We start from the raw sequence: 144,179 nt of genomic DNA on the forward strand, positions 1-144,179 counted from the left end.
AAAAAGATGCAGAAAATACAACAAAAGGAAGCAGAAAAGCCAGAAATAAACAGCAAAAACTATTTACGATCAAATAAAAACACTAATTTCAGTTTTAAAAAAAGCATAAATCTTTGATCTGGGTTACATCAACTCTGTAGTTCTGTATCACACTGTTAATCCAATGTGAGTAATCACAGGAGCCCATCTAATTTTATATATATAAAAAAAAGTCCATCTTTGCCGAGACTTTCATCACAGATTTGCTGCATGAAAACACACAAATAGTTATTAGTTAATATGTTTTAGCTGTTTGGGGGCAACTTAACCTGCATGTGAACGAAGCCGGTGCTGCCTGTGTTCTGCCTTGTGTCCATCCTGGATGTGGTGCCTTGCTCAGAGGCGCCTGGTAGAGCAAGATGGGCGTTGCTCTCTCACTTCTCCTCGTCCAGTATTATTATTATTTCTCTGTCAGCCGGTCCAGACGTCACAGCCGACGTCCTTCCACTTCTCTAAACCTCACGTTTACTGCGCTGTCGATCCACACCGACCACACCGGACGGACTGCTGCGTGACAAATAGCTTTATAACCGAGAGCCGAGCGCGACTCTCTGCAGAGTGTGTGTGTGTGTGAGTGTGTGTGTGTGTGTGTGTGTGAGTGCCACAAAAGTGTGTGAGGTTTGTTGTTTTTGTTTTCTGTTTTTTCCAAGGTTAGAGAGTGATGACTGACAATCTTTGACTGACTTGATCTGATTTCTTCCTCGTGTGTCCTTTTTTCATTTTGTATTTTTACTCTAAGGAGCCTCTGCTCGTCTTCGATGCTTCTTAATGTATGATACAATTCTGTTACTCTTGAATTTATATTTATACAGATATACATATTTTTTGTATCTTTCCCCCCCTTTTTTCAATTTCCCTTGTGCTAATGTTCAAGCATCCATGTCTACACAGTATTATAGATGATGTAATGTGGACAGCCATCTCTTTTTTTACATTTATGTATGAACTGAGAATTTGTAAAAATCCTTTACAATCCTTGTGTGTAAAATGTATGTATAAATTAAATTAACCAACTTGGACTTGTGCGCTTCATTTCGGTACATTTGCTGTTTAAACAGAAGGTGACACAAATAATTTTTAAGTGTCTCTGTGTTGGTTTTGACTGAGATCTGACTTTCACTGAAGAAATATTAAGTCACTTTATAACAGAGCCTCTGGCCCCTGAACCTCAGGATCATTTGAAAGTATATTTTACATATAATAACAATCAAAATGCTCATACAGCAAGATTCAAGAAGATTTATTGTCATCCCAAAACATGAGGCACATGAAATAGTGCTGAGGTCCTGAGAAGCAATAATGAAATAAATACAAATACACACACAAATGAATTAAAACAATAGACTAGAATAATTATTATATAAAACAAAATAAAAAAGTGCAAATGAGTATAAAAAATACAATTAGATATTGATAAATAAGTATGGGTATAAATATAGTTATTGTACTTAGAACGTGTCTTGTCTGCAGCAGCACACATTTAACTCATTTTTTACACTATCAATAAGTACTTTTTTTATAGCACCTTTCATTCAAGAAATTTATGAAAAAGGTACTTTACAACAAAGAAATTAACATTGATATTAAATACAAATCATTAACTTTAATTAAGTGTTAATGAAATACCTAATAATTAAATGAAGCTTAAAGCAGAAGTGAGTGATATATTTGTGTTAATATAAGTCTTAAATAGTTCCGACAGCAATCACTTACATAGAGTGTTTGGACTGAAACACGGGTCTCTCAGTCCCTCTGCTCTGCTCTGAGCCGAAGAGAAAACATTTATCGTATCCTACAGTTTTTATCCAATGAGGAGAGAGAACGGCATGCAGGGCTGTGTGTGCAGCCAAGGGACGCCGTGAATGTGGCGACGTAGCGACGAGGACTGTTATGGTGCGTTCAAGGAAACTCGTATTTTTCCGACCGTGAAGTGGTACCAGTTCGATCTGGTACGAGTTCACCGGTCGGAAGTTACGAGTGGCCGTTATAGTGACTTTCACCGGTAAAACAGGTCGGAAAAACACGAGTGGGTTGCCTGGAACGCTACAAAGTCGTAAGTTGTGACTTGAAGCTGTAATTTACGGTTTCAAAAGCCTGCCTGGAACGCAGCATTAGCGAAAACGACCGGATCACTCACTTCTGCTTTAAATCTGTGGTAAAAGTTATAGAAAGCCAGGGGTGTAGATCCGATGTCAGGATTGGGGGGGGGCACAAAAGTGTTTTTTTTTTTTTTTTACCCGTATGGAACTCATACCATGCCACCATAAATCACAACTTCGTAGAGGCTCACCATATCATTCAAAAAGTACTGCACAGGGAATCATTTATTGTGCTTATGTAGCCGATGTCGATCTGGCCCTCTGCGTTGTGTTTCTCACGGCCTGCCCTAGGTGGGGTTCGATCCCATGACCTCCCGCACCGGAGGCGACGATGCTAACCTCTTCGCCAAGAGGTTGACAACCACTTGGCGGGTTGGTTAGCATGTCTTTTTTTTTTATGGGTGGAGTGAGTGCACATCCGTTACACTTACCTTTCTTGTTTGTTTGTCCTAAACAGCCGACAGTGCGAATCACTGCTTACTTAACTGTTAGTTAGCCTAAATCATAATTTTAAGGGTCTCGGGTATGTAATGTCTACTCACGTTCTTATCTTTCGCCTCCCTCAGACCCTCCCACTTCCCCAATTCTTCTCACCATCTTCCTTTTCTTCCAGTGTAGGGAACTTTATGCATGATTAATTGATAGCGATGAATATCAAAATATGAAGCCCTAAGTTTGAGGGGGTCGTTTCTTTAACGCCTGCTGATGTCATCAGCGTCTGTGTAAGAAACTACCCATTCATTTGCATCGTAGTGGAGGAGACCAGAGATGGGATGTGGAGTCAGAAATATCCTATTTGTCAAACATTGTTTGTTCCACCATTTCAATCTTTTTTTTTTTTGGACGTGAATCTAAATGTGAGGTCTGAAAATACATTTGTTCAATTTTGAATAATTTAGGGTATTTTTATTGGGGGGACAATTCATGTTTTTCAGAAATTGGGGGGGACATGTCCCCCCTGTTCCCTCTGGGATCTGCACCCATGAGCATGTACAGGGTATATACAGGAATCTTAATACCCTTTTAAGACTTTTTCAAGACCTTCTCAATATTTTTCAATAGGCCTACCTCACCGCCACTTCAAGCTGTAACCATTTACATCAGTGACACTTTCAACTTAACAGTTTTAGTTTGTGATAAAGACTTTAGACCACTATGATACAACAGAATTCAAAATAGGTTGGGGTTGGAATAGTAAATCAAAGGCAAAGTTTATCAAAAAAACAACAACACATTGCATAAAATGAATAAATTCACACACTTTCACAATGTTTTTTAGGACTCAACCTCTTGGACAGCTAATTCAGAAAAAATACCTGCAATGCATGAAAAGACTTTTTAATAGGCCTACTAAAAAAAAACTCTCAGCTCCGTTGCAGTTCCCTCGGCCTCCTCCTGGCGCTGAGATGACGGCTGCTGCTGCTGCTGCTGCTCCATCGCTGTAGCTGTGATCCCACAATGCAGAGCGCATGGCGCGTCATTGGAGAGGGACGACAATGATGGCGGCGGTGGTCGGTGCATCAGAAGTGATCACACAGCTGGAAAGCGCTGCCAAAGTTTTAATGGTGAGAAAATCAGCGTTAATTTTTTTTTAAAACACCTGCGGGCGGAGAAACAAAACTTACGTGTGTTTTTTAAACTTTGTGTCTTTGTGCGTGAGTTTTTAACACGTTGGTGCCTCCCGCCGCCGCTGTTTGTCATGTTTGTTTGTCTCCTCTCTCGGGTTTTCTGTTGTTAAATGTGTTCAGCTATTTATTCTTACAAAAACCGGAGGGAAACTATGCGTGTCGCTATAAAAAAAAAAGAAAAAAGACATAAATCCGCTCTTCATCGTTACCGATACCGTGAACGTTACCCCCACTGTGTCCTCGTGTACCCTCCTCCTCCCTAAAATATATCACCCCACGTTTGGACACTTTATTCTTTCCAACGCGGCTCAGGTTTATTATTTCTCCATAAACTTCACCCATTTCAGCTGTTTGAATGAAGTTTCACTACACTACACCACCACAGACACACACACAGCTGCAGCATCTTTAGCTTTATAGCTTTAGCTTTTCTAGCTCAGCTTCCATTAAAAAACTCACGTTTCCATCAAGTGTTTGCCCCCCTCTCTCACCCCTCTCTCCCTCTCCTCATGCCCCCTCTCCCTCCTCCAGCCTCCATTGGACCAAATGAACACACACACATGAGCAGCTAGGAGCAAGTGGCTAACCATGTGTGTGCAATGCATGTCATGAGTGTGAGTGTGTGTGTGTAAGCTAGCTGCTGCTGCTGCTGTCTGCTTGGTCTTTCCTCCTCTTTGCCATGTTGCTATTATATACAGTATATATTATACAGCTCTGGAAAAAATAAAGAGATCAGTTCCTCTGGTTTTACTATTCATAGGTATGTGTTTGAGTAAAATGAACACACTTGTTTCATTCTATAATAACCTACTGACAAAATTTCTCCCAAATTGGAAATAAAAATATTGTCATTTAGAGCATTTATTTGTGCAGAAAATGGCAACAGGTCAAAATAACAAAAAAAATCTGGTGTCTTCAGACTTTGTATATGCAAAGAAAACAACACAACCTCTACAACACTACTTTTTAAATTTAGGAAGAGTTTAGATTATCAAAATTGGTGGAATAATCCCAATTTTTAATCGCAGCAGCTAAGTAGAGTGAGGTGTGCTTGTGTTGGAGTTCAATAGACACTGGAAACGATGGCTGCCATACATGTGTGTGCAATGCATGTCGTGTGTGTGTGTGTGTGTGTGTGCTGGTTGTGTGTAAATTAAGCTAGCTGCTGCTGTCCGGTTGGTCTTTCCTCCTCTTTGCCATGTTGCTATAATATACAGTATATATATACTATACAGCTCTGGAAAAAATTAAGAGACCACTTCAAAATGATAAGTTCCTCTGCTTTTACTGTATGTGTTTGAGTAAAATGAACACTTTTGTTTCATTCTATAATAACCTACTGACAAAAAATTCTCCCAAATTGGAAATAAAAATATTGTCATTTAGAGCATTTATTTGCAGAAAATGGCAACAGGTCAAATGGTCCTTTCAGACCTTGTACATTATAATGCAAAGAAAACAACACAACCTCTACAACATTACTTTTTAAACTTAGGAAGAGTTTAGATGATCAACATTGGGGGAATAATCCCAGTTTTTAATCGCAGCAGCTCAGTAGAGTGAGGTGTGATTGTGTTGCAGTTCAATAGACACTGGAATCGATGGCTGCCAATGCCTTACATGTAGAGAAGCTGATTTATTAAGAACAGAGAGAGAGTGGTTTCTTTATTTTTTCCAGAGCTGTATATATTTATTATTATCATTATTTAAATACATTTAATGGGTTTTAAACTGGACACAGTGCTGCTGCTGCTGCTGCTGCTGCTGTTGTCTGTTTTTTTTATATGTGATACTGACTGAGACATGTGTCTGGTGTCTCCTGCTCTAGTACAGTAGCTACAAGAGCTTTGCCTAGTGTTGTAGACCACCTAAAGACCCTAAATGGAGGCATTTTGCCCCCTAAAATTTGTTGTTAGTTAGGGGACCACTGCACTCGTAGTAAAACAAGTTAGTCTCAAGTCCTGCAAGACTTTGAGGAGGTCGAGACCAAATCAATGTGAGACCATTTTTAAAGACCATTACTGTATTGAATGCCGGTAATATAAATCATATGGCTTGATATTTACATTATTCCTCCTCACTAAAGAGAAAAGATGATTTTATATAAAATCTAAACCATATTTAATTGAAACAAAGTTTGGATTTAACAGAAGAACACACAGCACAGAACCTGCTGAAGTCTCCAGTCTCCACTGTTGACACTGGTGCAACCAAGTCTTTCAGATGGTGACTCAAGCAGATACTGAGAACAGTTTTAATTATCTTATAGTTACTGAATGACGCAATCCAAAGTGAGTGAGCGACAGAGATTTTTGCGGTTTAAAAAAAAAAGAAGAAGATGCCACTGCAGCTGTGGTCTTGCTGGTCTGAAACAAGACCGAGACAAGTACAAGACCTTGAAAATGTGGTCTCAAGACCGGTCTTGGGTACTACAACTCTAGCTTTGGTGGTCAGCAGGTGTCTACTGAGTTTCATCATCTATTCTGTACTTAGATAATTAAAGCACGTTTCATACATGAAATGCTGCTCAAAGTGTTTTACATTAAAGAGCAGTCAAGTGTGGTAGCTCTCTTTCATATACACGTACTTTTAATAGTGAAGTCGCATTCTTATTTAAATCATGTATTAAGTATGTAACTAAGCTATGTTTTCATTTCCCCCCTTCTCCTTAAATTCATAATCTTTTACAAGTTTACACTTTTATTATTGTAATCATTTCCTCCAGCACTTATTTATTCCTGTCGCTGTTTTTTTTCTGCCTTGTATGCTTGAGCTGCTGTTGATTTCTTCACTGAGGGATGAGTTCAGTCTGATCTTATAAATACAACAACAACACTATTAATAAGTAATAAGAAGATTAAATTAATAATTAATAGATGCAGCTTCTCCTATTTGTTTCGTTGACTGATTCAAGCTGCTTCACTATACGTTTTACAACTCAGGCCGGCTGCACCTGTACAGGACGTGATGTGAGAGAGGGAGTTGGAGCATAAACTGATAAAAGGTCAGATAGGTTACAAGGTGCCAAACCACAGAGCGCTTTAAAAAGTAAGATGACTTTAAAATCGATCCTAAATGCTGTATAGGAAGTCTGTGTAGACAGAGAGGTGAAAAGTGGAATAATGTGATGTTGTCAAACTCAGGATTGAAGTCAGAGTCAGTCATGTAAATGTAGTAAATGTATTGATCTTCCTTTACATCTTGGTGTTTGACACAGAGCTCGTTGTGATATAAAGTCAGGCAGCTGGACAGGACTGAGCTCACATATCTGTCATGCATTATGTTATTATAGATGCACTATGTATGTACACTATGTAATGTACTTTTGGTTTCTCTCCAACACTGTTGCTTAGAGTCAGGAAAAAGCTCGGCTCTTGTTTCACTTTGAACCTAAAACTCTGCTTTCCTTTATTATTATTTATTTACTTTTGCAGCCTTTATCACATAGTTGATTAAATAATAACTGACAGATAATAAGTGCAGGAAGATGCAACAAAGGGTCTCAGCTGCAATCAAAATTATCCAATGCCCAAAAAGTCTGGATACTTTGTAAATCATAGATTAAAATGCATGAATTGTAAAACATTTAAAAACCCATATTTAATTGTTTAAACTGAGAAGTTTCATTGATTTTTTTTCCTCTTTTAATTTTTTTTTATTGGCAACCAGAGAGTCAGAAATAATAAATCACAATCAAATTAATCATAATTACCAATTCATTTTTCAATTTTTATGAATTAAAAAGTGAGATTGTTTTTTTGTTTTTTTAATATTATGTGTCTATTTTCGATTTGATGACAGCGTCATGCTTTAAAAAAAGTTGAGTCGCTGCACAAAATATAAATAGAAGCAGCATGTGATGATTTTTAAAACATCTAAACTCCATATTTACTTGGAAATTGGACAGTTTGTGTGGAAATTTGTCGCCAGCAACAAGTTTCAAAAAAACATTGGGACAAGTTCTGTTGAATAATCTCTTCTTTTGTAATGTCATTGTTTAACACAGCGTCCTTAACTTGTTTGGAAACGGGGTTGTATGTCTTCATGTCATCACCAGTGAGAAGTTTAGGCTCCTCTCTGGTCCCAAAGGTGTGTGTCTCTGTGTGTGTCTCTGTGTGTGTGTGTGAGAGTGTGTGTGAGAGAGTGTGTGTGTGTGATGAGGCAGTAAAGTCATCGCTGCGTGCTGCCGGTGAGGCTGCTGAAATGAATGGCGAGCAGGTGGCCAGTTCCAGTAGTCGGTCGTACGGAGCTGCTAATCCGACAACAAATCCACACACACAATAATTGTGCGTGCGCACACAAAAAAACGACACATGAAAGCAGCTCTCGAGCCACGAGAAATGACAAACCTGCCCTGCACATGTCTCCATCAGTCATCATGTTGCAGGCGGAGCTGCACGCACACATTCAAACATGGCAGGACAGTAGATGTGAATTTGTTTTTATACATTTTCCATATCATTTACTGCAAATTAAGTTTTTTTTTCTATTTGTTTCACTCTGGTTCTCGTCTCTTTCTTTTTTTCCCCTTCTTTTCATATTTATTTGCTGTGTTTTGCAGCAGATTGTATAGAGACACAGGTTGCAGTTATGACTTATATGTCTTTTCTACTGAACCCTTATAATCAATACATACAAATTGGAAATGTCAGGTTGTGCCATTGCTTTACGATGCTGACAGCCAAACTTATATGTGATTTCCCATTAGTTTAAACATTTTGATCCACAGTAACTCCTATTTAGCACATCTCAGTCAGTCTGGTAATTTCCTCTTCATGGATGTAATTTACATTTATTGAAATAATCGACATCGAAGTAAATAAAGCTCGTCATTGAGCTTTAAAAATTTAAATGATCTGTTTTCCAGTCGTGTTAGAGTCACTGTTTCTGTTATAAGTCTTGCTGTGTTGTGTGTGTCCGTCTTCATCGTAGTGTGCTTTAAGTGTGTGTGTGTGTGTGTGTGTGTCCGTGTCCTCAGATAAAAGGGTCTTTCTTTCCTCTGCTGCCTTCAGCCGCAGAGTTGCTTTTGCAATCAAGCCTGGAATGTGACTTTCCTGCTGAGCTGCACGATGGCAACACTCCTCAGTAAATGTGTGTGTCTGTGTGTGTGTTGCTCTTTCTCAATTTTATCATCACACATTTTGAACTCTCTATTATTATTATTATTATTATTATTATTATTATTATGGAGGGTTTTCTGTGTTTTTTTTGTACTTCATTAGTTAAGTATGAATCCGATGTCGACATCATTCATGCTTTGTCCCTCATGGTGGTTCTGGTCCGTAATGAACTCTCTGAGCCTCCAATAGAAACCGGCCTGCTCCCCATCTGTGGCTGCTCCTCCTGCTCCTCCTGCTCCTCCTCCTGCTGCTCTCGACTTTCGCTCACAGAAAAAATTAGTTTCTCATCTCTAAATGCTGATTTTGTTTGTTTACAGGCACCGCCGTCCATGGTCAGCACAGAACAGAGGCAGCATGCTGAACACGTATTCCTCTCCTTCAGGAAATCCAAATCCCCTTTTGCCATCTGCAAGCACATCTTAGGTAACTGTTGACTTGTGTATTTAAAATATACATGTGTTAATAAACATTTATTTACATCAAATACACAGTTTTCTTATTATATAACTGGGAGCAGGAGAGTTGGTCCTCATGAATCTCGGTCAAGGGCAAAGCTACAGGTGAAAATATGTTAATTTGTCTTTGAGGACCGGTGATGTCACAAAGAACATAATAAAACATTTCCTGGTTTTCCAGTTTTTATAGCCATTTGAAAATGATTCATTCCATCAATATTTTTTCACATAAATAGATGTAGAAAATGCCACAAACTAATTAAAAGTAGTAAACCATTTACAGTACAGTACAGTACATATCCTAATTCATGGAAACAACCACCTGTTGTCCAGCTGCTTTTCCTTTTTCCATTAGCAGTTTCTCCTTTTAGCTTTTCTTATGGCTGCAACTTGTCATTTAATGTTATTATAGATTAATCTGCAGATTATTATTTTTTGGTCTCTGAAATCTGAAAATTGTGGGAAAATGGAACATAATAATTTCCCAGAGCTCAAATGTTAAATTGTTCAAGGCTGAAACAGTTGGTTGATTAATTGATTGGACAATTGCAAGAAAATGTATTGATTCATCATCATTTCTCTAGCAAAAATAATAAAGATACATTTTTTCCCCTTCCAGCTCCCCAATGTCAGAATTTGATGTTTGTTTCTGTTGTTATCTAAAGGGGCTTTTGGATAAAACAATTTAAGGTGTCTGTGATTAAAGAAATTATGATGACTAATATACTTTACATTAACTAGGACAACACTTCTGTTTAAATCACTAGCTGGGTAACAGTTTCTATCCCTAATGCAAGTTAATGCAAACTACTTAAATGCTTGTATTTACAAATTGACATACTGAGTCAAAGAGCATAATAGTTTCCCCGGTAATCTGTTTGACATCTTCTTCGTCTCCTGCATCAAACTCATCTTGTCTCATCTCTTGTCTCTTCTCTCCCTGTGCAGAGACCAGTAAAGTCGACTATGTGCTGTTCCAGGCCGCCACCGCCATCATGGAGGCCGTCGTACGGGAGTGGATCCTGCTGGAGAAAACCAGCATCGAGTCGCTGCGGGCATTCCTCCTCACCTACGTCTTACAGAGACCCAAGTAAGAAAAACTGGACATAAAGAGACACTATGAGTGAGACCTGTGAGTGTAGCGTGTTTGACCTTTTATTGACCTGCACTGAGTGAAGTGGTGAGAGTCGCAACAACATAAATAGACCTCAGCTCCCGTTACGTAAGTTTACAGAGGAGGAAACTGTGCAGCAAGTCGAGGGGATTAATATTCATCAACAAAGATTTTCCATAATTTATCGTGCAGATAATAATTATAATGATAAAATCAGGGTTGTTTTTTGGGTTAACTCACAGCTTGAGCGGTGGTTTGACTCTGTTTCCTGCTGACTGGCTCTTATATAAGTTACTTCTGGTAAAACAGTGGAAAGCTCCGGTCTGCTGCATCATCTTCATCTTAACTTCTCTCCTTCACCTGGCTTCGCTAGAACAATTATTATGTAGGCTGCTCTTTAAGGTGGAAGAGTATCATTTGCAATGGCAGATAAATATTCCTATATATTGGAAGTTTAATGATGTTTTTAAGCTTGTTAAACTAAGAGTGTGTGCTTGCATTGATCATTTTCACAAAAAGATGGGCACAACAGATGTAGCAGAAGCTAATTTCCATGTGTTGTCCAAACATAAACACAAAGCACACCATACCATACAATAAAACAATGCATACAAAACATCCAAAACACACACCCAACTTTAAACCACATTCATTACAATAGCAAAAAGAAAAGAAGTGCTTGTGTTTACTGATTTGTGCATATGAATTATATTATTTCAAAGTTTCAGGTCATTTGTGATCAAAACATTTAATTAACTTTTGTATATTGTGAAAACAAAAAAAAACAATTAATCATAAAAAAAACAAGACTTCTTAGGCTGACAAGTTTCTCTACAAAGAAAATAAATTAGCATTTTGTCGAATACAATTTTCTCTCTTTACTAATTAAATCCATACTGATGCTTGTAACTCTTAGTTTATAAACAGCGGAGGAGAAGCACAGGTTACAGACGCTGCAACGTCCAGTTTGAGTTAACAAACTTTTCTCCACAAACCAACAACCACAGCCAAAGAAAACAGAGCTGCAGCTGTGACACACACACACACACACACACACACACACACACACACACACACACACACACACACACACACACACACACACACACACACACACACACACACACACACAGCTTCTCTTTCACTTTATTTCCCCGTCCTCAGTCTCTCTGTCATTGTTCACTTCACCTCAGACAATCTCTGTTGCGTTCACTGACCTGTTTCTCTGCTTCAATTAACCCGTCGATCGATCGCCTCTCTCCCTCCCTCCCTCTCTGTTTTTCTGCCTGCAGCCTGCAGAAGTACGTCCGTGAGCAGATCCTGTTGGCCGTGGCAGTCATCGTGAAGAGAGGCTCTCTGGACAAATCCATCAACTGCAAAAGCATCTTCCACGAGGTCGGGCAGCTCATCAGCAGCGGGAACCCCACAGTGGTGAGAGAAAGAGAGAGAGAAAGAGAGAGCGTCGACTGACTCATGTTTTACAGCACGTAACAGTAATAGGGTTGTTTTGCTGCAGGACACGTTATCAAATGTTTGTTAAAACTTCTTGTATAGATGCTTTTTGAACTTGAAGGAAAGACAACTTAATGCACACAGCTTCAAAACTTCACACTTTCTCCATTTTGGACCAAACAAAGACTCGCAGGTTCAGATACTGCAGCAGATCATTATAGAATTCATTTAGTAAATATGTTTGTGTTCTTTTGTGTTGCTTCAAACTTTGCAGGTGAACTGCCAACTGCCTATAGTTTAATTGAGAAATTATGTTCTTGCTTTGACCGATCCACTAGAGAAAAATGTTTCTGTTGTGTTCATTCAGTTTGTGGTTTCTCAGTTATTTAGGTTTGCTCCACACAACGGGGGCTTGTCAAAAGGAAGTGTTTTATTATTACTTAGAGGCTTTTTACCTTTTTGTAGTTATTTATATTTTATCTTCACTTTATTGCAGTGCTTTGCTGAGGCCATATTGAACAATAAAACCTATTTATTGTTAAACAGTACAGTGTTGAGCCTTTGGATAAGATTTTCCTCAAGTGTTTAAATCATATTTGAGGAATCATTGCAAAAAATGTGTGTTTATGTAAACACGAGGAACATTTCAATATCGGCTGCACTGTAATTACAGTAAACCTGGTCGGTGGAGTGAACGCCTCGCTGTCAAACACCGTGTGTACAATTAGATTCAGGACAGTGGAGAGTGATACAGATCATGAGGTGTGATAATGAGATTTGACAGTTTGATTGGCACCGTTTTGTCGACTCTCACTGTAAATTGTGTTTTTTCCCAAAATGACACGAAAGCTTGAAGTTTGTTTCTGACACGTTTGAGCCATTAAGTGAATGATTTCTCAGAAGAACAGGATCAAAGCTTTTTGATCATGTTTATTGTGTTTGTGAATGGATGGAGCACATTTTGTGTTACTGGTTACAGACTTCCTGTTCGGGTTCTGGCTCAGATTACACACACAGAGCTCGGGCTGAAAGTTTAAAAAACTGGCACAAAGGCCGAGCTGCGACCGAAGCTCCAGGCTTGTTCCTGTGGTTGGGAATAAAAGGAGAATCTCTGTTTTTCTCTGCACATGCACTCACATCAGTTTCATGTTGAGATGTTTTTCACGGATGTTTAGATGTTTGTGGCTGCTGTTGTGTAAAATGCTCACGTGACTTTATGGACTGAACGTTGTCGGATGTGAGCTGAGCTGTGTGTGTTGGTGGTACGACTTTGTCTCAGTGCTGCCGTGTTTCTGTTGTTAATCCAGTAGGTGGCACTGTTTCATTTATTATCGAAAACAAAACCCTCACACAGGAAAAAGTCCGGGGGAAAGACAGTGCTGCAGGTTGAATCAGCAGGTGATGTCACTGAGAAAGATGCACAAAATCTAACAGGTCTTTAAATTAAAATCCAAGTTTTAAGGGATAAAAAACCCTTTCAATTAAGAAAGGACTTGATCTGATTCTCTCTGTCTGGTGTTTAAATGAAGAAGTGCTGGAACAGATACTGGATAAATTGATTATTGACAGTTGCACTGAAGGAATAAAAACCTCTGCACTTGACACCAAAGAAGAGCAACAGAGTCCTTCTCACTGGGCAGCACATAAACCAACTTACTAACAACATTTTGGAACAAACCTGCGTTTGTCTGCATGGTTTTGACTGAGGGTTGATATGTTGTGTATTTATTATACAGGGATGCAAACAGCGCGCTGAAAAGCGAAACTCGCTTTTTTCATGACCAATTAGGTGACTTGTGTGAATCGTTCAGATCCGAAGAGTTTTTGTTTTTGAGTTGGGGGGGGTCTCAGCGTCTCAGCTGGGGTCAGTAAAATGTTTTTCTAACAGGCTGACAGTGACAATCACGTGAAACTGAGGCAAACTCATTCATGGTCTCTGATTATACTGGTAACAGCCTTCCTATTCACCTCCAATGTTGACGCGACGTGCGCGCTCGTTACCCAAAGCGGCGCGTATCCGCGTGCAGTCGGTGCGACGGCGCCGCCGTTTTCCCCCCGTGCATGTCCGTTGCTGTGTCAGGCAGGTGTCTCCCACGGAGCTCTGCCCCGTTTCAGAGGTGAAGGAGAGACGTCGCCTCCGCGATGTAGGATGTGTTCAATTAAAGTGAAACTAACACTATTATATTATATCTATTATATAGACCTATATGTCCATTACACACTGAATGAAACATCCCATGTCTTTTATTTATTCAGTTTATTTTAATAGTAATAATTATGACTAACATTCAGTGAAGACCTAAAATTCAGTATCTCCAGTATCTTAGTCTTAAAAAGTCTAAAATTTGAAAATCTAAATTTTAGGCCTTAAAATGTCTTAAATTTGTTGAATTATTGTGTTCAAGTCTTAAATAATTTTAGACAGGTCTTAAATTTTCTTATGCCCACCATGGGTGAGCATTTCACTCGCATTTGCCCCTAAAAAAAAATACATGTGTGAACCGGGAGAATCACAAAAAAGAAAGAGCACAACCTGCGATTGGTCAAAAACTACAAATCCCACAATTCTCTGGCCTCAACAATAACAGTAGGAGTGTAAGGGCCTCGATATACTTGCTGTTAAGTACGCGTACGCGAGCTGCCGCGCGTATCCTGCGTCCGTTTGATGCGTATCCTGCGACCGAACGCACATATCGACGCGAGGTGACGCGACGCAGGATACGCGCGGCAGCTCGCGTACGCGTAGTTTACAGCAAGTATATCACGGGCTTAAGGGAGAGTGGAGGCTGCTGTAGGTGAAAAGAGGAAACAACGCACGTCTGGTCCTGTTCTATGTTGTTCGTTCACACCGTCACCGTTTATTCGTTACGTCCGCGGTGTAAAAGGCCGTGACGCAAAGACGCGATTAGGCGCGAGACGCGATTAGGCGCGAGACGCGGTATACGCGACTTTTTTTTTTTGCGACGCAATACACGCGATTCTTTTTGGGCGACGGGACCTTCGCGTCTTCGTCCTTTTCATCGTGTTTGGTCCCCATGTGTTTGGTGGGAAGACCCACAAGGAACAAACACGAGGAACGCTTTTTTTTTTCGCTCGAGTTGTGACGCGCGACCAAACGCGAGATACGCGATTTATCGCTCCTTTGGATTCATGTCAAAAAAAAAATTCACGAGCCCGCCAACAACTTTTTTTTTTTTTCAAAGGAGGTATCAACTGGACTTAGTTATTTGTCTAGGAAGACGTTTCACCTTCATCCAAGAGGCTTCATCAGTTCATGTAGCATCTGACCAGGCTGGGACTGGTCCAACTATCTGGTGTGGAGACTCAGTATAAGTCCAGTTGCTTTCGATTTAACCTCCTTTGAAATACTATGACCTGGACAAATGAGAATATGCACAGGCCTACAACAACATTTCTGCTCTCGTCAACCATGGTTGAGGTCACAACGCTGCTGTAGCTGCTCTGGAAGTCCGAGACACGTCTGAGGCCAATAACGATAACGTGACGCACAGTAGGCTATACTGTTATGAGACACATTATGCATCCCAACTGTCTTTTTTTAGAGGATTTTTTTTTTTTTTTTTTACCAAGAATGCGCCCAAAAAAATCATGATCCAGGGGCCAAAATTCGAAACAAATATATATATATTTTAATCATAATTCTCATTATTCTCCTGATGTCGGTTTAATGTAAACAGATTGCGCTGATATGCGTCATGTGACAGCGGGGCAGTGCTGCAGCTGCTGTGCTGTGATGGACCTGATCAGACTGGTGGTGGTCCACAGTCAATCAGTCCCAGATCCTCCACCGTCAGCAGATCCCCCGAAAGCCCCCGCAAATAATACATCGACAAGAAGTTAAGTGGCAAGTTGCACCTTTTCGTCGGCTTATTATTTGCGGTTTATTATTTTTTTATAGCCTATATAACGTCACTGCAACATGCGGCTCTCAGTGCTTGTCGGTGTTGTGTCTATAAATTGTGAAATAACTTTTCCTCGATAGAAATATGAGACGTGGTCGACAGGTTTCATTCATCCATGTTTTGGCAGACAATACAAATAACCAATGATAATGAGATTTCCACCGCGCCGAACCAATCATGTGGCTGGAATAGAGCCAGTCAACAGTAACATGTGCATTTGTTTGGGTTGCTGCAGATGTGCACATCAGCTGACACCGCCGGTAAAAGAGAGAGAGAGAGATAATGAGTGTTGTCTCGAAAAAAAAAAAGTAAAGGAGAACTTGGACAAGTGACTGAAAAGACGCGTGGTGCGCAATGGGGACACCAGGCAGCTGGAGCGGACCGCGGTCACGGTGCGGCCGCTCTGCTGCTGCTCACCTCAGTGTGTGCGACAACTCATTCATGGTTGTCTCTGATTACACTGGTAACATCCTTCCTATTCACCTCCAATGTAGACGCGACGTGCGCGCTCGTTAAAGCGGCGCTTATCCGCGTGCAGTCGTTGCGACGGCGCCGCCGTTTTTCCCCCCGTGCATGTCCGTTGCTGTGTCAGGCAGGTGTCTCCCACGGAGCTCTGCCCCGTTTCTACGGTGAAGGAGAGACGTCGCCTCCGCGATGTAGGATGTGTTCAATTAAAGTGAAACTAACACATTTTATAGGCCTATATGTCCATTACACACTGAATGGGATGTTAAATCCCATGTCCTTATTTATTCAGTTTATTTTAATAGTAATAATTATGACTAACATTCAGTGAAGACCGAAAATTCAGTATCTCCAAAATTGAAATATTGCAATGGTTTTTATTTTTTTTTAAAGCATTTTTAATATAGAAATGTTGGCCTTCTGAAAACTATGTCCATCTTCTGTATATGCACTCAATACTTGGTTGGGGTTGAACTACTGGAAATTGACTTTTCTGTGATATTGTTAATGGTGAGCTTATAATGATAGTGAACGGAATAACACATTGTACCACATATTAACTGTATAAGATGATACAGTTTATACGGTGCTGGTTGCAGTCCTGTTGCAGTTCATTGCTTCAGTGTTTTGTTTCACTCTGTGAAGATGATTTAGTTGTGGCACAGAGAGAGAGAACAAGATGTTTTCCCAAAGATTTCAGTCTTTTTTTTTTATGTTTTATGTTTTGTTTTCCCAGCCGTCTAACCACCAACCACCACTTCTCTTAATGTTTTGCAGCTGCTCCGTTTACTTTGTGCATTGCATTGTGGGTCAGTTCAAGCTACATGCAAACTTGTTTTCTGAAATTCTGTTCCTGTCTAATACTCTTGGGTCTTAACTGATGATTCTCGATGTGGTTTGACCCCCATTAATAACACTAACTCCTTGTTTTATAACCTCTGACCTCTGTGTTGCAGCAAACACTGGCCTGCTCCATCCTGACCGCTCTGCTCAGCGAGTTCTCCAGCTCCAGTAAGACCAGCAGCATCGGCCTCAGCATGGAGTTTCACGGCAGCTGCAAGCGCCTCTTCCAGGTTTGTTCTTCCATCTCATGCCTCATCTCATGTTCTCTGTGTGTGTGTGTCTGGGAAGTCGTTAAAAGAGACGGAAACACGGTGTCCTCTCTCTCTGTTCTCGGTATGGTGTGGCAGTCAGACTCTGTAATTCCTCCCCCTTCTGTAGGAGATGAACATAAACTAGGGATGCACAATAACTTTTTTTTCAAACTGATAAGTTTCTGCTTCCAAAGGCCAATACCGATAACCGTTAACATACCTGGAGATAAGAAAGACTATTGAGGACCTGAGATATATCACGACATCAATACTATAAACAAAACCAAAAACAGTTTTTACTCTTTAAATGAAGATATTCTATTAGCAAGCCTTTCAAACATTTGCTAAAAGATATCAAACAAAACTATTTGATGACCGCCGTCATGTTCTCTGTTTACAAACGTATGCACATTGTGCTGCATTCACGTGTTGACGGGAGTTCCCAGTTCCCGGTTTGCAAGCCGTTCTTCCGACCTTTTTATGTTCATATTTCTATGGTTTATGTGTAACATGGGTAATGGGTAAAATACTGTGGATAAGACGTTGATATCAAGTCAAGTTGGCAACTACCAAAATTATGACTGAGTTGACAGGATTTTTTCTGACATGAGGGAGTATTCTGGTGAAAAGAATTTAGTTTTTCCGACTATACCGACGCCACTTGAACGCAGCATTCACTGCAGGCCGTTCAGGTCTCATATATATGAGTGAAAGCGCCTGATGAAAAAAACGTATTAAATAATTATCGGACCAATAAACAGTACCTAACATAAACAGTAACAAAATGTGCAAAATACAACAATATACCTCGTTTTTCGTTTTAAGCCTTTTTGCACTAGTATTGTATTTAAATTATGTTCTGGCTGTTCCTTTTGCACCAGTAGAGTATATTTTTTATTGTTTTAGACATTGTAGGATACATTTTCTCATATAAATTTCCTCCATTTTTATTTATTTCCTTTGCACATTTTCTTTTGGAGCAACCTGGCATAAGAATTTCCTTCGGGATGAATAAAGTTCTGTCTGTCCATCTAACCCCTGTCCCGTCCCGTCCCGTCCCGTCCCGTCCCGTCCCGTCCCGTCCCGTCCTCACTCTCTTCCCAGGAGGAGGGCCTCCGTCAGATCTTCGTGTTGACCATGGAGGTGCTGCAGGAGTTCAGCCGCCGCGAAAACCTCAACGCCCAGATGTCGTCGGTCTTTCAGCGCTACCTGGCTCTGGCCAACCAGGTCCTCAGCTGGAACTTCCTGCCGCCCAATCATATCCTTTTATTTGTCACCGGGCAGGATACCACACCTCTGCTGCTGGCCGGGGTCGTAAATATGACAGTTTCATAGAGGTCAGTCTCCTGCTCCTCACATCACGTCATGTCACTTCGCATTAAGTTACAGTGGTCTTTTGTTTTGATTTCAACCATCACTTTTATTGGTTTGAGTGGAATCTGGCTCTTTGACACGGCTGCACTAAAGTTTCCACCAGAATTCAGCAGGGGAACAAAATAAAATACAAAACCAGATGATCAGCTGATGTAACTATTATAATAATTTGAATTTTTGCTCCCAGACACCTTTATCCTCATCCATTATCAAGGGTTTTTTGCTGATGATACCTGTTTTAGTTTAGTTTAGTTTTATTCGATCTTTTGCACAAATGATTTACAGTCAAGCATCAATCACAATCAATGGATTCCTTAGGTCAAACTTAGTTCATAAATATTACAAAGATCGAAAAGGTGTAGACTGAAGCTATCCAGCTTATGAGTGCCTACCTTTTAATTCATAATTTCAGTTAAACCATTAGAGCTCTTCATGGTTTCAGTGTAACAGAAAGAAGTAGATATCTTATAATTAACAAAAATAAATAACTTAATCGGTTACTAGAAGCATCAATTCTCATCTACAGATCATAGGTTTAATGAAATTGGCTGATAAGCTATCCAAAATTAGGTCAGCAGACAATAAAAAGTTATAAAATGTGTTGCTTTCTAAATGATCTATATGTTATGGCAAGGCAAGTTTATTTGTATAGCACATTTCTGCAATGTTATGATTGAAATGTGGAGATGTTTATAATTTAATCTGAACATCTCACCATCTGCTTTTTGCTTGCCCTGAATTACATTATAAAGTATCCTGGCTTTTAAGGTTTCTATTATAAAAAAAAAAAAAGAAAAAGTCCGGATTGGTGGCCTCAAGTAGAAAAATAAGACGCATGTTGGAAAGATGAGAAAAGAACAGGTTTAAGATATAAAAAGAAAAGATCATTGTCAGTTTGGAAATCTGGCAGAGCGGACAGTTTCAGGTTAAAGAGGTTAAAGATATTAGCTCCTCCTCCTCCTCACTGTGTGTTTTTCCGCTTAGAAGCTCATTAGTTGGGCGAATATAAATGAGTTATTTTGTGTAGATGAGCATGAATTGTCTATAGCGGTTAATGCTGTGTGTGTAAGTGTGTGTGTGTGTGTGTGTGTGGCTTTAGAAATATGTGACACCAGGAATGTGTGTCTGCCCGTCAGTTTAGCTTTGTAGTTCATCTCTTGTGCACACATCCGCATTATCTTTGCAGTTGGCCGCATTGTTGAGCGAACTTAGGCACTTGGTGTGTGTGCGTGTGTGCGTGTGTGTGTGTGTTTGTGTCTCCGCCGGGCTCATTACGGCCTAAATCCCGACCAGCCTGGCATCCTCTCGGCCTGTCTGAGCGGATCTGCGAGTGGCGCTTGCTGCCACCCAGGGCCATGTATCACTTTCAAAGAGGTGTCTGTCTGTGCGTCCATCCCCGTGTCATTCCAGCAGCACGCCGCCGCCCCCGCCTCGGCTTGTTGAGGCTCCCCTTGGTATGCCCGGCATGCTCTGTTCAATATGTGCGTGTGTGCTCGAAGATTGCACTTTTATGCACCGTGCGTGTGCGTATCGTGTATGTGTGTGTGTGTGTGTATTAGCTGTAGTAGCTGCAGTCAATTTTTAGACACTTCAGGAGTTTGATTTCGTCGGGCCGTGTAAGTGAAGCCGTCGGAGCGGTGACATGTGAGGGATCGTCTTAGGTTGAGGTAGAGGCAGGAAAACTGTTGTCATGGAAATGGTATAAGATTCAGTCACTTAGTCTCTCAGTATTTATAGGTTTGTTTACATTGCACAACATGCAATTAGGTGATATCATACCAAGCAGCCAATCCTATCTTTAAAGGGATAGTTCCACATTTTTGGCAGATTCTCCTATCATCATAATCCCTATAGTCATAGCAGTAGGTTAATTTCCTTTAATTATCGGTGCATGTTGTTTTGAGATCCGTGGGGCAGTGATGTGAGCTGCTCAGTGAACACAATGGAGGTGAATGGTACAGGTCCCCTGCCCTGTCCCTCATCAAATACACAATCCAACAACTCCAAAATGCTCTTGTGGGCAAGTTGCGACCTGCACATTCACCACGCTATGAGATAATAACGTATATTTATGTAACATTACGACACACGAAGCAAATACTCTGAACTACTTGTGCTTTTGAAATAACTCTGCCCAGCAGCCGTGTCTGGAATGTAGTTCCGGCTAAGCATTTGCCTCGAAAACAACTCCCTCTCGTAATGTTACATGATTATTTCATAGCGTTTTGGAGTTGTTGGATTGTGTATTTGATGAGTTTGATGAGGGACAGGGCAGGGGACCTGTACCGTTCACCTCCATTGTGTTCACTGAGCAGCTCACGTCTCTGCCCCGCTAATCTCAAAACAACATGCACCGATAATCAAAGGTAAGGAACCTACTGCTATGACTGTAGTGTTGAACTATCCCTTTAACATCCCAGTTGTGTGTTTTGAGTCGTCATGGACACAGTTGAGGATCGCTTAATGAAATCCATAGACCAGACCTCTGACACTGTGACAGGGTAAATTTAATTTAATACTAATTTAATTCTACAAATAAGGAAGGAATGACCTGCCACCGATAAACCACCACTTTACTATGCGTCAATATACTGATATGCCACCACATCATCATCAGTGCACGGCACGCTGGCATTGATCCTAGTGTCTGACCTCGACTCTCTGCCTCGTCGTCTTTGACTTGTACTTCTTTACCCTGCTGTAAAGAGAAGACGAGTGAGACCTTGGCTCTAGTGAGGTGGTATAATAACAGCAGCATTAACTTCTCTTAGCAACGGTTACCTCGTCTCATCAGGGGTTATTTTTGTACTGAGGAGATGACTACCGTACTTTCTCTTACGGCTATTCATACGTTCAGTTGGAAAACGTACAATACCACCAATTTACTATAGTTCAGGCCACCAGAGCAGCTTCAGTGCACCTGGGCCATTGACTCTGTTCTGTGCTGTACAGGAGGGATGACCACCGTTATTCCCTTGTTTGGTGTTTTGAAGATGATGGTGGGCGTCCAAAACTTCCCATGGGTGTTGATCTGGGTTAAGACTATAAAGGCTGTAGCGTCAGTGAGCCCTCATACCCAAAGGATGGAGCCACTGTCATCCAGTTTCTCCACTTATTTTTCAATCTATTGCTTTAAAATTAGTGATGAAGTGATGAGAAATGACGGATGATGTGATAGGAGAGCAGCAGTCTCCATCGCTGTTCATGCAAACAATCATTTTCCACTTTTAATTAATTTACACATCACATTAACTATAATCAAATTATTTTTTCGCATGCATTTAGATTCTTTAATGTGACTACGAGGACTTTCGGAAGTGTTTTCACACTACATTTGAATTGAATTAATTGAGGGGGTCCTGAGTTCACAAGTAACACATACAAACATAGATACAAACATGCATTCAACAAAACAATGGTACAAAACAAACATGCATTCAACAAAACAATGGTACAAAACAGACAGTACAGAAAACCAAAAACAGAACAAAAAAACAAGTAACAATGAAATAAAACAGATGCCTGTTCTCTGCTCACCCCCTCCCACCCACAACCCTGTCCTCAGATGATATGTGGAAAAAATGGAATACACAGAACTGAATATTGTGCATGGATTACACTCAAATTAAAAACATGAACAAGTTGTTCTAACAAAAGAAAAATAAAGATGACCTAAAGCAGTGAAAGGAGGTAATGGATCTCAAAGGAGGAGGAAGATTATTCCAGTCAGATGGAGCTTTATATTGGAAAGACATTTCCCATGATGCAAGACGAACGAAGACAAAAGCATTTGCCAAGAATGTTTTCATTGATCAAGAACGAAAGTCGGAGGTTTGAAGACGTTCAGATACCGTCGTAGTTCCCGACCATAAACGGTGCCAACTAGCGATCCGACGCCATTATTCCCATGACCCACCGGACAGCATCCGGGAAACCAGGAAACCAGGAAATGCTGGGCGAGTCGACCACTAAATAATAATAATATCAAAAAAACTATATAAGACAAAACGATATATTTATCGAAAATGAAACCATTAACAAGTGGGTAACGTAGATTCATCCACATTAATATGAGAGCAAACTTCTCGGGGTCTCTTTAAAGAGGAACTATGCAAGATTTACATTTTTACCTTAATTAACCAGCTTCAGAGTCCTAGTAATGGTTAAATAAATAAGTTGTAACTTGTTCCAGGGAGAATAGAGGCTCTCAACCTTGTAAGATCAGAGCCTCCGACCCGGTGTCCCAGCTCTCGTCTCTGCGGCACCGTGACATAAACGCGCCCCGTAACCTGTAATCTCTTGTTTATGGCAGATAAGACGACACAAATATACACTTCGTAACATCGTATATGATATATAACATAAACCATCGCTGCATGGATTGATTTCTCGCCGGCTTCATTGAAAACATATGGACATGGCCCAGAGGAGGGTTAGCAAAACAGAGGAAAAGATTGTTTGCAATCTGAAGATGCCCTCTCTCTCTCTCTCCAAATCATTAAGGAAATGTAAATGACATATTAGCTGCTTTAAATAAAATGTGATGATCTCCTTGTGGCACTAGTTTGATGCAGGAGCTGCAGCTCTCCGGTTTCCTGTTGTTGAGTTGTCACAAGTGTTGAATGGACCGTCCCAGGGCCATAGAAATAGCGTATAAATACTCAAATCAAGTGGCGTTCCCCTTGAAATGGCGCGTGCATGAGAATGAGAGAGAGTGTGTGTGTGTGTGTGTGTGTGTGTATGAAGCCTACAAGTGTCTGGGCCGTTGTTGAAAAGGGGAACAGATTGATGAAGACCGCTGGGAGGCCAGAACGAGTGTGGCCGCCTGTCTGCAAGTGTCACAACACGCCTGTGTGATGCGATGCGAGCGTATGCCAGTATGAGTATCAAGGGGCCGCTCCTTAATTGCGTGGCTGACAGCGGCTGCCTTTTCACGCACAACGACCGACACACACACACACACACACACAGACACACACACTCCTCAAAGATGCTTTTTAAAAAGCCTCCCTCCCTCAGACAAACCGAGCGGCATGTGTGTCATCTGTCCTCGCTGCCGTCTGAACCCTTCAGCGGCTCTGGTGTCATCTGGCGGAGGCACGCTCCCCGGGCGTCGGTACGACACCGTGTCACTCCACACCGGGCTTGACTCGAGCTCCGGGGTCTGCGGTCGGTCGGTCGGTCGGGGGGCCCGGGGGCCGCGGCGGCAGTCAGGTGCTGTAAATGGCTGTCGGGGCTGACAGACGGATCACCACTCCACTGAACGTCCCCCCCCCCCCGCTGCACCAACCAACCAACCAACCAACCAACCCGGTGGTGTGTTTGGATCCTTTCCTCGTGTTGTTTAGATGTGTCTGGAATCTCTGAATTCATCTCTGTCAGTTGTGTTGCTATAAAAGCACGTGCAGCTTTGTTCTCCGGCAATTACTCATTTCCATTTTCTCCCATCTGTTCCTCTCCTCTCCAGAGAGGAAGGTGTACGTTTCATGGTCTGTCAGCTCACTTCAGCTCAAGTCCTCTCTAATAAAGGCCTCGTCTCTTCCACTGGGGCTGTGTTGTCTCTTTCCTTGCACTTGTACACGTCTATACTTTGGCCTTTTTACCCACTTCCACTCGATTTTGGCCCAAGCGCTCGGTTTTGCGCGTTCCCATGTCGGGGTAGGGCGCCCCAATTCTTTTAAGAGCATGGGGAAGTGCTTTTCAACTCTTAAAACTACCCCTTACATTGAAGGTAGACTGAAATTACCCATGATACTTTGCGAACTGTTGTTGTTCTTGCTTTTTCCGTTGTATTGCAGGTGGCGCCAGCTTTTCAGGCGCATTATTGCCACCTTTCTTCGTCGTTTTGTCAAACAAATGAAGATCATTAAAGCCCAAACGACACGTGTCCCAGCTCTCTTCTCTGCGGCACCACAACACAAACACACTCCCTAACCCGCAATCTTTTGTTTATGACAAATAAGACTACACAAATACACATCGTAATATAGTATATGTTATATGACATTACCCATCACTCCATGTATTGATTTTTCACTGGCTTCGTTGTAAACAAATGCACATGGCCGAGAGGAGGGTTAGCAACACAGAGGAAAAGCGGCCAAACTTGCATCGTTCCTCTTTAAACCTTGATATTGATACCAATGGAGTGGGTTGGACTGAACTATCACTCTCCATACAACTTGCATCGTTCCTCTTTAAGGGAAGAGAAATGGGATTGTGCCTTTTGTCATAGGAGAAGACGGTTGCCCTCCTCACCCCTCCCTCCTTCCCTCCCTCCCTCCCTCCCTCCCCCCTCCAGACGGCCGTTTATTCTTGTTGCCGAACAGACGACTGTCAGTGCAACACTTGCCTCGGCCTGGCTCAGCATTCTCATTAGCTGTTCAGAGGTCAAGTTATGGGCGTCGTGGCCCCCCAGGTTAAGGTTAGGCATTAGGAGTGTGTAAGCCGATGCTGGATGTTTGCCTTGGCCCTGACCTGTACGGAGAATCTTCAACTACTGCTGTCTAAACACAGGCGGTGGGGTTTATAAACACTCTCTGTTATGCTGATGGACGTTCAGCTGATGCTTGTTTGATTTACAGCCGTCGTGATCCGTGACGTACGTGCATTTTCTTTCCAGATCCATCATGCATTGTTGTGCTGCTGCTGCTGCTGGTTTGCTGAGTGCTTCACAGGAGATGCTGCTTCTAATTTTATTTCAATACACCGAAGAAATGAGCACTTAGCAACAAAGAAAAAAGACTCCTAAGTAAAGGGAACATTTGTGTAAAAACAAAAACAAACTATTCCTTTTCTTCTCTTTGATGTTTTATTCCTTTTCTTCTCACAAATTTGGCCACATTCACCTATAAATGTATTTACGTCCTTCTGCTTCTGGAGAAACAAGCTGCCGTTGAACGTGGCAGCACAACAGATATCTTGTGGGGTTTAACTCAATAGAGTCAGAATTAATGACAACTGCTGTCTAAACAGATGGAGGCCAAACAGTAGAAGGAAATTAGGAGGGAGGAGAGGGGAGGGAGGAGGGAGGGGAGAGGAGGGGAGGGGGGGTGGGGTCGTTGAGGAAGTATTCCTGGACTGTTATTTCACATGGCGAGGCTGCAGGCCAGACTTAAGGCAGGATATATCACTTAAACCCTACCATGCGCCTTAGCATAGCGCTGCGCTCTTCGCACGGCCGCTGGCAGACGCTCAGCCAGTCCCTCCGCCCCTTCCTCCCCCTTCCTCCCCCTTCCTCCTCCTCCTCCTCCTCCTCCTCCTGAGCAGCGGGTCTCTCCTCCTGCCTCGCCGAGGATCAGACAATAATGAATAGAGGATACAGGAGAAGCTCGCTAATCCACCATCCTCCAGCATGAAGGTTGCTCGGGCCTGCAAGAAGTTCAGATTGCTGAGATAGACTGATTGGGAGGCTATTTGAGGTGGTCGCCAGAATACCGCCGGATTAATCTGCGAAGTGTTTTGTCCCGCGACGGCAAATTGTTGATGAAAGTGGAGCCGGGAATGTGAAATATGAAGTCTGAGCTAGATTTGGTCCTTTCCATCCTTTTACAAATCACATAAACGTCCACTAGGCGTCGACTTGCATTAAAAATGTATACGGTACTTTGCCTGAAAGTATAAGAAAGAAAAAAGGGAGAAGAGATAGAAAAAGTGTTAAAAATGGGAAGAATTGACACACAGAAATGGGAAAACACCACTAATAAACACTGTACCAGAACTTAGATTTCAAACATTTGCCAGAAGGTTACCAGAAAGATGCCAAGAAGCTAAATAAATAAGCATTTTGATGTGTATAAGATCTTAAAATGGTTATTTGAAGGTATAATATGTAAGGATGAGATGCAGATACATCAAATCCAATCCATTTTATCGATAGTGTACATTTAAAAACAACAGGTTGACCAAAGTGCTTTACAACAGAGGTAAAATAAATGGATAAAATCAACATTAAGTAAAATATGAAAGCAAGAAAATGAATGTAATCATGTAATATTTGTGTTTTTTTAATGCTAATGTTTGAACCGATTATAACACAACTTAAAAACAGGGCTCATAGCAGCTTGTGCACTGACCTCAGTCTGAAGGACTTGGCACAAACTTTCTGTAAAAAAATCCAAAGGATGTGATATTTACACTCACTCCCAAATGTCTGACCTCAGTGTCTCTCCTCTGCTGCTGTGTTACACCAACAGTAGCTAATGTTATCTTAGACTGAACCACTTCCATCACAAAACAAAACGTGCATAAGATTTTATGTGCATTATCCCCAGACTCCAGACTTAGTTTAGTTTTATCCTTATTTCACCCCGTTCAATACAATAAAATTACACAATAATATACAGTAAAACATCCGCTCTAAGTCCGGTAACACGTGTTATTTATAATGTTGCATCAGAGGAGTTTCATCCAGCAGACTTAGCCGTGCTGACGCTGCTGAGTCTGGTGCCACCAGGCCTTTCTCCACACACTCGCCTGCGCTGCAGAGTCAAATATAGTTTATAGTTGAACTGTAATAACAGTGTAACTTTAGTTGCCTCATCTATCAACATGATGCTCGGTCAATCACGCTCAAGTCTGTTTGTGTTTGTCTCATCGTCACTATTTTAGCCGATGTCCAGGAAGCTGACTTGCAACTCGCCTGTGGCTGCGGATCACGAAACTAAAATATTACGGTGCAGTTAAAGGTCCAGTGTGTAAAATGCAGGGAAAAACCGTGACATCTAGCGTTCAGGTTCTAGATTGCAGCAATTGCAAGTGACGGTGGCCTCCAAGGACCAAAAAACCTGTTGTGGAAATGGCGTCTTCCACTATTCTTCTCACTATTCTCTACCGACTAACTACTAACTCACTCTCTCTGCTGTTTCCTCCTCCTTCTTCTTTGTTGCGTTATTTATGCACGCAGCTCTCTGGCTGGCTGGATTTTCCCTTCGGGCTGCTGTACAAACATGACGGTGCAAGATGGCGACACTCTGTAAAGCAAGACCCTTGCTATATGTATATGTAAAAGAAGAATTACAAGGCTACGAAAACCAATTTTTCAATTTTATTTTATAGCAATTATACACTTATACAAATATATTCATGGGTAGTATATTCAGATTTTCCCAATAAACCGTGCCAAATACCTGAGGAGGGAAGACTATGCACGTTATGTAATCTAAATGTAATGAGGATGAACTGCATTTCGTGTTTCATTGTCCGTTATGTGACGAAGACAGGCAGTTTTTGAGGCCCAAGTTGTTTTGGGCAGATGATGAGCTAAGGTTGGAATGGTTTTTCAGAAAAGAAGTCTTTACTATAGCTACTTTCATAAAAAAAGTTCCTGGACACTAAGAAAAGGAGAATTATTTTTGTGAATTCCTTCCTTTCTTTATAGGCTGGGCACCTTAACTGGTGCATGACACTGAAATAAATATAAATTCATTCAATTCCTTCATATAACACACTGGACCTTTAAAGAGTTAAAACTTTGTGTATTTCTGAGTTGCCGTGGATCAGTCTAGACACTCACGGTCCCCAGAGGTTGGATCCTTTCTGACTTTGACGACCGGCTGAAGTTTCCTCCGAGGGCTGACGTCTCTATATTTTCCAGTGAAACGTCTTGACGGCCGTGAAATGCAGTGCAGACATTCACGGTGCTCAGAGAAGGAATTTTAATAACTTTTGTCGGCGACCCCGCCCTCTCTGACTTTTTTTTTCATCTCACGCCACAAACTTTTGTGCACGAACACTTTCATGAGCACGAACACTTTGCAGTCTTGATTTACTTCATCTAACTCTGTCATGATGATGAAGTGACTTGTCAAAGTCTGTGAAGCTTCTGACCAAGAATTCATTCAGTCGCATGTGATTTGCAGTGAGAAACAAAATGAGCAGCAAACCCACAAAACAAAAAAACAAAACAAACAGTTTGGCCTTGAGACATTTTAGCTGTTAACATATTTTTCAGCTTCTTTCAGAACTTTTTTTTGTTGTTTTGCAGTCGTGTGGTTAGTTCATGCATAGCAGCCTCGCTGAATTACAACCCATGAAGAAATAAGAAGAGGAAGAGGAAGAATGATGGCCTCTCATTGCCACCGTGCTCCTTCGTGCTTTGAAGCAGAGACACGACTTGTATGCCCGTCCTGCACGAACACACTACGCTACACTACGCTGCACTACCTGAGGCTAAAGGTTCACATCATGCGAGATCATAAATACCGGATGTCCGTCTGTTAAAGCGTCCTCTCCTCCTGTCAACTGAAGATAGTGGAGTCTCGCTTTCGGTCAGGTCATCATAAATAGAATCAGAGCCGGAAATTAAAACTCGAGGAGGGTTGGAAAAGCCGTTTGTTTCTCTGCCAAAGCGACTGCAGGATCAGACGAAAACCTACCAGCGGCAGTTTTATTGGCATTTGACTGGTGGCTGGTGTTAATCAAGGCACTACAGTGTGTGTTTATGTGTCTGTGCGCCTGCAAATTTGGCAGCAGCATGTGAGAACACGGGGTGTGTGTGTGAATCTCTCTCTCTCACTACTCTCGCTGCTTCTCTCTCGCTTGTACTTGATTTAAACTCCTGTGGTCAGTGGTTGTGTATTCGGTCAGTTGAGTGAGTGAGTGTGTGTGTGTGTGTGTGTGTGTGTGCGCGTCGGGTGATCTGTCAGTCCGTCTTATCTTTCCAGTGGAAAATTGACGTGTCACGTTAGTTATTCTTGAGCCTGTTGGAAGGGTTGAGATGGCAGCAGGTGATGTCTTTTAAAAACCCACCAAACCACAGCCCACATGTCCTAGTCACTCTGCGTACATTACTCATCCTGGAGGCATGCACACTGCACACACACACTGCACACACACACACACACACACACACTTCACACAGACACACACAGTCCATCTTTTTTTTTTTCTTTTTTTTTAAAGAGCAAATTGAGTGGTCGAGGTTGTAAATTCACTTGTCTCTGATTTCAAGAGCTCAACCTTAAAGTAAGTGAACGCTCACAGTAAAAGTCAGAGGAAACGCTATAAACTGAGTTTTCTGTGCATGTGAGTCGTTTTCAGGACGTTATCTAAATATTTTAACATTTCTTTGCCTTGTAATACATGTTGCATATTGTACACCTTTTATACAAACCAAAGGGAGACGCACAGAGCCGATATACTAGTTGTTGTTACTCCAAATGTATGTGACATTTACATATTTTGTTTATATTAAATTTGCTGATAAATGCTGTTTTTTCGTAGGTTTGAAGTTTGAGTCTGTTTTTGCATGTTGATCAAATAGACGCTTGTTTATCCTGTTACATGCAGCGTCTGTTGTCTGTCTGACGTCTGCCCGATTTCACGTGAATGCAACATCAAGAATACGTTTCGATATGCAACCGCACCGCTAGATGGGGGTAATTCCTACACATTATACCTTTTTAAAGTAAGTGAACGCTCACAGTAAAAGTCAGAGGAAACGCTATAAACTGAGTTTTCAGTCCATGTGAGTCGTTTTCAGGACGTTATCTAAATATTTTATCATTTCTTTGCCTTGTAATACATGTTGCATATTGTACACCTTTATACAAACCAAGGGGAGACGCACAGAGACACAGACATAGTTGTTGTTACTCCAAATTTATGTGATGTTTATATTAAATTTGGTGATTAATGATGTTGAAATTAGTTTTTTCGTAGGTTTTTAGTTTGAGTCTGTTGATCAAATACAAGATGAACTTATAGGTGTCATTTTGACGTCTTATACCTTATTTTTTTAAGCTTAAAGAGGAACTATGCACGATTTTGAGCTTAACTATGCAACATTTTTACCCTAATTAAACGGATTTGGAGTAATTGTGATGGTTTAATAAATGGAGGCTCTTTACCTTCCACGCGTGTGTCACTTATTGCGTCGCTTGGCTGAAAAACCAACTTTGCAATATCCGTGCCGTCGCCCCGGTCTCCCAGCTCTCGTCTCTGCGGCACCGCGACACAAACGCGCCCCATTAACCTGTAATCTCTTGTTTATGACAGATTAAACTACACAAATATACACGGCGTAACATTGCATATGAGATATAACGTTTTATTACACGGCTCTATTGAATGCTGCTCTCTGATTGGTCCAGCGCTGCGTTCTGCGGTCTGTTATTTCTGTACGGTACGGACCGTCGTCATGTATAACAGACCGTTGCTAGGGAAGCCGCTCTGATCAGCGCAGCACAGAAAAGAGAAACTATGCAGGATATTTACCTTGTGTTTCATTTTTACCGTCATTAAACAGCTTCGGACTAATATTGATGTTAGATAAATGACTGGTAACTTGCTACAAGTAGAGTGGAGGCTCCTTCACATGCTGCTGGAAACCAGACCTGCATCAGAGCCTCTGACCCGGTGTCAGCTCTCCTCTCGTCTCGGTGCAGCTGGCACCGCGGCTCCGGCTCCGCGACACAAACGCACCCCGTAAACAGTAAAGTTAATCTCTTGTTTATGACAGATACGACTACACACAATACACACATCTTAACACGTGTATGGTAATCCATCGATCCACTGATTGATTATCAAAGGCTTCAAATGCACGAACGGGAGGAGGCTCGGCAAAACAGCGGAAGAGACCGGTCTTGCAGATTCGCTAAATGCAATTTTAAATCGATGAAAGTCGTATTTTGATCAACATTATGTTTCAAATTAATTATTTCACTCGTAAACCGTGTAATAAGCGGGATAATGTATAGTTGGTCGGTTGTTATGGAGAAATAAACCCCTTCATGTTGTATGGAACCCCTCCGCTTCGCGTCGGGGTTCCATACAACCTGTCGGGGTTTATTTCTCCATAACAACCTCCGAACTATACATTATCCCTTACATCTACCACTCTAGTGATTGATTTCTCGCTGGCTTTGTTGTAAACAAATGCACATGGCCGAGAGGAGGGTTAGCAAAATAGTGGGAAAAACGACCGGACTTGCATAGTTCCTCTGTGATTTAATCAGGAACTCACGTGGAGATCAAGATTAGATTTATGTAGAAGCAGAAAATAAGATTATTAATTGATTTTACCTGTTGAAAATGATAAGTAATGACACGTACAAGTAACAGCCCTTCCATTTTCATCAGAAAATAGTTCCTTCTCCCTGAGCCGGATTCACACATAAGTCCTCAAATGTTTTTAATTTGTGTTTTTTTTTACTCATACCGATCATTTTATCTGTTCATCATGGTGCACTCATGATATCTATTTGATGGATATTTTGGTTCTTGAATTCCTCGCTGAGGTGTGTTTCAGTTCACGGCGATGAGACATCCTGTTTTCCTCGTCTCTCTGCGTCGCGGCCTGTCGGATCCGTTCTACATCTCTGTCCATCTGTGTGAATCAGTCGAAGTAGCCGTGTAGTTATCATTCCTGAGGTCTCTTGTGAGTTTCGTCTCAAGTCATATGATCTTTTTAGGAGGGTTTTTTTTCTACGACCAACCTCGTGTCACCGAGGTGGTCCCTCCCCGAGGAGGAGATGCCCTCGGTCTGCAGGTTACACGACGACTCGGGTCAGTCTCATTTATGAGGAACCAAATTATGCAGCCGGGGTCTTCTGTCTCTTCTGTCCGTTTCCTCATGTTACGTTTTTATTCTGTGTTGTATGAAAGGGGATTTTCAAAGTAAAAGCCAAGCAGACAGGTTGAGTTTTATTTTAATCTTTAAAATTTTCTGAAAACGGCATCAAGACAGACAGACATATAAATTGCAGACCAGGGGTATTTATAGTTTAAACCCTGACACACCAAAACAAATCAACATGAACTTACTCTCTCACTCACTGCGCTTTTTCCCGATCGTCTTTCTTATTCTGTCTTTACAGAAAGGTTCAGTTAGAGGTCCTGTGCTCCACCACGACTATTTATAACGAGGGCCTGAAAGCCAAGCATTGGACGGACACACACACACACACACAGAGTCCTAGAGACCCTTAGACAGGTGCCAACTTTTGAGCCGAAAAGTGTGGTGTGGTGTGTTGTGGTGGGGTGTGTGCATGGGGAGTGACTGTGGGCTGGTGTCGGAGGAATGCGTGACCTCGCCGGCCTCTGCCGCTGTTTGGCTTTGATCGGACATTCCTCTGGAAGTTTCCTCCTCCTGCTGTCACTGCGCCGCGGGGCAGCGATACGGCTCCGTCTGTGTGTGTGTGTGTGTGTGTGTGTGTTTTCATGTGGATGATGGAAAATGAAGTGAGAGTGTATTTTTATTGCTAGTACTTCATTTTTTATTTTTTATTTTTACAAGGAAACACAGACGGGATAAACCAACGCCGGGTACGACTGTTATGAATTATAGACACACAGAGTAACAAATGTCTTGATTATTATTGGTTGTGTATGAGTAGTAGGTGGTAGTTAGTGGTTGGTAAAGTACTGTCCTCCATCTGATCCATCCTGAATATAATAATAATTATAATTTAGTATGTTTAAAGTCCTCATGTGTTTCACTGCCTTTGTTTTGTTAAAGTTTCGATTCATACGAAGATTTATCTGTGGTTTGGTTTTTAAAACCAAAAGACCATCTCAGTTTTAGTAGTTTCCCCATCTCCTCTCTCAGCTTCTCTCTGGAGCTCTAGAAACACCAGGTTGGTGTCGGCCAATCAGAAGAGAGGAGGCTTTGAGAGTCTCTTCTGATTGGTTGACTGTTTTTTTTGTTTTGTTTTGTTTTTAAAGATATTTTGGGGGCATTTTTGCCTTTTTATTGACAGGACAGTGGAAAGAAAGACTGCGGTAATGACAGATCGGCACAGGCAGGAATCGATCCACCGATCGCTGCATTGGGGCTGGCTCTTAACCACTCGACCACCAAACACGACTGATTTCTGAGTGATTTGAATAAAAATAGAGTAGATTTCAGGTTAAAACACTCAGAGGAACCAAATCCTGTAAATGTTGTACAGTGGTGGGTCCAGGTGAGGGGGCGGGGCCTCTTTGGCTGCTTAGTTGTGACATCACAAAGTTACAGGAAGTCCTGACGGCTTGTTTTCAAGGCTCAATTTCTTTTCTTGTGGCATTTCTCTGTGGACTGAGTACTTACTTAATCCTCTTTGTCCCAGGTGGGACATAAGACTGCGACGATCTGACTCCAGCGGGACCTGTCGTGCGCTACATGGTTCATCTCCTTTAGTTCGGCCGTCACGGTTCATCGCCAGGTTGTTTTAGGTCGGCCCTGACTCCTTTTTTCCAGCTGGGCTCCATCTCAATGCGACCTTTGGGATACGGTCTTCATTCATTCTGAGCACATGGCCCGCCCAGCCATCGTAGTCGGTGGCGTTTAATTTCCGTCACAGCGCTGGTGCACTTGGTCATCCTGCGCAGTTCTCTGTTTGAGATCTTCTCAGGCCAGAAGATGCAACAGATTTTGCGGAGGCATCCATTATGGATGGACAGAGTACTTTGATAACCCTTGGGGGGGGGTGTTCTTCAAATCCATTGGTTTTTTCTCATTTTGAACATAAAACACAACAGATTGTAATACAGACATCATATACATTTACATGTTTACAAAAAGAGGTCATTAAAGTTGTATTAACTTATGCATCTCAAAATAAATAAAAAATAAACAGACAGATGAAGGGGACATAAAACCTTCCTAAATAAAAAGTTCTTCTGTTTTTTTTTAAATGAGAAAAACAAAACAAAATGGGCGGAAAAAAAGAACTGTCCTGAAATTTAAAATAAAAATTATCACCTCATGTTTCAGGATGTCAGAAGTTTGTATATGGAGAAAGTAAAGGGCATTTTATGGGTGGTTAGGAGTCAGGGAAAGTGTTGTGGCTTTGTGAGATACTCTGATTGAGGACTGTGTGTATGTGTGTGTTTTTATGTGTGTGTGTGTGTGTGTGTGTCTGAGGGACAGCATGGGACTGCTCTTGATGATCTAAGGAAAAAGCATGTTGTGGGTGTGTTTCGGAGTCTCGAGTAAGGACAGGAAGTGTTGTGGCTGTGTCGGGAGAAAGTGTGTGTTGTGGGTTTTTTTTATGAAAAAGCCTGTGAGTGTAGAGGGAGTCTTAAATAACAACGCTCTGTGTGTGTGTTCGTGGGAGCATGGAGAAAGAAAGGCTTGTTTGGGAGGAGGAGGAGGAAGAAGAAGAAGAAGAAAAGGGGACATTTGAAAAACGATTAAGATAATAAAAGTTTTTATAGTTTTGAAGAACAATGTGTGTTTTCTCATGCTGTGATGTGGGTTTGGATGCGTTAGGGTTAAAGTGTGTGTGACATGGGAAAAGGAAAAGGGCAGAGGCATTGAAAAAAAAAAGACAAAGAGGAGAGTTGATAGTGTGTGTGTGAGAAGTTTCAAAGTGAGGAGCGTTTGAGCTTTGGTGTTGGAGAGCAGTCGGGAGGAGAGGGAGGAGGTGATTGGCCGAGGAGGAAGAGGGGAGTGTTTCAGAGCGGTAAGGAGTCTCAAGGACTTCTTGTAAAGGAGTGGACAAAGAGGCAGAGCAAGTCAGAGTGAGTGAGTGAGTGAGAGCAGCGAGTGTCTTGAGGAAGCAGAGGAGAGAAAGAGAAGGGAAAAAAAAGAGAAAGGAAGGAGGGATTCCTGGTAGGAAGAGAGGTGAACGAGAGGACAGGAAGGAAAGCAGAGACTGGGAGAAAAGATAAAAGTCGGAGAGAGCAGCAGCGGAGGAGGAAGGAGGAGGAGAGGGAAAGAAGAAGGTGAGAAGGACACAGAGAGAGAGAGAGGAGCTGACGAGGGAGAAGAAAAACAAAGAGGAGAAGAGGAGAAGAGAGGAGGGTGAGAACATTTAGAAGAAAGCGAATGTGAATAATGAGAGTTAATGAGAGGGAGAGTTAGTTTAACAAGTGTTTGACAAGTCTCGGCTGAAACCAAAACCTCACACACACAGAGAGACAGAAATACACACTGAGGAGGGAGCTTAGTGACAGGAGCTGGTGTTTTCGTGTGTGCTCCTCCTCCTCCTCCTCCTCCTCCTCTTCTTCTTTCCTCCTCTTCTTCTTTCTTCTGCTACATGCTGTTGTTGGCCTTAACTGGCGGCGGGTCACTGGGGCGCCACTACATCGCCATGTTCGAGGCCACGCAGAACGTCACGCTCAAGCCGACGGAGACCTGGAGGGAAGCGCTGCTGGACACACGCGTCATGGACCTCTTCTTCACCGTGAGTAAACCACAACAACGGTCCATTTATTATATCACCATGTGTTGTGTTTATGTCTTTCTCTGGGATTTAAAAATGTCTCTTCGAACTTTTTTGTTTTTTATTGAAGCGCATTTTGTTTTACTGATTTAAAATCCCTCTTCGGTTTAATTTTACACGGGAACAGCTCTGAATTGTCTTGACAAACGCCACAGATGCTCGGCTTTTTGTCAATTAATTAATCTGCAGCGGTCTCGTCTGTATCTTCTCCTCCACATCTTTCTGTCAGAGTCAGAGTCAGAGAGGTCACCAGAGTTTCCTCGTGTCCTGCTTTACCCTTTCTTCTTCTTTTCTTCTTCACTTTCTTTTCCTCACGTCTAGCTGGCGGTTTTATTTATTTTTGATAAACAAAAGAGACAGTTTGTCTTTTCATGTCGGTGAAGAAAGAAACATCTCACTTGACCCCGTCATTTTGGCACATGTTATGTTACTGTAAGCTGCTGCTTTTTTTTTTTTTTTTTTTACTGCTTTTTGTGGGTTCCATAAATGCACCATTAAGTAGATTTATGGCTGCTTTGCTTTGCAAGTGGGGTCTGTGTTATTGTGTTACTGTCCAGAGGAGGAGGACCGCCCGGTGAAGTAAATGTGTATTTTTGTGCAGTGACTTTGTGTGTTTAAAGAGGTCGGCCCACGCTGGCTGAGCTAAACGCTGCAGCGGCGGCGGCAGTAGAGGGGGGAAAGTGTGGAACAAACCGGTCAGCGCTTCTTCTTCCACTCTGCATCCGTCCAAACCGTCTGGCCGCCCACTTGCCAGATACTGATCTGCTCGCTCTGCCCTTGTTTGTTTTTTTAAAGCTTCCTTTTGCCAAATACTGCCACCTCGGTTTAGCCCTGTACCTGTCAGATACCTGCACTCGTTACCTCTGATGCCTCCAAATAGCGCTTCTCCATGACAAAAGCTCTCTTATTACAGCCCTTCTCTGCCAAATACTGCTCCATTACCCCAACTTTTTATCTTTCCATTGCAAAATATTGGCCTCCAAAACCTCCTTCTCCTTCCCTGCACGTTGCCAAATACTGATCCGCTCTCAGAGCCCTGGGGGTCCTGAGTCCTGACACACAACGAGCCGTCGCGCAGCATTAGGGTGATGTGGAGTCGAGATCCGTGAAGATTCAACGCACATGATCTTAATCCCGGTTTATAATCTTTGTTTAATGAGAGGGATAAAAAAAATACAGACTCCATGCTGCTGCTGTTCGTTTTCTTCTAATGCAGGTGCAGAACGTAGTGTAGCACAGACATGTTGGCTCGGTCGGGTTGTTGTAGTGCTGTGGTGTGTTCAAGTGCAACTTTTCACAGGAGACGAGAGGCGACTCATCTCATCGTTTGTGTTTTTTTTTTTTCTGCTGCTGTTTGTTTGAAGTCGGTGCTCGAACCCGCCCGTGATGCTGCTTCTTTAAGCTTCCTGAGCATCATCTATTCTGTACCTGTATTTTTATTCATTCCAGTAAGGCCTAATAAAGCATATGGATTAGTCTTCTGAATGACTATTAGGTTTGAAAATTGATCGTAATTTACAGATTAAGGTCTTAAAAGTTTGTAGTCTGCCTCACAGTAAAAAAAAGTCGACCAGTTTATTCAGCTACAGAAGCAGAAACGTCCAGCCTGGAGTTGTGTTTGGTATCAGACATTCGACCAGTGTTTGTCAACCTTTTCTAGCTTGTGATCCTTTTTTAAAAGATTTCATAACAAAACAAGATTACACTTTATAGTAAGTACACACCATTAAGCATTAGTTAAGCATTAAATACTGAATTCATCATTTATAACAGTTAAAAATGTTTTACTCAACATTGATAAGCACTAACTGTATTTATAAACTACATACTAATGAGTATTAGGGCTGCAACTAACGATTATTTTCATTATCGATTAATCTGTTGATTATTGAAACGATTGATCGATTAGTTGTTTGGTCAATAAAATGTTTAACAAATGTTGAAAACTATCAATCAGTGTTTCCCAAACCACAAGATGAAGTCCTCAAATGTCTTGTTTTGTCCACAAACCAAAGAGATACTCAGTTTATTGTCATAAAGGAACAAAGAAACCAGAAATATTCACATTTAAGAAGCTGAAATCAGAGAATTTTGACTTTTTTTCTTAAAAAAACTACTCAAACCGATTATTCAATGATCAAAATAGGTAGTTTAATTTAATCAATTATTGTTCAATTAATCGATTAATTGTTGCAGCTCTTATGAGTATTCATGCGTTATAAATGAAGAATTCAGTATTTATTAATGCTTAATAGTGTGTACTTACAATAAAGTGTTACCCAAAACAATACACAGATCTAATAAGTCCTGCTCATATCACGTTTTATTCTAATAATAATCCAACATTCAGGACTGAACTGAAAACAGAAGAAGGTAAAGATCACCTGTTGTTTCACCAACTTTCTCTCTACTCTCTTTATTTTTAATCTTTCAGGTGTCCATAGAGATTCTCCAGTTTTTGCTATGGATGTAATCTCTCTCTCTCTTTCTCTTTTTTTTCCAACGCTATCTTTTCAGCATTGTTGCCTTTTTATTAGACAGGACAGTGGACGTATGACAGGAACAGACAGGCAGTAAATGAACGTCCCGCTCAGGATTTCCTCCTGCACAAGGACCAGAGCTGGTACTGTATGGGACGACGTGCTCTCTAACCACCAGAGCAGCCCCCCCGCCCCCCTGCATGTGATCTTTTAGTGTGCAATCAGACCGAGATGGCAAGTGATGCTGTCTCATGGTATACGATGCGGTCTGGCAGCGACGACATAAAAGTCCCTATTATTGGCTCATAACGGTTCCCACAGTTTGGAGCGGCATGAAACGTCTTTATCAGGAAGTAGCGGTAAATACTGAGGTTCTCGTTTCCCTGTTAAGTCTATTTAGTGCTCGTGTTTTAAGAGATGCTCAATGGAAACTCTTGGTTTTCATTCCTGTGGCCGCGTTTTATAAAGGAACTTGTTTCGGTGTCGTGTTCGCTCTGTTATGCACCTCAGAGCATCATCTTCTTCTTCCTCCTCTGTGTTTTGAACCACAGAGGCCCAGCTCTGGTTTGACGAGTGGTTTCTAAAAAAAAAAAAAAAAAAAAAACAGCACTGAACATTAATTTGATTTTATTGTTTTCCAGAAAAATACAGATTTATTAGCTGTCATGCAAGTTTAGATGTAAAAGATTTGGCCAAGATTAGAATATTGTGTCGTTTTTAATGGATTTAACATGTGAAATTCGTCACTGGATGAATATGAGCTCCAGCTTTTTGTCATTTGTCTTGAAGATCAAACTCTCGTGTCACTGTATTTCATCCAGTCATCACATTTGTTAGCATCTTTCCTCTTCAGAAACACAGTCGGCGTCTGAACCTCGGAGTTTCCTCCCTTTTTTTTTTCTTCTTATTTGCTTCATGTGCAACAACATCTGGTCTAAAGTGAAAATAAACAACATCAATCTCCAGAGAAAACAAACATATTTCAGAGCTACTTTGAAACGTTGCTGGTGATTAATCGCCGTGTTGACTCTCTGCGTACTTTGCTGTCAGTCGCGGGGACTCGGCATAACAGTCGTGAACTAGTGAAACAATCACTCACTCTCTTGCTGTACAATCTGCAGATGCTTATTCTCAGTTTTTCTTTATTCTTTTTCTTTTTTTTTTGTGCCTGATAATCACCCTCCTCTGCTCTGCTCGGTGTAAACGTTTTCATGCAGCTGAAAGTTTTGAAGTCGTGATTGTCAATTCTCAAAGCAATCACAAATAACCGTAATTGGCTCCTGAGCAGCGCATGTAATCAGAGATTTAATACACAAAGCAGCAGTACATGCCCCCCCCTCAACATCCCCCATAATCAAGGATTTGATTGGCTGATCGCAGCCGTTTGGCACGGATATAAAAAAAAATGTTTGTCATGTTTCGGTCCGGCTTCTCTTTGCTGCAGGAATGTGCAGGATGCGTTTTGCGTTGGTTTCAGTTTTCAGGCCGTCGGTCTCATCTCTCGCTCCGGTATTTCTAGTAGCTCAACTGTTTGTTATTGTAAGGCTGCTGTGGCCGTGTCAGCTGTCCGTGCCGTGTGAGTGTGTGTGTGTGTGTGTGTGTGTGTGTGTGTGTGTGTGTGTGTGTTAACAGCATCGTCTCTGGTTGTGTTTGTGTGCATTTTTGGTGTGTGTTGCCGCATATCTGTCTCTGTGGGGCTTGTGTAACGTATATTCGTCTGTATATGTATACGCTCTACATGGGTCTATTGTGTGTATGTGTGTTTCTCCATGTGTAGTGTACATGTATTAGCTATCCACCACTTCTCACTTTCTCCTTCCACCCCTTTCAAGACCTGTTTGACGGTTAGGACTTAGGTTTAAGTTAGGTTAAGACTAATGGTTAAGGTTAGGCATTTGTTTTGGATGGTTAAGGTTAGGGTAAGGGGCTTTGGATTAAACCAATATTCATTCTCGGCACCCATTGCGAATAATCCTGACTTTGAAAATTCTTGTGTAGATGTGGGATTCAGAGATTGGTAGACCGCTGGTATTACAAAAAATTGGTGATATGTGTATATACTGTAGGTGATGCACTAAAGTCTTTTCAGCAACTAAAAGAAGAGTTTAAGCTTTCTCAAACTCAATTTTATCGTTACTTTTAAACTCAATTTCATATTACAAAAGTGGTAGTAAGCTGAATATTCTTGATAGTCTCGTAATACGAAAGGCTAAGGGGCTAAAGGGAATACATTATGTCGATGAGTGTCCTCACAGAGATAGCCATACAAACATGTGTGTGTGTGTGTGTGTGTGTGTGTGTGTGTGTGTGTTTATTCAGTTTAATGGGGTCTTCTGCTGTCTCAGCTGCTGCGTCTCCTCAGCTGTGAGGGGTAACGGTCGGGGCTGATGGCGGCAGTGGCGGCGGCGCTGCTGCTGCTGCTGCTGGGTGGTGGTGGTGGTGGTGGTGGAGACACGTGCCATCGGGGTCACAGTCCGCAGCAGAGCAGTGGCAGGATTAGAGCCCGGCCCCAGGATTAGGGGCCCCTGTTAACAACCGCAGTAACCCACCCATCAAACACACACACGGCCCTGTTGAGGGGCCCTGGGGAGCCCCCCCCCCTCTGTGGGCGAGCGTCTGTCAGTCTCCCATTAACTGGCTCCAGTGCTGCTGCTGTGTGTGTGTGTGTGTGTGTGTGTGTGAGGGGGTTGACTGGTGATAAGACGCGTCTCAACTCGCATAATAATTCAGTTTTATTACAACATGCAGAGATGGACTCCATGCAGTACTCGACCCCAGTGCTTGAGTTACAAGTAAAAGTAGCTCAGTCGACATGTTACTCGAGTAAGAGTAAAAAAGTACTTGCTTTTAAAGGTACTTAAGTATCCAAAAGTACATGCTTTTAAATTTACTTTAAGTAAAAGTAAGAGTAAGAGTAAATTTCTTATTTTTCACATCAATGAATCGCTATATTTTTTTCTAAATTAATTTAAGGAGCTTTTAACTCTTGTTTCTGAGAACTAACTCTTTGAAAGCAGCTGCACTGAGGTGCTGCTTTTAGGGGTTAGGGGTTTCCTTCTTTGACAAACACAGCTTGTGTCCAATAGGATTTTAGAAAAAAAAAAGAGCAGACCTGAAAGTAACGAGTACTTTTCAGCCTTCCTAGAAATAAACTCAAGTAAAAGTAAAAAATATTTGTCTTGGAAATGTATTCAAGTAAGAGTAATAAGTACCAAAGAAATCTAATACTCAAGTAAAGTACAAATCCTCTGGATATGTACAGTACTCAAGTAAATTGACTCTGTTACTGTCCACCACTGACAACATGGGTCTTATTTTTATAGTTTTACCCATCATCAGTCATGTCGGTGTGTGAGCTGACGATGTAAATACAAACCCAGATTTTGGCAAAAAGAAGATTGTACGGACAGAGGAGAAGAACAGAGTCTAATAAATATTTGTAAATTCTCGATGGTAGATTTTTCAGTCCAAACAGTCACAAAAGTGAAAGTATAAAAGAGTCTGGCTTCTACAAACAAGACAATGATCCAAAGAAAATATCAAAATCCACCATCAAGTACTTTTTACAAACAGAAGCTGAAGCTTTTGGATCGACCCTCACAGATCTCTGAACCTGAACATCACTGAGGCATCTGTGGGTGGATCTACAAATAATATCTGCACTTGTAGTGATCTGAAGGAAAAGGAGGGAGAAAATCCATAAATAAAGAAATAGATAGAATCTCAGTTGCAATAACTGACAGAGCCGTAGGATAGTATGCAAAAAGAACATCATATTGCAGTATGTGATTGCAATTTCAACTCAAATTGGTCAAATTCACTTTTCATTTTCACTTAAAGATAAAAAATTTGTGAATCTAATACCAAAACAAACATGTCCCTTTACATCATAAGAATATGATTTGTTGTTCAGTGTGTCTCTGTAATAACACAATTTTATCTTTTGTCAATAAAACAAAAGCTGCAGGTCTTCTAATTTGGATGTTGCATTTAACCATATTGTACTTTTGATGACACTGTTTTATTTATTTTTTATTTTAATGTTTATTTAACAGGGACGATACAACATTGCCACAGAAAATGTGATGCATATAAGACGTCTAGCTTCAGCTAATTTGCAGTCTTTGTCCCCGGTCAGGCTTTAGAATAGCATAAAATATACTGAATACAATAAATGCAATGATACAAATACAGTAGATTATACAGTGAATAGGTACCATGAATAAATAAACACAGCTGCAGTTATACATTTCAGATTAAAACACAAGTTAAATTTAACATTAAACATTAGTAAAGTGCTGTATTGACAATGACTTGAGAGAAGTTAATGTTCACAATTCTGCTGCTGCTTGAGCCAATGTTTAACTTTCACACAAAACTGTGAATTAATCGTTTTAGCAATCCGGCGTTTTTCAGAATAAAACGGGGCCAGTTGCGTTTCTTTTCTCTCTTTTTTTCTCTCTGTGCTATACAGTAGAAAACACCAGAGTGAAAGTGGACTGGAGGTGAAAACGCTGCAAAAGAAATGCACTTTAGAATAGAAATGTACAAGTGTGGATGCAGCCTGAGAGGAGAAATGAGAAACGATCTGTGACAAAAGGTTTTCAGACCATTTTTGGCTGTGGGATGTTGCAGTACAGTGTCATTACCTCAAACTGTTGTGATGTTTCCTCGTTCCCACGTCTCCACAGCACTTTACACTGTGTGTGGAGTACTGTGTTTTCTCTCAGAGCTGATAGAAAACCGACTGGAAAGGAAGCGGTTAATTCGTTTTACAAAAGCCTGTGAGAACCTGTAGCAGCGAGTTGCCCTGTGACCATCGGCTCGTGTCAGTCTGTCGTTTCTTCGATGAGGCTTTAAACACCGGAGGCCGATTATAATTGACAGCTGTCAATCACAGCGAGGCCTGAGGTCTCTGCAGCTCGATAATCACACAAGCGTCCTGCCGCCATTTTGCCGTTTATTTTATTTTTTTTAATTTTTTTTTTCGCTGCTTGAAGAGACGTTGAAGTGTCAGGTGGGACTCAAACCCGGCCAAGATCTCGTCTCCCTCTCTCTTTCCCACTTCAGCTCTGAGGTTCAGGGGTTTGTGTGATTTCAAGATGGATGGAAGCGATGAGAGATGATGGGAAGGAAATGAAAAGCAACACCAAAAAAAAAGAAAAACTGTTTGGAGACTGAGTGGAGTGGGAGAGAAAGCAGAGATGAGATGAAACAAAAGGATGTATGGAGCAGGGTGTGTAATTTCACAGAGAGAGGTTGAAGGAGGGTGTTGGGGGGGGGGGCAGCGAGAAAAGACGGACCAGAGAGGGAACGACCGTTTAGAGGGAGATGGAGAAACGTGGCTGCAATTTCCAGCAGAGTGACGGAGGATAAATGGGCCATGGGAGATTGAAAAGGAAGAAGGTCGTTGATTGTTGGCCTCCTTCAAAATAAACCCACTACGTCGATTTAACACCTCGTGATCCTTCCACACATCCCCACTCCCACCCAACCCCCCAACTGCCTGAAAACCAAAAAAAAAAAAAGAAGAAGAAAGGAGAAGAAGAAAGGAAAAGGAGAGCGCAACAAAAGCGCACGATCTTTAATTTCGGGCCTCAGCTGTGTGTGTTTTTGTTTGTCTGCGTTTCTCTGGGTTTTTAATTTCAGTTTGGCTCAGGACGATTAGAGCGCTGCATCAAACTGTGATTGAGTGTGTACACACATGCAAACACAAACCACACATCTGGTTTGCTTCATCACATCCAAACACACACACACACACACGCATGCATGCATACACACACTGGACATGTGTTACACAATGTGTACACTCACCCTTACGTATAAATGTCCTTTACACAGAGAGAAGTGACTGCAGAGCTGCAGCGATTCGTCAATGAATCGATCAGTTGTTGTATATTTTCAAGCAGAAAAGCGAAAATCGAGCTCATTGCAGGATGTGAAATAGAAACATTACCTTCTCCTTCTGTCTCCTAATTGGGTTTAATTAGATTTTTGGCTCCAGGATAAAGTGCTTTAATTAACCAGACAATGAATCATCGGATTAATCAACAAAAATATTTGTTCATCATCACAACACTTCCTGATATAATAACATTACATAACACTGCCCCTCAGGCTGAATTACATATTAGTTATTACGGAGCTTTTGTTATGGACCTATTGTGTTGTGTAGTTGCAACGTAGCTGAGCTGCACCTCAGAAAGTTCCCACATGTTGGTGCTGTAGCGTGGTGGAGACTAGTGTGAGGTCTGCAGAGGCAGCGAGGAGCGAAGACGACATGAAAACCAGCTCCATTAAATCAGATCAGTGTCAATTCGCTGAAACTCCTTTTTCAAATGCAATAATCAGTGAAGAGACAGCAACACCACATCCCTTATTTTTAGAGATTTAGCAGCTGCTGTGGTGATATTATCAAAGAAATATGTATTAATGTTGATATATAATTACAGAATGACAATATATTTAATTATAATGTGTATATATAGTAACAAAATAACCTGATTGCGTATGATACACTAGGTTTTGATTCAGCTATAACCCACACAACCAAGTCTCAACCCTCCATCTGTCCTTGGAAGTCGTCCATGCATAGTATCACATGTAGCTTACTCACACTGTATGTAAAACACTTACATGTGTTACATGTCACAACAATAAAACCTGTCACCTGTTTTAATCTTTACGGCTGATCCCGGTGCAGCTGTTGCGATGTAAAATAACAGACACAGCAGGGGTTAATGAAAAAAACAAAAAAAGAAAGAAGGAGAGAGCAGCAACACACACACACACACACATGCACACGCCGCTAAAGCGTTTGTGTGTTTACCGAGTAAACACAATCAGTGTGGAGAGCAGGGACTGGTGAGGCTGCAGCAGAGGCCTGCAGGCAGACAGTAACCCAATCTGAGAGAGGGAGAGATGAGGAGGGAGAGATGGAGAGAGGGAGGGAGAGATGAGGAGGGAGAGAGAGAGACAATAAGTTGGAAGCACAGTGTTGATTTGAAAAAACAGAAAGATGAGCCTCTGAGCCCCCCGAGGTAACAGACACCAGGCTTTGTCTCCTTCTATAAATATCATTCCTCATTCTCCCTGTCGTTCTCTGTGTCTCTCTCTCTCTCTGTTTCTCTTTCCATCTCTTCCTCTGGCTCACTCTCCGCTCCTCCTCCTCCCCCTCCTTCATCCTCTTCCCTCCCCTCTTTATTGTCTCCCCTGTTGTTCTCCTTCATTTTCCTCCCTCCCTCTTGTTGGCTGGAGCTCTCCCTCATTACCTGCTGCCCTTTCTTTCTTTCTTTCTTTCTTTCTCCTCCCTCCATGGTTATATCCGTCTTCTTCCTCGTCTTTCTTCATGTTGAACCTCGACACTTATTGTGACAGTGTGAAGAAATTCATTTCTGCAGTGACGTTCAGGAGAAAACTGAGCTGAATCTGAATCCTATATATATAAATATCCTATAAATAAACAGTAAACTCAGCTGATTCTTCGATGCATCAACAGAACAGAATATATAAACATGAACTATATTTGTTCCTCATCTACATTTTGTCACAATAGAGGAAACTCTCAGTCCTCTAATGCTCATACAGCATAGTGGTTGTATTGTATTGTATATCGTCTTTTAACAAACAGTCTCTATCTGCAGCCACAGAGACTTGGAAAGAGACACAGTCATGTTTTTAGAAAATGTACTTATAAGCTGCCAGAGATTATTGTTTTCCAGGAGGAAAAAAAAATAGGCAAATACAAAATATTCAATAAGACATTTTTTCAACAGCTCTGGAAGTCGGTTCGTCGTAAACAGCGTAAAAAGCTGCTAAGTACCCGAAGTTTGCACTGAATTAGAGCTGCAGCAATTAGACGCTGATGAGTAAAGCTTTTAGTTTCTGTCACTTTTCAAGCAATAAAGGAAAAAAAAAAAAAAGAAAAAGGACAAGAACATGTTTCTTCCAGCTTGATTTGATGTGTTTCTTTGGTGATTATGTCAGTTAATGGACTGTAAGGAAAAGAAATAACAGCAGACGTCACTTTAAGGCTTTTTGGGAAATTATGATTATGATAAAGCCGGTTCGTATTTCTTAGAATATACAATGAAATCAGGTGAGATAAAATCATTCTGAGGCCAAAACTTTTAAGTTTAACATTGCAAATTTACAAAAAATGTTTTGCTCTTCCAGCCTTATGAAGTGTAGAGATGTGTTTTCTTCCTTGTTATAAAAATAACACAAATTTTCAAGTTATTTTCTTGCAAATTTGAGGCTTTGTGAAGTCAGAGTATCCAAGTTTCTCTTCGCATAAATCTGCAATTTTCCATTTAACAAATCTGAGTTTTAAACTTGGATATTCACCCCCACCCTTCGTTATGTTTGTACCTATAATGTCCCAAATACCCTGTTGTACATCAATGGAGAAGAATGAGCAGATTAATCAATAGATAAATCAATAATGACTGTAATTGTTACTTCTCGTCTCAACGTCTCTAATTGCTCTTGTTTATATGATAATTAAATCAAGTTAGAAAAGTTAAGGCATAAATTAAAGTTTCAGAATAGTTTCACAGTGAAGGAAAAAAAAGCTTTTTTAATATCCAAACACTGTTTATATTCATCAAACTTCCTAAAACTCAGTTATGGTGATTTAAAAAAAAACAAAAAACAGAAACTGAATCAAACTGTCCAAAGAGACGACGAGTCGAGTCCCACTCAGTTTCTATTTCCACAGTCTTGGTCGTAGTGGTGGTACAGTAAGTCTACGAGGCGAAGCCCCGGCTGCCAAAGCAAATGTGGCGAGAATCGAATTAGCGAGCGTGACAACGGCGTGAAGAACGACCACTAATGCTGCACTGATACCAAACCCATTGATTAATCAGTGTGCAAAATCTGCAGCCATCTGATCTGCATTCCCAAAATGTTTCGTATTGTTGTATCTTGTTCTCTCTCTCTCTCTCCGTCTCTTTCCATCCATCCATCCCACTCCCCACATGCTCTACGCTCACTCACACACACACACGTACACACACACACATCCGTTATGTATCTCTAACTATAGTCAGACTCAAGGCGACTGACATTACTGGCATCGCATAGATCATTCACTGGTGCAGCTGCTTTTTCAGAGCGCGTACTGTTCAATCCTTTGGCCTTGCGCTGCCTCTCCCCTCCCACCCCTCCCTCTCTCTCTCTCCCTCTCCTTCTCTCACTCGCTCGTTGCCCCCCTCCCCTCCTCCTCCCCGCCCCCACTCCTCTTCCTCCCCTGTCCTCTCGCTGAGCTCTTCCAGAGGATGACTTCACGCTCTGGAAGAGAGCAGCAGCAGCAGCAGCAGCAGCAGCAGCAGCAAGAAAGAATATGGAAGCTACACTACGTTAGCATCTGAGATCTCACAACCAGCCAAAGCTCCCCAGCTGGAGAGCAGGGAGCAGGGAGGAGGAAGAGGAGGAGGTAGAGGAGGAGGAGGAGGAGTGGATAAAGGCTGCGAGAAAGAATTTGGAGGGAGGAAGTGAGAAGATTTGAGAGGCAGCGGACGAGGAGGAGGAGGAGAGGGAGGAAGAAGGAGGAAGAAGCAGAAGAAGCAGCGACAGGGAGGTTGAAAGTTTGATTTGCTCCGGCGATGGGGCCGTGCGCTGGCTCAGTGTGTGTGAGTGGGTCTGGTGAGGAAGAGGAGCTCAGTCTGGATTTAAGAGGATGACAGTTCAAGAGACGGGAGGAGAAGAAGAAGAAGAAGAAGAAGAAGAAGAAGGAGGAGGAGAGGGGAAAGAGCTTGGACTGACTGAGAGGAGAGAGAGGGAGGAGGAGGAAGAGGAGGACAGCTGAGCTACAGACAGCAGCAGCAGCGTCAGTGGATACACATGTTGCTGTGATGACTCGCGCTGCCGCCACCACCTTCCTGCCCGCGTTCGAACGCACAACTGGATCTAACAATGACTCTTCTGCTCCCGTTGTTGTTGTTGGAGTGTGACGGCTCAGATCACAGTAGTAGAGAGAAGCAGCAGCAGCAGCAGCAGCAGCAGCAGCAGCAGCTCTGGACTGAGATGAGACTGAGTGGAGCAGCTCTCGTCGCTCCGTGGGTGTGATTGGACGAGCTCGCTGATTGTTTTTTTGTTTTTGGGGTTGTTTGGTTTTGTTTTGTTTTTTGTTTTTTTTTGCAAAAGAAAGACGTGTTGAAAATCGTTTCGCCGCTTTTTTTTCCTGAGGTTGGTGGGTTACACTCAGTGAGTATTGATCCTGATGTGTGTTTGTGAATGTGATGACAGGAAGAGGAGGAAGAGGAGGAGGAGGCAGGTTCACCTTCTCATTCTTTGACCTGCAACTTTTCTCGTTCAAAGTGTTTTTTTAGCTGCAGTGTCTCGGTGTCGACAGGAGCCAAATATAAACGTGAACCTGTGGTGACTCTTTCAGAAACGTGGATGAGACAAATGACTCCGTAAAACACTGAATTCATTCATTCAAATTCTGTTTTTCGAGGCTTTGATGAACTTCCCATCGACGGTTGTTCATGACAGTTTTGTAGGAGATGTTTCACTTTGATAAAGCTTTGTCTGCTATTTCTAATAACTCATATTATAGTTTGGGATTACTGACAAAATTGTAATATAAAGTAGATAAAGTCATTGTCTTAGTCAGTGATCGTAAACCTGATTGTTCCTACCAGGCGTACTTTAACTGGTACGACTGTAAAAAGAAGAGGAAAAAAACTTGCATTAAAGAAAGAAATCGCCTGAAGACGTGGATGTTAAAGGATAATTTCTAGTGTCTCCATATAATGTGCAATAATAGAAGATTTTTTTATTCTCTGATTAGAGCTAATCTGCTTCTTTTAAGGCAATTAGCCTTTAATTTGTTTTCTATGACTTATGTGCTTGAACTCGTTGAGGAAGTCTCTCAGCGATTTTTATGTGTGAGGTTGTTTGAGGTGAATCTGCAGCTGAATTTGACGTTTTTAATAAATGAATTTCATGATTTTTTACATGTGATTTACATTTAAAACACAAAATATGAATCGAGAGTTAAACAACCTTCAAACTCGAGTGTCTTCTTCGCTGTATAGGATGTTACTCTTGACCTCTGACCTCCCTGAGGAGCCTCCATAGCTACTTTTTGTTAAACCACACATGCCACAAAGGTGTCGCTATTATTTCTTTTGAGTGGATTTTGCTTATTCTTGCTGTATTTTCCTTTCAGCCCGAGCGAGCATCATCTTTTTTTTTTTTCTTTTTTTTTCTGCTGAGCGTGTCTTTCTTTCATGTCAGCGCCTCGCAGCCGCAGCAGGTACTTCAGTACGTTGTGGAAGGTTTCGGTCGATCGCCACGAACCACATAACTGGCTCTTCGCCGTCGCTTTTCCTTCCTTATTACAGAGAAATGTGGAGGATTGAAGAAAGCTCTGATGGGCTTTTTTTTTTTTCTGTTCTCTTTTCTTTTTCCGTCCTTGTTGTGTCTCTCTCTCTCTCTCTCCCTCCCGCTCTCTCTGCTCGTGCAGCAGCAGGTGGGCAACAGGACAAGACTGAAATGATCTGTGCTTTTTCAGCCGGTTGTTGAAAGTGACAGAGTGCAGGGGTTTTTCCACATCCACTCAGCCCGTCTGGTCTTTCTCCCCCCACACTGCGCTTATTTTCCATCAGATTTGGCCTTTTTTTTTTTTTTTGTACTTGATAACATTCCCTCTTTTCATACTTTTGTAAACACAAAACAAAAGAACAACACAAATTCATCTCTTCTAATTCTTTCCTCTCCTTCTGCAGGTACACAGGAAGATCCGGGAGGACTCGGACATGGCCCAGGACTCGCTGCAGTGCCTGGCCCAGCTGGCCTCCATGCACGGGCCCGTCTTCCCCGACGAGAGCGCCCAGGTGTCCTACCTGGCTCACCTGGTCGAGGGCCTGCTGAGCATGATCAACGGGTAGGTGTCACGGCTGCAAAACAAACAACCTACGGTACACTGGTTTCATATAACAACAGTAACAGGTTTTGGAAACAGAAACTGCACTGAAAAAACTCAAAATCTTACCAAGAATATTTGTCTTATTTCTAGTCAAAATGTCATTTGTAGTCAAAACAAATCAAATTATACTCAAAATAAGACTTGTCACATAAAAAATGTGCTTGTTTTTAGACACTTTTTACTTATTTCAAGTCTATTTTCGCTTGAAATAAGTAGAAAAATCTGATTGTGGAGGAAGTTTTTCTTTCTTATTACAAGCACAAAAAACTTGCTTTCAATGGCAGATTTTTCTACTTCTTTCAAGTGAAAATGATCTAAAAAACAAGTTCATTTTTAGGTGATGAGTCTTATTTAAAGTGGAAAGAGATTAGTTTTCACTAGAAATGAGACATTTTGACAAGAACAATATTCTTGGAAAGATTTTGAGTTTTTGCAGTGTGAATCATGTTGAATCTCTTCTCTTTATCAGATCGTTTTTGTTGTTTCCGTGGTGTAGGAAAGATGAAGAAATCTGTTTTTATTTCACGCAGCGCTGCAACAAAAACACATCTCAACTGTTTTGTGTGTGTAACCAAAACAGACCAATTACCAGACAGCCCGCATCATCATACTGACACTGGAATAAACTACAGTAAAATAAACAAAAACCTGAACCTAAACCAGTGAGACTTTAACGTACTTAGAGGGTTTGAGAGTCTCTGCTGCTCTGTGACATTCATTTACCTGGTTATTATCACTCTTTTTTTTTTTTAATTAATAACTTTATTTTACCTGATAATAACTACTTATACTGCACATTTCAAAACAGGAGCAAGGCAAGTGCAGCAGAGACACAAAAGAAAACTAAAAAACCGAATTAAAAACTACAAAAATTGCTTTGTGTTTTTATAGCTGCTGCAACAACTTCACACTAAAAACTTAAACCACGATCCTGTTTGAACTTTATTCCCCTTTATGGAGCAAATATTAGATTTTTTTTTGCTCCAGTTGAAGCTGAACAACCCTCAAGTTGCCTCCACCTCGGTGCCAGGTGAAGCTTCAGAAACAACATATGGGACTAATTCAGATTGATGCCAATTGAAAGTGTTTCCCACAGGGACCAACACACACACACACATTTAATCAGTTTTCCCTTTTTTTTTTGCTTAAATGGTTCATACTGTGCTTGGATTAATTGGAAAAAACACTCCATGATTAAGTTGTCTGAATGCACACATTAAAATAAAGTGTTGCTGTTATTTAAGGAGGTGTAGGAATCACACAGACGGAGCGGGAGAGAGGAAAATTAGGTTTTAAAAAAATGTTTGAGGCGGCTCAGATGTGGATTGTGTCTTTCGTACGTTTAATTTAAACGTAATGCCAACCGTGAAACCTCAGCTTGTCCGTTTCAGCTGCATGAACCATAGCATACCATCCCAAAAAAAAAAAAAAGGCAGGATCAGTGAGCACAGCTGATTTTACATTATCCTTGGCTGCAGGCTCTGTGGGTTTTATCTTCCTCTGGTATCTCAAGGATTTTCATGTTTCTGTAATTCCAAGACTCAACAAAGTGATGGAGGCCAGCGAGTGTGACTCACACTGTGCCATTTCTACTTTATTTAGAGGAAGTAATTGCTTGTTGAGTCTTTTTCTTTTCCTTTTTTTTTTGTTAATGGTCTCTGATTTTAGCATCTGTTCACTCAAAAGGGAAGAGTTTGTCTTCCACTTCTTCCTCTGTTCTCTTAAACCAGGAACTTGTGTTTCCCAGAGGCGTCTAAAACAAAAATGTATGTGAAAGGAAAAAATGCATCAAATTATGTATTTAACCTCCTCACAGAGACGTTTTTAACCAGAGTGGAAAAAAAGATAAACACCAGCAGCCTTTTTCAAACCCTGGTAAATACATGTTTGTGTGTGGTTGTGTGTTTTTTAAGTGAATCAGCTCTAAAATCATTTAGTAGTTTTCGTCTCATCTAATATAGAGCTGCCTGACTCTGGTGATGAAACTGGTGTGGACTGTTTCACCAGTTCCAGCTGGAAGATGTGCAGAACATAATGAACATGAATCCAATAGAAACCCATTCAAAATAGAAGTTTTTAAAAGTGAATTTCTCTTAAAATAACTTGTCGTTTAGTGGAGAAGAATCCATCTGGTGTTGGAAGTGTTTTGACTCCTCATTGATTTTTTTTTTTTTTTCCTTGTAAATGGGATTTTTGGATCAATGTGAAGAAGATTTTCTGTGGCAGACGTTCTCATCTGGTTCCTTTATTCATTATTCATGGTTTTCTTACTTCATTGTGATAAATATTGGCATCACGGTTAAATTACACACAATGTGAATCCATATGAAACAGTATCTATATATGGTTCATTTAGATTAGAGCATGTTTAACCCTTTATAGGACTCTCATTTTAATAGTTAGAAATTAAAAATGTCAACCCTGGTCCAGTATTGGAGGGTATTAGAAGAGTTTTCTTTACTTTATTATTTTAATTATTCGGAAATCTTGACAAATCGAGGTCAATGAAGTTAACATATATGGTTCTTCCCCCTTTGAAAGTCATAATTTCCCCAAAATGTTTAAAAAAGATGTGGAAAAACACATGGAAAAAGTTAAAAGAATATTTATTATTAAATAAAAATGTGCAAAAATCATTAATTATAAACCTTAATACTAAACTTCAACTTAAATAACTTGTTTTATTTGTCAAAAATAAGTTTACGAATGTGATCACTTTAACAATTTAAAACAACAAAACATCAATCAAAGAGCTTCTACTGAGAAAAATACAGATGAGATGATACAAATTGAAAGATAGGAATTGAAAACTTAAACAGAAACAAGTAGCCTAAGTATGAAACTTAACTTTTTATAAAAAAAATTCTAGATGAGGCATCTAAAAATGTTTTACAATAAAAAACAAAAGCAGAATTTAAAATACAGACACATAAAAACTCCAAAAGGCACAAATACACCAGAAAACCACTGAAACAACGGAGATATTATAACATAATTAAACTGGTTTATTAATAATGACAGTATTTCTTCCAGGATATTCTAATGAATGTAGAAAAAACTGAAAGAATATAAATATATTATGAACATATAACATGGATGTAACGTGAAAGCATCAGTTTCCCTTGTGATCACCACGTGAGCCTGTGGTCTAAAAATATATTTTTAACTGGTGATCCGGTGGAAGTGGACAGAGTCGCTCGGTGGCCTGTCAACATTTAGAAAGGGAAAAAAAAAAAGACTTGGTTAGCTCATCCTCTCGTTTCAGCGTCACTGCGTCTTCATTACTCATAAAGCAACAGATGCATCAAAATGCCAATAAGGGGTTTCCACTAGAATAAACTGTGTGTTCAGCTCAATTTGTTTTGCTCACTAAGCAGGACTGAACCTGGGTGTTCTCCGTCTCCGCAGAGGAAATCAAGGGTTTTTTATCCCCGAGGCCAATTTTCCTATTTCTGTTTGTTCCATCTTTTTCCACTGTGTGACTTTTCCCTGTCACTTTGTGCACTAGTGGACTGGTGTCATTTTGGACCCATGAGTCAAGAGTCTGTAATCAGAGCTTCCAATCAGATGTTAGCTCATGTCCAGCGGGAATAACGCGTAACCAGAGTGACTTCAGCCTCAAGATTAGATTGAACTACAAGATAAGAGTTATGATGACACTGTGTTTGAGCTGCTGTGGACAGATGTGCAGACTCGAGTGTTGTCTGTGTAAATACAGACCATTTACCATTTACCATTGTGATCTCGTTCTGAAAAAGAAATGTTATAAGTTAGTCGTGCAGCGCTCGCAGGCAAGCAGGCAGGCAGGCGGCTCTTTGGAGGCTATTGATTGTTTCTGTGTCTGTGTGTGCTGCAGGGGAATCGGCAGAGTGCGTTTTGGGGCTTCAGGAAGATGCATTAGAAGAGATTACTGCTCTGTTTTTAGCAGCAGGATGAGGCAGCAGTTACCTAGAGAGGTGAGGACAGGTTCAGGCTCTGAGAACATGAAAACTGAAAAAATAGAACAAAGCATCTTCCACCAGCTGATTGTGTTTTATTCTTAAAAATATAGAACATTTACAATAACATTTAAAATGTGCAAATACATATTCCTGTCCATTGATGAAAGCTACATAATTAAAGGGATAGTTCAACATTTTGGCAAATTGGCCCATTGCCATAATCCCTATAGTTTTAGCAGTAGGTTTGTTACCTTTAATTGTTGGTGCAAGCTATTTTTAGAACGGCGGAGCAGAGCCGCAAGCTGCTCAGAGCTACGCTACGGAGGCTCATGGGATTTCTTGGTTTCCCTCATCAAACTCATCAGACAAATACACAATCCAACAACTCCAAAACGCTCTGGTGGACAAGTTGTGACCTGCACATTCACCACGCTATGAGATATTAACAGAACGTTACCAGACAGAGTTGTTTTAGAGGTAAATACAGAGACTGCTTGATGAAAAACTGTCACCGACGGGAACGTGCATCAGCAGTTTTGCTTGAATTTACCTCTAAAACAGCTTCTAAAACTATAGGGATTATGGCAATGGGCCAATTTGCCAAAATGTTGGACTATGCCTTTAATAGATGAGAATAAATGCTTCTAGTTACTGATCATCTGTGGCTTGCGACCAAGACAAAACCTGAGATAAAACCACGTCTCTGATAAAACAAGCGTCATCTGCAGTGCAGCCAATAATGATCGGTAATATCTGATCTAGATGATTGGTATTGGTGTCATCTTCAAAAAAAACAAAAAACATCATCAGAGGGCCTCTCTAGTCCAAGAGGACATCTTGTCTGGTTCAGCCAACAGTCAAAACCAGTGACTCAGTAGATTGCATTAAACAGAAAGTGCTTGTAAAAAATTATGTAATGATAAATTGATTATCAATGATTTGTTTCAGCTCCAGACTCTTCTACAGAAGGATCTACTGAGACGGTTATAGTTCAGGTTTTTTGGGGTCAGTTCAGTTCATAATGATGTGATTTTAATGCAGATTTTTATGAGATGCTGATGACATCATCCTCCCATCACTGTGACCTCACGTTTTATCTTATTGATTTTCCCCTAACACACCGTTTGACCTCGTTCTTCACAAACACGGTGCCAACTCTCGGCTGCAGTCATTTCAAACTCTCTGATAACTGGTAATCAGGTGCTTCTTTATAAAACTCAAGTGGCTTCAAACTAATATTTGACCTCACCTCTAGTTTTTCCTTTTTAGTCCCTTTTCTTTCATTCATTCATTCATTCAAAGTAATTTGAAAAGTTAAGAAAACAATTAAATCTTTTCATCTAAGCCCAATTTTTGGTGCTTTTTATTATCATTGTTCCAAATTAGACCTTTCTGAATAGTAACTTCTGTTAAAATTAGAGAGAGCGTTTTCCCTGCGAAAATATGCAACATTCATAAATGAAGAAGCTGTCAAATTGAAAAGCGCAAAGAAAAGTCTTCACTTTCACCATTAAACCTGATTATTGAAATTATTCTGCACACAAGTCAGTTGTTCTCAAGACGCTGGACTTAGAAATGCTCCTGAGTCTAATCATGAAAAGATTTTTCCAGAAGAATCCCTTATTTATTCTGAGCGGTGACCAGACATGTAATTGTTATATGGACATTTACGATGAGTTTCGGTCACTCATGATGAACAAATACGGACGTAGCCTCGGTGACGTAGGTCACCCGTAGGTTTCTGAAAAGCTCAGATTTATAAAGCTGCAGAGTCGTGATGAAGAAGGAAGTAAGTCGTAGACACTGAAAACGTTTTTTATGTCAGGCTCTGAACATATTTATTTCTGACGTTTTAACACGGGAGTCTATGGGATTGACTCTAGTGGCCATTAGAGGAACTGCAGCTCTTCGTATTTTTGTGTTGACTTTTATTTTTCAACCTTTGAGGCTCCTGCTTTGTTCCTGCTACTCATTTATCTCCTCAGCTGTAATGTCTTAGTTTATTCTTACTCGTTTTTTTTAAAGAAAAGATTAGATTTTAGCTGCAGCAGTGAAGCTTTAAAAACTTAATTAAAAACACAAAAACAGTCCTAACGAGTACTGACGACATCTGGCGACGTGGATATCGTTGCTTTTTAAGTCGTGTTGCCAAGTAACAACACAAAATACAACAACTTCCCAAATGCATGTGTACTGTATGATGATGACACATAAAATGCAGATGTTCTGACCAGATGTTTCTGGCGCTGCAGACCCAGTAGTCTATATACTTTAACATAAACTGTTAATAATAATAATGATGATGATAATAGTAATATATAAAAGATAAAGACTGTGGATGTGAGGAGATGATTATTGCAGAGCAGCAGCAGCAGTGAAGTATTTCATGTAGATTTGTGGGCGTGTCCGTCGGCGTCGGCGAGGTTCTGATCTGAATTAAGGGGCCACGCTCACTCACATGTATAAATAACTGAGACCACACAGTCCAATGTGCACACCAGCTTCTCTGTTGGACCACGTGATCCACTGAGTAGGGGTCTCCCCCCCTCCCCTCCTCTCTCTCTCTCTCTCTCTCTCTCTCCCTCCACTCCTCACATGCTCTCACTCTCACTCGCTCCCTCTCTCTTCCCTCCTCTCCTGCTCTGTCTGTAATCACCTATTCTTGGAGCTTTTTTCCAATTGCCTCATCGGAAAACCATGCACAGAGAGAGGGATAGAGAGGGAGAGAGAGAGAGAGAGGGATGGCCGATGTACAGTGATTGAACAGTTCTGCTCGCAATTTAACTCCATCTGATAGGGGTTAGCGAGGCCCTCACACACAATGAATGCTCCTCTCTCTCCGTCTCTCTCTCGCAGCGGGGAAACGACTGGAGAGAGAAAGGTGTGTCACCATTAAGACGTTTTCCTAGTTAGGTGCAGCAAAAGACAAGAAGAAGACCATTAGATCATTACAGAAAGCTGCAGAGGAGGTGGTGCTGCTGCTGCTTTTTGAGCAGCAGTTAAAAGAGGTGATCTATTGTATTTACTCTAACAAAGCAGGAATATAGTGAATTTCCCTAAAGGTTTGCAGTAAAAACACTGTATTAAGAACTTAAGCATGAGAAGAAAGGATGATAATTATGATTATATGTCGGCTCAGTACAATAAGTAAATGCAAAAACTACATAAACAGTGTCTTTGAATTCATATCTCGTGGTTTTAATTCATCTATATCAAAAATGTTTGTTTATATTATGTGTTTTATGTTAAAAAGGCAACTTCTAGTATCATTATCAGATGTTTTAAACCTTTCCTTTGCTTCTGTACGTCTGTGTTGAAGCTTGTAGTGTCGGTTGTGTTGACGTGACATATTCGTGCGGTCTCGGAGAGCGGGGTTTCTGGTAGCTTTTTCTGTGACCTTGATAGCTTAATTGTAGGATAATGCATGTTGCGGGCGAGGCGGCGTGGAGGCAGCAAACAGAGAGACATTGTATGTACAGTATGTATGTTTGGGGAATCGGAAAAAATTCCACACATGTTTTTGGATGATTCCCAGGCCTTTTCCAGTCACGTGGTGTCCTTGGGTCCTGATCCTCCTCCATCTGTCGCACAGTGAATTTTGACATTTGTTTTTGATTCTGACCGCTCTGCCCCGGCTCACTGTCATCATGTGGTGCAACGCCGTCCAAACACTTGTCGATGCATCTCTCCGGAAAAGAGCCGACATGAGTGCCGACACATTTCGGATGCGGGAGGACGAGATTCCTTAACGGTTGGTTGATGTGGGCTCGGCGGCGGCGGCGCGTTTGAATCTTCTTCTTCTCCTTCTCGTCTTTGATTCGTGCGGCGTCCTGAAGTAGGAAATGTAACAGACTTGAAATATTGCAACAGCCGTGATGCCGACAAGATTCAGACTGAAATAAACCAAAAACTATTGGGTGGATCGCCATAAAATCCTGCACAGCTGTTCATCAACTCCAGATTAAAGGACTTTTTTTTTTCTTGCTGCTATCATTTCAAAATTTTAAATAGTAGCCTACCATTTGATTTATGACGCCTTCAAAAATGACATTCCCATCATTCTCGAATGTTTTTTTATTTCATAGAAAGACAACATAAAAGAGAATAGAAAAAGAAAGGCAAATACTTTCTTCCATTTCTATTAACACTTGACTTACATGTGCGAAAAGGAGTAGGAAGAAGTGCATCGTTATATAATCATAAACTGTATTTATATTTATAGCACCTACATATATAGCACCTTTTTTAACAAAGTTTCAAAGTGCTGTACTGTACATAAAAAATACTTTAAGAGACATAAAACAAGGAGAAAAAGGAGACAAAGGGACGACCCATCCAATGAAACACAAAATAAAAATAAAATCCTGTGGCCCATGGTATTTAAAACTGAAAAGTATTACAAAATAAAAGCCCCCCAAAAATGAAATAAATATAAAATAGGTGCACCACTGGATGCGTAGGGGGTTAAAATGCCTTTTTTGAAAGTGTGACTTTTTAAAAGCGATTTTAAAATGTGTTAAAGAGCCAGTAAACCTGACGGCCACAGGTATTCTCATTGACTTTAAACTCTTCTCAAAATAAAAGCCCCAGAAAATAAAATAAATATAAAATAGATGCACCACTGGTTGTCCAGGGGGTTAAAATGCCTTTTTGTAAATGTGACTTTTTAAAAGCGATTTTAAAACGTGTTAAAGAGACAGTAAACCTGACGGCCACAGGTATTCTCATTGACTTTAAACTCTTCTCAAAACAACATTTGACACCTGATAAAAGCCTTGACTTGTTTTACAAACATAACCAACTGCCTCATTTCCTTCCCATGATCCTTCACTCCCTCCTCCTCACAGATGGTGCAGAAGTTTAAAGTTTAAAACCCACTCTCATATCATCATCAAACATGTGAAGAAAACTTTTTCCCCCCAGATCTGTCACTTCCTGCTTCACAGTGCTGATAAAAACTGAGCAGTAGTAAATAATTACAGCCCATACTTTCTTTACTTATTTCTTTCATCTTCTGTGTCTTCCTCCTCCTCCCTGTGTTGCCGCACCGGGAGGCAAAAAATACCATAGAAATAACCTCAGATGCAGCTGTGGAAAACTGTTCGGGGGTCAAGTTGCCCACGGGGTTTTGGTTTAAGGATCAATTTTCATGCCTGGTTCCAAACCTCAGTCACCAGCAGCGGGTAAACTGGAAAGTGACCCCAGTTTAGCCTCCGCCTCACCCTGCAGAGTGGAAACTGTCCTTCCTCAGGCCAAAGCATGGGTTTGGGATTTAGAGCCGAAAGAGGGGAAGTTTGAACTTTCTTAGCTGGCGTTTGTTTCCTCTTTTTACAGCATTTTATTTTACCACTGACTGTAATGCCGGTGGCAGGGGGATACTAAAACTCACATTATCCCTGTTTTTATTAACACAGTGGATATTCTAATGTGTTTTCCTTTGGCCGGTGTTTGAGTCTACTGTCGACCATGTTTGCAGCTCAGGATCATGAATCTTTCAGGGTTTTTTTCCCCCCCTCGTTCTAGATCATGTTTTATTATCTGCATGTGTGTATCTGTCTCCTCAGGATTGAGATCGAGGACTCGGAGGCCGTCGGCATCTCCAATATAATCTCCAACCTGATCACCATGTTCCCTCGGAGTATTTTAACGGCGCTGCCCAGCGACCTCTTCACCTCTTTCATCAATTGCCTCACGTTGCTCACCTGCTCCTTCGGACGCAGCGCTGCCCTGGAGGAAGTGGTGAGTGGTTATATTTTTAACATTTTTAAATATTTTTTTATAGGTAATAAGCAGTGTGGTATGTTTTTTTTGTGATCAAATGTTTATTTAACAAGAATACAAGTTACAACAAAGAAACATGACTCATTAATTGACAATAGAGACAGTACAAAATGACTGTAACAACTAAATCACAAAATAATATAGTGATAGTGTAACCTTGCACTTCAATAAGGTGCAAGAAAAACCAAAACAAATGTGCATAAAAATGATAAATTAACAAAAAGGAAAAGGAAAAAGCAGTGTGGTATGTTGAGTAGCATCCTCACTCTGCAAACACAAGTAAAATCAGACTTTTTTTTATCGTTCCTCTCCAATATTTTTGGCTTGTGAGCCCTGAAATCGAAGCAAAGTTGACTTTAGATCGTTGGTCACAGGTTGTAAAAGTCTTCAGACTGTGACCAGTTTAAAGGAGGAGGTACTGTTGTATGTATTTGTAAGTTTTGCTGTTGCTACGTAGACGATGTTAGTCTAGAAGAAAGAGCCGTCTCCTTCCTGAGGTGGAAAGCGAGACATTAGCCATGCTTAGCAATTATCCCCACGTTGGTTTGTCAGATTACAAACTGTGAAATGTGGAAAATCCTGCACACTGTCGATCTGTTATGCACAGTCTGTTTACATTTTGGTTCTCAGGCTTTTTAAAGTAGCATAATTTCACAGGCATATTAGGACCAAACTCAGAAATTTCAGATGTGAAACCAAAGTTAATACACAAAAACAAATATAAACACATGGGAGTAACAGAAATTTCTACTTCTGAGAAAAAATTCACAAACTTGTGTTTGGTTTTGTTTTTTCCATTACAAGGGAGGACACATTGACTAGACTTTGTGAGATTGGACAGACATTGTTTGTATTGCATTAGACTCGGAGTGGAAGATTGTATCAAACTCTATTTCAGCTGGATTTAGCGAAAATCAAATATTGTTAATTTAAACCAGAATCACCGTTTAATTATGGCGTCTGTGCTCTTCCAACTTTTCTTTTCCCTTATGTGATTTAGAAAGGGAAAAAAAAGAGATTTTTTTTATGTATTATGAATTCTGAATTTTCTTCTTCTTTTTTTCGTCTGCAATAGCCGTGATAGTACACTGTTGAACATAGGTGTGTAAAATAGTAGTAGTTATAATAAATGAGAGGTGATTAGTGCTCAACATCTGATTCAATATCCCACATCAGTCACACTCTGGGCCAGTGGCCATTGATCTTCTGGTTGTTAAATGTAGGATATTAACACAGATGAATGAAAAATAGACTTTTAATTTTTGTCTTGCATCATTATTGGACAGAAACCAATCAAATCGTCAACAGAAAATCTAATCAGAAACTTAATTGATAAGGTTTTGATTAAATCTGTTTATTAGGATGTGCTTTTCTTTGGGTTTGGGGAATTGAACATTTTAATTTTTCTCTTTTTTCTTACTTCTTATTGACATGTCACTTAAGGTAATGATAATATAAATAGCAGGCTTAGTATTAGTTGAGCTAGGTTAGTTATCCTTCACTGGTTTTTGTTTTTTTATTGCAGTCTATTCAAATCTTGTCCAAGTGAATCTCCTTTTCAGTCAGTAACATCTTTGTCGATGACAAGGCCTTTAAAAAAAAATGACACCCCCCGAAGGTGTGATGAGTAATTATGGAAGTTGTTGACACTGTTTTGTTGGCGTCCACCTGCTGCCGTCCCCTCAGCTGGACAAGGACGACATGGTTTACATGGAGGCCTACGACAAGCTGCTGGAGTCCTGGCTCACGCTCGTTCAGGACGAGGAGCATTTTCCCCGAGGCTGCTTCGTCCAGCCGGCGATCCAGGTCTTCAACTCGTATATCCAGTGTCACTTGGCCGCTCCCGACGGCACACGCAACCTGGTGAGACATTTTTATTGCTTTTTTAACAGAAAAAAAGACAGAGTTTCTTCTTACATGTGACAAACAGGACATACAGTATGTATAAAATAAATGGCACAACAGCAGAATAGCACTACACTGCAAAAACTCAAAATCTTTCCAAGAATATTTGTCTTATTTCTTGTCAAAATGTCTCAATTCTAGTCAAAACTAACCTCTTTCCACTTAAAATAAGACTCATCACCTAAAAATGAACTTGTTTTGAGACAATTTTCATTTGTTTCAAACAAACTTTCACTTGAAATAAGTAGAAAAATCTGCCAATGAAAGGAAGTTTTTTGTTCTTGTACTAAGGAAGAAAAACTTGCTCCACTGTCAGATTTCTTTTACTTATTTCAAGTGAAAATCTGCTTGAAAGAAGTAAAAAGTGTCTAAAAACAAGCTACTTTTTATGTGATGAGTCTTATTTGAGGTATAATGAGATTTGTTTTGACTAGAAATTAGACATTTTGACTAGAAATAAGACAAATATTCTTGGTAAGATTTTGAGTTTTTGCAGTGTAATTCAGTTTTTAGACATTAAATCGAGAAAAGGTTGCCAGACTTTAAAAAATATATCCTCTTTGGCAGATAGTATAATATACCTGATTTTCTCCAAGTGTAATACATTTCCCAGTTCTCTCAACCACATTTCAAATGTAGGAGCACTTTCAGATTTCCAAGACTGTAAAATTAGCTTTCTGGCTAACAATGTTGAAAGGGAAATAGCCTTAGCTTCACAACTACTTCTCACATTATCTGGATTGGCCACCCCAAACAACACGGTGAACGGGTCTGGGTTACATGGATGTTTAAAGGCCTTAGTGAAAAACTCAAACAAGCCGCCCCAAAGTGATTGTAGCTTATGACATGACAAAAATAAGTGGGCTAGTGTCCCTTCTTCACTTCGGCACTTAATACATTGGGATGACACATCTGGAAATATTTTCTGCAATCTGGAGGGAGAATAGTGTAGTCTATGTACTACCTTGAATTGTATCAAATTATGTCTTGCATTGATTGAGCTACCATGAATATTCTTGATACAATTCTCCCATATCTCATCTGAAATTTCCCTATCCAATTGAGGTTTCACTTCTGCTTGTGCTACGTTTTCATTGTGTGTTTTCTAGATTTCCACGTCACCTGACTGACTGACTCACACTTTTGTCTTTCTCTCTCTCTCTTGTGTTTTTTTTTTTTGCGATCCAGTCAGTGAATGGCATTTCATCTCACGAAGAGGAGGAGATCAATGAGCTGCAGGAAGACGACAGGGAGCTGTTCTCAGATCAGCTGTCCAGCATCGGCATGCTGGGGCGGGTGGCCGCCGACCACTGTATCCCCCTGCTCACAAGGTAACTGCACCGCAACAACGCACCAGGGGCTGGGATGTCTGATTATAAAGGAATTAAAAGTAGGACTTGTAAAAAGAATTAAGAAAGGAAATAAGGTTTACTTACTTAAATGTGACTTTTTGATTTTCAAAAAGGCATTTTAACCCCCTAGGCAACCAGTGGTGCACCTATTTTATATTTATTTTATTTTGGGGGGCTTTTATTTTGTAATTCATTTCAGTTTTAAATACCACGGGCCACAGGATTTCACTTTTATTTTATTGTTCATTGGATGGGTCGTCTCTTTGTCACAGTTTTCTCCTTGTTTTATGTCTTTTAAAGTATTTTATATGTACAGTACTTTGTAATTTTGTTAAAATAAAAGTGCTATGTAGGTGCTATAAATATAAACCATCAATTAGTACTTCAGATTTTTTGTTTTTATTTGAGAAAATGACCATCCCCGCCATGCTGCCAATGCAAAACATATATTAAATAATGACAATAAACTCAGTGAGTGAAAAGCACACCTCAAACTTTACACTAAAAAGGTTACAAGCATGAAAATATACAAGATTGAAATAATAGTAATAATCAAAAATAACAAATTTACCAAAACAGCATAAATCTCTCTTAAATTTCCATTTCCTTGTTTCCAGCTGCTTTTCCTTTTCCTTATTAGCTAATCAATTATCTTTGTGATTTAGCCTTTCCGTGACTCTCGGAGGCTTCAGTGCTGGGAAAACCAAGCTAAATCCCAATTGGCCATGGGATGTTATGAGCTCTGTGAACTGGTTTGAGGGCCAACCAGTCGTATTGGGTTTACTGTAGGTTTTACCAGCACCGGAGGCCCAGAGTGTCACAGAGAGGTTAAATGAACTGAGCTCAGAGGAGAAGCAGCTGGAAAAAAAGAGGAAATGGAAATTGAAGAAACAGCCTGGTCCTCCATTGGGATCTCTCTTTAAAGTTTCTTTCGTGTATATTTTTTCAATCATACTAAGGAAATATGTGAGCAAAGATAAAGCTTATTTAGTTTATCTCTTTATTAGTATGTTTAAGGTTGAATTGAAACACCTTTCCTGTTTTTTATTTTAATTCCTCGTCCTCGTCCGTCAGTCTTCTGGAGGACCGGGTGACGCGGCTGCACGGTCAGCTCCAGAGGACGCAGCAGCACCTCATGGCTTCGCCTGACCCCGGATCGGTCGACCGCAAAGTGCTGGACGACCTCTACGAGGACATCCACTGGCTCATACTGGTCTCAGGTCAGCTGCTGTTTGTTTGTTCTAGTCTGTTGTGTGATGGATGGAGAGATAAGAGGGGACACGAGACTCACTCAGCACAAAATGTTAAATGTTTTTGGAGGAAGACATACTGTAATTGTTTCCTCGCTGATTTTTTTTCCCTCTGAATTTTAATGTCTCTGATTACTGTGCTCTCTCTTCTGTCACACTTGTTTTGTTTACTAGTTATTTGTTTCCTTGTTTGTTTGCTTGCTGCCTGCCTGCCTGCGTCACATTGTGTATATAATCTGCTACGTGCGGTACCGAGCGTTGAAAACCAACCAGTCACCAGATTTAATGCTGATTGGTAAATTCAAATATATACATCAGTAATAAATGTGATCTCAGTGTATTAAACCATTGAGAAATTAAAACTGGTAACTGGTTTTAACAGATTTTAGTCTCTATGCACAAACAGGATTTAAACTCCTTCATGGCATTAATGATAATTTAAAATACAATACAAAATTATAACTAGGAACTGAAGGGTACGACCTTGTGCTCCGCTCTTCGATTATTTAAATAATATTAAACCTGAATTCATGTTTAATGGGTTCCATGTAAAACAATATGTACATACCCAGTTAATTAAAAGCTGTGTGATGCTCTAATACACCAGAATACAGTTGTTTTATTGTCTTTTCTAAACGAGTCCTTGCAGCATATTCTGCTAAATGAACTTAATTTGTGAACAAAGCCGAAGAGCTGAACTTCACCTGCTTCTGTGGGTTTCAGTCATTGTGAAATATTGTTTTATATCAGCATCATTAAAGCTTGCAGTCACCATTAATCTACAATTTGAGCTGCGAGGGCCACTCCGCCTTAATCTAAATGTTTTTTTTAAAGTTCAGGGTGAATGGAGGAAACAATGAAACAATAAAACACTAAAATTAGAGAATTGTGTTTGAAAACAGACGTCAAATTTTACTCTTTTGTAAAACTGGATACAAGAGCTGCAACCTGTAATTTAATTTATGGATAAATCATTCAGTTTACAAATTGCAGATGGGAAAAATGTTTTTTTCTGACATGAAACTATATCTAATCAACATTATTACATTACAAGACTAAAGTAAAAGGCAGAAATTTAAGAACAGGACTTTAAGAATTTAAGAAGTTGTAAATGTGTTTTTGATAAGATTCTGCTTCGATTGAGTGTCTGAAGCAGCTCTAGTGGGTTTTCACTATGAATGTGACACGTTTCAGTTGTAAAAAAACTAATATTTTTTATTTGGTAAAACCTAAACTCAACAAACTGAACTAAACGGGCTGTAAAACTCTCTGCAGGGTATGTATTAGCAGACGACCCTCAGGGTGAGACGCCGCTGATCCCCTCGGAGGTGATGGAGTTCTCCATCAAACACTCGACGGAGGTGGACATCAACACGACGCTGCAGATCCTCGGCTCGCCGGGCGAGAAGGCCTCGTCCATCCCGGGCTGCAACCGCACAGACTCCGTCATCAGGTGAGAGTCAGGTTTAATCAACTGGATCATTGCTCTCAGATCTTCTAAGACTGAGGAGTCGGGACAGTTTATAAAGACACCGTCCGTCCCCTCTGACATGTGCAGTTTTAGGCTTTTGCATCCTGAGGTTCTGGAGCTTCCTCAGCAGATGCAGTGGCTCATGTCTCGTGGAGCTGCAGATGTTCAAATTCCCATTATTTTGTTTAGGACTGTCACTTTTAATGTAGAGGAGGAGAGCCTAGAGAAACGTTTCTATAAAATACACAATTCAAAAGTCACCGCCTCCTTATCTTCAGCCTTCTCTCCGGGGCGACACCTCCAGAGAGCAGGAACGCACAGTGCTCGTTTCTTTTCTGCCGTAACGTTGCTGCAAATCTCGTTTAATGTAACAAGCTAGCATGAGCTCTGGCTTCGTCTTTTCCGTATCATAAATCGTTGAAGACTCTTGAGTACGGTATGCGTACGCTTGGTGCAGATGGCAGTTTTGATTGACGCATCACGATCCAACAAACAGGGTTCATACACTTTTTTCATGGTCAAATTTGAGGACTTTTCAAGGACTTTTCATTCAGGACATTATGAAGGGTAATGATTTTTAGGGATGCACATGATTTTCTGTTTAACCGTTAATGGATTGACATTTTAATAATATCTGCAATTTTATTATTTATTTTTTTATTTGCGTCTACTCATGGGGGCAGATCGACACGTGCAGACTTTGACTCATGCCTAAAATGTGTCAGAAAGACCAACAAGGCTTCAGGAGGAACATGTGAGATTTGAATAAAATCTGTAAAATTTTACAAACCATTAGTATAAAGGCAGATACAGCAAAAATATGTTATGCCCAATGAAATACTTCAAATTAAAATAGGAGCAAGAAGAATTGTTAATAAATAAAAACTATAATTATTATTGGTAAATTATGTCTCTTAATGCAGATTTTTAATACAGACTACTGTTAGTGTTAATTTTTTCTTTTTATTTAACCTTTTATTTAACCAGATAAAAACCCATTGATCAAGACCTCTTTCATTATTTAGCTATAGGCTTCACTTCAACCTTCATCTCAGGCTTTTTGTGAATGGAAGAACTTTGTCCTCCTGAGGCTGCCGTACAATGCCGTAAAATGATATTTTTCATGAACTTTTCAAGGACCTACAAAGTCGCGTTTTCAATTTCCATAATAGTTTTTCCATGACCGTACGAACCCTGAATGAATCTGTTTGTGGCGTTACAGGATCTTCTGTTCCAAAGGTGACTGACATGTTTCATTTTTGTGAAAAAGAGTTAATTGAAAAATATCTCCCTGCTTTTGTTTTCAGGGTTAAAACTGAACCTTAAAGCTCAAGTCTTGGTTGAAATGGAGTCAAACCAACTCACGTTTTATGTCAGAGACAAAGAATATGAATATTTTAGGCCTCAGGACTCAACTGATGTGCAAAATACTTTGTCTCCTATAGAAACAGTTTCAGATTTCTTTAAGACTTATGATCTAAATGATGTTGGTGGAAGAACTGCTAAGTTTTTTTATTTTGCCTAATGCTTTGTGTGTGTGCTGTGTTTGTACAATTACTATTATTAGATTTTCTGGCTGTTGGTGATTGCTTTGGTAACGAAGGATTCATGAGCTCACAACTAACTCGTTTATCCATTGTAGGATTTTATGGCTTTTATTTTCTTCAAGGATCTTTTATTTTTCCCAATTTGGACAAGACGTATCTGTGTGGTGTGAGTGAGTCTGTGCAGCGCTGCATCACCAAAATATACCATGTAACATATATATATATATATGTCAAGTTACTATAGTATAGTACATGTAGGAGCACAGGATGCAGCCGTGAACACTTCAGCCCTGAATCCTCGTTTACAAAGGTGTTATAGTAGTTTCACAGAGAGCTGCTGGATGTCAGAGAGAGGAAACGAATCAATAACAAATGGAAGGTTTAGAAACGGATGAACAGGTAGAAATTGGTGTTTCTGACAAGAAACAATCATCTGAATGATAGAAAAAAGAGGGTGTAACAGAAGATTTTTAAAATAATGGAGGAAATGCTGCAACATTTTCAGGATTTTCGCGGTTCAGACTGAGTTGCAGATCTTTTCTAGGGAGTTGGAAGAGGAACTAAGCTACATTTTTACCTAAATTAATCGCCTTTGGTGAAGTTGTGAATTAAATAAATGACTTGTAACTTGTTCCAGGGAGAATGGAGGCTCTCTGCCTTCCACCTAGTGTCTCTTAGCTGAAAAAACAACCTTGTAAGATCAGAGCCTCCGACCCGGTGTCCCAGCTCTCGTCTCTGCAGCCTAACCCTAACCTGTCATTTCTTGTTTATGACAGACAAGACTACACAAATTAGGGATGGGCATTTCAAACAAAAGCGCTATTTGATAATCGCCGGGAACTATTTGACCATTCTTCGAATGTTCGATCCCACACACACACACACAGACACGTCCAACCATCTGTCATTTGTAATGAGAAGCTGCACCGGACCAGCAGTAAGCTACCCGTCGTTTTAAATCACCGACTGAAAAACTATCACGGACCGTAATGAGAATCGGTACCGGAGACCATTGTATTGTTCAATTAAGGTTCAATTAAGGTTAATGAATGAATGAAGTCCTCGTCACTGGATGAGAGCACATCTAAACAGGTACGAAGTCTCCTCTCCGGGCGTAAAACTACGTCAATATTCTCCGGTACCGCTTCTCAGAGTTTGCGCTGCACCTCAGTTTCATTTGTTTTTTTTATTTGACAGTTTCATACAGAACTTTATGTTTCTACTTCTTCTGCGGCAGTAAAAAGGACAAGGAAGCAATAATCTCATAAACTATTTAATTTATTTGATTGAATGACTCATCATTGCCCATCCCTAACACAAATATACACATCGTAACGCCATGTATATGATACATAACGTTGTCCACCGCTCCATGGATTGATTTTCTCGCCGGCTTTGTTAATGCACATGGAGGAGAGGAGGGTTAGCGACACAGAGGAACAGCGACCATGACCAGACTTATATAGTTCCTCTTTAAGTGCTGGTTAAAGGTCATGAGGCCCGAAGTTCTGCAGATACTTCACTTCATTGTTGGGCTCATCTTATTGTGTGTGTCGACTCGACTCGTCCTTGTGTGTCTCTCTCTGTCACAGTTCGTCGTCTGTCTCACCGTAATAAAACTCTCCCAGAATAGATTTTCTCTTCTCACTGTCACAGATCGTTTTGTTCTTCCGACCAACTTGTGTCGTCGCAGTTATTGTCCCATAAAAGCTGAAGGTGTGTGAGCGTTCACACTCAGACACCATGTGAATCTGCAGCCAGTAAAAACACCCTGCAAACTCCCAAACTCGCCCACTGATACTGATGATGATGATGAACTTAACCTTCACACGCTCTAATCCATCTTTACTACAAAAATGTAGGTTGATCCCATGATAATTCACCAGTTCTTTCTGCAGCTGAATTAATTTTTGCAGAGATTTTCTGCAGCACAGGAGCTGAAAAAGACAATAAAGTACCTTCAGGCTGCAGAAGTTTGTGATCAATAAGAAGTATTGATTGATTTCTTCTTGGATTTCCAGCTTTCAAACCCTCTCACTCTGTGCAAAGAGCAGAAATATCAGAGGTTCATTGTAACAGCGTCTTTCTCTTTCTTTCTCTCCTGCTGCTGCTGCTGCTGCATTGCACTGTGCTTTTCTTTCTGCTGCCGTGGGATTAGAAATTGTTCTCTTACACAATAGACTTTTTTCTTTTTTTACCCGTGTGTGTGTGTGTGTGTGTGTGTGTGTGTGTGTGTGTGTGTGTGTGTGTGTGTGTGTGTGTGTGTGTGTGTGTGTGTGTTGGTTGCAAACAAAAAAAAAAACCTCGGCTCTAATAATAATAATAATAATAATGATCATAATAATAATACACCCAACAGATAATAAAAAGCTCCTCGGGAACACAAAGCGAATCTCCAGTTGCTGCTGCGACCGTCAGGGAGGGTTTGTTTTTAACAACAATTAATTGTGCAACAGCACGACAACGACTGTGTGTGTATGTGTGTGTGTGTGTGTGTGTGTGTGTCTGTGTGTCTGTGTGTGTGTGAGGTGTCAGAAACCTTGTGCGGGTCACGGCTGTTGGCAGTCACTCTGGATGCTTCTTTGTTTAAAAGGCAATCATCTGTGTGCGTGTTTGAGCGTGCAGGATTGTATGTATGTGTGCGCGTGTGTGTTTGTGCAGATAATCACAGCGACAACAATAGACAGTCACAGCAGCCAGTGATATTGTGTGTTGAAGGTCATTGAGCCCCTGTTTTTGTAGATTGCTCATCATACAGAGGTGTGTGTGTGTCTGTCTGTGTGTGTGCGTACCTTTTTGTTTTACTGTATTTGTGATTCATGAGAATAAAATGAAACGCTGCATTTGATGGTTGAGTCTTTTATTTTTGGGGTTTATGTTTGGAGTTTAGTTGTGATGATGGTCGAGGTTCGGAGAATGCATTGTGTCCCCACAAAGGTACGTGAATGAGGATGTGTGTGTGGATGAGTGTGTGTGTGTGGATGAGTGTGCGTGTGTGTGTGTGGATGACAGCAGTGACAGAGGATTGCAGAGATGAGTGGCCGGCGGCGTCAGGTTTCCTAATAGCGAGCGGCCGACCCCGACCCCGTAAATGTCAGCATGGTTTTGTTTTCTGCAAACAATGTGAAACTGTGCACTGTCCTCGCTGAGAGAGGAGGGGGGGTGAGTGGGGTGGGGGGGGGGTGACAGCGACCCATAAGCTGCTTTAAGCCCTCTGTCTCTCTGTCCTTTTATATACCGTCCGTGTGTGTGTGTGTGTGGACGTGACTTTGTCTTTTGTCTTTCACACGAGCACATACTGTAGCGAGGCGGCGGCGAAATGATTGAGTTTCTATTGACGTCTGATTGATTTATGACTCGGAATCATAATTGTGTTGTAGCTACGGTGGCCCTGAGGGTCCAACGACAAACACGCTGCAGCTTAAGAAAACACACACATTATGCAAAAACCACAAAGTCAGAAAACAACTTCATCATTGTGTGACAACTGGAAAACAAAACAACACAACAGCAGAAGTGAGTGACACAAAAATTTCACCATCAAAGTTCATGTTGGTGTTTTTCTTTGGTTTATTTTAATGTCATATATATTCTATGTCACTGGTTATTGCTGTGATTCAGTATAACTAAGCAACTGCCCAAAGCTAGTTCGCTACACCCATGGGCATAATTTATGGGGTGGTTGGGGGTTTATTATAACCCCACCCAGCCTATATAACCCCCTAAATAATCGTATAATTGCAGTGAATAAAAATATCTACAAGCTGGGATGAAGAAGTTGTGGTTTTTACTGATTTAATTTCATTTGCAAGCTATCAAAAGTCAAAACTTTTAGCTGGTTGCTAGTTTGCTTGTGTTAAGAGATAAAGCCACAGAGTAAATGTGCAAATGTGTCTTTGCATTGTATTAATAAGAAGGTACGCCACCTTCTTATGCTTGGTTCATTGTCCTTTTATCAAAGTTAATAATTTTGCACTCTTCCCCACTCTTTACACTTTTTTTGCTGAAAGAAATCCTTATATGGGCAGAGATCGTAACCCTTCATTGCTACATCCATGTAATCCATGTATCCATTTAGCTCAACACGTCTGACCACATGACCTTCCCTCTCTTCTGTCTCAGGTTGTTGTCGGCGGTGTTGCGGACGTCGGAGGTGGAGTCCAGGGCGACGAGAGCGAGTCTGACGGGGCTGCTGAGCCCACAGATGGGGAAGGACATCGTGTGGTTCCTCAGACGCTGGGCCAAGACGTACCTGCTGGTGGACGAGAAGCTCTACGAACAGGTACGACGTCCGCTGGCGGGTCACATGTCACATGTCACATGTCACATACTGTACGTTTCTCAGCACACAACACAAAACGCAGTCTTTCCTTTTACCCAAACTACTGTATGACCGCACAGTTATTTGAAATATAAACAACATGGTAAAGTGAAATATACAAATCACAGGAGCTGCAATTTTCTTCCATTAAGGCAAAAAACCAACAAAAATCTAATTAGGGTCCCGGCAGTTCTTCTTCTCCTTCTCCTTCTTCCTAGGAAATCTACTTCCTGTACGTGAACTATCGCCAAACTTTACACAAAGGTCCAGTCCCATGCCAGATTTGCTCAGATGCAATCACATGTCAATATTCCTCATGGGCAGGGGCACAGCAAGCGTATACATTTAATAATAAAACGTTACTTACTTTACTTTAACCAATACTTAAAGGGATAGTTCAACATTTTGGCAAATTAGCCCATTGCCATAATCCCTATAGTCATAGCAGTAAATCCGTTCCCTTTAATTGTCGGTGCAAGCTATTTTTAGAACGGCGGAGCAGAGCCGTGAGCTGCTCAGAGCTACGCTATGGAGGCTCATGGGATTTCTTGGTTTCCCTCATCAAATACACAATCCAACAACTCCAAAACGCTCTGGTGGACAAGTTGTGACCTGCACATTCACCACGCTATGAGATAATAACAGAACGTTACGAGACAGAGTTATTTTAGAGGGAAATTCATGCAAAACCACTGATGCACGTTCCCGTCGGGGGACAGTTTTTCAGCAAGCAGTCTCTGAATTAGTCTCTGAATTTACCTCTAAAACAACTCTGTCCGGTAACGTTCTGTTATTATCTCATAGCCTACAGTGCATGAAAACGATTGACAGTAAACATATACTAGCCAATTCTTGCTAAATACATTTCCTATCTTGCTGAAAAAAATTTACAAAATTTGGGGGTCATGGTCAATGCAGTTTGGCAAATATCAGAATTTTATCTCAAACTGAATTTTCTAAAACATTTTGAATTCTGCTCTCAATGTGAACAACTGCAGTCAATGTAAGAATGCCATTTTTAAACATCACTTATTGTTAAAAACAAGTGACCAACATTTCCATGCTGTCAAGATGCGATATCTGTATCAGTGTAAATTAAATGGATGAGTTGCTGCTGTATGACTTTTCTTCCTCGTCTCTCTCCAGATCAGTATGCCACTGAGCACGGCGTTTGGCGCCGACACGGAGGGGGCGCAGTGGATTGTGGGATACCTCCTGGAGAAGGTGATCAACAACCTGTCTGTGTGGAGCTCGGAGGCGGAGCTGGCCAACGACACCGTGGAGCTGCTGGTGACGCTGGTGGAGAAGAGGGAGAGGTGAGGAGAGCAGGAGAGCAGCCTGTCAAAATAAAACTAATCAACAGCTTTGATCCTTTTAATTAATAAACAAAAATAAAGAAATAACTTGAAGCTATTTTTTCCTGCAATTATGTTTTTCACTTGTGTCCTTTTGATGTTGGATGGAAAAAATGAAGTGAATTCTTTGTTGATCTGGTTTCCAATCAAACAATCATGTTCTCTGTTGAAAGAAATTGCACTTTATTAAATCAAAGTGTTTTATTGTGAAATGTTGAAGAGTTTTGGAAACATCTGGACTTTTAGTCAAAATAAAAACACACATAAACTGGTCAAACTAGATTAAGATGTTCAGCATCACTTTGCTCCATGTGGTCAACAAGTGTTCTGGGTAAAATCATCAGTGTAGATGCGGTTACATGAAACGAAACACAGACACACAAACAGAGAGTGTCTGTCGTTCTTCTTACCTCTAGTGCAATCTTCAATTAAAGGGATAGTTCAACATTTTGGCAAATCGGCCCGTTGCCATAATCCCTATAGTCTTAGCAGTAGGTTCGTTACCTTTAATTGTCGGTGCAAGCTATTTTTAGAACGGCGGAGCAGAGCCGCAAGCTGCTCAGAGCTACCCTACGGAGGCTAATGGGATTTCTTGGTTTCCCTCATCAAACTCATCAAATACACAATCCAACAACTGCAAAACGCTCTGGTGGACAAGTTGTGGCCTGCACATTCACCACGCTATGAGATAATAACAAAATGTTACGAGACAGAGTTGTTTGTAGCTCTAAAGGTAACGAACCTACTGCTTAAACTATAGGGATTTTGACAATGGGCCAATCAAAATGTTGAACTATCCGTTTAAGCGTAATCTATTTTGTGTCTTTTTAACTTCTTACACGTTATTTATTATTGTGCCTGTGTGTGTGATGTATGTGTGTCTTCTTAAGCACCTTACAAGAGGAATGTACATAATTTCGTTGTGTATTTCTGCCATGCAGTGACAGTAAATGTAGTCTTAAGTCCTGAATCTTGTCTGTGTGTGTCTGTGATTTCAGGGCGAACATCGTGGTTCAGTGTGAGAGCTGGTGGAACCTGGCGAAGCAGTTTGCCAGCCGCAGCCCCCCCCTCCACCTGCTGTCCAGCTCCGTGCAGAGGACGCTGATGAAGGCGCTCGTCCTCGGAGGCTTCGCTCACATGGACTCTGACACGAAACAACAATACTGGGCCGAGGTAACGTCTTCTACGTTTTACATGTAAAATATGAAACTGTTAGTTGATCGGTGCAGTGTTTATGAGTCGTGATTTACCAAGAAAAACTGTCAAAATCTCTGTTCCAAACTCAGGAGAGTGAATATTTTCTGTTATTGCTATTGTAAGATTAAATTCTGATCACTTTTCACTAATTCACAAGTCAACATTTCATAATAGAATAGAAATAATAATATATTTACTACACATTATTAAGCTATAGTAAAAACATAACTAAAGACTTATTTATCATTTAGAAATCATTCTTCCTACTAGTTAGGATGTGACTAGTTAGGATGTGACTTAAGCACATTTATAAATGTTAAATAATCAATAAACCCATCTTAACGTAACTCTTAATGATTGTATTTTCATACTTGATAAACGATGGACTATAAATCAATTATTTTATCAATGACAAACCAGTTATTTAAGAGACGTCAGTGTTTCATAAGATCATTTGTAATGAGTCAGTTAATGAGTAACAAACTATTTAGATCAACATTTATGCTGCACTTAGACATAAACAATGATTTAGACACATGTACCAATGAGTGTGTTGATATATATTTTATTATTGATGAGCTCATTGATCCAGAGTTAAAAATGTATAAAGGGGTTTTTGAAAAACACACTAATTAGTTTCAGTGTAAGAAGAATGATTTATAAACAATGGATAGTGTCAAGTCATTATATAAAGTCATATTATTAATCCATTTATTAATTTATAAACTGTTGAATCCAGATAGATGCGTCCCAACAGTAACGCAACGAAATCATTTAAATAAAACGCCGACATTTAGCAGCAACACTGAGCTCAGCGAGGCAGAGAGAAGGAGCAGCATCATGGGACTGTAAATTTTATTTAGTGAAGTCAGACTAATTAAATTCTATGTGTTAGAATTAAACCTCCGAGTCCTGGCAAAACCCGACGACCTGGAAATGACATTAAAATCTATAAACGGAGCAGAAGAATTTAAAAAGAAAAAAGGACAAAATGTGCAAAGACTCAGGTTTTCCAGGGTCGGTTGTTGCCTTTTTAAAAGCAAAAAACGTTTCTGTTCTGTTTGTCACGACTTGTTTGGAGTTTTAATTATGTTTCTCCGACTTGAGTTAATTGCAGCGAGCGAAGTTTCTCAGGAGAAAGTCGGAGGAGGAGGAGGAAAGAAACGAGACGTTAAACAATCAGACAGGTTGTAGACAAACACGCTCAGTCGGCCGTGAAGATAAAGTGAAAGTAAACGAAGGACAACGGTGAAATTATTACTCACACACACACACACAAACATGTCTGGTTCAACTTTGAGCTGTCATAGTGTGTGTTGTGAGTGTTTGTGTGTGTGGATGCAGCTTTTCCATGCAATTAGGGACAATCACAATGTTCCCGATGCTCTCGCCTTCGGTGCGTCGTCCAAACAAAGTGGTTCAGATTGTCTGGATGAACTGTTTGTCTTCCATCTATAGAAATAAACAAAGATCCAAGTCCGGCAGAGATTTGAACATAAGTAAACTTCACCTGCTTCACATCTGGTACCGAAACAAACCACCAACAATATCAACTTTAAAATAATAAAGAAAAGAAAAGAAACGCTGCAGTCGAGAGAAGAGAAAAAAAAAAACCCATAAAACTGAGTCGGTCCGGTTCAGATTCTCTTCGCTGCTCAGACTCGGATTAGAAGTGATGGATGAGGTCGATAATATTCCCCCCGTCGGGTTTTTCTCCCCCGTGTATAACATGATCCTTGTCTTGATCCCGCAGGCCTTTGTCTTAATAGGCTGACAGTAGTAAATGGGGGTGCAAAGCCACAATGACTCCAGAGTAATTATGGGGAGGGGGGGGGCGGTGAGTGAGACAGCAGCTGTTGAGTCATACAGCTGCTCCGTCTGAACTCAGACGCCTTTGTTACATCCTCACTCCTCACCAGGAAATCTCCTCTACATGAGATACTCTGGTTTTATGTTACATAATGATGATAATAAATTTAACTCCAGTAGAACTTTTCTTAAAGTTACCAAGTGTTTAACAGAAGAAAAGGAATAAAAAACTGTAATTGTTGATATTTAAACTGAAGGGAAATCAGATTAAAAGCTTTATTCACATTCATATGCTGGAAGTAGAATTAATTTATGTGTGGCTTCTCTCCGGAATAAGATAGATAGATAGATAGATAGATAGATAGATAGATAGATAGATAGATAGATAGATAGATAGATAGATAGATAGATAGATAGATAGATAGATAGATAGATAGATAGATAGATAAAAACACTGTGCAAAAACAAGCTGAATAAGATGCAGAAAAATAAAAAAAATAGCATAAAAAGTTCTTATTAACAGAGTGTGCACAGTCTTAAAATATTAAACATGTATGCAGTTGATGAATATAACGTAGTGTCAAGAAACGGGGAAAAAACTCAAAGGTCAGAGATGGAGAATCTAAAATACCAGCAGATTCATTTTTAACTTGTTTTCTTTTGAGCTGCAGGTGGAAGGTACCAAAGAACTACAAGCAGTGACTGGAAAAAGACAAAATAATCCCATTAAATGTGTAAATTAGCTGCTAAATTAAGAAGACGTAATTTAGGAAAACATCTAGGAAGATAGATAGACTTCAATTTTCTTTATCGGGAACAATGAAAAACAGTTTAGCGACAACTCATGGCAGCGTAAAACCAATCAAGCCTCCAGGATAAATAAAATAAATAACAATTATATGGTGAACTATAACAAAAAAGAATGAATGAACACAAAGAAATTGTCCCGGTCTTTTTGAAAATAGAAAATAACTGAAAATGTTTGAGCTGAAGTCTCTTCTGATTGATTAACCCTTTGTGTTCCTCTCCGCCAGGTTCTCCACCCGCTGCAGCAGCGGTTCCTCAACCTCATCAACCAGGAGAACTTCGCTCAGATCAGCCAGGAAGAAGCCGTCAAACAGGAAATCGTCGCCACGTTAGAGGCTCTGTGCGGCATCGCCGAGGCGACGCAGATCGACAACGTGGCCTCGCTCTTCTCCTTCCTCATGGACTTCCTGTCGAGCTGCATCGGCCTCATGGAGGTGAGAGCGGAGGAGGAGTCACACGATCACATGACCTGCGCACTGCTCCTTTAAAAACCACTAATAATAATAATATAGATTAATAATTTGTAGATTAAACTCAGAGTGAACGTTTGTTGGTGTTGTTTACAGGTTTACAGCAACACGCCAGAGACAATCAACCTCATCATCGAGGTTTTTGTGGAAGTTGCTCACAAACAGATCTGCTACCTGGGAGAGGTGAGTGACACGTCCGCACTACTTCCTGTTTCAGCTGCAGCTGCACACATCTGTATGTAGACAGGGCAGAAACAAACCTGCATCTGTTTTTCATCCATACGCTACGTGATGCTCCTGACTTATTGGTTTAATTATCATCATTTGATCATTTTAATTAGATTTTTGGCTCAACTTTTACTTTATTTTCTTGAGAGACAATGTACAATATTCAGCATAAATTTAATATATTGCACCAGAAAGTGTTAATTTTTTCGGCTATTTTTCAATTTAGTTTTAGTCTTAGTCTTGTGTCAAATGCCCTTATTAGTTTTAGTCATATTTAGTCAACTTGTATTCTTTTTTGTCATATCTGTCACATGTCACATTTTAGTCGAAGAAAAGTCTTGGCGTTTTAGTTTTAGTTGACTAAAATCCAAAGTATTTTAGTCTAGTTTTAGTCAATAGTCTTTTTTAGTCTTCAAAAGCAGATTGACAGTAATGTTAATCAAAATTACATCAAATGCAAAACATCATGAATATGAAAGTCAAATAACACAAAAAGACACAAGCAACAAAAAGCGCAGCACTGTGACCTTTAATGTCACTGAATGACTGATTTCCACCACTGCTCAGGAACTGCAGCCTGAGATCACACCAATCAATAATTGCAAATGCCTAACTTCGATTATCATTGTTACTAAATGAGACAGAGGAGCAACTCTTTTTATAGTTAAGATGAATCTCCAGATATCTTTACACTAAAGTTTTCCTTCAATAGATGAGTTAAAAGTTGTGAAACTGAGTGAAAATTTGACTTAATACACACAAAAACTTCTGAAAAGTGTTATTTATTTTCCAAAAGACCAATGAAATCAGTCATTTTTGTTATTTTTTATATCATAATTGCAGGTTAAAACTGAATCTTCAGGATCTATGTTGATGACACCGTGTGAGACGTTCACTGTCGCTCTGTGTTTTCTCTCTCAGACGAAGTCGATGAAGCTGTACGAGGCCTGTCTGACGCTGCTGCAGGTTTACTCCAAGAACAACCAGTGCAGGAAGCGCAGCGACGCGGCGGCCGAGGAGGACCAGTACCAGGACCTGCTGCTCATCATGGAGCTGCTCACCAACCTGCTCTCCAAGGAGTTCATCGACTTCAGCGACACCGGTGCGTCCGCTCGACCTTTTACAGAAGTTTACAGATGTTCCTTCCTTTGTCCTTGTTTGTGTTCTCATTTTTTAATTATTTTATTTTAGACGAGGTGTTCAGAAACCAGGACCAGGGGACGCCGGCCTCCAGCAGGACGGTGTCGGCAGCGGACGTGGTTCTTTACGGCGTCAACATCGTTCTTCCTCTCATGTCTCAGGACCTGCTCAAGGTAAAAAATAAATACATAAATAACTGAACCACCTGAGGCCTGTACGGCGAAGGAGGCTCAACATAGCCAGGCTTTGTGTTCATGATGCAGCTCAACAGAACGTGACAGTTAACACGGTGCTACGACGCTGGTTATCAATTTGGTTTGTTAAGTCCAGTTCTCAGCTTAATGCTCTGTGCGCCTTCACATCAAAGGAGGCGTCAAATGATTCACTAAATGGAGCGACAACGGGCTGATTTCAGCCAAGAGGAGCAGGTTGTTTTAATGGAGAGAGTATGAGTCATACATGGGCATTTTACGGCCCGCAGGCCAGACCCGGCCCGCATGCCGTCTCAATCCGGCCCGCAAGCCGAACTGTCATTATGACCCGATTGCTTTTATTACATTGATGCGCACTAATAAGCTGTTTGAAACAGTGACAGCCCTGTTAGAACAGGAGCCTGCACATTGCAGACAGAAAGTAACCTCCTCCAGGTAGAAGACAGTGATGAACGGCTGCTCAGTCTCTTTCTCTGTCGGACACCGGAGCTCCGACGGAGCAGAGGAGAGAGAGGAGCCGCTCTGGTGCAGGTTTTCTCCACAGCGGAGTTTCTGACCACCGCGACCTCGGGACCGGGCCGGTGTTTCACAACCCTCCGTCAGCCGAATCATAACTGCTGACGGTTACAAAGCCCCATCACGGCACCTAATTATGAGCAAAAGAGCATTTTATGAGATCGCTGGGTTTTCTGACGTGATCGACCATATGACTGATTGTAGCCACGTGCGTCTGAAGCCTCCATCCACCAACGGCTACGCTTGTAATCAAATCAGTCTTTTTTTCATGTTGGTGCTGTTAGGCAGCAGCAAAGGAGTATTGTGTTTCTTCATAAATAAAAGGTTATCTCCATACAAATAGAACAGTCTCACTGAATCAGAACTGAAAAGGATCTGAGTGCTTAATTATAATATTCAGGTGTCTGTGAACATTATTAATTGGTGCAGTCATTTATGGTCAGTAAGTTTTGATAAAACAATCTGCCTTGAGTCCATATTTATATCATAATACAGCATGTTTCTTCAGTGATCTGTGATGGATATAAGTTGAAAATGCGATTACATGGATTGTGGGCTGTCAGCCTATATTGTAATGCAGTAATTTCCACCAAATATATGTAGTTATATAGGCTAATATACAATTATATATAATTCAGCAATAAATATTTGATGTTTCAATTTGATTTCGAATCGTGTGGCCCTTCACTCACTTTATCGGAGTCAGTGTGGCCCTCTGGAAAAAATAATTGCCCACCCCTGGTATGAGTGATACAAAATAGAACGATCGCAGCCTGAAGCAACAGTGTTGGCTGCAAATATGACAAGAGAGGAGGCTGCTTTTAATTTCTGACAGCTGAACATTGAGCTACTTTTAAACATGAAGCTTTATCCATTTAAACTAAATAAACTAGAACAACAAGTCTAGTAATTGATTAAAAAAAAATTCTGATACAATTTTTTTCAACTAATTATTTTTCTTTTTAAAATTATGATTAAAAACACCACAGACGATCTTAAACAACTATATTCTTTATACTTTCACTTTCTCGAATATAAATCGAGATCAAATAAAATGCAGCAAATACAAATATCTGAGCTTGCGCATCTTGATTGAGGGTCACCAGAAATTTGGTCATTTTTGGTCAAAATGTTGTCATGAGCCAAAAAAGGTTAAATAGTGAAACGGCGGCGCTTTTACAGCCGATTTTAGGATGAAACTCTGAACGTAACCTGGTGCTCAACATACCTCGCTAACCCACTAAACTCGCTTCGCAGTACAGCCCTCTGGATTAGTTTGTTTGTTTTGTTTCTTTGTGTTTTTGTGGCGTCTCCTCTGCTCTCACACTGATCCCCGTCCTCTTCCCTCCAGTTCCCGTCGCTGTGCAACCAGTACTACAAGCTCATCACCTTCATCTGTGAGATCTTCCCTGAGAAGATCCCTCAGCTGCCTGAAGATCTCTTCAAGAGCCTCATGTTCTCCCTGGAGCTCGGCATGACCTCGTATCCTCTCATATAAAAAACAACATTAATTAAAAAGACAAAAGTTGTTGTTGTTGTTGTTTGTTTTTTGTTGTGTGTGTGTGTTTTGCTCCTTAACGTGTGTGCGTCCAGGATGAGCTCAGAGATCAGTCAGCTCTGTCTGGAGGCTTTGTCTCCTCTGGCTGAACAATGCGCCAAGAACCAGGAGAAGGACACGCCGCTCTTCATCGCCACACGACACTTCCTCAAGGTGAGAGAGAGGGATGAGACAGAGAGAGGTGGAGGAGAGAGAGAGAGAGAGATGGAGGAGAGAGTGAGAGAGAGATGAAGGGATGAGAGGGGGAGAGATGGAGGGATGAGAGAGGGAGAGTGAGAGATGAGAGAGAGAGGGATGGAGGGATTCATAGAGACTGAGATGTGTGTGTGTGTGTGTGAAAGAGAGATGGATGGATAGATAGATAGATAGATAGATAGATAGATAGATAGATAGATAGATAGATAGATAACCCTGAATTGTGACTCAGCAATTGTTTTTGTTCTTTTAAATAAATCCTTTCTTCTCTCCTCTTTCCCTCCTCCTCTTCTTCCTTCTTTTCCTCCTTCTCTTCTTCTTCTTCCTCTCCCTCCTCCTCCTCCTCCTCCTCTTCCTCCTCCTCCTCCTCAGTTGGTGTTTGACATGCTGGTCCTGCAGAAACACAACACGGAGATGACGGTGGCAGCAGGAGAAGCTCTGTACACACTCGTCTGCCTGCACCAGGTCTGTGTGTGTAACTGTAACTTAATATGTAACTGTAACTTTATATATTTATATAACTGAACATTGATCAAACCGACACTGATCTGATCTCAGCCGCAGAGAAACAGGACGAACGTTAACTGAGTCCAGACGCCCTCTGGTGTCAGATCTGAACAAACGCAGCTCCTGCTTATTACAGAGCCGTTATGAACAAGAGATGCTTCAGTTGACTCTTTGAACTCATCATCATCTATAAAACCTAAAGACTTGACATTATAAGGTCTTTTATTCTCTCTTTCATCATGAAATAGTGATATATTTCTATTATAGTGAGAACAATCAGACTTCAGACAACTTTATTCATACCAGATGAGCGGTTCAGTTTAGCAGCATCACAGACCTCAGAATCTGTGATGATATATAAAGAATTTAAAAATATAAACACATATAACATGCTCGTTTTTGATCAAATTGACAATGGAAAAATAAATAGCTGCTTTTAACCCACTATGCAACCAGCTTTATAATAAGTACACACTATTAAGCATTAGTTAAGAATTAATAAATACTGAATTCTTCATTTATAACGCATGAATACTGCAACAATTAATTAGTTAATTGCACAATAATTGATTAAATTAAACTATTTTGATCATTGAATAATCGGTTTGAGTAGTTTTTTAAGAAAAAAAGTCAAAATTCTCTGATTTCAGCTTCTTAAATGTGAATATTTCTGGTTTCTTTGTTCCTTTATGACAATAAACTGAGTATCTCTTTGGTTTGTGGACAAAACAAGAGATTTGAGGACGTCATCTTGTGGTTTGGGAAACACTGATTGATATTTTTCAACATTTGTTTGACAAAACAACTACTAGATTAATCGTTTAAATAATCAACAGATTCATCGATAATGAGAATAATCGTTAGTTGCAGCCCTAATACTCATTAGTATGTAGTTTATAAATACAGTTAGTGCTTATCAATGATGAGTAAAACATTTTAACTGTGTTTATAAACTACATACTAATGAGTATTCATGTGTTATAAATGATGAATTCAGTATTTAAAGCTTAACTAATGCTTAATAGTTTGCACTTATGATAAAGTGTTACCGTGCTGTAAATAAAGTTTATTATTATATATTATCATCATATTAAAGGTGTTTATTAACCATTAATCATGAGTTTATCTGACCCGTGTGTCTCCTCCGTCAGGCCGAGTACTCGGAGCTGGTGGAGACGCTGCTGTCCTCTCAGCGAGACGCCGTCATCTACCAGCGGCTGGCCGACGCCTTCAACAAGCTGACGGCGAGCAGCACGCCGCCGACCATGGACCGCAAGCAGAAGGTCGCCTTCCTCAAGAGCCTGGAGGAGTTCGTGGCCAACGTGGGCGGACTGCTCTGCGTCAAATAACAGCCACCGACCGACCGACCACGACCACGACCACCACGATGCCACAACAAGGCTCCATTTGTTCTTGAAAAGCAAACCAATCGAAGACTCGGCCGCTCCCCCCCCCCTCGACCCCTCCCCTTCCTTCCTCGCCAACCTGACTTCGCCCCTATGAACTATGGGTAGAGACGACGAGGACGAGTCTGTCTCTCTGCTCCCGCTGGGGAAGATTCATCTCATGGCTGAATGTCGACCTCGACGGGTTTTGTTCGACTTCTTCGTTTTGTTTCTCCTCCGGCCCAACGAGAGGCGGAGCAGCCCCCCTCCTCATGTGCCTGGAGGCCACACACACACACACACACACACACACACACACACAGAGAGAGAGACACAGACACACACACACACCGACAGACAGGGTAAAACAGTTTGCTGTTATTGAAATGAAGCGAAGACATTTTTCCAGTGTGAGGGTTTATAGATGAAGGTGTCACAACGGGTCCTTGGCAACACACACACACACACACACACACACACACACACACACACACACACACACACACACACACACACACACACACACACACACACACACACACACACACACACACACGTCGCCCCAATCCTTCCCAGAGTGCCTTTGTTTTGTTGATTGTTCTGTGTGTGTGTGTATGTGTGTCATACATCCACTGACAACACACCTCGACTGTGCCTGCCATTCGCCAAAACAAAACACACACACACACAAAAAAAACATGCACATGCATACACACACACACACACACACATTTAGCACGTATGTTGCCATGACAACAAAGGTATGACTACAGCCTCACACGGCACAGGAGGGCGTTTGTTCGTTCGTTCGTTTGTTCATTGTTCGTCGTTTGTTCGTTTGATTGTTGGCGATGACAGAAAAACCAAAATCTGATTTGCATTTCACTAAAGGGTGTAAATATATATACATAAAATTAAATATATATATATATTATAAATATATATATAAAATGTTTTCAGAGCAGAAACCATGAGAAATGTTTGTTCAAAGACACAAAAACAGAGAAAAAGAAGAGAAAACAGACTGAAATGTTTTTATACGCCCGTTGTCGTCGACGGCAGGAAGAAGAGCCGCACGACTTCAACACGTCTGAGTTTCAGGCCCAAGACGGAGTTTGACTCTTTTGGACGCCGACGCCGCCGTTGCCGCCGTTGCCGTCGCCGCAGCAACCTCCTCCTGGACAGACGAAGGCCTGGTCAGAGCGACCGGCCTCTAAACTTTAGCAGAGTTAATTTCACTAGTTGTGTTTTTTTTTTTTTTTTTTCTTTCTTTTTCTACAACAGCAGCAGCAGCACATCCACCACATCACTCTTCAGCACACACTGGATCCACACAGAGACTGTTGGAGTTGAAGGACGAGCAATAACAAACCAAATATATATAAAAAAAAAAAAAAAAAAAGGAGCAGAGCCACTTGTTGATGCATTATTATTATTATTATTTTATTATGTTGGAGACAGATTCCTCCTCCTGGTTCACAGCACTATTATCCTGGTTATTGTAGAGCGGCTGTTTTTGTTAATGAAGTGTAAAAGTGTACATAAACTTATTGTATAAAATGTTCTGGCCTCTGCATTTTTCCTTAACATGTGTCTCGTCTGTTTGTAATGTCTTTTGTCTACTTTAGTAATGAATAAAGTTATTGATTATACTTTTCATCGCACAGTGTTAGGACTAGTCACTGTCTGCACCAGTGACACCAAGAAGAACACGCACACAAATGAAGTCGGTTTGTTGTGAAGTTTCCTCTGTGTCGGTGTGTTTATATCTGTGTGGAAGAGGATTCATTAATTAATTAATTTTGGTATGACTCAAAAATGAATTTTAGTATTTAGTTTGGATCAACAGAGAAAATCAAACTGTAGAGTTTGAGACCAAAGTTTTCCACAGCTTCAGTGTTAACCCTTATTACCTACAGTTTTTATGCTTTACAATATATGATATGTGTTTTACAGCCCACAGGGAGCTCATAATTTATTATGTATAGTTATATATGTCGATAAGATAATTACATTTAATACTAACTATATATATACTAATTCCATCTCAGACACTGGGATGCAAACGAACGTTAATATTAGATTTCCATTGGGGATGTTGAGTACGTTTTAATACATAAAATCTGTATTTGCGGATGAAAATGAGGTCAATGGGGTGAGTGAAACTTGGGTGTATTTCCCTAGTTTCATTGGACATATAGGCTAATATAGAATCTATATTGTAAATACCAAATGTTATTACAAGTCAGTAATCATGTATTGGAAATACTTTTTATTCAGTATGAATTTTTATTTAGTCCCAGAGAAACTTTCCATAAGTGACATGAATTTTATAATTCATGATGATTATATTTAAATGTTTATTCATTCATCATGTAAGAAAGAAAGAAAATTAAAGTAGTCTATTTATCCCAGAAAAGTTAATATTTTTAGTGAGTAACGTTTTGATTTTAGGAAAAAAATTATTTCCTTATTTTTAATAATCAGATTTTATTTTATTTTCAGAATATTTATCTTCATTAATTAATTTGTTTGTAGACACTTGGAGTGTTTTGTTCCTCTGCGAGAGCCGTAAACTTTCTGTCCCTACGCCATCACCCCGCGACTTATCACATGGTAACACAACAACCATGAACAGCTGACAGCTGCCCAGTGAAACTGCGTCGCCACGCGGCCGCCATCTTGGCTCAGTCTGCTCTCTCCCTCAGAGCATTGAATCCTCTGCTGCATGATGTTCTACTCGCTCAGTTTCTGACCGATTTTCAAACAGGTTTGGTTTGTTATGAATTGTCAGGAATGTGGTTATGATACTGCATACTGAAAATCAAGAATAATTTTAATTATATACTTTTCTTTTCTATGACAGTAACATTATGCAATTAGCAAAAGTAGGTAATATCTATTCATGGACCAAATTTCACAGATTTATGAATAGTTTTTTTGGGGGGGGGGCAGATGACTGGATCACCATCCGCTGCAGCCAGAGTCTGACCCAACATGGCGGCCTGTGAGTTGCGTCTGCCTGTAGTCTGGTGTAGTCTGACCCTCCTCCTCCTCGGTGAAGACAACATGTCACTGAGCGAAGCCGGTAGGTTTGTTCCCCTTTCTCACCAAATTAATCAATGAAGACTTCGATGACAGCAGCAGCGGGTCACGTGTTTTATTGAGTGTCGATGCCCGATGATGATGATGTTGTTTTCGTTGCTGCTGCTGCTGCTGTTGTTGTTGTTGTTGTTGTATCTGTACAGTACGCACGTGTGAGCAGAATAAATGATCAAACAACCAAGCTGCAACAATAACAGGGTCATCAACAGTGTTGGAGGAGGAGGAAGGAGGTCTCAGATGAAGTTAAAGTACAAATAATAAAACAAATTTAATATGCAGCAGCACAGGAACATTGTGAGAGAAAAACACTAAAACTATGAGAATAAAATCCTAATTTGTGGATATTATAGTGGTATATAGCCTATTACACGTTTATGGATATTTATGTAGCATATATGCAGTATATATCCTATATGTTTTATATAGTTTTTATGTATGTAGTATGGATATTTATATATTATATAGAAACCATGATGTGTTAGAAAGGGATGGGATTTTTTTTTTTTCAAGTGCACACTTATTCCTACTCCTTTTTCGAACGTGTGTATATATTAGTTAGTATGATTTGATGAAACTTATATTTTTAACAATATATATTTTTAAATTTAGACACATAAGACATACGTTCATTCATTCAATTTTATGGGAGTGGAGTCGTTTTATTGTGAGAATTCAAGATGTTCAGAGAAAACAAATATAATTGTAAGAAACATTACAAACTAATGAAGTAATCTGTGTATGAATGTGAGTCTGTTCTGTTGTTAGATCATATTTTTTGTGATGATGATGATGATGATGATGATGATGATGATGATGATGATAATCATGATGAATTACGAGGCAGAAGCTGAAATTTCTCCTTATTTGTGACACTTTCCCTCTAAAACTTTATTCTCACAATGCTGTGACGTTTTCCTGACACGTCATGCTTTTACTTTGAAAGTTACAACTTTATTCTCGTTACATTATTAGTTTATTATTTATAAATAAAGTATTATAATTATTATAGACTTATCAATTAAAGAATCCCTGAAAAAGAAGTGAAAGTTTTTTTTATGCCACTGTAGTTAATCATGAATATAAAATGAGATATTACCATCATCAGTGAAAATAGTGTCTTTCTTCTTTTCCTTTATTTTCAGGTTTTCTGCAGCTTCTTCCTCTCTAAAGCACCTGCTCTCCTCCTCCTCATCATCATCCTCCTCTTCCTCTCCTCCATCAGTCATGAGTGACAGTGACGATGACGTTCCCGAGCTGTCCACTCACACTCTCGCTGCTCTGCTGGAGTTTTACAACGAGACCGGGACGGGTCCAGATCAGACCGGGACTCCGTCAGACCAGTTTGCTGTGGGGGCGGTGGAGGAGGACTGGGTGAGTCCACGACATCATGTTCAGTGGTGACGGAGAAAAACAGGAGGATATGTTAAAGGGATAGTTCAACATTTTGGCAAATTGGCCCATTGCCATAATCCCTATAGTCATAGCAGTAGGTTCGTTACCTTTAATTGTCGGTGCAAGCTATTTTTAGAACGGCGGAGCAGAGCCATGAGCTGCTCAGAGCTACGCTACGGAGGCTCATGGGATTTCTTGGTTTCCCTCATCAAACTCATCAAATACACAATCCAACAACTCCAAAACGCTCTGGTGGACAAGTTGTGACCTGCACATTCACCACGCTATGAGATAATAACAGAACGTTACCAGACAGAGTTGTTTTAGAGGTGAATTCATGCTAAACCACTAATGCACGTTCCCGTCTGGAACAGTTTTTCAGCAAGCAGTCTCTGCATTTGCCTCTAAAACAACTCTGTCTGGTAACGTTCTGTTATTATCTCATAGCGTGGTGAATGCGCAGGTCACAACTTGTCCACCAGAGCGTTTTGGAGTTGTTGGATTGTGTATTTGATGAGTTTGATGAGGGAAACCAAGAAATCCCATTAGCCTCCGTAGCGTAGCTCTGAGTAGCTCGCGGCTCTGCTCCGCCGTTCTAAAAATAGCTTGCACCGACAATTAAAGGTAACGAACCTACTGCTATGACTATAGGGATTATGGCAATGGGCCAATTTGCCAAAATGTTGAACTAACCCTTTAATGTCTAGTGTGTGTGTGTGTGTGTGTGTGTGTGTGTGTGTGTGTGTGTGTGTGTGTGTGTGTGTGTGTGTGTTCACCAGGGTATGAGTCAGTTCTGGTACACTGATGAAACAGCGACTCAGTTGGCAGAGGAGGTCGTACGAGAAGCCGGAGAAGGAGGCAGGTAAGAACACTGACACAAAACATAAAACTACAACAAAACCTACATCTAACGACATAGAAATAGATCAAAACATATAATCAGTATGTGCACCATCAATTCATATCATAACTCAAATAAATAAACTCACTCTATAGCAACCCCCCCAAAAAAAACATTAAACTATATTACTGTAAATCTTCATCCCAAGTTTTTGTTATTGCCAAAACTTCCCATCTTTCACACACACCTGTAACTTCAGGGTGTGGGAACCTTGAATGCTGAGTTTTCTCTTCTTTGTGTAATCTGTGTAACTTTGAAAACATCAAACTTAATTCAAAGACTTTTTCATTTTTCTACAAATACAAATCATCTTTACAAACAACATTTATTTGAAGGTTGTTTTTTTTCTCATGGCCAGTAAAGACGACATCTTTTTTTTTAATGCAAATGTCTCTCTGTCACTAACTCACTTTAGTTTATGTAGAATAGAATAGAACAACATGCACCGATAATTAAAGGTAACAAACCTACTGTTATGATTATAGGGATTATGGCGATGTGCAAATTTGCCAAAATGTTTAACTATCCCTTTAAAGGAGAATTCCGGTCATTTTTGACCCCTAAATCGTTGTCCTGATGGTCACCCAGTGTTGGGGGGAGCAAAAAACGCGACTAAAATTGATGCAGGCAAACCGGAGTTACACCATGGCTAGACAGCGCTAGCGATAGCGACAACGCTAAAGTATGAGGGCAATTTTTTCAACCACAACAAACACTCAAACAATCAAATATCTATGGTACATGACTGGAATCCTTAGAGACACCACTGAACTCATAAACTGTACAGTATAAACAGTATAAACTTTGTGTTTTTGCATGTAGTCACTCACCTCAAACAGCCGAACTCTGAAACATCCTGGAAAGACACAGGGTTTCCCGCAGCGCTTTCCTGTTAAGGCGGCCGCCTTAACAACAAAGAGCTGCCGCCTAAACTAACGTCTTAAAAAAATTAAAATGTAGCGATATTCGCCGCCGCCGCGCGCCCCCCCGTCGGACGAGCGCCTTCATTCATCTCCGCATCTTCTCACACACATACACACCACAGAGAAGCGCGCATGCATAACAGCAGCGCGCGTGGTGACCGCGAATACGGCACGGCGCACCGAACCCCCCCCCCCCCCCCCCCGGACGATCGATCGATCCGCTCGCGCGCGCACATGCATCAATTTTAGTCGGGTTTTTTGCTCCCCACAACACTGGGTGACCATCGGGACAACAATTTAGGGGTCAAAAATGACCGGAATTCTCCTTTAAGGTGTAACTGTGTGTGTCCTCCTCAGGGTGGCCTGTGTCAGCGCCCCCAGTGTTTACCAGAAGCTGAAGCAGGCCGTGGTGTCCGGGTCGGACCGGGTGTCGGCCGTGGTTCTGGAGTTCGACCGCCGCTTCGCCGCCTACGGAGACGAGTTCGTCTTCTACGACTACAACGAGCCGCTGGCGCTCCCGGCCGCCGTGGCGCCGCAGAGCTTCGACCTGGTGCTGGCCGACCCGCCATACCTGTCTGAGGAGTGTCTGAGGAAGGTGGCGCGGACCGTCACGTACCTGAGCAAAGGCAAAGTGCTGCTGTGCACAGGTGAGTAAGGGAGGGGGCGGGGCCACGCAGAGAGTCTGACCAATCACAGAGCAGCAACATGTAGAGATGACATGCAGGCTGTACATATTGTAGCCATAGGGATATATATAAGTTATTTTCTCATTAGTATCATTGTTTTTCTTTTTGGGCAGAGGGAGGGAAGTTGTTTAGTTACTTGAAAGATGTAACAAATTATTTTGGACGAATGTTGTACCAAGTTCAAATATCAATAAACAAACATGTAGGCTACTTTTTTTAATGTATTATTGCTTTATTAACAATAGAAGACCCGTGCTATTTTAACCAGGGGTAATATAAGTAGCTATATAGATGAAAGAGTAGGGGAAAAAGACAAATAAATAATCAATGTACATTTTGATTAAAGCAGAAGTAAGTGGTCCGGTCGTTTTCGCTAATGCTGCGTTCCAGGCAGGCTTTTGAAATCGTAAATTACAGCTTCAAGTCACAACTTACGACTTTGTAGCGTTCCAGGCAACCCACTCGTGTTTTTCCGACCTGTTTTACCGGTGAAAGTCACTATAACGGCCACTCGTAACTTCCGACCGGTGAACTCGTACCAGATCGAACTGGTACGACTTCACGGTCGGAAAAATACGAGTTTCCTTGAACGCACCATAACAGTCCTCGTCCCTACGTCACCACATTCACGGCGTCCCTTGGCTGCACACACAGCCCTGCATGCCGTTCTCTCTCCTCATTGGATAAAAACTGTAGGATACGATAAATGTTTTCTCCTCGGCTCAGAGCAGAGCAGAGTGACTGACAGACCCGTGTTTCGGTCCAAACACTCTATGTAAGTGATTGCTGTCGGAAGATATAACTATTTAAGACTTATATTAACACAAATATATCACTTACTTCTGCTTTAAATAAAAATTTGACCAAAATAGAGTTTGTTTTCAATGCCATTTGGTTTTCCAGTCCATCAATAGTGGGGCTATCGGGCGTATTGATACAGTTCGTGCAAAAAGCATGTGAAACTTGGTTTGGAGTCCAACAACACCACCTAATGTGGTGTTTAGTGTCTTTCTTGACTCTTCTGTCCACTCTTCTGTGTTTTTTTTTGCTTGTGGAAATTTTATTTTGTCGTAGTGTGTTTGCCCTCTTCAGCCATCGTACAGAACTACAAATTAATTGATTAATTTCATCTTCTTTTTTTTGTCTTTTTTGATCAATTACATAACAAGTCATTGGAGAAAAAGGTGCAGAATCTTGTGCTAAGTGTTTTTCAGCCACCAGGGGGCGATCCAGATGTTTTTTAGTGTCACTCCATCTTTCTACACAGAAAGTGATTATTGATTTATTTATATGACACAAGCAAATAAGAAGTTCTGTGTTAAATAGATGTAAAGATAATTCCTCCAATGTCTCGTCTGCAGGAGCCATCATGGAGCCTCTGGCCTCGGAGCTGCTCGGCGTCACAAAGTGCAGCTTTCTGCCCCAACACAACAGAAACTTGTCCAATGAGTTTCGCTGTTTTGTCAACTACCCGTCTGGTCTGTTGTCCTGCTGAGAGCGAGGACGTCACGTCACGCAGGTTAATGCTCAACAACCGTGGGGAGAAAAAAACAACTGAAGTTACAAATGAACTTATTGACTCAAAGACAGACGAGGAACATGGAAACCTGCATGTTTTTTCAGTCATGGAGAACGACCTGAGATCCGTTTTGGTTTGTCGAGTCCTGTAACTCTAAAAGTTCAGAGCTTCGTCTCCTCTGATTTTCGCTGTTCTCTGTGTTAATTTAATATCTCAGTGTTGCAAACTTTATGGAGATGTCACCTCAGGAAAAAGCGCTTCACTGTTTCTGACATTTTATTTATTATTTTATAGACAAAACAAAAGGGATTGAAGGAGAATCCAGATCGGTTTATTCACTGTGTGGACGACACACATACTTCAGGTTATTCCCAACTTGTTACAATCACATATGATAATAAGAACATTTTAAATTATCGTCACCACTAAGTGGAACAACCAACAGGAAGCGAATGAGAGTGAGAGGAGACATGTTGATGAGTGTGTGGCCAAAGAAAACAGGAAAATGAAGATTAACAGCTTCTCATCCAACATGTTTAATTTCATTTCTCAAGAAAAAAGATGGAAAATAAATTTTAATTATAGCTGCTGCGCAGCGATGGGTCGGGTCCGGGATACTTTTGGGCAAATTTAGGCAATTCTGAGCAACAAACAGGAGAATAGGAAGACAAGACAGTTGACCTTATAATGTTCAAATTGCATCAGTTGAGGATTGAACCCACAACCTCGGGAACCAAAGACCTTTGTCTATCGCACTGAGCTAATTGACAAGTGATAGTTCCATAGTGGCTTCACAAGTTGAGTAAGCCATTCACTGTCGTGTAGGCAGATTTGAAACCACAGTTTTTGAGGTAAAATAATGATATGTATTTGTCAAACATCTACTATGAGTCTAAGATGTTAGGAGCCTTCGCACATGGTCCAGTCCAAGCTATTTGGATTTTTAAATTTAGAGGATTACTGTGATGCCACCATTAGGACAATTGTCTTGTGTTTCGTGTTGAGGACAACTGACATTTTGATCTGTCATCATCATCACCCTTGCTGGGTCTCGAACCCACAACCTCTGACACCAAGAATCAGCTCCTAACTCACTGAGCTAATTAGCTGGTAGTGAGACCTGCTGTGTAGCTTCAATTATCCACTCAGGTGAGCCAGTGCCCGGGCAGCTGTTGTGATGAAATGGTCAAAATGTCAGAAATTCAGTCATCTAAACAAAAATCTGATAATACATAAATTGCATCTTGACAGCATGGAAATGTTGGTGATTTGTTTTTAATGATAAGTGTTTTGCTTCATAAGAGAAAATATGATGTTTATAAATTCCACTCTCACATTGACTGCAGTTGTTCCCATGAGAGCAGAATTCAAAATGTTCTCAAAAATTCAGTTTTTGAATTAAAATTCTGATATTTGCCAAACTTCATCAACCATGACTCCAGAATATTCTCATTTTTTTTCAGGAAGTTTTAAAATGTATTTAGCAAGAATTTGATGGTATATGTTTACAGTACTGTTTACAGTCAAACGTTTTTATGCACTGTAGGCTCAATTTTTGCTTAATCAAAAATCCGAGAAACAAGTTTTGTGAAGGACGGTCTGGAGATGCTCTGTAGCAAGTTTGGTGTCAATTGAGCAAAAATTGTGGGAGGAGATACATTTTAAAAGTTTTACAGTTATTGAAAAAACAGAGTGATGGACTTCATAATTTGTAATGAGTTTAAGTGGACAAAAGTTTCAGCAGTATTGAGGCTACATTGTGGTGAAGTTTCAACACTGTAGCATCTACCGTTGGTTTGGTAGGAATTTTTAAAGTTTTTAAATTTAAACGCTTATTGTGCCCCCCCTAGGAGGGGGGGGGCACATGTCCTTGGAGTTGAGTGAATCTGGCATGGGACTGAACCTTTGTGCAAAGTTTGGTGAGTTTTCGCCCATGGGAAGTATGACTTCCTTGGAAGAAGAAAGAAAGAAAGAAAGAAAGAAGAAGAAGAAGAAAGAATTCCTAGGAATACAATAGTGTCCTGGCAGCTTAGCTGCCCCCGGACCCTAATAATTAGCTGCCCGGACCCTAAAAATGAAAAGATAACAGTGAATGTTTCTTTCTTTCTTGTTCCCTTTAAAACTTTGAATTCTTTGTTCATTGTCAAACTAACGGCTTAGATTAGGGACAAAATATTATTATATCATATCATTTTGTCGGCCAGAGAAATTATTATTAATTAAGTGGCTTCAGATTTCTTGTTCACGAAGCGATAAACTAAGCCCAGTTTAGGTAAAAGTTCCTGTTTGAATTGAAATAATTATTCATTTAATAGAACAAAAAGAATCAACTGTTTTTTGTTTTAAATAATGAAATAAGGTTCAGGAAAAAGTGTTGTGTGTCTTTTTCTGGAGCACAATGTTGACATTTAATCACAACATCAGAAATATTTGAATAGAACTCAAAACAAAATGTCCCTCTAAAATCTTCTGTTTTCTTTAGTTGTTCAGATTATGTCATATTTTAGTTTCAGTTCATCAAACAATAGTTTGACTGTCATTTAGTTTTCTACATTGTCTGCTGCAGCTTCAGTTTCCTCCTGGTGCAGTTCTTGTTTTACACCAGTAGGTGGCAGCATCGATGAGCTCATTGATACTAATCAGGAATTCAATTCCAACTGGTCAACATGTGTTTGATTTTTTTTTAAAGGTTTGGTCCAAACAGTTTATTAATGATGTTCTCATTTATCTCCAGAGGGAACCGGTCTTAACAGTATAACTGCAGCTGCTTCAGGTTTAATGAGGTTTAATTGTCCGTGGAAGCTATTTTTAGAACAGCGGAGCAGAGCCGCGAGCTGCTCAGAGCTACGCTACACTTCTTGGTTTCCCTCATCAAACTCATCAAATACACAATCCAACAACTCCAAAACGCTCTGGTGGACAAGTTGTGACCTGCACATTCACCACACTATGAGATAATAACAGAACGTTATGAGACAGAGTTGTTTTAGAGGTAAATTCATGCAAAACCGCTGATGCGTGTTCCTGTCGGGGACAGTTTTTCATCCATCAGTCTCTGTATTTGCCTCAAAAACAACTCTGTCTCGTAACGTTCTGTTATTATCTCATAGCATGGTGAATGTGCAGGTCACAACTTGTCCACCAGAGCGTTTTGGAGTTGTTGGATTGTGTATTTGATGAGTTTGATGAGGGAAACCAATAAATCCCATGAGCCCCCATAGCGTAGTTCTGAACAGCTCACGGCTCTGCTCCGCCGTTCTAAAAATAGCTTGTACCGACAATTAAAGGTAACGAACCTACTGCTATGACTATAGGGATTATGGCAATGGGCCAATTTGCTACTTCTGTCTCTGAGGAAACAGGTGAAGTTTGACCCCACAGAGGTCAAAGTCAAACATGTCTTTGGCTGAACAGGTACAGGCCTCTTCACCTGAGCCTCCTCCTCCTGTCTCTTTAGACTTCTTCTTCCTCTTCTTTCCAGTCAACAGAGCAGATTCAGTTTTCTGTCAGTTGGTGTTTTACATTTCATCAGGTGGTCTCAGCTTGTGTCTGTTCACACTGAGCTCTGAAACAACAGGATCAAGTTACTGTAAATGTCTCCGTTTGTTTCCAGATGTGATTCAAAAACCCTCCATGCATCATCCAGATGTTCATTGGGGTTTCTACTCTGCTGCAGGTAGCTACATCGTTACATTACTCAGCTGCTCCTCCTCCCTCACACCTTCCTGCGGCCGGGCCGGAGCAGCTTCGGTCCGGCCTTCGGCCCCGGCCGCTCCAGGCTCTGGTTGCTGCCGTGGCCGTCGCGCTCCTTCTCCAGCAGCGGCACGCAGGTGCAGCCCACGGCCACGGACACGTACACCTCGGTGTAGGAGTGGCGGCCTCCCACGCAGGAGCCGGTTCTCTTCAGGATGACGGAGGGGGCGTAGACCGGCGTGCTGCGGTAGCGGCTGCTCTCCGCGCCGTACGGCCCGAGCAGGCAGCCCTGGCACAGGCAGTAGGCCTCCGGGATGTAGCGGGGGTAGCGGGTCGGGTGGTAGGAGATCCTGCAGACATCATGGATATGACAGATGCATCAATAGATTAGATTAGATTAGATTAGATAGATAGATAGATAGATAGATAGATAGATAGATAGATAGATAGATAGATAGATAGATAGATAGATAGATAGATAGATAGATAGATAGATACTACTACTCATACTATAAAAAAAAACATAAAAACATACATAGCATACATGAAAACGCATTAAAAAGAGCATTTTGTTGACAGTATTATTGCACAAATTGGGAACTTGGCTGAATATTCAACCCTTCTAATTTACTGATAATCAGTGTGGATGGATGGATGGATGGATGGATGGATGGATGGATGGATGGATGGATGGATGGATGGATGGATGGATGGATAGATAGATAGATAGATAGATAGATAGATAGATAGATAGATAGATAGATAGATAGATAGATAGATAGATAGATAGATAGATAGAGTAGGCCTACAACGAAACACTGTGCCACATCTGAATAAAAGATGCAAACAAATACACAACACATGCATGTAGTCGTAGTCATACTATTAAAAAAATATACATAACATACATAAAACTAGCGTTTTGTGGACAGTAGCCTATTGCACAAGTTGTCCCATTTATTGCACTGATTGTCTGGTGTTATTCAGCTCAGTTATGGCTCTGTGATAAAAGCTTTAAGCAATCAGTCTGCAAATCTGCCTCTTTTTTTGTTTTGTTTAACCAATCAGATGTTAAACTGATGAAATGTTGAATATTTTACAGATGTTTTGTTTTCACAGCTGTTAGATATCTGATTAATCAGCTGATTAGTGAACTGAAAGGATTGAATATTCAGCCAAGCCCCCAATTTGTGCAATACTACTGTCAACAAAATGCTCTTTTTAATGCATTTTTATGCAGGTTATTATGTTTTTTTTTTATATGAGTCGAATGATTGTGTACATGCATGTGTTGTGTAGCCATTTGTTTGCTTCTTTTATTCAGGCATGGCACACATCTATCTATCTATCTATCTATCTATCTATCTATCTATCTATCTATCTATCTATCTATCTATCTATCCATCCATCCATCCATCCATCCATCCATCCATCCATCCATCCATCCCACCTGTGCTCACCTGTAGGCCCAGGGGGAGATGCTGAGCAGGTTGACCGGGAGGAGGGGGCTCCTCCTCCTGGCGCCGCTCGGGCAGCTCAGGTTCAGTTTCTCCTGCGGCTCGAGCTCCAGCGCGTGGTGGAAGGCGCTCATCACTCCGACCGCGAGGCGGCCGAACATCTGCTCCAGCAGCTCCTCCGGCAGGTCCAGGCACGACCGCGTCCTGGTCGCCTTCTTCCGGACCCGGCTCGCCTCGGCCGGCCCGACCAGCAGCGACAGGAGGACCAGGTGGAGGAAGAGGAGGAGGAGGAGGAGGAGGGGGAGGGGGAGGACGGAGGGGACGCGGACCCGACGCTCCATCGACTTATAAGTTATAAGCAACAAGTAGTTTATGAAACCTGCGGTGTTAAAGTTGTTAATGTCCACCTGGGTCAAGGAAGGAAGGAAGGACAAAAGAAAAGATGGTAGGAAAGAAGGAAGGGGGAAAGGAAGGAAGATAGATGAAGGGAAAGATTTTGTCAAAAAGGAAGGAAGAAGGATGGAAGGAAGGAAGGGAGGGAGGGAGGGAGGGAAAAGGGATTGTGGAAAGAAGGAAAGGGGAAAAGAAAGGAAAGAAAGATGGGGGGTCAATTGGATCAAAAGAGGAAGGAAGAAGTAAGGACGAAGGGAAGGAAGGAAGGAAGGACAAAGGGAAAGATGGTAGGAAAGAAGGAAGGGAAAAGGAAGGAAAGAAAGATGGAAGGTCAATTGGATCAAAAGAGGAAGGAAAGAAGAAGTAAGGACGAAGGGAAGGAAGGAAGGACAAAGGGAAAGATGGTAGGAAATAAGGAAGGAAAGAAGGAAGGATGGAGGAAGGGAACAAATTGGGTCAATTTGACCTTAAAGAGGCTGAAATCACAGGTCCGATTCCTCTGTCACAGCCCAGTGAGCCGCTGCCGCTGCTGCTGTTGGAGCGCATGAAGCTGTAAATCCTGCGGCAGTAAAAACCGAGCCTCGGTCCTGCAGGACTCTGAGACCGAGGAGCAGGCGGCGCGTTGCCAGGGAAACATTTTTATTCTGGCGCCGGGAGTGATGATGGTTCCCCCGGGGATCGGAGGAGTTTTACACCTGCTGCTGCTCCGGGGTTTCCGAGTTTTTTTCTGGTGCGTAAAAATCCGATGCGCGCAGGAACAGTGTGATCCAGCAGCAGCATCCAGTCCGTCCGGAGTCAGACTGAAGTGAGAAACCTCCGGGCTCGAGGAGGAGTGGAGCGAGGAGCAGAGCAGAGCCCAGCCTCCTCCACGAGGGAGGGCAGCAGCTCCTGGCGGGAGTGGGAAGTCCAGATTTAATCCTGGCGTCACACCAGACCAGAGTCTAAACTCACTTAGAGATAAACTAGATCCAAACTGTGATGTCAGCTCGCACAGACGGACAAGTCTGGACTGAAACCACAGGAGGAAAGAAAGAAACTTAATGTTGTGTTTCTATTTTGTTCTGTCAGTGTGATTTACTGTACATAAAGCAAAAAAAACTTCAGATTAGATTCAATTTATAAATCTGAGTGTGAGTTTAACTCTTACAGCTGTTCAACTTTCACATTAAAGCAGAAGTAAGCGGAATATTTGTGTTAATATAAGTCTTAAATAGTTATATCTTACGACAGCAATCACTTATATAGAGTGTTTGGTCTGAAACACGGGTCTGTCAGTCACTCTGCTCTGCTGTAAGCCGAGGAGAAAACTTTCCTTGTATCCTACAACCTTTATCCAATGAGGAGAGAGAACGGCATAAAGGGGCAGTCCTCTCTGTATGTGCAGCCAAGGGATGCGCGTGAATGTGGTGACGTAGGGACGAGGGCGGGGGCTGCTAACTCCATCGGCTGACAGGAAGTTAGCCAAAACCACCGGATCGCTTACTTCTGCTTTAATAACTGTCAGGTCAAGGAGCTGCAAATCAAACAACTCAACTCTTTAATAATTACAATATTTTTCCTTTTTATTTATATAATGAAAATAGAAACAGACAGACAAAATAAATATATATACGTATATACAACTTTTCTTTTTCTTTTCTTTCTTTTTTGAATCCGTACAAAATGCACCAGGAGCTGCAGCTGATGCATCACATGAACTCTTCAGCACTATACTGTGTGTTGATGGATTTTCCAGGAGGTCACCATGCAGGCTTCACATATGGAAACACACAGCAGCGCCGCAGCAGCCGAGACATATCAGGACAGTGACGTGTTTGTTTCTCACTGGGTTTAAAGTGAGGAGGTGATGTGCAGCGGGACTTAAAGCTGAGGAGGAGGAGGAGGAGGAGGAAAGAGGAGGAAGAGTGTGTCCATAAATAAAACTGTCGCTCATTTCTACCACACTTCATTAAAAATGAGAAGCAACAGGTTTAAGACAAAGTTAAAAGTCGACACTTTCACCTCGTTGTGATAGTTTTGTCTCAGGTTCATTGCACCTGAGCTAAATGGACATATTTGAATATTAACCATTGAAAAATAATCAGCTCTAAGACACAAAGTGCTTGTCCTTCTCGCTCTGTAACGTTCACGTCTTCTCTGCTGAGCCCAGTCGATGAACCGGTGACCTGTCCCTGCAGCCTGAGCAGATGTTGGAGCAGATGTTGGAGCAGCAGCAGCAGCAGCAGCAGCAGCAGCAGCAGTTACTCCGGCAGCAGGTCGTCTCCCAGCTCTTCGTCTGCAAAGTCGTCGTCCTCGAGACGTTTCTTGGCTCCGGTCTTCGGCCGCTCCACCTGAGGCCCCAGAGGGTCCACGTACGACGCATCTACACCGGAGCAGGAGCAGAAGATTTACTCATTATGAAACGGCCTGAGACATAATAAAGACCCAACGTTTTCAGAGAGTTTCTACAAATGTGTGTTTTTCCACAGCAGCAGCGGTGGAGGAAGAAGTTCTCAAATTTAAAGTCAAAGCAGGAAACACGGCAAATGAAAAACACTTATTCATTGAAAAAGTACAGAAATCACCTAAGTAATAAAATCTGTTTATGACACAAGTTTACACATATGAAACAATAAATAAAATGTTTCTTTTGGTTCCTTCTGCAGGTTCTTAAGCTGCATGTACTGTAGGAGCCAGGAGTTGTTATCAGGGAGGACTGTGTGGTTTATAGTTCGGATAGCTCTGGCTCATATATTGTGACATTTCTTATCTATATCTTTCATTTTTGCAGGATCATGGTGAACTGGGTCACATGAGAGATTTAAGCTGCTGTCACTCGTTCTGTGAAACACGGTGTTAATCTGTCAGAGAAGAATCTGCAGGTCGTAGTTTCTCTGAAATGAACATAAACTGTTTATGTGACGACTGTGTAATGTACAGCAGCGCTATCAGCCTCCAGATTTAGTATTTACAGTCATTTATAAACCGTTTACATCACAAACAGTCACTGTCATTCAGTTTGTCTTCATGTGGACAACAGTTGTTTACAGTGACATGAAGACACGTTTCATTTTACAACATCCGTTCTGCTAATAAATACATTATTATAAACTCTTATACCGGCTTATAATTACTTAAAAACTGTTATAAACATTAACTTATGCACTGTTTATAAATGCTATGAGCTCTGCTAATGTAACAACTGTGAGAACAGTTTGTTGTTTTTGGTTCCTCAGCGACTGTATGAAGTATTTTGTTTTACTTATTGTGATTTGTTTTGGTGCTGTTCAACTACAATGAAGATGAAGATGAAGACCAGGACGAGGACGAATAAATAAATAAATAAATAAATATAGTAAAGGAAATTAAACACAAGAATACCAGACAGAAAATATGTGAGTATTTCCTCATCCACCTACAAAGTGCACACAGGCCAAATAAAATAAAATAAAAACACTCGATCTTCACCTACACCCAAACATCTCCACTCCATGTTCATCTACACACACACACCTCCTACTTATAGAAAAATAAAAAGTAAAATAATATTAAATACATGAGCTCAGTGTGTAGACCTGAGTGTGTAGATCTGAGTGTGTAGTTTTCGTCCTTATCAACATGTGACAGGTTTGAAAACATAGAAATCAGCTTTTTTCTTTCCACTCACCCAGTTCTTTGGGGCTGCTCGCCTCGTAGGGCTCGTTGGAGGCAGGAAGTGACCTCATCTTGGCGCTCAGCCGCTCTCCCTTAGTGCTGCTGTTGCTGTGGCTGCTGTCTGCACGCACACACACACACACACACACACACACAAGTGGGTCATCATCGGTACAGTAACTTGTTCCGACACAGTTAACAGGTGTTAGATGCTCTGGATGTTTCCTCCGTCTCTTAACAGTATTAAATATTATAAACACACACACACACTGGAGTCGTATAAATTATGTATTATATCACCGAGGTGTGTGAGGACGTCAGACGAGGTGTGTGTGTGTGTGTGTGTGTGTGTGTGTGTGTGTGTGTGGAGCTCCGCTGACTGACTCTCGGCATCATTTTAAAACTGGAAACATCACAGAGGTCAAACTGAACCTGAACCTGGACTGGACTCACTGTGTGAAGAGTCAACATGGAGCAGAGCTGAGACTTTCACCTCACACAGACGGTACCTCAGGAAATATGTGTGTGTGTGTGTGTGTGTGTGTGTGTGTGTGTGTGTGTGTGTGTGTGTCTCAGTCTGTGTGTTTTGTGTTTTTTATCTGACCAACTCCCACGTCTTCACACCTCTCACTCCAAACTTGTTAAATATATACAGTACGTACACACAATATTAACAAAGACACGTCGACATCAGAACAATATCTTTTTCAATCTGTGTCTGAAATCTCTCCATGTTTACGACCCTCTGCTATCCATTTTGGGTGAAGTATACCTTTAATAAGTGTCTGAAATCTGAATTACTGAGTGAAGAAGTGAGTGTCCATGACATAGGGAACTCCAGGAGGAGTGAGGTTTCATACTCGGTTCATATTTATAAGAATAATAGCAACAATAATGAAGATTGTTTATATAGAAAGCGATGGAGAAAGGGGGAATTAAAATCAAGAGGAAAACAAACACATCACTCAACATAAGTGAGTCAGATGAGAATATAAATCGTCTGTATCATGGGAAAATAAACTGCAACAACTTATAAAACCTTCATAAAAGATTTGTGGTGAAAGTTTATTTTTAGAAAAGTTTTAAAAGACTCTAAATCTGCAGCCTGTCTGATCTAATTTGTGCAGCTTTTATCACCTGGACGGTTCAACCAGTGTCCATTACATCTGTTTGCCTGTTGACTAATATAATTGCTAGCACTCAATTGATCATTATCAATAATTAATACGTCGTAAATGAGCGTCACTATCTGACATCTATCTACGATATATAAAGATCTCATAAAACGGAGAAATCCTCTATTTTCCAAGTCTGTTTTTATGCACGCAGGAAATCTAACCCATCTGTACGCAGTCAACACACACACACACACACACACACACACACACACACACACACACACACACACACACACACACACACACACACACACACACACACACACACACACACACACACACACACACACACACACACACACACACTGCTGCCTTGCTCAGGGGCAGATCAGCTGTTGATGTTGAGGGGAAATGTTTTTAACCACAATGCACCTGGTTCAGTCCTCTCAGTGTGTTAACGCTCGAGGCTGCAGCAGCGACGGCGGTGGCGACGGCGACAGACTGACAGACAGACGGGACGGCAGACAGCAGACAGCCGCCCACATCTGGCTGCCAAGTCGCCGTGGAAACCGACCAGAGCAAACGGGGCAGAGAGCTGGAAAACAGGAAGGAGAGGGAGGGAGGGAGGGAAGGAGGGAAGGAGGGAAGGAGGCCCCGACGTTCCACCTTCTCTCACGGCCCTCGAACGTCTCACACCAGGCCGCACAAACTAAACCTTTCCCTCTCTCCTCCCAGTTTCTCTGCTCTTTGCTTTTCTTTTCTTTTCTTTTCTTAGACACTTTTCTTCTTTTATAACACACCACAGGAAGACACAGGAATGAGCGGATGACACGACAGGTTGAAAAAAAGAGCTAAAATTAACCGTGTGTAACAGTTTCCACAGTTTTTAAAGGTGCAACGGGTCAAATTTCAGAGCCCTTTCACAATAAGAGCGGGCTTCATGTTGTGATTGGGAGGTGTTGATGAGAATCGATGAGTCAGCGCTCTGGCTTCTGAAACTCACTTTCCCCCCCGTCGCCCCTCCACCCCTCCACCCTCGCTCCCCCCATCGGAGGATTACAGGAGTACAAACAGGTCGAATGAAACGACGACGACGACGAGTTTATTTATACAAACAGTCAGAATGAGTTAATAAAGAGATGAAAAAGGAAAAAACGAAGGAGAGAGTGACGCAGGTTTGGGATCCGTGAGAAAACGAATCCTCTCACATACACACTCATACACACACACATTCATACACACACTCATACACACAGACTCCTACACACTGTACAGTGCTAGAAATATGCATACTTTACAGAGCAGAGGGAAAACTCTCAGGTGCTCTAGAGCTTTTCTCAAATATCTGAAAGCGTTTAGTTGGAGCTCACTCCGACATCGCAGCTGCCTGTCAGAGGTTCAGGAGTTTTCACCGTGACATTATATAAAGTTGGTGTGTTTGTCTTGTGTCTTAATGAGAGGAAAACTGAAGGGCAGCTGTGGATCTTTATTTAAAGTAAATTTAAAGGTAAAACTAGAGGTTTTCTCTCCTGTTTGTTCCACTTGTAAATAGATATAAATCTGTTGAACCAGTACTTGTTGTTGCGCTGGACGTCCTTTGGCGCTGGAGCAGGGAAATACTGGAATAACTCACATAGTTTTCTCATGTTTTTCTGTTGGAAACTGGCACATCGCAGAAACAGAAACACGCCAGGCCAACAAAATCAGAAGAGAAAGAAGTAAAGATGTTTAAATGCTGCTAAATGATGATGTGATTTACTTTATAATAAGAAGTCTTAGCAGTAGGTTTGTTACCTTTAATTGTCGGTGCAAGCTATTTTTAGAACGGCGGAGCAGAGCCGTGAGCTGCTCAGAGCTACGCTACAGAGGCTCATGGGATTTCTTGGTTTCCCTCATCAAACTCATCAAATACACAATCCAACAACTCCAAAACGCTCTGGTGGACAAGTTGTGACCTGCACATTCACCACACTATGAGATAATAACAGAACGTTGCCAGACAGAGTTGTTTTAGAGGCAAATGCAGAGACTGTTGATGAAAAACTGTCCCTGAAGGCAACGCGCATCAGCGGTTTTGCATGAATTTCCCTCTAAAACAACTCTGTCTGGTAACGTTCTGTTATCATCTCATAGCGTGGTGAATGTGCAGGTCACAACTTGTCCACCAGAGCGTTTTGGAGTTGTTGGATTGTGTATTTGATGAGTTTGATGAGGGAAACCAAGAAATCCCATGAGCCTCCGTAGCGTAGCTCTGAGCAGCTTGTGGCTCTGCTCCGCCATTCTAAAAACAGCTTGCACCGACAAATAAAAGTTAACGAACCTACTGCTATGACTATAGGGATTATGGCAATGGGCCAGTTTGCCAAAATGTTGAACTATCCCTTTAAGTGACATTCAGTCAATCGATTGTGGGAATTAGCACTGCAGAGTGAGATCCTGTCACCAATTAGATTTGTTTTGTTTTGCTTTGTTGAACATAAATAAAATATATCTTTATGTCTGATTCTCTCATGAACCAGCGGTGGCTACATCTAAGTTAAAACCTGACATCCCATAATGCTTCACTCTCACTGTAATTATCTTACATACCTCTGCCTGAGTCCAACGGCGGACTGAGCTGTTTAGACTCAGATTGAGATACTGGGCGGCGAAAGAGGAAGCAGTGAGGAGAAGAAGAAGAAGACAGATGGAGAAACAGACAGAAATAAAGATTATGGAGCTGGACTGGAAATAGGAATGAAAAAGAAAAAAAAACACATAGAGAGAGAAGGAACAGAAACAGAACAAAACAGAACAGGGAGAGCACAGAGAGGCTGTAACTCTGCCATAAAAAGGAAAGAAAAATAGTTTGAACAACTTAAAACTGTCATGAGAAATATTCACAGATATGAAACATTGAATGTGTGAGCGAAGAGACGCTGACGGGTCCAGTTACAGCTCTGGCACCGTGGACGTATTGGACAATAAAAAACACACGAGGAGAGAGTTTGGGGAAGGGGAGGTGGGGTTTTTTCTAATCTAATCTATGAGGAGGACGCAGGAGAGTAATGGAGTTCTTGGCAGAGCGGAGCAGGTGTCTGATATTTGCATTTGAGTGCGTTACAGTGGAGGACGGTATGGATGTGGAGCTGCAGCGGAGCGGAGAGAGACGAGCTGGGCCTGGTTACAGCCGCTGGCAGCGAGCGCTCGGGTTTGTCTGGATTGTGTTTGAAATCTGCTGATGAGCCAGATTTCCAGAGCTGGAGCCCGTCGAGAGGACGTGTCTATGTGTGTGTGTGTGTGTGTGTGTGTGTGTGTGTGTGTGTGTGTGTGTTGTGGGTCTGTAGTGAAGGATGGTGAAACAGTGGAGGACCGGCAGCTCCTGTACAAAAAAGTCCACACACTGCAAAAACTCAAAATATCTTACCAAGAATATTTGTCTTATTTCTAGTCAAAATGTCATTTCTAGTCCAAACAAATCTCATTATACTTAAAATAAGTAAAGTTTTTAGACAGTTTTTACTTCTTTCAAGCAGATTTTCACTTGAAATAAGTAGAAAAATCTGATAATCTTCCTATTACAAGCACACAAAACTTCACTGGCAGATGAATATTTGTTTGAAACAAGTGAAAAATATCTAAAAACAAGTTAATTTTTAAGGTGATGAGTCTTATTTTAAGTGGAAAGAGATTAGTTTTGACTAGAAATGAGACATTTTGACAAGAAAAAGGACAAATATTCTTGGAAAGATTTTGAGTTTTTGCAGTGCACCGTCTCTGACTGACTGCACATTCATTCTCATGGTTCAGTTCAGACACAGCGAGAGGAGCTGGTTTGTTGCAGTTTGGAGTCAGATCCTCTGCAGGTTTTATCTTCAAACGCACCAGAAACAACAACTGTATCACACGGTGGCTTCCAAAAGGGATAGACTTTCCTTTTTGACGTCTCATTGATGCACAAATATTCAGCCCAAATCCAACCTAAACATCCTCTTTCATGTGGTGAAACAATGAGTCATGAACTGTAACTGTGTCTGACCTGTTTGTTCGTGCACTTTTTCCTTTTATGGACTTAAGGGGAGACTCTACAGGTGAATAGGGTACAAATTTTAACTAACAGATATCACCATGAAACTTCCCAAGTTTATCACTTACATTAAGAAAAATATTTTTTGTATTACAAGTTTTGTCAAATTTTATGTTTGAATATGTAAATGAGGCAATATCTAATGAAATATGCGCTAATTTGCATACATTTCCAGATCCGAAATCTGAACAATGGATGAAGCCCCTTTCAAAATTCTTGGTTTATTTTGTTGACATATTAGAGTCAGACGTTTTTACAGAGGAGGATTTTGGATATCTCTTTTTATCACTCTGTAAATGAGAAAATACACTGTCAGCAGCCCTAAAAAATCAAATTTCGCCCTGTTTTTAGGAATAAAATGTTGTATAAATCAGGTTTTGAATGATATATCAACAATCTCCTCTGTAAAAACCTTCAGAATATAGACAGGAATAAAACTGGAAGGTTTGGTGTCTGTAAGTGCTGCTGAAGTGGAGATTTCGGGCTCAGAGTCTGAGGGAAAACTCATTTTGAGAAAATGGCCTTTAAACACTTTTACTGTAAAATTCCATAGATTGTTAATGTAAATCGTACTTTTACGATTGGTTGCAGATATGCAGGAAATTACCATTTTTTGGAGCCTACATAATTGTTCAGGAGAGAGAGAGCTTTACAGTGATACCTGACATGACATGACATGACATGGGTCAGACAACAGTAGCATGTTAACTTTTAGTGAATCTAGGAGAAATCTACTGACGAAAGAGACAGAATTAAGTAAAATAAATAACCACATTCATGTGGATTTTCTATCATTTCTTTTGACTTTTCGGAAAGAATACATGTTAAGGGAGAAAAATAGCCCAAAATCTCAAACAATTTTCTACGTTTTTTTCTACGGGATGAGACTACGACTTCTACAGACTCTAGTCAGGGATCAGTGGGAGGAACAGAGGTGTGCGTGTAGTCGTGTACCCGTGGTGACGCTGGTCTTCTTCGGAGGAGGAGTGAGGACAGGTGTGGTGGAGCCGCCTGAGCAGCAGCAGCGTGAGTGAGCAACAGGTACAAGACAAAGTATCACATACATGAACAAAAAACTTATTAAAAACCACCGAATATAAATAAATGGCCTCCTTTACCCTCATGGTTGGACATGTCTCAGTGTTACTGCTGATATACACACTAATATGAGGAATATATCAAGATCAACTTGCAACAACAACCTTTCAGAATAAAAGCACCATCTAAATTGAATACTATTATGAAAGTATAGACAGAATAAGAGTGTGACTTTGACACAGAATATGATTCATTTCCTAAATAAACTGTGCAATAAGAGCTTCCTGGTGGTTCACCTGGTAGAGCCTGTACCATGTCGGATCATACCTGTGGGTTTGAATCCAACCTACAGTCCTTTGCTGCACGTTATCAGTTCTCTTTCTCCTTGATTTTCCTGTCTGTCTCTACTGTAAAAATCCCCAAAAAGTCAACAAATGACCCCAAAAATAACAAAAAACACTCTCTGGAGGAGTCATAAATTGGTAGATGTTCAAGTTTCTTCAGATTTCTAACTCTTCTCCCAGATTTTAATTTAATTTGAGGATTTTAGTTTGAACAATTGGACGTCACAGGTCAAGAAAACGACTGTAGAAATGTGGTTTTCCCCCTCGGCCCTGCAGGACTCACCTCCACTCCCAGCGCTGCCCTCTCGGCCTTCTCTCCGACCTCTGGCGCTGCCCTCCCGGCCCGACTTCACCCTCTGCAGGAGGAGGAAAGGAAAAAAGACAAGGAATAAATCATTCTGAATTAAAAATGTCTTTTTTATATACTTTTTTAATAAGTTATAATAAGTTTCTACTCCAAACAAAACAACAAAAGAGCAGAAACTGGAAAAAGATGTCACCACCAGACTCTGAGCTGCTGTTTGTCTCCCTCTCCGTCTTTATCCGTCTCATAAATAAAGTCTGTTTTATTGGCATGAAAACTGTTTTTTTTGTGCAACGCAGACTAATGGAATCTGACATTAAGATATGAGAAGAGCGAGTATAAATGTCAAAGTCGTTACATCTTATATTCCCCGTTTGTTTGGAATAAAGAGACCAGAAATAAAAAGACAAGCCCGACGTTCCTGTGTTAGTTATTACTGTTATTAACATGGAGTCGGACCACACCCATGTTCAGATTCAGCCTTCATTAAGATCTCAACACACACACACACACACACACACACATACACCAGCTCCTCTGACGCAGACGGTAACGATGGGGCATAAACCCTGAAGAAATAAACAGCAGAGGTGATTGAATCCTCTGTCTGTGTGTATATCTCCTCCCTCCTCCTTCATCATTTCATAACCTCGGCTGTTACGTTACAGCGGGATCAGTTGCTGCTCGCTGTCGTTCAGTTTGGATCTTTGCTGGGATTAATGAGTCAACGCTCTCTGGCTCTGCCCGTCTCTCCCTCTCTCTCTATCCCTCTCTCTTTCTCTCTGCACTGATTTAAGAGCAGCTGGTTGTGATTTGACCAAGTCTTCCATCTCATCTGTTCCTGGCTCTGATGACTTTCTCCACAGGACACGAAGGCGAAAGAGTCAAAAACTGGAATGACCCCCAGACCACCGCCGTTTCTTTCTTTTTTTGTTTCTTTTTTGTGTGTGTGTGTGTATGTGTGAGCTATTTAGGGTGTGGGCCCCTGAAGTCTGGGAGCCACGACAGACAGACAGCTATGATGGTTGGTTTTAGCGCTCTTCATGCTAAGAAGAATGCAATGCAGCATTAACTTTCATTATGTGTTAGATGCCGAAAAAAAAGAAAGAAATAAAGAAAAAAAACTATAATAGAGGTTTGTGTGAGGTCTGAATGAAGTGAAGCTGCTGGACATGAAGCAGATACAAGATGAGAGAGAGAGACAGGTGCAAGACTGTGACAAATAAAAAGAAAGAAAAAAAAAGATTTTTATCCTTTTTATATAAAATGTTAAAGGGATAGTTCACCCAAAATTCAAATTTCACTCATTATCTACTCACCCTCATGTTTTTCAGAGTCCTCCGTGCCTTCTCTGAGTTACTGGGGGGTCCGCGCAGCAGTATTTGTCCATATAATGGTTGTGAATGGTGCTCACTTTTCTTCGTCCAAAAAGACACACCAAAAAACATCCAAATACCTCCTTACTGCTCGTCTGTAATGTTCCTCTTGAATTGAAGCTCTGACATCAGAAATTGTTCCGAAAAAAATTAAATAAGTCTATATTTTAAGCTTGTTTGTAGTGGAAGCTCCCAGTGTCTCAGTTCACTGCTCTTTGTGTCAGTGCGAGATTTGCACTGACCGGCGGAACAATTTCTCATGTCGGGGCTTCAATACAAGAGGGACATTACAGACGAGCAGCATGGAGGTATTTGGATGTTTTTTTGGTGTGTCTTTTTGGACGAAGAAAAGTGAGCACCATTCACAACCATTATATGGACAAATACTGCTGCGTGGACCCCCCCGTAACTCAGAGAAGGCACGGAGGACTCTGAAAATTCTCACAGCTCTTAGTCGACATGAGGGTGAGTAGATAATGAGTGAAATTTGAATTTTGGGTGAACTATCCCTTTAATCATGAGTCTGACGGTGTAAAACAAAAATGCTGGAGTTCACTTGAGAATAATGAGAAAAGAAAGTTTGGAAGGGGGAGTATTGACATCAGAAATGTCTAAACTAATCATCATCCCTATCATATGTCTCTAATTATTCTTTATTCAGATTGATAAGAAAATCACAAGCTTCATCTCCTCCAATAGAAACATTCATCCTGATCGATTAGACGCCTCAGGTGCTAACAGCTCAAACAGCTCCACCAAACTTCAGACCTGCGGTTAATTTTCTCACACAACACAACACAACATTTGTTTTAAACGTTCGGTATCAGCCAGGTGTTGAACAGCTGTGAAGCATCTGCTGCTCTCTGCTCAGTGTGGTGCTTTGGATTCATGGATCATCAACAAAAAAACAAAAAACAAACAGATGTTTTTCATGCGTTTCTGGAGCTGCAGCAACGAAAACTGATCGACTTTGTGGCTAAAAAGGATTGATGTGTTTTCAATCAGCTCGATCTCGTCATAGGATCAAGTCCAGGAGGAGATGATGAGACGCCAAGACATCGGCGAGGAGAAGATGACTGATGAAAGATCATGAGAGTAGTGTTGCTTTTGTCAACGAAACTTTATCACGTGATGAAAACGAAACACAACGTAAAGAGTGGCCATGTGACAATAACTATAATGACATATATAATGCAATATAGTTGACGAATAAAAACGAGACTAAAGGTGGTTTACAAAATAAAAACTCTGCTAAAACAAGATGAGACGAAATAACGTTGTAATGTTTAGTCGCGTTACTTATTATTTTGCAGTATTTTTGTTTCCTAGGCAGCGACGTCACTTCCTCAATCCCCACTCATGGCGTTATTTAGAAGATGTAGCTGCGGTGGGTTAGTGTTAACCACAATTTAAGAAAGGGACTGATGGCCGGGCAGCCGGGGATTGTCAAACGTGTGTGACTACTAGTGTGTATTTGTTTGTGAGAGAGTGTAAAGTGGGTTTCTCCAAAACATCTGCTAAATCTAGTGTGTGGGAACTGAAAATAAATATGTTGAGCAGCATCTTCCATGTCTGGAATGGATGTTTTCTTGAGTCTATAAGGTAACAATGATATCATAATAAGATAACCATATTTGAATTCTGAAATGGATTAAAGAAAAATATGGTTTTGTCTACACTATACTAGGTAATTATTATATTGACTGGGTTAAATAGAATTATTATCACTAGAAAGAGATTAAAATCATTGACTAAAACTAGACTAAAATGTAATCAGTTTTTGTTGACTAAAACTAAATGAAAATAGTCATAGATTATTCTGACTAAAATAAGACTAAAACGTCATTAGTTTTAGTCGACTGAAACTTGACTAGACAAAAAAAGAGTATGAAGTAAAAACTAAAATGACACTTTGACACAAAGACTAGACTAAAACTAAAATTAAAACAGGCCGCCAAAAACAACACTACATGAGAGGAGCAAGCAGGTGATTTATGAAGCTGTGAGCTGTTAATATCTGGATGTGTTAACTAATCTAAACCAATAGAGTTTAAATGAAGTAAATACACAAGTATACATTTCTTTGATTAAGTCTCAGTGTTGTTATTTGTCACATCATCTAACAACCAACTTCTTCTCTTTATACAAAACAAGATCCAAAACACACGACTTCCCGCATGCCGTGTTTTCCCCAAAACAACAAACCCACCTGGAAGAGGTTTGTGGGGTGAATCAGTATCAGTGTGTAGCAGATGGTGATTAAAGTGAAGCAGAACTGATGCTTGTTGACATTTAAAAGAAAAAAAGAAAGAAAGAAGAAACTCTGAATGTTTAAGTAGAGTTGATACCTGCTCTCTGATCTCCTTCATCTTCTCCACCTTCTTCAGCTTGGTGGCGTAGTCCTGGACTTCCTTCAGCCCCATGTCTGTGCACAGTCTCACCAGGAATCGCAGACCTGAACACACACACACAGGTTTATATTTTCATTACACTCTCACCGGTTGATTATTATTATTATTCTGTGCTAAAAATGAAAAGTGAATTACATTCCACATTCTCTGGGAACTTGCGGTGAATGTCTTTATATGTTTCCAGAGCTTTCTGGTAGTTTCCTGTAGAGAAGAAGAGAGAAAATGAACTGAGTAACGTTTTTTTTATTGTGTTCATTGGATGTTTCCATATTAAAGGGATAGTTCAACATTTTGGCAAATTGGCCCATTGCCATAATCCCTATAGTTTTAGCAGTAGGGTCGTTACCTTTAATTGTTGGTACAAGCTGTTTTTAGAACGGCGGAGCAGAGCCGTGAGCTGCTCAGAGCTACACTACAGAGGCTCATGGGATTTCTTGGTTTCCCTCATCAAACTCATCAAATACACAATCCAACAACTCCAAAACGCTCTGGTGGACAAGTTGTGAGCTGCACATTCACCACACTGAGATAATAACAGAACATTACGAGAGGTAAATGCAGAGACTGCTTGCCGAAAAACTGCCCACGACGGAAACGCGCATCAGCGGTTTTGCATGAATTTACCTCTAAAACAACTCAGTCTCATAACGTTACGTTATTATCTCATCTCAAACCAAGAAACCCCATGAGCCTCCGTAGCGTAGCTCTGAGCAGCTCGCGGCTCTGCTCCACCGTTCTAAAAGTAGCTTGCACCGACAATTAAAGGTAACAAACCTACTGCTATGACTATAGGGATTATGGCAATGGGCCAATTTGCCAAAATGTTGAACTATCCCTTTAAAGAGCTATAAATAAATAAATAAATAAGTGCATGGTAAAAATGCACAGATAAATTACCCAAAGTCACCAACTCTGTCTAGTTTTGGTTTTACTCTCCAATCAGCTATATCTGCTGTGTTCAGATGTTTTACCCCGTATTCCCTCCAATCGAATCAGAGTAACTTTAATAAAACTCATCACTGGATCAGTGAACACACAGGTTTCCTTGTTCATGGTTTTCAGTGTCAAACTTGCAGAAACTGGTGCCGTCATTGATGAAATCTAACAGATTCGCTCTCACCGCTCCTCCTGTAGCAGCTCGCCACCATCAACTGCCACTTCACCTGCGTTGGTCTGAGAAAACACAGCAGAGACAGAAAACGTCTTCTCAGCACCGACACACAAACATATTATACACACATACAGAACAGACTCTTGACTTGCTCTGCAGGGCAAAACAACATCTAATCACCCGTTCCTCTTTGTTCACGACTTCCAGATGAGAACGAGCGTCATGGTCGAGAACACAACGATCAAAACAAGATGAAAGAAGTGAATCATTTGATTTCTTGGGACAGAGCTGTTTGGAAATGTCATCACATCCCAGATATTTCTCAACTCTCATCATGTCCAAGTTTTATAATCTCAACATCTGGCAGATCATCTATAGAAGTGTTTTTCAATGATAATCAGATAAGTTTTGGTTTGTTATTTATGATTCTAGTGTCGTCTGTCGTACTGTTGTTAACTCCTTGTTACTCACTGTATGAGAGTGGCTCTTTCAAAGTACTGAATGGCCTTCTCACAGAACTGGGTCTCGATGTAGTACGCTCCCAGCCACTCGATCACATCGATGTTGGAGGGGAAGTACCTGAAGGACTGAAGGATAGCAACACAACACAACACAACATTAGACAACATATAGAGGTCGGTTGCACCAATAGGAACCTGCAGAACGCTCGGTGACCTCTCTTCTTTATCAACCTCAAAACATCTTCAAACATTTCTGCAACCATTTGCCAGAATATAATTTTACTCAACTGGAAAGTTGAACAAGACTATCAATAAAACATTTGTACAATCTGCCAACCGAACACTCAAATTTGGAAAAACTCAAACTCACAATATCGCCTGCTACAACAACACCTGGTCCCCATTTATGCAATTTATCCAGAGCTGTTCCCTCCAAGCACTACTCCACACTGTTCATCCATTATATATATATATATGTGTGTAATATATACACTGCCCGTCCAAAAAAAAGGTCCCCACTTGGATTTAACTAATCTAATAGGTAAGAGCCTCCCATTGGATAATTACTGCATGGATGATTATGTTTCAGCGGGCAACATGTTATTTAATCCTAACTGATGCAGTCAGTAGCTTCTCGTTTCTTAAACAATCCTGTGGTCGTGGAGAAGATGTTAATCTGTTTCAGAAGGGTCAAATTATTGGCACTAAGCAAATAAAACATCAAAGGAGATAACTGAGACTACTAAAACTGGGTTAAGAACTGTCCAACACATTATTAAAAATTGGAAGGAGAGTGAGGAACCATCATCTTCAAGGAAGAAATGTGACCACAGAGTCCAGACCGTAACCACTTAAAAAATTAATGCAACTCTGGATGGAAATAAATGTTGTGATATTGCAGAAGCTTATTGAAACAATGCCACAGCGAATGCATGCCGTAATGAAAGCTAAACCACCTGTGCAACTCGTGTGTGTAACTGCCTCTGTGCTGTCCATGTGTTCACCTATGTCGTCCTACGTTCCAAGCTCCTCCTGTATTTTATTGTGATCTGTATTTGTGAATTTTATTGGGACTACAGATGGAAATTAGCTGCTGAAGCTAAATCTGGTACTACCATCTTTTCGTTGTTTTATACAATTTATAATTGGTATTGTACACTGTCCTATATTAAACTAAATAAACTAAATTAAAGGCAGTCCAATTAAATATTAGAGTGTGTGACTTTTTTTCTCCCTCTCTTTTCTTCTTCTTATTCCCAACAAATTCAACATATGCCTGCTTGTTCTGTCTTAATTTGCTTGTTTGTTCTGTTGCCCCTTGTCCCATACTGTTCTGTACTTGTATAACTGTCCTATATGCATAAATGTTCAATAATAAAAACAATAAAGGAACCTGCAGAACAAGGCTGAGAGCTCCCACGTAGCCTGGGCTGAAGTGTGTTTGATTGATAATTTTGTCTGGAGCTGGAAAATCATCAGTTTATTTGTCTCGTACCTCGTAGTAGTACTGGAAAGCCTGGGACTTGTCCCCCTCGCTGTCCTGCAGCTCCCCCAGTTTGGCCAGCACATGAGGGTCAGTGGGAGTCACACTGAGCACCTGCATCAACCACTCGATGGCCTGCTGAGGATCCTCCAGGAGCTCGTAGCTGAGGTACCACAGTCACGGACCATCACACAGGAGCAGGTGGAGATGTGTGTTTGTGTGTGTGTGTGTGTGTGTGTGTGTGTGTGTGTGTGTGTGTGTGTGTGTGTGTGTGTGTGTGTGTGTGTGTGTGTGTGTGTGTGAACAACTTAAAGGGATAGTTCACCCAAAATTCAAATTTCACTCATTATCTACTCACCCTCATGTCGACTAAGGGCTGGGAGAAGTTTCAGAGTCCTCCGTGCCTTCTCTGAGTTACAGCGGGGCTCCGGGCAGCACTGCATGTCCATATGACGATTGCAAATGGTGCTCACTTTTCTTCGTCCAAAAAGACACACCAAAAAACATCCAAATACCTCCACACAGCTCGTATGTAATGTCCCTCTTGTATTGAAGCCCCAACATGAGAAATTGTTCCGAAAAAAATTAAATAAGTCTATATTTCAAGCTTGTTTGCAGCGGAAGCGCCTCTTCCTGGTCCGTCCAAATCTCGCGAGAACAATTTCGCATGTCGGGGCTTCAATACAAGATGGACATTACATACGAGCACTATGGAGGTATTTGGATGTTTTTTGGTGTGTCTTTTTGTTACGAAGAAAAGTGGTATCCATTTGCAACCGTCATATGGACATGCAGTGCTGCACGGAGCCCCGCTGTAACTCAGAGAAGCCACGGAGGACTCTGAAACTTCTCCCAGCCCTTAGTCGACATGAGGGTGAGTAGATAATGAGTGAAATTTGAATTTTGGGTGAACTATCACTTTAACACCCATTCAGCAACAACGACGCAGCAGCAGGTTGTCTGAAGCAGCTCAACCTCATCATCAACACACAGTGAAAGTCTAAGGTCTTATCAGCAGGATACAGGTGGGCCAGCTGGAACATGACCTGGGCGCTGTTCCTCAGGATGGCGTGGAGCTTCAGGAAACCGTCCAGCGACTCCTCCAGACGGTTCAGCTTCTTGTAGGTCAGACCTGGAAGCAAATCACATCCAGCAGACGACTTGACTTGATCTGTTCTGCCTTAAAACAAATCATCATAACCCAGCTCCAGCTTATTCTCTCACATTGTCGGTCTTGTTTTTAAAGCACTTCCTGATCCTACAGCACTAACACACACACGTGTCACACATGTTTTCAGTCCATGTACCAGACGTCCTGGTTTTAATTTAATCTGAATAATCTAAATTCTTTTATCATTGTATTTATTCTATGTTATCTACTGTACGACGGAGTATTAGGGCCACATTCAAAGACTTCGAGAATAAAGAGTCATAGTTTTATGAGGAAAAACTAAGTCATAATATTTTAAGCTGTGGTTTTAGAGGAGGAAAGTTGTTAAAATGAGGCCGTTGGAGCGTTTTGTGAAGTTTCACACACAAGGAGATACTTAATCTTTTGGCACATCAGCACCATATTGTCATCAGTATCAGGACTTTGAAAAGAATATGCAAGAAAATGCATCTACTGCTCAGAAAGAACCACAACAGCCTACTGTATCCACTTACTGGTACAATGACAACTTTTTTCTCGTAAAATTTATGAATTTTTCTCATAAAATTGCCATTTTATTCTCTTCAAATTATGATTTTTTCTCTCGAAATATTATGACTTTATTCTCGAAGTCTGTGAAAAGAATCTTTTCTCAATGTGGCCCTATACTAGTAGTCCGTCGTTCTTATCTGTTCTTTTATAATTTATTTTTTTGTGCTTTTTAATTTCTAATTTAATTATAGTTTCTTGTGGCTCGTTGTCAACTTGGATTTCACCTTCAGTTTTTAGCTCATCAGTCATCTGAAGCACTTTGAACCACACTGACCTGTACGAAAAGTTCCCTACAAATAACATTTGACTGAATGAGTCACTAAAACCTTAGTCTACTATAACCTTCAGCCACCTAAAGCAGCTGTAATCGATATTCTTTACAAATACAATGTAAGAAAACTGTGTCAATTAGAACAGTTTTATTTGCCGTGATGAACTGACAGAGAAATAAGCAACTATTTGCAAATAAATTCACTATATGTCGTCTTAAAAGCTAAAGCCAGAGTTTATAATTTGTCTCTGCTGCAACAACTTCCTCCGAGACCCACGTATAAAAAAAGAATGTATGTAACAAGCATGAAGGTTGGACCTTAGGTGAGTTTATATGCCACATTTCTCTGAAAGCGTCCATGATGGTTAAAGCAGAAGTAAGTGATATATTTGTGTTAGTATAAGTCTTAAATAGTTATATCTTCCGACAGCAATCACTTACATAGAGTGTTTGGACCGAAACACAGGTCTGTCAGTCACTCTGCTCTGCTCTGAGCCGAGGAGAAAACATTTATCGTATCCTACAGCTTTTATCCAATGAGGAGAGAGAACGGCATGCAGGGCTGTGTGTGCAGCCAAGGGACGCCGTGAATGTGGTGACGTAGGGACGAGGACTGTTATGGTGCGTTCAAGGAAACTCGTAACTCGTGTTTTTCCGACCTGTGAAGTCGTTCCAGTTCAATCTGGTACGAGTTCACGGGTCGGAAGTTACGAGTGGCCGTTATAGTGACTTTCACAGGTAAAACAGGTCGGAAAAACACGAGTGGGTTGCCTGGAACGCTACAAAGTCGTAAGTTGTGACTTGAAACTGTAATTTACGGTTTCAAAAGCCTGCCTGGAACGCAGCATTAGCCAAAACGACCGGATTGCTTACTTCTGCTTTGAGAATAAACACTGTAGACTTCATGTCAAGGTAATTCTGCTGTAAATCCTCCAGTGTAACAGTACGACAGTATAATAATAATGAATGCAGGTGTTACCCAGGTTGTAGAGCGCTTCGGTGCAGGACGAATCGTTCCTCAGCGCCTCTTTGTAAAACTCTGCAGCCTTCTCGTAGTCCTGCTTCACGAACACCGTGTTGCCCTTGTTGATGAGCGCTGCCGGGTTGTAGCGGTCGGCGGTCATGGCGAGGTCAGAATACCGGTCGGCCTGGTCGTAGTCCTTCCCCTGTCAGAGGGGAATAAAAAGGTCAGAGAGAGAGCAGAGTGCAAATCCTGTCACGACCTGTTTGAGTTTGTGGCGATCAGTGAGTCTTACCAGGAAGTAGAGGAACGACAGGTTGGTGGATGCGGCGCTCTTCACTCTGCTGTCCTTCTTCTCAAAGGTTTTCAGCGTTTCTACGGCCTGATGAAATATATTTTTTAAAGAAAAAGCCATTAGATCATTAACATCTCACACTGGTTTTCCTCTGGTTTATTATATTAATCCACTATGATTACCTATGATGAAAGTCTGTCTCTCCAGTATGCAACACACCTCCAAACATGAAAACCAATGTTATTATAGACTTTGAATTTAAATACTCCACACTTTTCCCACCATTTTTATATATGTATGTGAGTTTATGTGTGACATTATTGGGGATGTGTTGTTGTCATTGTGTTGTGTGTGTGCGCATCTGCACTGACGTTCGGAAAAAAAAAGTAATTTGGATTTTGATTTTGACTTTGATTTGATTGATTTCCATGTGATAATTCAATTTATGTGTCAAATAAATAGATATTCTAGACGGAGTATTAGGGCCACATTGAGATTTTTTTTTTTTCACAGACTTCAAGAATAACGTCATAGTTTTACGAGAATAAAGTCATAATATTACGAGAATGAAGTCATAACACTATGAGAAAAAAGTTACAATTTTACGAGACTAAAGTGATAATTTTACAAGAATAAAGTGAGAAAAGCAGCGATTTCCTCCAAGTCTGCCTTGTTCTGTTCTGCGGAATAGATGCATTTTTTTTGCATATTCTTTTCAAAGTCCTGATACTGATGACAATGTGGTGCTGATGTGCCAAAAAGATTACGTATCTCCTTGTTTGTGAAACCTTATACTGAAGTACAACTTCATGAAATGCTCCACGGCCTCATTTTAACAACTTTCCTCCTCTAAAATGACAGGTATTTTCTCGTAAGACTATGACTTTATTCTCGAAGTCTTTGACAAAAAAAATGTTCTCAATAATACTGCGGCTCTACGTCCATACTTCCACCTATCAATTTTTTCATTTTGGACACATTAAAAATAAAATTCACTCATTTATTCATTGTGAGAAATCACTTCTTTTTTTTCTACACATGTATTGGTTGTTGCGCTGATGTAGGTGCGTTACTTACTGGAGAGATTTTACAACAGTATTAGTGTATAAACATTATCAGTTTGACAAACCACCAGCTAAGCTACAGCTGCTCTGATGCTGCAGCCTAACACCACCACCACCACCACCACCACTGTCTGCATTCAACCTAAAAGCACCACACACACACACACTCACACACACACACACACACACACACACACATGCATCAGGTGTATTAAAGCCTGTGAGTACAAGACTCTTGGCTCCTACAGTTGAGACTCTGTAACTGGAGACAGTGTGGAGCTGCTCCGTGTCATTAGTGGGCCAGCGTTCGCCACAGAGCAGCTCTACTGGTGCAGCTCAGAGCTCACTGGGAAATCAAATCAGTGGTTATTATCATTTCCCTGCAGATTTTCCTTATGGTCTGTGGGTTTTACTGTACACCAAAACTGCTTCTCCAACGTGCTGTTATGTGGGGAAAAAGGGCATGCTGAGGTAGTAACATGTCAGGAGGAGGAAGGAAAAGAAAGAAAAACCCAAAACAACCCAATCTGAACGCATGGAACATGGAAACAGAAAGCACACATACCTCAACCTTAGGCATGCAGATGGGAAGGAAACGAGACAAAAGCAAGAGAGAGAGGGAGAGAGAGAGTGGAGGGCAATGAGAAGATGAGAGGTCAGAGTGTGATGCTGCCTCAGCAGGAGAAAACTGACTCATGTAAACAAACAGCACAGGCCAACAACTGTACACAACCAGAATTATAAATACCGGTAAGTAAAAAATAAATACATGAAAATTAAAAGAAAAAAATGATATAAAAAGAAAAACAAATGTTACACAGGGAGAAACCACTCACTTCATGAATTTTGATGTTCAAAATTCATAAAACAATTTCACAATTCACAATCATACAACTGTGAGATTAAAAAACAAATATGTACAAGAAATATGTTCTGTGTGTAAAGTCAGTCCCTACTGTAACCTGATTACATTTGTTAAAGGGATAGTTCAACATTTTGACAAACATTGCCATAATCCCTATAGTCATAACAGTAGGTTCGCTATCTTTAGTTGTCGGTGCAAGCTATTTTTAGAACGGCGGAGCAGAGCCGCGAGCTGCTCAGAGCTACGCTACGGAGGCTGGGATTTCTTGGTTTCCCTCATCAAACTCATCAAATACACAATCCAACAACTCCAAAACGCTCTGGTGGACAAGTTGTGACCTGCACATTCACCACGCTATGAGATAATAACAGAACGTTATGTGACGGAGTTGTTTTAGAGGGAAATTCATGCAAAACCGCTCTGCATTTGCCTCAAAAACAACTCAGTCTCGTAACATTCAGTTATTATCTCATAGCGTGGTGAATGTGCAGGTCACAACTTGTCCACGAGAGTGTTTTGGAGTTGTTGGATTGTGTATTTGTTTTTGTTTTTTTGAGGGAAACCAAGAAATCCCATTAGCCTCCATAGCGTAGCTCTGAGCAGCTCGCGGCTCTGCTCCGCCGTTCTAAATATATCTTGCACCGACAATTAAAGGTAACGAACCTACTGCTAAGACTATAGGGATTATGGCAATGGGTCAATTTGCCAAAATGTTGGAACTATCCCTTTAATAATTATATCACACATAGTTTGAGCTTCTGCATGTCCTCAAACACTAAATCATTTACACAGTGGCAAACATCTGGACTGAGTTACACTACTATGACACACTATGGTAAGACTCGGAGCTATGATTCGTTTTGGAAGTAAAATATTTGGTGTTGGTTTGTGTTTGTCACCGTCCTCTGCTACAGCTGAGTGACGTCATGTGGCCGTTCATGCCGCTGACACCAACACACTCACCTGGTTGAAGTCCTTCTGCCTCAGGTAGGTGATGGCCTTGTTGATCTCCAGATCGTTGGCGAGCTCCACGTACTGAGAGCTCTTCACCATGTCCACACACCTGAAACACAACCAGTGTGTCACACTTTATGCAGCTTCAGCAACTACACCTCCAGACTGTGAGGTATTTATTCATTTATTTTAGTTATTAAGTTATTGTGAGTCTGGTTAAGTAAGAGAAAACACTACAAGACAACTTATAACATCTAATTTAGATTCATTAGTCCCAAAACAGGAAATTCTGATTTAACATCTGAAAGAGAAATTCATTAAAAACACATTTTATGGAGATAAATCTGATTAATACTGTCAGCTATAACTTTTTTTAATCCTCTCATGCACTGTATGCCCTCTGGTGTTAGCACTGCAAGATGAAAATAAATGAATAAATAAAAAACAGCAGTAACAAACCAGTCAAATCCAGTCGCAAAAGACGTCTCGATAGCTGGAGCGATGAGCTTGGCTGAGGTCATGATGCACTTCTCAGCCAGGACTTTTCTGTGCAACAGTTTACAGGGAGAAGAACTCAATCCGATTTGATGTGCAGGCAGGCAATCTGTTTTTTGTTTTAATTTTGCTCTATTTGCAACTGTGTGTGTGTAAATTGTCTTACAGGTCTCTCTCCATCTGGTGGAGCTTGTCGTTCTTAATCGCCTCGATGACCATGTTTGAGTTGGTGTCGTCCTGGAAAGAGTCGACAGGAGAAGGTTTAACTCAGCGAGAAGTTCAGAGATCAGCAACCCTTTCAGCATCATGCACACGATCTGTTGTGAGCTACAGAAGAAAGAGGAGTCGCTCTGAAAATCAGATGAACTGACATTTGTTTATTTGAAGTCATTTCCTTTTAGTCACGAACCGTGTTTTATCTTATTCAAACAATAACAAGCAGCATTTTTAACCACATTAGAGGCTTTTTGGGACAATGCAATTCATCTTTAGATGACTTTATAAAATATGCAAATCTCAAATATTGAACTACACTACTTCACTTTTGTGATCACTTTGAGCCAGACACTTCGTCATCAAAACACTAGCTGCTGATTTATATGAAAATCCGTTGCCAGCCGGACGCCCCCTGGAACTCCAAAAGCGTTTTGATGACTCTGAAAGTTCTCCACACCCTTCCTTGGCATGACGGTGAGTAGATGATTGGAGAATTATCAATTTTGGGTGAAGTATCCCTTTAATAGTGATGAACTGATGTAAACAGGATCTTTCCAAAAAAAACAAAAACAAATGCTAGATGTTGTAGTTGTAAAATCTTTCTATCTCTTTACAAAAAATAAATGTGCTTTGCATTAGTTTATGAGTGTGCATGTATGAGTGAGACCCACGTTAGAGGGGATGTACTTGTCGTCATCGTCGATGCCCAGCGGGACGGCGATGAGCTTCTGAAAGGCCTTCTTCATCCTCTCCCGGTCACCGATGGCGTAGTAGCACAGGATGAGGTTGAAGCCCGTCCTGATGTTGGGGCTCTCGCTCATGATGTGTTCAAAGGACGTGATGGCGTCCGAGTACTGGCCCATGCGGACGAAGACCACGCCGATGTTCTGCATGATCTTGATCCTCATTTCCTTGTGGGCGTTAGAGATCTGATCCAGGGCCATCCGGTAGAACTTGATGGCTTTGGGGTAGTTCTTCTGTTTGAAGTAGATGTTGGCCATGTTGACCTTCAGTCGACCTGCAGACGCAGTCAGAGGGAAAACAATAAACTAGTAATTTGTATTTTTGATCCATAAACTCAGATTAGATGTGTGTTTTTCTTATTCTTATCCCCCGTGCAACAGTTTAAAAGACTATTAAAGACTTTTGTTGTTATTATGATGATTTGTTAGTGAGAATTGCAGTCCTTGAATCACAGTAAGGAACATCCTCTCTGGTTTATTTGGATATTAAACCTAAGATTTTCTGTCCTTCCTGCTCTGGCGACGAGGACTCTGCTCACCTGCGTTATTGAACATCTTGTTCTTCACAATGACCTGGTAGCTGTTCAGGGCCTCCGGGTACATCTCATTGTTTGCGTACTGGTTGGCAAGGTTGAGCAAAACCTGGTAAAGATAGAAATATTCCTAAGTCAACTGATAAAAGAAACAGGCAACAGAGTCTGGAACTGATTCATAGGAACTGACTTCACATTTAATCTGTGCTGTGTGCGTTCTATTTAGTTATTTATTAGTAGAAGTAAGTGGTAAAATCTTTATAACTCAGTGACACAATAAGATATTTAAATCACTACAGTTGAGTTAAACAGCAGAACGCATTTCAGAGGGTTTTCCAAAGATGGTGCCTAAGCTTTTAGGCATTAAATTGCAGGTTACAGGAGGTAAATGCTCCATTATTTGCATTTCCAGACAGGGACACACAGCCGCCTCTCTGTACTTACTGAGTAGGTGAGGTCTAAATTGATGTGGTCTGCGTTGCCAGACTGTTCCCTCTGTCTCACCAGCGTTCGCTCCTTCCTCCCGGCCTCTTTGGCTTTTTCAAGAGCCTGTAGAAACACATCACACACACACACACACACACACACACACACATACGCACAGTCCACAGAGAGACAAACACAAAAAGACACAAAACCGAGTCAGCAGATGTGACGCCACCATCATGCATGTCTAAAAAAGAACAATACCACACATCAGTAAAATGTGATAAATACTGTTCATCTGCCAACACTGACAAGAATAACAAACTCACTATGTTGTAATACTTTTCTCACACATGAAAACGCTCTGGAATACAACTTTATGTATTCACACCAGTAATGGGTTTAAAACCAGTGACAGATGAGCCAAATGCTTCATCATGGTGTTGTATTTGGTCTTGGAGTTCAGAGCTGACACCATGAAACTTTAATCGCTTCTCTCTACATCCAAACAGCCATTATAACTAAACACCGTGTTAAACAGTGACAGGCTCTGACCAGTTGTAAGGCTCCAATGCTCTGCGCCATGCAGCTCTCTTCTATTAAATCATTCACTTTCTTCTCCAGGATCTTGATCTTCTCCTCGGGCCTGCAAGACCAGGAGACACAGAAATACAATTTACAATTCAAACAGGTAAACATGTTGGATGTATCCATGTACAAACCAAAATTATTGACAGTTATGTATGTATTTATTATTTTCAGGATAGTCTCCACTATAAACTGTTTTATAAAACCTTTTTACAAAAACATTTGTGCCTAACATCACAATCCTCTTTCAGTAACACTTTAATAAGTACACACAGTTAAAAATGTTTTACTCATCATTGATAAGCACTAACTGTATTTATAAACTACATACTGATGAGTATTAATGTATTATGAATGAAGAATTCAGTATTTATTAATGCTTAACTAATGCTTAATAGTGTGTACTTATTATAAAGTGTTACCACTCTTTCAGATGTTTATATCTACAATATAAACACCATTATTAGAGAGTTCTCAGTGCAGAGTCACAATGTAGCAACACTCTGTGAAACTGTGACGACTCACGTGTCCTCATTCTTTGCTTCCAGTGGAGGTGCAGGGCCTTTGGACTGGCCCAGGGGGTCGAAGGTTGAGCCTAAAAAAGACAAAATTTAACATCATTAGACAGTTACAGTCTGGCCTTATTACTGAATTGGTCATTCAAACTTCCTTAGACTCACCACGAGTCAGTGAGGAGGTGTAACCTGCTGCTCTAACAGCCGTCATTGGTCGGGCAGCTCCATCCTGCTATGTTTTTAAAAAAAAACATAAATACAATATATACCGGTATATATATATATTCTTTTCTCAGTAATAAAAATTTAACAGGAGCCTTCACACAGACTCAAATGGTCAATCCCTCTCACCTGCACAGCTCCAGTCATAGGTCTGCCCATTGAAGAGGTCATGGGGACCCGAGTCTTCAAGAAACAACAAGCATAAGACAGGTGAAGGCTGCATGACAAGATGTTTCATCATGCAAATGAAATAGGAGTCAAAATCTTAACATTTTGTGTCACTATTACTATACATGAGTATCAAACTACAGCATGCCATGAGTTTGGTGTCTTCTCTCTCCTGATGTTTGTGTTTCTCCGCTCTCTCTTCAGTACTCACCACCACTCATCACCTTCACGATTCATCATTGTCATGTATTGATATATATAAAGATTATGAAAGTGATCTGTACAGTGAAACTGACTAGAAAATAAATAAATAAAAAAAGACTGAATTTGAAAGTACTCACCCCGAAGGAAGAAGCTAAAGGCCGAGCTCCCATGGCAGTGCCAGGGAATTTGGCAGTCATCTGGCAAAAGAAAGATATATTACATTTTATATGGGAATTGATAAATGAGAGTGCAATTGGGCTTTTCTCCACACATATAACTTACACACATGAACATAATACAGAATACAACACTCACCGGGGGTCTTCTTCCATGACTTGTCCTCACTGCCTGCTGGAAGCCCAAATCATTCTCCAACTCCTTGACATTGAAAAATAATTAGCTGGTTAGTTTTGATTCTTTACACGCACGACGTTGTACAACGGAAAAGAAGAAGACGTCAAGTCAAACTAATAATTGCAAATATGATGTGTTGTTTCTCAGCCCCTGGTTAGAAGCTTTGAGCTTAGATGCTAACTCACCTCGGAGTCAAATGTTGGATTATAGTCGTTGTAACCTGAATAAAGATCATCCTCCTCTAGAGCCAGATGAACGTTTTCCATGGCTCTTTCTCCACGAAGCTGCTGTAACTGGATGTAGACAGTTAAATGGAAAAAATAAGCACTGTTTCTTAAAACGCTAAGTACCAGCTAATGCAGTTTTGCAGTTTTGTTGTCGTTTCAGGGATTCAATCCCACAATTCAGAGCGACATGGGCGGGACGAATCGCTTTCCATGGTTGTGATTGGTTGCTGCCGCGTCGATCATCCTGTAGCGGCAACATGATTGGCTGAGCTGCTGACATGAAGTCCGTTGCCTGGATACAAGCAAGATATTTTTTTCCCGGTGATAAAGTTCCTTCAAAAAAAGTGTAAAATTTAGTTTGCTGCTATTTTTTACAGTCTATGGTTTGCTGTCAGTCCATTTATTTTTGTGGATATTAAATTTACCTAAAAATAAAACAAGTTGTACAAAAAAAAATTAAAATAATTTTCCATTTGGTTGTTTTCAAAGTAAAGAGAAAGTCCTTTTCATGCAGATGTAACAAGCGTTTTTTCCCATTTTACTTCTTCTTCTTTTTTTATGTCTTAAAAAACAAAAAATAATTTCTATTTAAAACTTATAACGACAAAGCATTAGCGGAGGTAAAAGCTCGGCGATATTGAATATCTTTGATAACACTTTTATTGTGCTTTTTGACCCTCTAGGTTGCCGTACCGGGATTGAGCAGCGTGACTCCAGATGGGCGGGGCTACAGCTTTGATAGAAACACTGACCCAGACTGTGAAGCTGTGAAGCCAATATCTGCAAAATAAGCTCATCTGACATGACGACCATCACTGTGATCGGCAGGTGAGAAGGAAATGTATATTATACAAATATGTTTGTTTTTTTTGGCTATTTCTAATTGTGGAAAATATTCCATTTGCTGTCATGAAAGTTTCCTGGTAAATTCCTGTCGTGTTGCATGTCTAAAGTTTGGTTTAACGTTCATGGTTTTTGCATATTAGTCTTTGCATTTCCCTTTTTAAGTCCTTGTAGCATGTTTTATGCTGTACTATTGTTAGATTTCCCTTGCCTTTTATTGATAACCTAGCAGATATCCTACTGATTTGCCTTTATTAGGAACACCCAGCTATAACTTATGCAGTGTACTCGAGGATGCGTTGATTCAACGTTATGGTCATTTTGGGCGACATACAGTAGGCTGCTGTGTTGATGTTGAGCTGCATTGCATTGTGTTTGCAGCTGTTCTCGTTATTTTGTCCACCCCACTAAAATAATGGCTAAACAACAACAGACTCAGTTCAACAGCACCACAAACTGCAGCCTCCAAAATGAAACTAAAGTTGAATCAACCTGTTAAACAGTCAATTACCTACTGGGGGAGGGTTCACTGGACTGACTGTATTAGGCTGCATTAGTTTCAGTCATGTGTGTGCCAGCTGTGTGTGACTAGACCAGCCTCAGTCCACTCATCATTACAGCCTATGTTTACATTTTAACCTGCTTTTTTGTACCTGGTTCATTATTTCTACACTCTCACTTAAACTTTACCATACTCTGCACTGACCTCTCTTAAACCTGAAAAGTAAATAGGCTACTGAACGTCACAGACAGGAAAAACAACTCCATGTGTTCAGGTCAGGATAGAGACAATGTATGATTTACACCACAGAATTGTAATAATCTGTGCATGTAGAGACATGTGATCGACTTGTGTGTAAAGAAACAAGACAAGAAGACAGGAAATAGAAGGAACTGTGTCAAACTACAGGACAAACATCGACAGACTTTGAATCACTGGTAATGATTGTACAGAGTTTTGTATTGTTTTCATATACGGCCTCGTACGTACAATATACAGTAGAAAAGTTAACATCTTGAATGTGTGTGTGTCTGTTTCAGTGGGCTGATCGGCCGCTCCTGGGCCATGGTGTTTGCCAGCGGAGGCTACAAAGTGAAGATCTATGACAACCAGCCAGGACAGGCAGCGAAGGCCGTCACAGAGATCAGGTCAGACCCCGAGTCTTAACACACACAGTGAATTATTCATTTCACTTTCATTACAATTCAACTGGCCTGTGCAGGGTTTGTGGGGCACAAGTAGATTTCTCTGGAAGAAACTTATTATGTAATGTAGCAACTCAAGACATAAGTTGATCTAAAGGGGCCAATACTCTAACACAGTGGTTCTCAAAGTGGGGTCCAGGGACACCCAGGGGTCCTTCAGAGGGTTCAAAGGGGTCCCCAACTTTTTCTTGAAATTTTATCACCTTTTTCTAGAATTTTAAAACTTTTTGGGAGAAATTGAACAACTTTTTATTATTATTATTATTATTATTTCTTTCTTTATTTTTATTTTTTTTTTTAGAAATGTCACCACTTTTTCTAGAATTTTTTTTTTTTTTAACTTTTTTGGAGAAATTTTACCACTTTTTCTAGAAAATGTTTAACTTTCTTTTATTTTTTATTTTTTGAATTTTTACCACTTTTTTCTAGAAATGTTTAAACGTTTTTGGAGAAATTGTACCAGTTTTATCCAGAAATTTCTCTACAATATTTAAAAAAAAATTCACGTCGTTGGTCCTAATTTGAACGTACATTAACTAAAAAAAGTAATGTTCTTCGGTCTCAGAACAAATATTTGTATATTTCTGGTGTTTGATTCAAAATTTTGTCCAATGGAGGAGGCCCGTGGTCTAATTTGTGTCAATTTAGGGGTCCTTGATGTAAAAAAAAAAGTTTGAGAAGCAATAAATATCTGGGGACAGTAATTAATGACAGGCTGTCCTTTGAGCATCAGGTCGATGCCGTGTGCAAAAAAAGCCAACCAGCGCATGAAGCTCATGAACATACAGTAAACATTGACTCCAAGTTCAAAGAAATGTTTTATTCTTGTTTTATTGAATCTGTCCTGACATTTGCTTTTATCTGCTGTTTTGGGTCAATTAACCTGAAAAACCGCAACAGACTAATATAAGTTCAGGGCATAGTTAGAGTGTGCAGTAAAATTGTTGGTACTCCACTCACAGACATTATTTACCCTTTTGTACAAAACCAGGGCCCTGCACAAAGCGAAACTTGTCCTGTCTGACCCTAGCCATCCCTTAGCACCTGAATTTAAACTGCTTCCATCTAGACACAGATTTAAGGCTATTGGCCTTCTTAACAATTGATAGCACTGTGGTCACTTTAACTCCTTCATTTATTGTTGTGTATTCCATCGTCACTCTTTTAATTTTTAGCTTCACGTCATCGTTTGTGTCACTATTGTGTATTTTTACTGTTGTTTTTTGCTGCCGGCTGCACCGCAAATTGCCCTCCGGGGACAATAAAGATCTCTTGACTTTGATTTGACTTGACTTGACTTGAAGCAATGCTCTAAGAGATCAAACTGTGATTCATTCTCCAGTTATAGTAACGCTGACAGATGTTTAATCAGGTGTATCGAAGCTGCACTCTTATTAGTCATTGCTTTGCACCAGAGAGTTACGTCATTATGGATTTTCAGCCAACAGGAGCAGGTGTTTACCCTGAAAGGATTCAGTTTATTTCCCAGACATTTCATCTCCTCTCAGCCCCTCTTGCTCTGTTGTCTGCACTCAGGTCAGTTTGGCTGCAAAACATTAAAGGGAACATTAACAACACGTGTAAACTGGCTTTAATACGCCCTACGTGATGACTCATGTGTCTAAAATCTAAGCTGTTCCTCTTCTCAGCGCTTCCAGGGGCAAACACATGAACGCTGCATGATCAGTCGGCTTCCTCTCACTACGAGAACACATGAACAAACATGAGATCAGGCTTTAAAACTGTTCCTCAGCCCAGTCATCGCTGGTTAAACATTACTGTGGGATGACAAAGGACTTTTTGTAAAAGCTCTGCAGTTTAACTCTGGGAAACAGTGTCAGAAAAAAAGAAGACGCAAACTAATTAACTTCACTTTAGGTCTTGAATTTATTAAACAAACATACATTTTGCATCAGAATCTCATTTATTGCACTGCAATTTATCATGTACATGACCTCTAATAGAGTCAGTTCACCTTATGAACAGCAGAGGGCGTCATCATACTGGAGTTTCCAACGTGTGTGTGTAACGTGTCTGTAGCAGAGTAGGCTGAAGTTTCAGGACCAGTCAGTGAAATGTAAAGTCCTGAAGTTCCTCAAACAGCTATAACCTCCATGACAGCAGGAATATCATATAATATAATATAAGTGTAACTATGACGACTGGCCCTCATCCAATGTCCTGTATTTAAACTACATGTAAATCGCTGCAGCCCACATTGTTCTGCCAATAAAAATCCAGGTGTGTTGCTGACTCATCTGGTTCTGTACCTCCTAAGTTATTTTTATATTTTGTTAATGATTGCTTTGATATTAAAACTGTGTGTGTGTGTGTGTGTGTGTGTGTGTGTGTGTGTGTGTGTGTGTGTGTGTGTGTGTGTGTGTGTGTGTGTGTGTGTGTGTGTGTGTGTGTGTGTGTGTGTGTGTGTGTGTGTGTGTGTGTGTGTGTGTGTGTGTGTGTGTGTGTGTGTGTGTGTGTCTCTCCAGGAAGCAGCTGCAGGAGCTGGAGGAGGCCCACATGCTCAGAGGGGAGCTGAGTGCAGAGCAGCAGCTTGCTCTGCTCAGCAGCCACGACGACCTGGCTCAGGCTCTGGACGGAGCCTTCTTCATCCAGGTAACACGCCGGACCACAACCAGAACCAGAACAAGCTAATTTTATTTTTATTTCAGATGTGGAGGTGATTTGTATCTGACAGGTGTTAAAGACGTTGCATTCATGGTTCAACATTTTGGCAAATTGGCCCATTGCCATAATCCCTATAGTTTTAGGAGTAGGTTCGTCACCTTTAATTGTCGGTGCAAGCTATTTTTAGAGCGGCGGAGCAGAGCCGTGAGCTGCTCAGAGCTACACTACGGAGGCTGATGGGATTTCTTGGTTTCCCTCATCAAACTCATCAAATACACAATCCAACAACTCCAAAATGCTCTGGTGGACAAGTTGTGACCTGCACATTCACCACGCTATGAGATAATAACACAACGTTACCAGACAGAGTTGTTTTAGAGGTAAATTCATGCAAAACCACTGATGCACGGGCCATCGGGGGCAGTTTTTCGGCAAGCAGTCTCTGTATTTGCTTCGAAAACAACTCTGTCTTGTAATGTTCGGATAGTATCTCATAGCGTGGTGACTCCTAAAACTATAGGGATTATGGCAATGGGCGAATTTGCCAAAATGTTGAACTATCCCTTTAAAGATGTTAATTTGCTGCTGGAGCTATCTTACACATTAGCAAACACTCGAGTCAGAAGCTAACACACTAGTTTGGTCTGGACACCTCTCACCTGTCCAGGTGCCTCTGTCCTGTCCCAGGTTAAATCTGATGTGTCTTCACATCTGGAAATAAACTTCCCGGTTTAAAGAAACACTGGAATAAGTTTCACGCTTTAGTCATAAAATGTACAATGATCTGCTATAATCAAGTTTATCCGCTGCACTGCACATCACATCACACACCTGTTACAGAGGTTTTAAAAGTTTGTAGAAACTTTCAGACATTTTGTCATGTGGCGTTTTCAGGTTTAAACAGTTCGGATGATTAATTTCCTCCTTCATTTGCATATCATCCACTTGAGGTCACACACACACAGTAAATCAGTGCTGTAATCTCAGTGTTTGGTGCTGGCGTGGCCTTTTTCAAACTGACACTGATTGTCCTCAAGGGGGCGCAACATCATTGGGTCATTTGCAGCACATAATCGTGTGACACCTCAGAAAACCACAGTTCAAATAGTGAATAAAGCTAAACAAACATGACAGACAAAGGGAGTTTACAGTTGTACCAACAGACTCAGAGGGTTCGGTCTGCTTTCAACAAGAGGCACAACTGGTTTTTAGATAAAAGTAACATATTTTATGCTCTTGGTCTTTATTTACTTTAAATTATCAGATACTGCATCTTATTTAATGTTTACAATGATCATTATGATTTTTAACTGCATCTGTCAAAGCTGAATAATACATTTTGGTGACACTTTAGATTAGGGAATTCACCATTAACTAGGTGCTTATTAATATGCATATAAGTAGCTTGCTAGTTCCTTATTAGTAATTATTAAGAAGGTATTAACACCTTATTCTACATAGCCTTATTCTACCTCTATTACACCATGAATTAAGATTTTTCCTGATATTAACTCCTAATTATCGCTTATTCATTGTAAATTAATGCATTAATGCGATACTAATTCAGAGTGATAAAGGAAGAATTACTGTTCTTGTGCTACAAGGCCCCAATAACCCACTGGTTATTCATATCATTATTCAGAAACAACAATGCATTAATTTACAATGAATAAGCGATAATTAGGAGTTAATATCAGGAAAAATCTTAATTCATGGTGTAATAGAGGTAGAATAAGGCTATGTAGAATAAGGTGTTAATACGTGCTTAATAATTACTAATAAGGAGCTAGTAAGCTACTTATATGCATATTAATAAGCACCTAGTTAATGGTGAATATGTGTTCCCTAATATAAAGTAATTCTAGATAATATTATGATAATATTATGAGCAGTATCCACATCATAAGAGCTGCTAATAAGTGAGAGTGTGAAAGTAAAGTGTCATAACAAGGAAGCACTACAGTAATTACGATCACGTTCTCCACCACCAACATGTTTGTTTTGGAAAACCACACGCTCATTATTTTTTACTTTCTCTCAGTGAAGGTAAAATGCAAACGAACCGCTACACCTGAAATCCTGAGTCAAACTGTAAACTGCAAAATATCTGTAAAAATAATCACATCTGTGGTTTTATTTGGCATATCATTGATTCAGCTCAAACATCTATTGTATATAATTAATAATACAGCTGATATTTCAGGATGTAAATGTTCGTCTCTGAGGCTGATTAGTTTGATTATTGTTCATCACAGATTCACCTGTGACCCGGTCGCAGCCTAAACTCGGGATATCAGAGCTTCGTTGGAAAATTAGTCATTTTCCAAGCTCTGTGTCACGTGTTAAAGTTTCCGTCTCAGGGTCAAGTCAGGTGCTGCTCTGCTGTTGAAATCTCAACATGACGTTTATTTAAACACCAAATCTCTCAGCTCGTCTTTGTTTTGCGCTGCAGAAAGACAAACGGCACCAACAACGACAGACAGGAACTCATCCGTAACACGAACACTTCAGAAAGGTCACTTCCTGTCAGAGTCACTGTGACTCTGCTGAACCAGACAAAGCTGCTCTTCATCTCAAACCGAGCTGGAATAAATCAATATCCTGCTAGGAATCCAGTCCATACAGGAACAACAGATTAGACGGCGCTACAGTTTTCCTCATCACGTGACGCGTCTAGAGGAAGTGCACAACTGGTTACAGAAGATTGGACGGTATGAAGCTTGAATCGCTGCATGAAAGTCCACAGAGAGAGAATAAAGAAATAAAACGGATTATTGACTAAATAAATAGATCTGATGTTTGTTCGTTAAAAATCAACTTTAGTTTAGTTTATTTGTTTAATTCATCGGAAAATTAAAACAAACAACTCAAAAAAATAACAATAATGCAACTCCTGAATGAAAGGGGGCAGAAAGAAGTGAACTTATGTTGTCTTGCCCTTTTTTCAAGAAATCTTTTCACAAATTAGATAATATAGTGTATAATATGTATCTAAGCAAAGAAGAACAACAACTACAACAAAAGTTGCACAAGTTTAAGTAATGGCTGCAGACCGGCCATATACTCATCATCCTAGTAAATTCCTAGGTCTGAAACAAGCCGCTATGCAACATACAGTATATATACACACACTTCTACATGCACATGCACACATAAATACATACAAATACACACATATATATCTGTAAACACATATAAACCCATACAAACATGCACATTGTAGTGTTTATATTTGACTGTAAATGCTCTGTTGTGTTCATGCTGTCACAGAGCGGAGCATCACATTGTTGTTTGTGTAGGTTTCCCACAGGTATGCGCAGCCTGTTATTCCAGTTCTTTGATGAGCGCTACAGTATTCGAAGAGACACATTACATTACTTTACATTACATTACACTCTGCTCCCTCGCTCTGTCAGTGCTGCAGACATTAGAAATTCACTCAGCTTAAAAACTTCCAACTGGTCGTATCCAGTTTAGGAAACATGTGAACCACGAAGCCTCGGGCAACAGTTACGGCTGCGGCCGGCGATGTGCAAAAAGGTTGAGTTCACCTAAAGCTGAGGAGAGCATAGTTATCACTGATGTAGAGCAGAGTTCACATTCACGGACGGTTCTGATTTACTTCTCCAGGTTTTAGATGGATAGATAGACAGATAGATAGATAGATAGATAGATAGATAGATAGATAGATAGATAGATAGATAGATAGATAGATAGATAGATAGATAGATAGATAGATAGATAGATAGATAGATAGATAGATAGATAGATAGATAGATAGATAGATAGATAGATGAATTTATTTGTCCTTTACAAGGAAAATTGTTCTCACCATTGCGTACAAACGGCCTTGTAAAGTGCAAATTACATACAGGAAGCTGCTGTTTTATATAAGATTCACACTGGTTATATCCACAGAAGGTTTTCAGGAGTATGCATGATATAATTTATGTATGTTTTACTGTTTTTAAAAGAATCAGTGAGGGTGTAAATGACTCACAACCCACCTATGTGTGTGTGTGTGTGTGTGTGTTTTTTCCAGGAGAGTGTATTTGAGCAGCTGGAGGTCAAGCAGAGCGTCTTCCAGGACATCGAGCGTCTCGTGGGGAAGGAGGTCATCCTGAGCAGCTCCACCTCCTGCCTGGTGCCGAGCAACGTCTTCTCCAAAGTCCAGGACCAGAGCCGCTGCCTCGTCTCCCACCCGGTCGGTGACAAACAGCACAAACAACACCCACATACACAACTAGGGAGGGCAGTTTAGATCTATGTCCTAATGGTGGATGTCCTATAGCTGTAAACAGTTTAAAAGTCCCAATTCCTGGTCAGCCATAAAAGATGTTGGACCATGAACATCTGAAATGTCAAAATAACTTCTAAAATAGTGTTCTTAGATTATTTCTCCTGCGGCCGACAGGAGGTTAAAGTAAAGGTCAGTGAGTGCAACATGCAGTCTCACCTCATCACGAACAGTTTGTTACATATCTGCAAACAGAAATCTTTATCAATGTCCAGTTTTGTTTATCAAATGTCAGGACTGTGGCGTCTTGAGTTTTACTTTAGGAAGTTGCAACAAATTTTTGTCTTTTGTCTCCTCCTGACCCTGAAAACTAACAATGCTCATCACAGCTGAGGGTCACTAATGACGTCTACCTTTTCATTTAGTCACATTATTATCATTTAGACATGAATACAAAGAGGAAGAGAAGTTTGATCTTTTTTTTTAGAAGCCAGGCAGCCTAAGAGGCCCTGATGTTTTTTGTCTTTGTTTTTCTTATTTTTGTTGTTGTATACTCTTTAGATTTCCTTGGTGACTTTGTTTATTATGATAGAAAGAAAGAAAGAAAGAAAGAAAGAAAGAAAGAAAGAAAGAAAGAAAGAAAGAAAGAAAGAAAGAAAGAAAGAAAGAAAGAAAGAAAGAAAGAAAGAAAGAAAGAAAGATTTGTATAATCATTCATCTTAATGTTTCAGTTGGGCTGTTGTCAATTTTCTTTTCTCTTCAGACATTTTACAAGTTAACGGACAACTTGACGCCACCCCTCAATCATTAGAGACGACAGGTGTAGGTACATGTCTGGAACAAAGACTAAAAAACGGGATTAATTATGAACGGTCTTGTACTTTTCCAGCAGGTTTTTGCTGAGTAATGATGAGTAATACTGTACAGAGGTGGAGGTGTCGGCAGTGTTGGGCAAGATACTTGGAAAATGTAGTGAGCTACAGTACGCTACAAGTTACTCTACATGAAATGAAGCTCCATGTTGGACGTTGCGCAGCTTTTTAAACAGAAAAGAACAAGAACTTTATTTGTCCTCATAGGGAAATTGGCTTTAACTTTTAATGGACACTGAATTACACACAAAGATTAAACACAACATAGTGAGAACACACAAACACAGACACAAACACACGCCTTGAATTAGGTGCAATAAAAAATAAAAAGTACATCAACTGTTCAGTAGTTTGAAGGCTTGTGGGACATATGAATATTTAGATCTGTTTTTTGTAAATGACGGTGGGCGGTATCGTCGCCCAAACGAGGAGGCAAGGGGGGGCTCACTGCTTCTGGTCATTGATGGTGTTGTTTGCCTTCTTCAGGGCTCAAGGCTGGGAAGTTTATTTATTTATTTAGCATGAACATATAATTTAAAATAGTATGAACAATCATTATGATTGGGATGTGCATTGGGAGGTATGAAACCCAAAAGGGCTTATATGAAAACCTCACCCATGAAGAATATATTCAAAAACCAAAATTGTTACAAGTAAAGACAAACAAATAAGGAGTTAAGTCCCTATCAGCTTCGATGCAATTGTGACTGTCTTTCTCAGATTTTTCTTTTGTGCCTCCGTTGTGTTTCCAAACCAGCAGATGATACAAAATGTTAAAACACTTTCAATAAAAGCACAGTAAGACATTTTCAACATTTTATTGTGAACGTTACAAGACAGCAGTTTCTTTAAAAAGTACATTCTTTGCTGGGTCTTAGTGCCACTACTTGTAACTTGTCGCTACTGCCCAACACTGGGTGTAGGATCATGTTCTGTGGTGGTAAATACTAAGTAAGGTTCATGCTCTGCCAGATGAGTCAATGTAAATGCAGATTAAAGACACTGTTCTTATGTATAAAATAAAATAAACACACCCACATACCAACTTTACCAGTTTTATGTAAACATGCGGTGCTGACGTGAGGAGACGTCACACATGTCAGTGAACACAGTAGAGCCAGGAAAGACAAAGACAAAGACAGACACAGTGAGAGAATCGATCAATGAGCTGCATTGATAGGAAACAGAAACAGAGAAGAGGAAATCAATAGTGTTGGTCAGTGTTGACAGTGACACTGCAGGTCTCCACTGATCTAAATCAATGTGCGGCTCATAGTAACTCAGTGTGTGATGTCGTGTGATCGTCCCCAGGTGAATCCACCCTACTATGTCAAACTGGTGGAGCTGGTACCTCACCCTGAGACAACAGACCGTGTTATGGACGCCACCCATGCCCTTATGACCAAGGTAAAAAATGACACATTGCACAAGCTCAGGGCTGCAAAAGCAGAATACACAAGAGCCAGGGACGTCATCTTTAACAGATTGAGATGAGATTTAAAGATTAAGAAAGTGAAAGTGGTGTGTTGAAAGCACATCAGAGTCGATCCGAAGTGTTTTGCAATACGATACAGAAACAGCTACGAGGTGATGATGCGTTAACTGCTAAAAAAAACACACAAGACAGATGACAAACCTGAGGCATAGTTGAGAAACCCAATGAAAACATGTAGATTTCAAGCTCATTTCACAAACCAACAAATCGATAATGACACTGTTGTCAGTAAGAGTCTCACCCAACCCTGCAGCCCAGGTGTGGGTCCAATTTTTGTTCTTCACTGTGATTCATCTGAACTGTAATTAAGACAAAGGCCTGAAAAACAACTTTAGAAATGAACAGCAGTGGGTCTGTTCCAACCTTTATTAGTTTAATATGTAAATGCACCTGAAATCACTGCTCAGTCTTTGTCTCTAATCCATGTGTTTGGTTATAAACTCTGCTCTGACACTGCTCCTGTTTCTAAACGTGCAGAATCACAGGCGTTTGCTCTGATTTCTCTTCTTTCAGGTCGGCCAGGCGCCCGTCCGCCTGAAGAGAGAGATCGACGGCTTCGCACTCAACAGAGTCCAGGCGGCCATTATCGCAGAGTCCTGGAGGCTGGTCCAGGTCGGTGTCTGCTCCTCTACCCTGCTTTTAGACACTCTATTAATGCAACATTAGCGTTGATTAAGACTGCGCTACAAAGCCCTAATGTACATTCCCCATACAGAAATGTGTATATATATATATATAATATATAAATAACACAACTTCCTGGATATATGAAGATACATTTATAACATGTACATATACAGCAGGGATGTCAAATGTGTGGCCTGCCAGAGAGTCCAATTTGGGATGAATTTGCGAAAGTGTAAAAATGACATAGAAAACAGAAGAGAAATATCATATATTTTTCTCAAGAAATGGAAAGAAAGGACAGTTCATTAACTGTAAACATCTTAATAATGTACTTGTTCTTCTTTACACAAAAAAAGGGGAAATTCTCGTTATTTATGCGTTATGTTATGTTATTTTACTGGTCCGGCCCAGTTGAGATCAAATTGCGCTGCCCCTGAACTAAAAGTAAAAAACTAAAAGTTTGACTCCCCTGATATATTATACAGTATTAAACAATATCTGTATGATTCATTTTTATATGTTGAAAGATGACGCAATCATATTAATAATATTTGCTCATGATATAAATTTACATACAGTACATAAATACATACACTATATTACCAAAAGTATTCGCTCACCTGCCTTTACTCATTCTATGAACTGAAGTGCCATCCCATTCCTAACTCATAGAATTCAATATGATGTCGGTCCACCTTTTGCAGCTATTACAGCTTCAACTCTTCTGGGAAGACTGTCCACAAGGTTGAGGAGAGTGTTTATAGGAATTTTTGACCATTCTTCCAAAAGCGCATTGGTGAGGTCACACACTGATGTTGGTCGAGAAGGCCTGGCTCTCAGTCTCCGCTCTAATTCATCCCAAAGGTGTTCTATCGGGTTCAGGTCAGGACTCTGTGCAGGCCAGTCAAGTTCATCCACACCAGACTCTGTCATCCACGTCTTTATGGACCTTGCTTTGTGCACTGGTGCACAGTCATGTTGGAAGAGGAAGGGGCCCGCTCCAAACTGTTCCCACAAGGTTGGGAGCATGGAATCGTCCAAAATGTTTTGGTAACCTGAAGCATTCAAAGTTCCTTTCACTGGAACTAAGGGAATTTATACACCTGGGGCCAGGCCAAGTGATTAGGACACCTGATTCTGATCATTTGAATGGGTGAGCGAATACTTTTGGTAATATAGTATATTTGTATAGATCAGATGCCAATATATAGGATATAGTTTCATGCCCATAGATGTCATACATAGAAATTACATTTGCATATGGGTTAGTTAGGACCACCATCTGCTATTTTATCATCTAATTTATCATATAAAAATGACTATGGCTTGTGTATAATTGTGCAATATCAGCATACCAGTAAAAACATAGTGGACGAACTCTATGTTTGTTTTTCTCTGTGAGTGTCAGAGAGACTGTGTGTGTCTCTGTGGTGCTACTGAAGGTTCAGTAACGGAGGCAGGAGAGAGGAAGCTCCTGTCTGCTGTAATCTCTGAGCTCTCCTGAGGGTAAACGAGCTTCAGCCTCCGATGACAGGAGCCATTACCTGATCACTCACGGAGGAAATGGTCAGAGCCATGAGAGCGGTGGTGACAATCGCCACCTGAGCTGAACTCACATGAGACTGGGTGTGCCCTCTTTTATTTAACAATGTGGAGACAAAGATGTTTTGACTTTCAGGTCTTTATTTGGGGCAAGCTCCTAAAAGTCTGTGTCCTACATTTCCCATGATGCATTTGAGGACTGAAACTTCATCTTTGTCGTACACGATGGTAAACAAAATGTATTAATGTGACTGTGAAGATGAAACATTTGGCTCTGTGAAGTTGCGATGAATGTTTTTCACAACTTTTCGAGATCTCGTAGACTAAACACGTAATCAGTGAATCAACTGATAATCAGAAGATTAAAGGACAATTCCGGGCAAATTCAACCGGGGCTGTATTTTCCTAACATTTTAGGTCTAAAAGAAGGAATCTGAAGATTTTCAGTTTAATTGCTCCTGTTTTGCGGTAGTTGTGTCTGTCCCCGCTTCGCCACAGCAGCGATGAATGGGAGCGGATGGAAGTTCCGCTGCTTAGGCTGTTTACATGCCTCAAAGCCGCAATTTTTTCCCACAGACAGCATCAGATGGCTACTCAAACATGCACCAAGAAGTTTGTTTACTTCAAGCAAGCCGACATGTTTGTAAAACTAGATCTAATTCAAAGTCTCGCGCGAGACCCAAGTTGACGCTCGGTGTGTTCACGTGCAGTCGGAAGCCTCGTTTGTGTCATAAACACAGGAATATCAACTCTTGACTTGCTTGAAGTAAAAAAAACTTCTTGGTGCATGTTTGAGTCGCCATCTGACGCTGTCTGTTGAAAAACATTGCGACTTTTAGGGATGTAAACAGCCTAAACAGTGGAACTTGCATCCGCTCCCATTCATCGCTGCCGTGGCGATGCGGGGACAGACACAACTACTGCAAAACAGGAGCAATTAAAAAACTGAAAATCTTCAGATTCCTTCTTTTAGACCTAAAATGTTATGAAAATACAGCCCCGAGCTGAATTTTCACGGATTTGTCCTTTCAACTGTTGATGAAACCGCTGTTATCTGCAGCTCTTCTTCTTGCAGAGTGAGAGGAAATGACACAGTTGTTCAAACTGATGGGATTCCCCTTTAAAGACGCTCCAAAAGCACAAAATAATGACTCTCTCTCACCAACTTTCCTGTCAATACCTCACCGTACCTGTCAAATTACAGGCTCATAAACTGCCCACAGCATAATAATGATTACCAATTATAACCAATAGTGTCAATACCTGCTGTCAGTTTTTCACAATAGGCATTAATCTCTTCAAACAAACCTCCGCTGTGATCTTTTGACTGTTGACTAGATTACCAGTGAATTAAAGCTGTAATGAATCAGCTCTGCTCTGTGTGGGGATGAATCACAAACTCTGTGCGACCACAAATCCCGTCTGTCGTTCCACAGGCCGAATTAATCCTAACGAAGGACTCGTATCGGTGTCTCTCTCCCTCTCTTTGCCTCTTTGTTCCACCTCTTTTCTCTGTGCAGTGCAACAAAGAGCAGCTCGTCCGCAGCTCAGTCAGCACATTGTGTCCTCGCCACCGACATTACTGTACTTCTAAGTTACAGTGTGTTACTGTCACACACACAGAGACAGACACACACACTCAAAGTGTAACAACCACAGGGAGCAACAAGAGCACTTGACACTTGACACACAGAACAAAACAAAGAAAGCAGATTATGACAACAACAGTAATGATGAATCAGTAATTTCAATATAAAAGGATGGTGCAGTGAGTCGTGTTAGGTTGTTTATTTGCAGCTTCAATCAGTTGGAAATTTTGTCTCCAAGTGAACAACAGATATTATAATCTTGTTTACTTTGGGTATTGAGATTTAACATAGACTTGGACAAACTATAAATTGTATAATCAAGATTTGCAAAGCACTTAAGATCTATACAATGAAATAAGAATGGTAAAAACAACCGTAATAAATAAGTTACAACACATAATATAAAGAACGTTGGTAACACTTTACAGTACTTAAAGGTCTCATCATAAGAGTGACATGTCATAAACATTATGTCAATGTAATAATGTTGTTATTAAGTGTCATTCACTTTACCCTAACCCTAACCCTACAAACCCGAATGACATAGCAATGTAACCTGATGTATGAATGCCTTATGAAGTTGTCATGGATGTACAGTATTACGAACACCTTATAAACGGTCTTATGAATGCGTTATGCACTAGACCGTTAAGTAAAGTGTTACCAAAACGTTTAAAAAATATACACATATTGTGGACAAAACCTTTCACTAATAATTCATGTAGAACTGATGTGTAGCTTTAATTCGCTAGTGCATTAAACTCAAAGCTGTTTGCAGCTGTACGTAGAAACATACAGATGTGCACATTGAAAACGCTGAAAACCACCTTTAGCTGCTTACAGAGCTGTGGGAAACTGCTTAAGTTGTCTTCATAAGTTTTTGACAAAGAAAACAGCAGAAGTCTACATGAGGTGACTCATGTGACTTTACGCCCAAAGGATTTGTTACGACTCTCCACGGTAATGAGCCGTAGGTGTATGACTGGGAATATTGTCTCCAACATGCCGAGACTCAGGTCCATCATGTGCAATTAAGCCTCCTTGGATCTTTTCCATTCGGTGACATTATGATGATGATGATGATGATGATATACTGTAAATGAGCACAGATGTTCATGACGGTGCTTGTCACTTTAGAGTGTGGCTTTTCATAGGTTGTTTTGTCCCGAGACTATCCCACACTTTTCCAGTTCTTCATACAGTGCCAATCCAAGATTGCATCACTCCCGGTGAGGTGTGTACCGACAGCTTAGTTTCCGTCTTGAGGATTTTTAAAGAGCAATAAACACTTGTTTTGCCTCAGGGCTCAATCTGTATTTCAGGTAAAGTCTACGAAAGGTCACTCGATGTTCACATAGCATTAAACCGTAATTATTTAGAATTAAACATGTGTAACTTTAATTTCAGAAACTACTTTTACTACTACTACAGAAACCGTTTTTAAAAACAAACGCACCATCTTGGCAGTGTACTGAACCGTACTAACTTAACCGAACTTCTGGCTAATTCACAAATATGGGTAAAGGGGGAGGACTTGGAAGAGAAACTTATGTGAAAGCTGTTTTCGTGCCAAATAAATCAATCCACACCCTCAACTTTGCAAAACGGTTTTTATACAAGGCTGTAAACAGGTTTTTATTTCTGTTTTAGCATGGGAGTGTATGAGGCCAATCGACTAATTATTGGAGTCGACCTCTAATGGCCATTTGAGTTTTTGGCACTTCATTTTTTTCGCACCGTTAGTTTTATGCTTGGGTACTCTAGCATGTTCAAGAAGGAAAACAGGGCGGACAAACAGAATAAAAAGCTATCGTTAAGATGCAAAATCACATCTTACTGTTACTTATTTATTCTATCAAGTCTGCTGAAGTGCTCCGTTCAAATCCAGAAAAAGTTCCCTTTGGATTTTGTGGAGAAACTACTACTTTTAGTTAAAGGCATAGCTCAACATTTTGGCAAATTGCCCATTGCCATAATCCCTATAGTCATAGCAGTAGGTTCGTTACCTTTAATTGTCGGTGCAAGCTATTTTTAGAACAGCGGAGCAGAGCCGCGAGCTGCTCAGAGCTACGCTACGGAGGCTAATGGGGTTTCTTGGTTTCCCTCATCAAACTCATCAAATACACAATCCAACAACTCCAAAACGCTCTCGTGGCCAAGTTGTGACCTGCACATTCACCACGCTATGAAATAATAATAGAACGATATTAGACGGAGTTGTTTTAGAGGCAAATTCATGCAAAACCGCTGATGCCCGTTCCCGTCCGAGGCAGTTTTTCGGCAAGCAGTGAATGTTCAGGTCACATCAAAAAAAATAGCTTGCACCAACAATTAAAGGTAATAAACCTACTCCTAAAACTATAGGGATTATGGCAATGGGCCAATTTGCCAAAATGTTGAACTATCCCTTTAATATACTGTATACATTTGATATATTATTCTATTTATTCATCTGCTGTGGATGGCTTCCTCATGTCAGCCTTCCTATTAGTGACTTCACTGTAGCCATAAACTATCCAAGTTTTGCTATTGCTACACAGACAAGCATTATCAGCTATTTATTGATTACACACCCCAAGTTCACTATAAAACTTTAAAGCAGATATCAGTGGAATGTTTTTGTTAATATAAGTCCTAAATAGTCCTATTTTCCGTCAGCAATCACTTACATGAAGTATTTCAGCCTAAACACGAGTCTCTCCGTCACTCTGCTCTGCTGTAACCCGAGGAGAAAATTTTCCTTGTGGGATACAAGTGTTATCCAATGAGGAGAGAGAACGGCATGAAGGGCTGTGTGTGCAGCCAAGGGATGCGCGTGAATGTGGTGACGTAGCACGAGGACCAATTGATGCCTGACAAGGGCGGGGGCTGCTAACTCATGGTGCGTTCAAAGAAACTCGTACTTTGTGTTTTTCCTTCCTGTGAAGTCATACCAGTTCGATCTGGTACGAGTTCACGGGTCGGAAGTTACGAGTGGCCGTTATAGGGAACTTTCACAGACAACAGGATGGTAAAAACACGAGCTACGGGTTACCTGGAACGCTACCAAGTCGTAGTTGTGACTTGAAGCTGTAACTTACGGTTTCAAAAGCCTGCCTTGAACGCAGCATTAGCCGAAACGGCCGTGAAGCTGATATCTGCTTTAAGTAAGCATGCTAACCAGCTAATCTCTTTCCAATAGGGACGCCTATTGATGTAGTGCTGCTCAGAGGACGTATGATAACATCTTGTCTTGTAACAAAACATTTTTGTAAACAAAAATATGGCTCAAGCTTTTATGAAGCAATAATCACTACCAACATTTCGTAACAACAAACCACCAATAACTCATCTACAGCAGAATGATGATTATGACACACTAGACATTTTAATCAAAAGCAAGTATTACTAATTGTAATAAGTAATAAGTAAGTAATTTTACATCATCATTTGGTCTCATTTGTTGTTATTAACGAGGTACAACTTTACATATATCCGTCATATCTATTTCTTTCTATCTATGTTCAGCTACTGTATTTTTGTGCCATTAGATTTTCAAGAGTATTAAATTACAGAAGTAGGTCAAACAAGACGTCTTCTTATCTGACATGTTGAATGAATTTAAACCAGAGATACTGATGAGGTGAGTGTTGTCGACTGGAGGAATGT

The 144,179-nt window shown here is 40.7% G+C and overlaps 5 protein-coding genes across 5 annotated transcripts in view; 3 read left to right on the forward strand and 2 right to left on the reverse strand.

The window, feature by feature from the left end:
• Positions 1 to 3,607: 3,607 nt before the first annotated feature.
• On the forward strand, positions 3,608 to 83,484 carry xpo4 (exportin 4; the record flags this gene model as incomplete). Its single annotated transcript, XM_083997150.1, has 24 exons — positions 3,608 to 3,703; positions 9,204 to 9,309; positions 10,290 to 10,431; positions 11,748 to 11,886; positions 17,252 to 17,368; positions 18,494 to 18,646; positions 35,761 to 35,874; positions 50,132 to 50,289; positions 59,837 to 60,011; positions 61,740 to 61,916; positions 63,147 to 63,289; positions 64,385 to 64,530; positions 65,836 to 66,013; positions 71,701 to 71,860; positions 73,046 to 73,215; positions 74,253 to 74,427; positions 77,295 to 77,501; positions 77,634 to 77,720; positions 78,687 to 78,867; positions 78,957 to 79,078; positions 80,985 to 81,115; positions 81,227 to 81,344; positions 81,759 to 81,851; positions 83,045 to 83,484. The coding sequence occupies 24 exons, from the start codon at positions 3,608 to 3,610 to the stop codon at positions 83,240 to 83,242; spliced, it is 3,486 nt and encodes a 1,161-aa protein (XP_083853276.1). The 3' UTR covers positions 83,243 to 83,484.
• Positions 83,485 to 87,520: 4,036 nt separating this feature from the next.
• Positions 87,521 to 91,908, forward strand: eef1akmt1 (EEF1A lysine methyltransferase 1). The gene is made up of 4 exons (XM_083997272.1): positions 87,521 to 87,754; positions 88,555 to 88,637; positions 89,957 to 90,246; positions 91,647 to 91,908. The coding sequence occupies exons 1-4, from the start codon at positions 87,608 to 87,610 to the stop codon at positions 91,778 to 91,780; spliced, it is 654 nt and encodes a 217-aa protein (XP_083853398.1). The 5' UTR covers positions 87,521 to 87,607; the 3' UTR covers positions 91,781 to 91,908.
• A 3,611-nt stretch (positions 91,909 to 95,519) lies between these two features.
• Positions 95,520 to 97,295, reverse strand: il17d (interleukin 17d; the record flags this gene model as incomplete). The annotated part of the gene is made up of 2 exons (XM_083996852.1): positions 95,520 to 95,847; positions 96,958 to 97,295. The coding sequence occupies 2 exons, from the start codon at positions 97,293 to 97,295 to the stop codon at positions 95,520 to 95,522; spliced, it is 666 nt and encodes a 221-aa protein (XP_083852978.1).
• Positions 97,296 to 99,040: 1,745 nt separating this feature from the next.
• Positions 99,041 to 125,598, reverse strand: ift88 (intraflagellar transport 88 homolog). Its single transcript, XM_083996636.1, has 24 exons — positions 125,454 to 125,598; positions 125,230 to 125,292; positions 125,052 to 125,111; positions 124,672 to 124,725; positions 124,486 to 124,549; positions 124,331 to 124,400; positions 123,773 to 123,863; positions 123,236 to 123,340; positions 122,798 to 122,900; positions 122,187 to 122,533; positions 121,466 to 121,536; positions 121,264 to 121,350; positions 120,814 to 120,913; positions 117,922 to 118,008; positions 117,645 to 117,831; positions 115,716 to 115,824; positions 114,705 to 114,855; positions 113,220 to 113,335; positions 112,758 to 112,810; positions 111,773 to 111,838; positions 111,575 to 111,681; positions 107,830 to 107,902; positions 100,994 to 101,101; positions 99,041 to 99,709 (listed from the first exon to the last, which is right to left on the reverse strand). Exons 1-24 carry the CDS (start codon positions 125,532 to 125,534, stop codon positions 99,588 to 99,590), a joined length of 2,475 nt encoding a protein of 824 aa, XP_083852762.1. The 5' UTR covers positions 125,535 to 125,598; the 3' UTR covers positions 99,041 to 99,587.
• A 617-nt stretch (positions 125,599 to 126,215) lies between these two features.
• cryl1 (crystallin, lambda 1) overlaps positions 126,216 to 144,179 on the forward strand; it is a 29,729-nt gene continuing 11,765 nt past the window's right edge. The window contains exons 1-6 of the mRNA XM_083997167.1: positions 126,216 to 126,323; positions 127,380 to 127,487; positions 130,031 to 130,157; positions 134,212 to 134,373; positions 136,590 to 136,685; positions 137,287 to 137,385. Of these exons, the coding sequence (XP_083853293.1) occupies positions 126,298 to 126,323; positions 127,380 to 127,487; positions 130,031 to 130,157; positions 134,212 to 134,373; positions 136,590 to 136,685; positions 137,287 to 137,385 (618 nt within the window). The 5' untranslated portion in view covers positions 126,216 to 126,297. The remainder of the gene's footprint in view (positions 126,324 to 127,379; positions 127,488 to 130,030; positions 130,158 to 134,211; positions 134,374 to 136,589; positions 136,686 to 137,286; positions 137,386 to 144,179) is intronic.

Source organism: Trachurus trachurus (assembly GCF_905171665.1).
Source record: "Trachurus trachurus genome assembly, chromosome: 21".
Taxonomy (NCBI): domain Eukaryota; kingdom Metazoa; phylum Chordata; class Actinopteri; order Carangiformes; family Carangidae; genus Trachurus; species Trachurus trachurus.

What these genes read in the sequence shown, in the direction of transcription:
- eef1akmt1 (XM_083997272.1), top strand. Translation starts at nt 87,608, where the DNA reads ATGAGTGACAGTGACGATGACGTTCCCGAGCTGTCCACTCACACTCTC. An exon ending in GGGCGGTGGAGGAGGACTGG is followed by an intron (nt 87,755 to 88,554) that starts GTGAGTCCACGA and finishes TGTGTTCACCAG; the next exon opens with GGTATGAGTCAGTTCTGGTA. An exon ending in GAAGCCGGAGAAGGAGGCAG is followed by an intron (nt 88,638 to 89,956) that starts GTAAGAACACTG and finishes TGTCCTCCTCAG; the next exon opens with GGTGGCCTGTGTCAGCGCCC.
- ift88 (XM_083996636.1), bottom strand. Translation starts at nt 125,534, where the DNA reads ATGGAAAACGTTCATCTGGCTCTAGAGGAGGATGATCTTTATTCAGGT. An exon ending in CGAAGCGCTCTACAACCTGG is followed by an intron (nt 115,825 to 117,644) that starts GTAACACCTGCA and finishes ATTTGCTTCCAG; the next exon opens with GTCTGACCTACAAGAAGCTG. An exon ending in GGGCAGCGCTGGGAGTGGAG is followed by an intron (nt 101,102 to 107,829) that starts GTGAGTCCTGCA and finishes GTGTGCGTGCAG; the next exon opens with ACAGCAGCCACAGCAACAGC.